General features: G+C 45.6%; 4 protein-coding genes and 1 long non-coding RNA gene across 15 annotated transcripts; 2 read left to right on the top strand and 3 right to left on the bottom strand.

Moving 5' to 3' along the window:
* The first annotated feature begins 20,825 nt into the window (after positions 1-20,825).
* On the top strand, positions 20,826-51,287 carry GDI2 (GDP dissociation inhibitor 2). The gene is made up of 11 exons (XM_032473821.1): positions 20,826-21,120; positions 31,046-31,153; positions 34,436-34,535; positions 35,697-35,831; positions 40,746-40,944; positions 41,217-41,348; positions 47,330-47,429; positions 48,647-48,818; positions 49,927-50,071; positions 50,231-50,285; positions 50,376-51,287. Exons 1-11 carry the CDS (start codon positions 21,076-21,078, stop codon positions 50,520-50,522), a joined length of 1,338 nt encoding a protein of 445 aa, XP_032329712.1. The 5' UTR covers positions 20,826-21,075; the 3' UTR covers positions 50,523-51,287.
* On the bottom strand, positions 39,967-113,431 carry TASOR2 (transcription activation suppressor family member 2). 3 transcript variants are annotated; one of them, XM_032473817.1, is made up of 24 exons: positions 112,707-113,431; positions 92,249-92,394; positions 91,857-91,952; positions 90,759-90,831; positions 88,837-88,928; positions 86,805-86,942; positions 86,531-86,661; positions 86,429-86,448; positions 86,232-86,331; positions 84,310-84,410; positions 83,315-83,418; positions 80,331-80,403; positions 80,180-80,242; positions 76,614-77,333; positions 73,486-73,728; positions 69,558-70,434; positions 68,297-68,726; positions 62,200-65,991; positions 57,990-58,115; positions 57,095-57,248; positions 56,095-56,200; positions 54,184-54,365; positions 53,626-53,783; positions 39,967-40,308 (listed from the first exon to the last, which is right to left on the bottom strand). In XM_032473817.1, the coding sequence occupies exons 1-23, from the start codon at positions 112,768-112,770 to the stop codon at positions 53,665-53,667; spliced, it is 7,950 nt and encodes a 2,649-aa protein (XP_032329708.1). In that variant the 5' UTR covers positions 112,771-113,431; the 3' UTR covers positions 39,967-40,308; positions 53,626-53,664. The 3 variants fall into 3 exon arrangements, with proteins under 3 accessions (XP_032329708.1, XP_032329710.1, XP_032329709.1); XM_032473819.1 differs by lacking the exons at positions 39,967-40,308; positions 88,837-88,928; positions 92,249-92,394 and having other exon boundaries at positions 52,595-53,783; positions 112,707-113,429; XM_032473818.1 differs by lacking the exons at positions 39,967-40,308; positions 88,837-88,928; positions 112,707-113,431 and having other exon boundaries at positions 52,595-53,783; positions 92,249-92,366.
* Positions 99,889-104,727, bottom strand: LOC116661572 (DPH3 homolog). The gene is made up of 2 exons (XM_032473988.1): positions 104,704-104,727; positions 99,889-101,513 (listed from the first exon to the last, which is right to left on the bottom strand). The coding sequence occupies exons 1-2, from the start codon at positions 104,725-104,727 to the stop codon at positions 101,202-101,204; spliced, it is 336 nt and encodes a 111-aa protein (XP_032329879.1). The 3' UTR covers positions 99,889-101,201.
* Positions 113,432-116,925: 3,494 nt separating the features above from the next.
* ASB13 (ankyrin repeat and SOCS box containing 13) lies at positions 116,926-130,728 on the top strand. Of its 9 annotated transcripts, none has more exons than XM_032473628.1 (7): positions 117,298-117,433; positions 119,650-119,814; positions 121,138-121,325; positions 122,355-122,589; positions 124,673-124,807; positions 127,494-127,697; positions 128,874-130,728. In XM_032473628.1, exons 2-7 carry the CDS (start codon positions 119,787-119,789, stop codon positions 128,999-129,001), a joined length of 918 nt encoding a protein of 305 aa, XP_032329519.1. In that variant the 5' UTR covers positions 117,298-117,433; positions 119,650-119,786; the 3' UTR covers positions 129,002-130,728. The 9 variants fall into 9 exon arrangements, with proteins under 9 accessions (XP_032329518.1, XP_032329513.1, XP_032329521.1 ...); XM_032473629.1 differs by lacking the exon at positions 117,298-117,433 and adding an exon at positions 117,854-119,068; XM_032473627.1 differs by lacking the exons at positions 119,650-119,814; positions 127,494-127,697; positions 128,874-130,728 and adding exons at positions 125,362-125,427; positions 125,747-127,278 and having other exon boundaries at positions 116,926-117,433.
* Positions 130,729-130,856: 128 nt separating this feature from the next.
* Positions 130,857-139,586, bottom strand: LOC116661462. Its single transcript, XR_004317328.1, has 3 exons — positions 139,286-139,586; positions 134,683-134,877; positions 130,857-131,063 (listed from the first exon to the last, which is right to left on the bottom strand). It is a non-coding gene; the product is annotated as an uncharacterized LOC116661462 (long non-coding RNA).
* Positions 139,587-142,036: the final 2,450 nt, after the last annotated feature.

Below are 142,036 nucleotides of genomic sequence, written 5' to 3'. Positions count from 1 at the left end.
GCCGAGAGAGGACGGCCTGCAGGGGACAGCTTCGCAGGAGACGTGGGCGGGGACTTGACGGATGGAAATAATTTTGATTTGTGGAGACGGTGGGAAAGGGCTTTCTGAGCAGAGTCAACAGCAAGGATGCGATACCTTGAGTTTGGGATTGCCAGGGAAGAGGCAGTGAAATTTGAATTTCAGATAAACAAAGAGTACTTTTTTAGTATAAGTATGCCTCAGGTGTTTCAGAGGATATACTTGCACTAAAAAAGTATCTGTTGTTTATCTGAAATGCAGATTTAACAGGGTGGAGACCCTAAATGAGACTCCAGTTCATGGAGCATCTTGGCATCTCCTGGGCGGTTTCCACGGAGCAGCGGTGCCTTTGTTCCCCATCTCACAAACCAGGGGAAGAGACAGCGGGAAACGTCCTGCGACTCCCCTGTGGGCATCGCGGCTCCAGGAGATGCCATCTTCCCGTGCGCCCCGAGCTCACCACCGCAGGGTCCAGGCGGGCGCTAAGAAGCCATCCAGTCCTGTGGAGGCTCAGAAACATTTGATAACTTGTCTGCACCGACAGCCGAGTGTCTGAAAACACAGCTGGCCCCCTGCCCTCTCAGTGACCGATGTGACGTTCCCGGAACGTCCACAGTCCCCCAGACACGTCCACGTGGAGGCATCCGGCTGCCTTGCCACTTCTACGCAATAGCTGGGAATTTCTTCTCTGTCAAACATCAGTGATAACCTGTGATGGAAAAGAATCTGATAAAGAACAGATTTATATGTATGTGAAACTGAATCACTTTGCCGTACACCTGAAACAATGTCAGTCAACTATGTCCAATTTAAAAAATGAAAAAAAGTATCAGTGAGATTGTGCCAAGCCTGGAATTTCAGTTTCCCACTCCAGCTGCCTGAGTATAATCCAGCAAAAGAAAACCAGAGAAATGTTCTGACCTCTTCAGTGGCGTCAGCACTGCACCTGACTTCCTGGTGGGGTGAATTTCCACACCCGCCCCTGCCTGCCCCGGGGGTCTTACTCATTTTTCAGTACATCCAACACCAGCCCCAGTGATAAAACCAGACACTTTCACTATTCAGATGTCGATCTGCACTGAGAGTGGGTTGCTAACGACAACAAGCAGTGAAACAGCCCGACCGAATTTCCCCTGCTTTGCTTTTTGGGTTTCACCTTCGTTTCGTTTTGCAGAGTCAAAGGGACTTGCTCAGGAGGCCGAACTGCCCAGCCAGCAGCAGGGCCTGAGATCGTGTGACCGTGGCTCCTCCTCGATCAGCACCTGCCTTGCCTGGGTTGACTTGTCTTCACCATAACTTCCCAAGTGACAAGGAAGAGTGGGGTCAAGGACAGAGGAGCAACTGACTGACCTGAGTCTCAGACATTCCAGCCTTGGGACCTCTTGCAACTGCCTCAGCTGGTGGACTGTGGTGGCCACGCCCACCCGCCAGTGTCCAAGAATGGGACAGGGGCCCCCAGACCTCAGGGATAGACAACTTCCCCCTTTTCTCTCACCCCAAAGATGGGGCAGTGCACTTTGTAGGCAGGTAACGTCCTTCAAACTGATTCATTAACCCACAAAACAGTGCCAGCCCATTCTCCTCACCAGTGGTTTCCAGCAAATCACAAGACAGACTGCCCCCTGGCAGACTGATGAGCACATACGTTCGAGGCCATGTAATAAATGTACTACCCAGTTCTACAGGAACGCTCGAAAGAGCCCTTTGACAAAAATAAAATGAGGTTTATGATTTACAGTGTATTTAGAACAAATATTTGAAAGGGTGTTCCCTGAGAAAGAAGTCACCCTCGCCTTCTTTCCACTCTGCCTCCCAAGAGGGAGGAGAAAGTTCCCTGAGGAGGTGGCGCCTTTGGGTTGAACCACGTGCACCATGAGCTGTTAAGAGCCCTGAGCCGTTAAGAGCCCTGAGCCAACGCCCAGGCTCAGAACTGGGACAACCAGACTCACAGGTGACTCTTCCTTAAAAAAAAACAAAAAGAGCATCTCACGTGATAACTGTTGATACAGATCAGCAAGGAGGTCCGATTCCCCCTGCACTGTCCCCTCTGAAGGTGGTCACCATCCTCCCTGACGGCCAAGTGCAGCTGGACAACATACAGAGCTTCCCCTCGAATAAACAGGAAAGAGAGTAGGGAGAGAGGAGGCAGGTTACAGGAGGAAATTATTACTTATGCAGATGAGAGTAGCCGGGGGGACGCCACGTTTTCACTGCGGAAGGAAGGAGTTGCTGTTTGATGGAACGGCTGCTCCTTCCACCAGAGAATGAGATGTGAAAAGCTGCACATGGTCCTGGTTTAGAATTGGGTCTGTGCCAGACTCAGCTTGAACAAGTTCCAAGAATTAGATTTTTTTTAATGCAATTACCAAAAAAAAAAAAGTGTAGCTAAAATGGGTGATTTGCATTTTCTTATTGCTAACTATAAAATTCATAAATGATCAAGTGCAAAAAATGAAAAGGGGAAGAAAAGCCTTACGATTCAAAATGTTCATTAAACTCAAAGTGTATGCATTGTTAATAATGCAAACGATACAGAACTATGAGCACAGAAAGTGACAGTTTCCTGTTACCCTTCTCAGAGACAACCGAAGGTAATGGCTTAGAGGGTGGTTTTCTGGGTTTTTCTCTATATGTGTGCAATTAAATATATACATTTTTGCAGGGAGAGCACACTACAGATAAAGATCATAATTTAGTACTTTCTTTTTGGAGTTCAGTTTCTTTTTTCTCATAACTATATCTTGGACATCCTTTTGTGCCAGCATTTTATAGACACAGTTTATACTTCTAACTGCTACATAGGGTTCCATTGAGTGGGTATAATTACAGGTGTATATATATATTTTTTTAAGAATAGTTGATGTACAATGTCGAGTTAGCTTCACGTATGCAGCATAGGGATTCAGTGATACATATACATGTATATACATTCTTTTACAGATTCTTTTCCATCATTGGTTATTACAAGATATTGAATATAGTTCCCTGTGCTAGACAGTACGAGATATCAATATCTTGTAATAACCTATAATGGAAAAGAATCTGGAAAAGAATAAACTTATATACATGTATGTATCACTGAATCAGTCTGCTGTACACCTGAAACACTGTCAATCAACTATACTTCCGTTTTTTTTTTAATGGGGAAAGGCTCATCTTCATCAGGTGCCTTTCTTAAGGGCAGAGTTCCCTTTCCCTCTCCTGGGTCACAGCACATGGGGTCACCCAGCACGGGGTGGGAGGGCGGTGCCAGGTTGGTACCCATTGGTCTGTGGTGGCATTTAGCCAACTGGTCATCTTCCCTCACCAGTCACTCCACTCCCGTGGGGCCTGACGGGAAGTGGACTGTCTTTTCCTGCAGATCCTCTGATTCTCCACATCCTCTCCTGTACTTATTATTATCTGTCTTTTCAACTCGGGCCATTCTGTCGTGTGTGAAGTGATTTTGATTTGCATTTCCCTGCTGACTAATGCTGTTGAGCATTTTTTATGTCTTTGTTGGCCATTTGTACATCTTGGTTGGAGAAATGTCTGTCCAAGTCCTTTGCCCATATTTTAACTGGCTTGTCTTTTTTTTTTTAATATTGAAAGTATGATATTACAGTATTATATTAGTCTCAGGTGTACAAGGTAGTGATTAGGTAATTTTATACATTACAAAACGATCACCACTTGGCTTGTCTTTTTGTAAATAAACCTCTGGACAATTTTGTTTCTTCCTTCCTTCCTCTATCTCTCCCTTTTCCCACTAAGAGAGCACTCGACAAGGCGATCACGCACATGCAGTCCCTGAGCAGAGGATGCCACAGTCTAGTGAAGGAGCTAACACGGGGCAACGCGTGTTAGTGGTGTGGCCCGGGAGCTTCCAGGAGCCGGAGCGCCTGAGGTGGGTTGAGAAGAGCGTCCTGGCTGGCCTGTGGTCTCCGTGAGTCTTGTTTCTCCAGCGTGTAAATTAAGAGGATGGCAGAGGGCGCCCCTCGGCACACTGGTGCTCCCTCGGCGTCACCTGTATGTGGATTCAAAGAGCAAATACCACCACGGAGTCATTTGGTACACAAAGCTGTTAGACAGCAGCTCTGGTAAAGCAGACTAGGCTGTCACATGTGGCAATTTGGGGATTATAGGAAGACCTCCTCCCCGTGAAAAATGTATGTCCAGGTACCTCCCATCTCTGCAAATAAGCCACTGCAACCACAAAAATCTCCTATTTTTACTCTCTTGAGACATGAAATCATGCATGATTCATCCATGATCATTTCTTCAATAAATGGTTTGCTAGGAGAGGTCAGTTTATTAACATTAAACTTAGAATTTGAATCCTATGCCACCACTAACCAGCTGATTGCCTTGGCCAAATCCCAATGTGTCCGAGGCTGTTCCCTCATCAGTGCAGCAGACTTGGTAATACCCGCTTTGTGTGGTAATAACTTGGGTTAAATGAACCGGTAGACGGTAAGTATGAGCCAGAGCAGAACCGCAAAGCAGTGGTTTGAATGGGTGTTGCAGACCTTGAAAGAAAGCAGATTGCAACCGGGGGACAGGGGGACAGGTGGGAGGGGATTCGTGAAGAGAAGCAGGGGTCTGCTGTCTATTAAAGGGAAGGTCTGGGGTGGGGAGGGTATAGCTCAGTGGTAGAGCATGTGGGTTGCCTGCACAAGGTCCTGGGTTCAATCCCCAGTGCCTCCATTAAAAATAAATCAATAAAAACCTAATTACTCCCCCTCAAAAAATAAAAAAATAAGGGAAGGTCTGGTGGGCCTCAGAAAGAGGGCCTTAATCGGAGAGGAGATGCCCCTGTAGGGGGAGAGGGGCTCCGAGGACAGCCCCCCTTCCTCCACCAGGCCAATTGCAGAGTGAACTTCGGGGGACACCGGCATCACCTGCGTTGGGCTCCGTCGTCTGGGGTTTCCAGGGAGGGCCTCTGGCCCAGCCCCCGTGGTCCCGATTGCCCGTGGCCAGGCAGACGCGAAACGCGGTGCTCTGAGCAGTGGAAAGAAAGCTTCCAGCCTTGCAGGGCAGCAGTTCACCCCCAGAGGAAAACGTCCTTTGTGGCCGCTTCCTCTATACAAGGGCAGCTTTGTCCCTCCCGGGAAACTGTCGCCTCCCGGGATGCGGTGCAGCCCAGTGATGGGGCCGGGACGTGCCTCCTCGAAAACAGCCCTGCTCCGCTAAACTTAACGGCTCCAGCAAGCCCAGCTGGGCTCGGGGCTGACCCTCAAGTGAAGGCCGTGCTCCCTGGTGAGAAGCACCGGCCTCCTTGCAAACGAGAAGGAACCGGAACCGCGGGTCCCCGCACAGCTGCGCCCACCTCCTTCACTCAGACGCAGCAGCTCCCCAGAGGCAATCTGCACCCGGAAAGGCTTTCCTGACCCCACCCCTGCCTCCCTCCCCGCCTGACTTCTCATACGCTTTGCATACCCTACATTCAACTTCAGGGGCACCTTTGCTTGTTTTTTTATTTAGGTGACATTCCCATCACACAAAATGAACCATTTTAAAGTAAACAATCCAGTGGCATTTAGTGAAATCACAGTATTTTGCAACCACCACCTTTATCTAGTTCCAAGACCTGTTTGTGACCCCAGGAGAAGCCCCAAGAAGCAGTTACTCTTCAAGCCTCCTCTCCCCCAGCCCCTGGCACCCACCAATCTGCTTTGCTTCTGTGGATTTGCCTGTTCTGAATATTTCATACGAACACACAACACGCAACCTTTGCGTAGGGCTGCTTTCACTTAGCATCCGGTTTTAGCGCCCGTAACAGTCAGCGCCTCGTTCCTTTCTACGGATGGAGGTTCCATGGCATGTGTAGGCCAGTTTGTTTTCCATTCATTCACTGACGAGCTGTTGGTCCTCGTGAAGAGCGCTGCTTTGAACGCTGGTGTACAAGTATGGGTCTGAGTCCCTGCTTGCAGTTCTCTTGGGTGGATACCCAGGAGCAGAACCGCTGGGACTTGGGTAATTCTGTGTAACTGTCTGAAGAATTGCCAAGCTGTTTTGCACAATGGCTGCACCATTTTACATTCCTGGCGGCAGCGCGCGAGGGCCCCTCTCTCTCCACATCCTTCGTTTTGCTTTTTGGTACCGCAGCCCCCCCAGCAGGTGTGGACTGGTGTCCCGTGATTTTACTTGCATCTCCCTCATGACTGGTGATGCTGAGTGGCTTTTCACGGGCTGCTGGCCGCTGGTGTATCTTCTTAGGAGGAACGTCTCTTCACATTCTTAGTCCATTTTTCAACACTGAGTCTTCTGTCTTTTTCACGTTGAGCTGAAAGCATTCTTTGCATATCCTGGATGTGTTCGTGTGCCTTTGTTGTCGCTCTCAACACATTCCAGTTTCTCACATGTTTGCCTCCTCCTCTAGGCGGAGAGCACTTGAAGACCAGGGCCTGTGCCTTTTGAAAAAAATCCTCTAGTCCCTGGGCCTGGAACAGTGCCCGGCCCAAGCGGCCCCACTCCCGTGTGCTAACAGCTGGTGGAAGGCATAAATAGTTGTTAGGGGTCCTGCAGCGAAGAGAGGGCCCATCCTTAGCCCTCATTCCACTCTCCTCTGTTTGCACCAGAGTCTTGGCCCTTTGGGCTGCGCTCTTTAGTGCCGGGCAGATGGTGGACGGGCCGCTCCATGCAGAGGGTAGAGGTGAAAAGCCACCGTGGGCCTGGTTTTGCCTGACCAGCATCCCTTCCTCCGCTGCTGGCAGCAGAGGCCCTCCGTCCCGAGGGGAGCTAACTCCACGTCGTTCCCGTGAGGCTGCTGCCCACCCACGGGCAGCCACAGGCTGGGCCTGGCTCATCAAGGACCCCCAGGCCCCACCGGCTCCCTGATGGGCCTGTCACCAAAACTAGGAGCCCAAAACCCACCCCAGGCCACCACAGCAGGAGCGCTTCACGGGGGTGGCAGCTGGGCCTGCTGCACCGAGGGTTGAGCCGTGGTCTGAACAGCTGGAACGGGTTGAAAACACATCTAAGTGGGGGGTTAGCAGAACCTTCGCTGCTGGGCAGTCCACCCATTCCTCTCCGTCTAAACAACCAGGCACAAGAGTCGGTTCATCAGCCACGTGTGTTGTGCCCAGCCAAGGCCCGGGGTGGGTACAGCTCAGAAGGTACGACGCCCACCTCAGGAGTTTTAAACGGTGTCAAGAAACAAACGTGCCCAGGAGCATGCAGCGAGGGGCCCCTCGGACCACCAAGTCACAGCCCACCGCAGACACACACTACTCTATAGAACACAGACAACAATGACCTGCTGCACCGCACACGGAGCTATGTTCAGTTTCTTGTAATGAGCAGTCATGGACAAGAATCTACATGTATATGTATGTATGTATGTGACTGAGTCACTTTGCCATACACCTGAAACTAACATTGTAAACTGACTACACTTCAATCAAAAATAAGAATTTAAAAAAAAAGGCTTTGCTGAAACCCTTCAGGGAGTTTGGAGTTTTGAGGCACAAGACACGCATCCTTGCTCAGCTCTGCGATAGACCTTTCTCTGCTCCCAACTCTGATGTTTCAGTTCGTTTGGCCTCATTGTGCGTCCGGCACACGAACATGTGTTGGGTAACAAGTGTGAGTCTTTGTGCCCCTGGAGGACCCGTCCCTGGACCTGGGCCTGGGAAGGGCCTGGAGGTGGCTCTCCTGTGCTGATGCGGCCCCTCGAGGGGCTGACAGACTCCTGGCATTTTGGGTGATGAGTTATTGGTGAAGGAGGATGGAGGTGGTGCCTCTTCCTAAGCTATTGTGAACTGCATCCGGTCTCAAAAGAGTCCTGACCTTTTGAAGAGAAGATTGTTCCTTCTGGTTGGAAATAGTCATGGTGTTTCACGCCAGCCTTCGTGGAAACACGTTAGGTGACCATAAGGAAAGACGCACTTTGAAAGGAAAGGAAGAGAAAAACCAAGTCGTGGAAAAGGCAGATACTGGCATGAGGGGCAGAGCGGGCGTATCGCCCACCGTAACCTGGACCAGGGTGTCAGTGAAGCGTCGGACGTCAGAGGAGGTTAGGAAGGCCTGCGGTGTAAGCGGTGGAAGGTCGCCTGTTCACCTAAAGGGCCAGAAAGTATAAAAAATACGTTTTTCCCTAAATGTCTCCCCTCTCCGCTCTCCCCCTGTCTCTGCACTGTTAACTCAGGAAGCAGCCCTGACCGCTGCACACAGCCCTGCCCTGGTCCTGCCCAGGTGGTTTTCCTGGTCAGTGTCCGCGCACCTGTCCACTGGGCCCCACCCCCCGCATCTTCTCAGTGGCCCCAACGTTTTCTCGTTCATCGCTGCGTCATCATGCCACTCACCTCTCCGTGGCCGACGTCATGATTTGGTTACTTACCGGACTGCTACCCTGCAGAGGGAAACACGGGCTTATGCTTGTGTGTGTCCCGAATGTTTCTGGAAGGACACCCAAGAAACTTACCAGTGGGAAGTGAGGTCTGGGGTGGAAGGAACACATGCTACTTTCCACTGTATATTCTTAAGTTTTATTTTGACTTTTTTTTTAAACTATGTGTGTTATCTTTAAGTCAAAAATAAATGAGGGGGAGGGTATAGCCCAATGGTAGAGTGTGTACTTGGCATGTCCAAGGTCCTGGGTTCAATCCCCAGTACCTCCATTAAAAAAACCCAATAATAAATAAATAAACCTAATTACCTCTCCTCCTTCAAAAAAAAAAAAAAAAAGAATAAAAGTATCTACCACTGGTCCCCACCCCTCCCCAAGGGAAGGCACATATTTATTCATTCATCTATAAATTTGTCAGGTTTTCTGGGGGGATGGGAGGTAATTAGGTTTTTATCTATTTATTTTCATGAAAGTACTGGGGATTGGACCCAGGACCTTCTGCATGCTAAGCACACACTCTACCACTGAGCTACACCCGCCCCCCCTGGCTTTTCAAGGTTCAACTGCAATGTTAGTTTTCTAACATCGGGGAAACTTTAGGCTCTAAGGTCCTGAGACCGCGCCTGAAGCTTCCTCCTGCCAACCAGCTGAGCCGCAGAGCTAGTCAAAACCACTTTGGTGTTGTCACACGGAGGGAGGGACGGTCCTTGTGCAACACAGGATACCCAGGTACTTCCCACAGGACAAGTGCCAGTGACCCCAATATGCAAATAAAGCTGTCTGAACAACATGCTCTTCTTCGGAACAGTGTTCTCGGAGGCACTTGGGTGAGCAGTAAGAAGGGTGCCCATGCAGCGAGGCACACCCTCAGTCCATGTCCCAGTCCCTTCACTCTGCACCTTGAAGAGAGCAAACCCCCAGAGAGAGACAGAGCCCCGAGAAACCCAGCACCGAACAGTGCCAGGACAGAGAGACAGAGACAGACAGAGACAGAGAGACAGAGACAGAGAGACACAGAGACAGAGAGATAGAGACAGACAGAGACAGAGACAGACAGAGACAGAGAGACACAGAGACAGAGAGAGATAGAGACAGAGAGACACAGAGACAGAGAGACAGAGAGAGACAGAGACAGAGAGATAGAGGCAGACAGAGACAGAGACAGACAGAGACAGACAGAGACAGAGAGAGACAGAGAGACAGAGGCAGACAGAGACAGAGACAGACAGAGACAGGAAGCCTCAGGGGCAGAGACAAACACTTCATCCTGCTTCCCAGCAGTGCTCACAGGTGGAGTTGACCTTCTCATGCTGGTGGCTTGGAAAGAAGCCGAAGAAAGGAAGAGAAATAAAAAAACAGGGAAGGGGAGGAGAAAGTGTGCGTGGGAGGCGCAGAGCTGACCAGAGGCTGCGCTCACATAACCCGGGGCGACCAGGGGCCGCTGACCAGCTTCCGGACCCCCAGCCGCCGCTCTGGTTTAAAAGAAAGGGTGACCTAACAACAAGGTCTTACAGTACAGCACAGGGAACTATGTCAGTATCTTGTAATAATCCATAATGAAAAAGAATATGGGAAAGAATATGTACATAACTGAATCACTGTGCTGTCTGCCAGAAGCTAACACATTGTACATCAAGTATACTTCAATAGAAAAAATAAACAAACAAAAAATAAAATATGAACTTTTATTTAAAGCGTGACTGGGGGAGTGTTTGGCTCGGCGAGAGCACGTGATTAGCATGCACGAGGTCCTGGGTTCAATCCCCAGTGCCTCCATTTAAATAAACAAACAAACAAACAAATAGACTTAATTACTTCCTTACACCAAAAAAAAGAAAAAAGAGAGAGAGATTCAAAGTATGACTTAAGACAATGAAAGAAATGCTTCAATAGAAGTGGACGGCATCAAGGATACATAAACCAATGCATATTTTTTAAACTTGCATTTTGTTTGTTTTCTGGCTGTGCTGACCAGTAGGACAATTAGTGAGTTCGCTGGGCCAGCCGGCAGGGCAGGACCTGTCAGTCCCCTGAAAGTGAAGAGGCAGCACCCGGACAGCTCTGAGTGTGAGTCGGACTTCCAAGGTCAGAGGGCTGAAAGCTGAGGATGTTCTCTGGGTGTAAATTAAACTCTTCACAGCAGAAAGCAAAGCTTTCATGTAACACAGCAAGGTTGACAGGCCTCGGTCTGCAGAGAAGTTTAACAATTAACCGACAGACCAGCTACTTTTTCATAGGCACGGTTTTCTCATCCATAGAACAGGGAGATTGAGTGGGGCCTCCAAAGTCCTTTCTAGAACATTCTAGAATCCAGAGGCTCTAAATTGTCTGAAGAGGAGGGTGGAGAGGTGAACTGGGCCAGCAATTCTCCACAAACAGCATCAGGAGACCCAAATCCTCACGAGGAGTCAAAAACCAGATAAACACAATGATGAGCTCGTCTGAATAAATCGCTCAGGCCCACAGAGTGCGGTATCAACACAGACCCTGTCCCTTGTGGAAGTTTTCATTTCCACAGAAGAGGAAAGGTCCAGTGGTCTCAGATATTTGCCCAAGCGGCAGGGAAAACCGTGCGGCCGTAAAAACCAGAGGTACCAGTGCGGCCCGGCAGACCCACGGCTGCCTGGACGTGCGGCCAGTCGGTGGTCCCCAGAACCAGCTGCGCTGGTGCTGAGATGTGGAGTGGCCCAGGCCGCGGCTCCCACCCCCCGTCATCTCCCGGAAGATTCTGACTGTCCTTGCATCACTGTTGCCACCTGTCAGGTGCCACTCGGATTGCTTTGACTTTGTGAAGTGAAAATACTCTTATTTTCCTCAAGTGAGAACCTATGCCAAAGCATCTAACTATTTTTATAATTTTTAAAGTATACTTTATTTTTTTCTAATTTTTCTCTTCTTCTTAGGGTATTTATTTATTTATGTATTTATTTATTTATGTATGTATTTATTTCAGGATACTTCATTTTTGAGAGTGGTTTCAGGGTCACAGCAGAAATGAGTGAGGGGTAGAGAGATTTCCCCTCTGCCCCATCCTCCCCTGCCCTCCCCCACCATCCACATCCCAGCTCGGAATCCCGTTGATTAGGATGTGGCCTGCTTTTTCTCTCTGGATTCTGCCTGGGGTGCCAGGATCAGGGCCTCTCTGACTCAGCCTGTTCACAGTCAACCGCCTGCCTTTGTGGGGCGGAGGGGGCGGCAGGAGGAGGTCCAGGAGCCCCCTGCTCCTTGTCCGTACCTCCAGCTAGTTCTGTATTCGCCCCTGCTCAAGGCCTGGCCCTCGAGGTTCCCCCTAACTTCTGGTCTAATGAGTTCGCTTCCTAACGCCTCACCTCTGTGTAGTCTCTGAAGTTTTGGCTTCCTCCGGTCTGTTGAGTCAGTTCGGTTTCACAATCTGCTTGCCAGCTTTCAAAATTCCATCAGCTTCTTTCAACAGCCAATCCCTTTCCTGTTCTTTTTGAACTCAAGGGTTTATGTCCTTTCTCATTCCTTTACTGCCGTTTTCGTAGGCTTTGAGGAAGGAATCATACTAAAAGCTTGTGTTCAATCTGCGAAATATTCCCTCAAGTTCCTTCTTTTGTTTTATTGTGTCCCCCACCCGCCTCCCCTGTAACAGGGAAGAACAAACCTGACTCCACACTGAGTCTATATTCCTTTAGCTCTAACCCTGTGCTGTCTCCTGCGCTTGGTCAGGCTGGTTCTGCACCTTTTGTAAAAGAACATTGCCTGTGCCCTGAAATGTACAGGGCAGTCCATGCTCAAGGCTCTGACCTTTAAGGCTATAACACTATTCCATTCCTACAGAGATAAAAAGTTGCAGAACAGAGAATAATATTTGTCATGTTGAAGGTTTATAGAAACATTGTGACCAGACCTAAGCGTCTGCAAGAACAAAGGATTCCTTCACCCAGAAGTTTGCAACAGCCAGTCAAACCCCCTCCCCTTCTAAGAGAAAAGACGCCTGAATTCTAACAGGGGTAAGATGGTTCCTTGGGACACTAGCTGACATCTTCTCTGTCTGCTGGCTTTCCGAATAAAGTCACTGTTCCTTGCCCCAGCAGCTCTGCTCTCAGTTTATTGGCCTGCCGTGCGGCGAGCAGTACTAGCTTGGATTCAGTGACACCCCCTCTATGCATGCACTCTCTCAACTTCTGCTTGGGTATGTAAACGTATTTTGAACACTGTATAAGATACATGTGTTTTCCAATTTTAAAATAACCGCATTGGACTGAAAAATATTGTTTTCAGCGACCCCCTACCTGGCTACATTGTAGTTTAATCCCTCTGATTGCTGGAGAGAGGTTACCTCCATCTCTTTGCTGCCATATTTTAAAATCAGATGAACATTTTAACCCATTTTCTTCTACACCAGAATATTTCTTTTTGATAGGTACTCAGGAGTAGAGAGATGGGACACAGGGGTTTATGCACGTTAAATTTATTAAATAGTACCGGGTTTCTCTCCTAAAGGGCTGGCAGGGAGAACTCCTCAGGGCCCTTACATCTGCACTGTGGCTCTCCTGAAGGAGGGTGTAAATAAACAGCACTTCTCCAGTTTGTACAACCCTGAAACTCTCCTGGAAAAGCATCCTGAGCCTTCGGTGTCTCACAGAATACCCTGGGAGACACTGACACAGATTACGACAGACTGGAGGAGCAGCTCACCGTTTTGGGAGATGGGGAGAGGCTAGTAGCTGGCTTTTAATCTCACGGAGTCATTGTATTTACATCACTGCATAGTGGATCCTGATTTGCGGCTGGCCCAGTAATTTATTTTTCTGTTATCTGAGAAAAGACAAGATGTTTTTCCTAATACTTTGGGGTTTTTGTTTGTTTGTTTGTTTGTTTGTTTTGTTTTGTTTTCTGCTAGGAGTCAAGATTGACCTTGGAATTTTTTCCCAGGGCTGTGGGCATCAGAGATTCAGCAGTCAAAACTGTGACTATTCAGGAAAAACACAGGCATCAATTCACAAAATGCTGGCAAGAATACCAAGACCAATATCCAGGTCTGACAGGCAGACAGTCCGACACTGGTGCAAAGAAGAGAACTGATTTTAAAAGGTTAAAATTTAAAATAGTAATTAGACATCAAAGGTTTTGGGGAGGGGGTAGCTCAGTGGTAGAGCACATGCTTAGCATGTACCAGGTCCTGGGTTCAGTTCCCAGTAACTCCATTAAAAAAAATAAAGAAAGAAAGAAATAAAACTAATGACCCCACCAAGTTTTTTTTAAATAAATAAAAGTTTTTAAAAATTACAAAGAAAAAAAAAAAGAAGCCTGACTCAAAGGTTAAATAGCTTTGAAAATGAAAGCAATGCTAATTCAAACTAAGGCTATACTATTATAACCATTAGATCAGCCTGGAATTAGGACATAACCTCTGTGTGGACAGGACCCAATCTACTTAGCTCACTAAAGCCTAGTCCAGGGCCTGCCCAGAGGAGACACAATAAGTAATTATTGAAGAAATAAATGAAAACAATCAGACATTTGTATTTCAAAGGCCTTATAGTGGAAGATCTGGGGTTAAAATATTAAAGTTATATAGACATAAGTATGTCTCAGAAAATTTCCCCTAAACCATGTACAAATATAGTGCATTGAGTCAGGCCAGAGCACCTCACTAGGGCTAAGGAAATGTGATGGACACCTCCTAGGATGGCCATCCCTCTTTCCTGGGAACGGGACACCCCTCCCACAGGCGTGGACTCCTGGCAGCCATATTTCTGCCCTGTGATCCTTTGCCCTGACTATAGTTAATTGGATCAGACTGGACAAAGAACCCTAGCTGGGACAATCAGATTCTCTCTTCTGGAAACTTGATGTTGAATCATGAAAACCTAGTTAGTCTAGTCCAATGGTTCTCGCCCACGGTGATTTTTTTACCCCCACCCCTGGGGACACTGGCAATATCCCGAGACATTTTGGGGTCTGGGAGAGTTTCAGTGTTGCTGGCATCCAGTGGGTAGCAGTCAGGGACACTGCTAAATAAGCTACAAGGTACAGGACTGCCCCCACCAGAAGGAATTACCTGCCTACACTGTCGATGGTGTGAGGCTGAGAAACCTTGCTCTAGCGTGAGCACCTGAACAGGTGTCAGGTAACTCAGGTGACTGGGGCTGCCAGAGGCATCCACCCTCCACAGCCAAGGGGAGCAGAGTCAACCGGCAATGAGAGGACAGTGAAGTCGTGCAGAGAGCATTGAGCTTAAAGCCAGAGTCTTCCAGTTCCTGAGTCCTGTTCCTTCCAGACACCAGACTCCAGTTTTGCCCCTTTACCCCCCTAATATATTCTCCTTTCACACTTAAGGTAGCCTGGTTTTGGTTACTTGAAACCAAAGTAACTTAAATTAATACGATTGGGCAGCTTAGAGATCTTTCTAGTTTTCCAGGATGGAACAAATACATAAAATGAAGTCGCTGTCATGACTTCTCCATGACAGCCACGCTGTTATCCCACAAATCCTCTACAATGAGGCACCGGAGTGAGTGGAGGCTCTCCAAAGGGCAGAGGGGTCTAAACACGCCTGCCCTGGGCGTGTGAGTCTTTTGGGAATCGGGACACCTGGCTCGCCTACTCTGCCACACACCCGAGCCCCTCCCAGTTTCACCAACCCCCAGTCAGTGTACACAGAGCGTCTCGCTGCCGCCAGTGGCACCTGGTGATGCTTTCCAGTTTGCACATGGTTTTCTATGTCCATGCGCACCATCAGTCTGGGTACTGATTTTATTTCTCCCTACACAGGAACTCAATACAAGTTGTGATGGAGGGTAAGCCACTGAAATGGTCTTTTGACATTCAGTTTCTTCCTGGAAGTTATACTGTTCTTTAGCTACATTTTAAGAATATTGTGAATTCATTCTTTTATCCATACCTATGGTTTCTTAAGCATTTAGGAGTCATTGACCCCTTTGGGAATCTGATGGTGAATCCCCTCTCTGGAAAAATGCACATGTGCACTATATTTTGCATACAAATCTGAGGGCCAATAGACCATTGAGAGGCCATTATAATCATCCCCCAGATTATGAGCCCTGCCTTAAATATTTATTTAGTGCCTACTGTGATTCAGACATAGGAAACAAAAGGATGAAAAGGGAGCATTCTAACCTTGAGAGGAACACAAATTAATAAAACTACAGAGCAGTAAACACTCAGCTGCAACCCAGGTAACATTTGCTAAGAGAAGGGTGGTAGCCTCGGACAGAGGAATTTAATCCAGACTGGGCATTAAGGGAGGATTCCTGGAAGAGGTGACATCTGAGCTGGGAGTATGTTGACTGAAAAAAAAGCATAGCCTAAAAGTTAAGAATTATGTTTTATTCGGCAGACATTGTGAGGACTTCAAGCCTGGGAGACAGCCTCTCAGTTAGCTCTAAGGGACTGCTCTGAAGAGGTAAGGGGGAGCCAGGGTATACAGCAGTTTTGGAGCAAAGACCAGGTAGTCAGAACATCAAAAGATTACGTTTATTAAGTTAAGGAATTTAGTGCTTTTCTACACTTGGGAAGATGCAAGGGTCTGGGCTCAGTAAAATCATTCCTCTGATGTGCACCTTTGCCATCTGGGGCCAGTCTCCTGTTCTTTCCCGTCCTGAGTTCCCTCAGGGATCCCTGTTGGAGGCAGCTGCAATGTGATGGCTTGATGGCTGCAACATCCTTTGTCTACTGATACGGCAGGCAATATTTTTCATTCACAAGTATTAACAAGCAGGAGGAAGCAAGGTCCAGTAGAAGGAGAAGTGAAGGATGTTCCAGACAGGAAAGGGGAAAGACTGTCTAGTATGGAAAGAGTGTGGCAAGGTCATGGAATGCAGCTCTCTAATCTCTGCTTGTTAGCTCCCAGCTCCACTCCTGCTTTTTCCTGTATTGCAGGGGGCTGACTCAGCAGATGTCATGAATCAGAGCCCTCTGGCAACCGCTTCTGGAGAGGTTCTGCCGGTGGGAAGTGTCGGTGGAAGACTGGAGTCAGGACGGAAGGAGAAGCCACATTCCCTCGCCGTCGTAGCATCCCCAGTGAGTGGGGAGGACTCCTGGGCTCCGAGGGCAGTTGTGGCAAAGTGGGTCAGCCTGGACAGCCCAGCAGTCATGAGCGCTGGGTGACACACTTCCCTCCTGCTCCAGCCTAGAGCCCCAGGCAGTTCCTAACTGCTGGTTCCTAACCTTTTCTCTTTTGTCCCTCCTGCCCTTTCAAGTTTTGAAACCAATTCCCTGTGTAATATAATACAGCCTCTGTTTAAGATACCTAGAGGGGTTCTGTTTTTGTGACTGGACACTGACTAAGACAGTCATGGATCAGAAAGTACAGTGAGGGGTGGAGGAGGGCAGGGGTGAGGATTTGGTTGACTAGGTAATTGGGGGCCAGATCATTCAACAGCCTCTTAGGAAATGATCAGGTGTTTGAACTTTATCCTAAGAGCACTGGAGACCTGAGAAAAATTTTAAAGTCATGGTCAACTTGGTCACTATTGATTTTTATGAAGATCACTTGGGCTATAATACAGAGGCACCTAAACTGAAGAAAGTTTTTGCAGTTATCGAAGGGAGAATTTGATGGTGGCTGATACTGGGGCAGTGGCCGTGAGGTTGAAGAGAACGGACTGGAAGGATTCTGATGAGGTTGGAGGCTGGAACGTCATGGAACGCCATGGCAGATTAGAGGTGGCTGTTTCTGTTGACAGGTGGGTTCCATAGCACCTCCATTTGAATCTGGGTGTGCTCTGTAACTGCTCTGACCAATAGAATATGGCAGGAGGGACACTGTGCCAGTTTCTGGGCCCAGCCTTAAGAGGCCTGCAGCTTCCATTTCTTATTTCTTGCTTCTTGGAATTTATACTCTAGGAACACAACTGCCACACTTTGAGAAGTGCAAGCCAAATGGAGAGGCTCTGGCCGACACCCCCAGCTACGCTCCCAGCCGACAGCCAGCATCAACTGTCAGCCATGAGTGTGTGCCATCTTGGACATCCAGTCCAGTGGAGCCTTCAGATGACCCCAGCCCCAGCCACTGATTGTAATTGTGCCACCGACCCAAGAGATTCCCACCCATCTGAGCCCATTGAACCTACAGGCCCTTAAGAGACAACAGTAGTTGTTGTTTTAAGCCACTAGGTTTTTTTTTTAAAGCCACTAAGTTTTTGTTTGCTTGTTTATTTTAATGGCGGTACTAGAGATTGAACCCAGGACCTCAGGCAAGCTAAGCACACACTCTACCATTGAGCTATACCCACCCTCCCCACCCCAACAAAGCCACTAAGTTCTAGGGTGGTTTGCTGCACAGCAAAAGAAAACAGGAATAGATGTGGAAGGAGAGAAGACAGAATCAAGCAGGATGTCTAGAATTCTGGTTTGGGCCCAGCTGAGCAGTTTGGGGGCGGGTGCAGGTGTAAGGTCTGTCATAAACTAGGAAATACATATTTTTGGAATGTCGTTAAATTTTTTTTTCTAGATGCTACCATGTTTTACCTGCAGCGTTAGCCATCCAGATTTTAAACAGATTTATATTCTGTGGATCTCTATCTTTAAGACCCTCCAAAATACGAATTTTAGTATCTTCTGCTATAAGAAAAGCTGTGCTTCTCAAAGTATCAGGACATACTGGTACCTATTTCATCACATTTAGTCCTGGTAGATCTAGGCATCAATTTCCAGGTCTTATTCATTCGTCAAATATTTACCCATCCTCTGTCAAGAACCCAGCACTGTTCTGGGTCTTAGGGGCCTAACTGTGCATGAGGCAGATACTATCCCTGTCTTCATGGAGTTTGCATTCTGATCGGCAGGCAGGCAAAAAAGTAAAGAAAATAATCACCAACTTGATAAAAAAAGAATGAAAGAAACAAGCGGGTGCAGATGGAGAATAACAGTTGGGGGGAACCTACTTGACATAAAGTGGTCAGGGAAGATTTTTCAGCTGAGACTTAAGGAAGTGGAAAGAACTAGCCGTGAGAAGAGGTGCAGGAGGGGAAGTGAAGGTCAGTAACCATGAGACCGACAAGAGCTCAAGCCCTTGGGTGGTTAAATGCTGGACCAGATTCTAGGAACTGAAAGACTTGTGTGTTGGGGGTGTCGGGAGCCAGAAGTCCAGCAAGATGAAGCGAGAGAGGGACGAGGGGATGGTTGAAGCAATACCTCTTAGTCCCTGCGAAAGGGTCTGCATTTCATTCTAAATGCAAAAGACAGGCAGAAGCATGATCATGCCCTGATTCATGTTTTAAGAAGATAAAGGTCAGAACACACAGGAGGGGAAAACTGGTTGAGAAACAGTTGTGATTTTGGACAGAAAGACGGCCGGGACTAAGGTTCACTCTAATCTCCTTTGCCTTGGACTCAGACTTTTCCTTTGTGAAGCACAGGCAGAGGCGGAGGAGAAACAGAGCAGCAAACACTTCTTCCCAAGGACCCGAGGATAAGACTCTTGCTTTGTGTAAAGATGTGAAACGTTTCCAAGATCGCGGGTGTCTTCTACTCCTCTCCACCAACCTACTTCCCCCAACCTATGGTTTCACTCTAGCAGGAACTGCCATCTGTGGCCTTCGATGCACTGAACCAATTAGTGGCTTTCAAGCCACTTCACCATAAGCACTATTTGCTGTCTGCCAAGTTCCTTGGCGACTGAAATAGGTGGGGGTGGAATTTGGATAGACTCAATCTCTGGAAGATTAGTCCAGTTTCTTTTTCTTTTTTCTTTTTTTTCGTCCTTCTGCAGGGCCATAGGACTTATCTGCCAACAAAACTAAACTTGCGTGTAAGAAATCAGACTGAGGAGCCTTATTAGCCTTAAATTCAGTTCCCGTGTCCAATGCCTTTAAGTTTCTCAGTAACGCCATGTGAATATTGGCAAACTATCCTTCATTTAAAACAAAGCAACACAAATCAGCTGAAATGTTTAGAAGCTTCTCTAACATCCAGAGGCGGAAGGCAATGTGAAAAATGCTCTAGTTTAAAAAAAGTTGGGCAAATTTTTCTGTCAGTTCAAAAACATGGGTAATATTATAAACGCGGCCGGAGAGAGATCCCTTGTTCCTTCTGCCGCGTGAGGACACAGTGAAAAGACAGTGTGAACCGGCGGGCTGTTCCTCACCAGACACACCTTGATCTTGCACTTCCTAGACTCCAGAACTGTAGGAAACAAATTTCTGTCGTTGACAAACATGTATGTATCTCCTGACTACTTGGAGGGCGACCCCAGGACTTCCTTAAGGCATCACCTGTTCAAAGAAAAGTCAGTTACACCCACTGTTATAGTAACTGCACTTGATTTTTTTTTCTACTTATAAAAATTCATTTGGTCACTAACGTACTCAAATCCAATTTAGGCTGAATGCAAATTTAAACTCCTTCCTTCTCCCTCCCCCACAAAAAACGTCCTTTGTCCAATATAACACACCTTCTTAAACTCCTTCCGGGGTGAAGTAACATTGTAAGAACTTGTTACATTCTTTCCTGAATCATATTTAAACATGACGGAAGTTCTATCTACCAAGATTCGCTCTAAGTAGCTCTTACCCAGCTGTATTAGAGAGTAAATCTTGAAGGAAATACCAACTCTTGCCTGCTGAGTATGCAGAACTATCAAAGGCTGAAATCACAGGCTGTCAACCCTTTAGGAAAATCATTTATCTCGAAGGCCTGTGGAGGGTCTGCCCTCTTTAGCCACTGATTACACCTGTCTCCTCACCCACAGCTGGCGATGCCTAAGAGAATCCTAAAAAAAGGCGCGTGTGTTTGGAGCGGGGGTGGGCGGGGTAAAGGGATGGGCGGCTAAACCTGTTCAGAGCGGTCAGCTGGTTCAGGTCACAGCACTCAGTAGGCGCTGACCAGCTTCCAATCAAACCTGGCCTTCCCCATTATTTATACTTAGAGTTACTTTTTTGTTTTTTTTAAGTTTTTTTTTTCTTTTTTGAATTCTCTCAGTTTCCTAAGGCCGCACACGGGCAACGCACCAAGCGGGAATGACAGGCCGGGAAGCGATAAAACAGTGACTCCCGAGCTCAAAACATGTCGGGTCCTTTTTCTTTCAGAAAAAAAGAAAAGCAAAACGAGCGGCAAAGGGCCAGGCGAGGCGCCCGCGAGGGCGCAGCGGGGTCGGTCAGGCCACTTTGCGTCAGGCGCCGGGCCGCGGGCGGACGGGCGGGAGCGCGGGGGCCCGCGTTCCTGGAGGCCAGTTCTGCCCCACGTGGCCGCCGCAGGCCCAAAGTCCAAGGGCGCGTCCGGCCTCCACTGGGCGCGGGGTAAACGAGCTGGCCCGCTCCTCCCCTGCCCGCGAGGGCCGCGCCGCCGCCTCCGCCCCCAACCACGGTGGCCGTGCGCGCGGGGCGGAGAACCGGAATCCACGGGCGCGACGGCCCGCCCTCCTCTCGCGAGAGAGCGGAAAGGAAGAGGGTTGGGCGGGCGACGGGGACGTAGCCAATGAGCGGGTGGAAAGGGCGTGATCGACGGCCTCCTTTAAGCCCCGCCCCGGCTGCGGAGGTCCGGGTCGCCGCCCGCGTCTCCCTCCCCTCTTTTTCCTGCCCTCCCTCCCCTCCCCGCCCCGCTCTTCTCTTCACGTCTGAGGTGGCGGCTGGCTCCCTCCACTCCAGCTCCGTCTTCCCTCCGCTCCCGCCTCTCTTGACCCTCGTCCCGGCCCGGCCTGAGCGCTCCCCCCGCCCCGTCAGGGTGGCCGCCTAGCCCCCGACCCCTGGAGTGCTGCGCCTTGTCCTTTCTCTGGGCTTCCGTCCGCGCCCGGCCCCGCCATGAATGAGGAGTACGACGTGATTGTGCTAGGCACCGGCCTGACGGTGAGTCCGGGCCCGGGGGGCGGCCCGCGCGTCTGCCAGCCCGGCCCCCCGCACCCTCCCGGGCCGCGCGGCGCCTCGGAGGGCCTCCCGGCGGGCCTTCCGGCCTGCGTCGCCGTTTCGGGCCGCGCCTGCGGCGGGGCCCTGCGGGCTGGGGCTGGCGGCCGCGCGGGGAGGGCGGGCGGGCCGGCGCGTCCGGACGCGGAGGCGGCTCCGGGAGATGGGGCGCCCGGTCCGGCAGGTGCCGGGGAGGGTCGTAGCGGCCACGCATAGGTGGGCGGAGAAGAGAGCTCCGCTCCGCCGCAGGACGACGGAGGAGCCGGCCTCGCGCGACTGGAAGCGGAAAGGCACCCGGCGCAGTGGGGGAGGGTGGGAGCCGATCGCCGGGCGATTTCCTGCTTGGCCTCCCGCCGCCGCCGCTAGTCTGGGTGGCAGGTCACTGGGTAATCACAATCTGCTGAATTGTTCGAGTTCGGTGAACTCGCGTTTTTGGAGAAAATTAGTTTTCTTGCCCCTTCCCCCCTCCAGGTGAGAGGCATTGTCCGTTCCTTTTAACCACCCTCCCATCCCCCTTGAGCAGCTTGATTTGGAAATGAGTGTTCTCAGAATGTGCCTGTCTAATGCTTCTCACCTGACCTTTGCCATCTTTTGCTTTTGTTGGTTCCGACCTTGCGTCCCTTATCTCTCCGGGACGCCTTCCCCCTGAGAAATGGATTAGAAATGGGTTGCTAGAGGCCAGGCTCTGTTCTGCTATATATACCTTCTTCAGGGAGCTAGAAGATAAATGGGTAACAAAGTAAAGACAACAGTCGTGATGCGAATGCATGGTGTTCCTAATACCATGGTACATTTGCTCTCCTATCTATCTGTCTGTTTAGAGAACAGATAACATTCTGCCAATAATGCAGGCAGGTGTTTTACTTCTCTTTGTGCTTTTATTTTTTGTTGGGGGGACGTAATTAGGTTTATTTATTTTAATGGAGATACTGGGGATTGAACTCAGGACCTCATGCATGCCAGGCATGCACTCTGCCACTGAGCTATACTCTCCCCTCTTTGTGCATTTCAAAGAAAACGAAGACTAGTCATCTTGCGAAAGAATTTCCATTTGAAGAGAGGATCATTTCCGTTATCAAAGTTTTTTTGAAATTTGGAATTTTGACTTTGGGTTTCTTCATTTTAAAAAGATGACCACTGATTTAGATCTTGTGTATCCCATATGAACTGACCTCAGAGTCCTGAGTCATTTAATGTAAACCTGCTACAAATTTGTTGAAATGCATTGTATTATCTCTCGGGATCAAACTAGTTTTTTTTTTTTTTTTTTCAGATAACACTCCCAAGTGACTAGTTTAGATTTCTCTGGACAAGAGAGAACCTTCGAACTTGCATTTGGCTGATTTCTGAGGAAAAGGTTGTTAGGAACTAGAGTGGCACTTCTCTGACCTGTCATTTGTGTGTTAAGAGGGACTTGTGATTGTTGGATGATGCCCACTTCTGCATGCTCATGTTGGCCGGTCCGGAAGCAGACATGGGACTGGCTAGGACATAGCACCAGGTGGATGAGGTTGCTCTCTAGAAAGCTGTGTAGTCAGTTGGACTGGGAGGTATTGGGTTAAATTTCTTTTTTGGTGGTGAGTTTGAAGACTGTTGGATGCCTAACAGGATAGGCCTATCCACCGCAGTTTTTTTTTTTTTTTTTTAATTTTTGAAGTGCTTAATTGCGATTCTGAGCTGAGCTTAGTAGTTTGCGGTGGACTTTGCCCACTGAAATGGGTGCCCTCGCTGCCAGCGTATTGTAAGAGCTGGTTAGTTCCACTGTTTTTCTACGGTTACTGCTGGTCTTTCAGATTTGCTCTCGATTAGGTCAGTTAAACACGGACAAACGAGTGCAAATCCATCCTCATGCAAGTTTCCACACTCCTGGTTCAGAGGCATCACTTTGTATCAAAGACGGCACAGTCTTAACTGTACAACAACTGAGTTAAGATAATGCCCTTTATTTAAATCTTCGTTTGGGTTAATCGTGACCTTTTTGATGAGTGGTAGATGTGTATTTAACTAGAAATCAGACCAAGTTCTGTCATTTTATAGCTGTGGTAACTTTAATCCTGTGAGCCTTCCTAGATTGTTTTTTTACAAGATACTCTTTGAGAATTGTATCAATTCAGAGCAGTCACATTATTACTTTCATAGACAGGAGGACTGGTGATGGGATGACTTTGGTAATGATAAATTTCGTACCTTCAGTTTTAGTCATACAGGGACTTTGATTACTTAAGTGAAGAGGATACCAAAGTTAAAAACCCTCAAGTTAGAATTAATTTTGAGTATTTGGCGTAAACATATCATTTAATTTTCTTAATTTTTGATCTGTAAATATTTAGTGCCTGAGGTTTAAGAATATAAAAACAGGCATATGTTATCAGTTATGGGTACCAAATATTACATGATGCCTGTATGTCAAGCACTTTGAGTGCCAGTAACTTGTTACTTTTAAAATAAAGTGTAAGGAAGTGTTGGAGTTTCTGTGTTGCCTAGTGTTATTGTTTTATATCAGTTGTTATGGCTAAATAAGGTCATATTAGTCCACAAATAGTGATAGTAACCTTAACAAAGAAGACCTAAAACGATTTGGTATAAACCAGAGCATAATCTTCATTCTGTCCAGGAGAAATGGAATATTCCGTGTAATTGAATTTTTTAAGGAATTGAGGGTTATCCCCTTAAGTGATAGTAACCTTAACAAAGAAGACCTAAAACGATTTGGTATAAACCAGAGCAAAATCTTCATTCTGTCCAGGAGAAATGGAATAGTCCGTGTAATTGAATTTTTTAAGGAATTGAGGGTTATCCCCTTAAAGAACCACAGCTTTTAGATGAAGGCCTTTCCAAATGGTATCACAACTTCTCTAACAAATTAAGGACCGTCATTAACGGACTTAATAACTAAGATTTCGCATCAGGAGGATTGATGATTGTGTGTGTGCTGTCACATAATGAAGCCATTGAGACCTGGTGGGCTTTGTAGAAACTTTGGCCTCCTTACTGAGTCCTCTCAGACTGCTTTTTTATGAGTTAGTTCTACAGTCTGCTTTTCATTTGTTCCTTTTTGCTTATTTTGATGGTTAGGCTGGCGATGACAGGCAGCTTCTGAACATCTAATTTGCTGTTTCTGAGTGACTTTGGCTTGGCAGTAAATTCATGAATCTTAGAAATAGTGTATAAAATAAGGGTAACCAGCTCCGCAGCTCTGTGTCCCAGCGGTATTTTGTTTTCCTCTGTGATAATTCTCGTAAGGAGTTACGAATAGAAAAGGACACTTCAGTGATATTTAACCAGATTACATTCAGCATTATATGTTTAAAACATTGTACATCCCAGACATACTTTTCCTCCTTTCTCTTTATTAAAATTTTGTGATTTCAAAGAGGAGTTTTTGTACCTAATTTAAAAATCTTAAATTGCCCTTTATATTTGCTCCTTGGAAATCCTTGCCATTACTGTTAGAGTTCTGTGGACAAGGACTTTCTGTCCACTGCAGCAGTGATCATACGACCAGTATCCATGCAAATGTCTTATTTTTGGAAAGTTTAAATACCACGTGGGCAGTTTGTATTTTAAATCAGCCTTAAGCATACTGGCCCAATACAATGGAAGTAAAATCAGACATATTTCAGCGTCTAGAGGTGGTGGCGAGACATTTGGTTTGAAAGACCACGGGGTAAATGTTTGGCTCACGTATATGATCTGTGATCACCTTTACCTCCCCTCTCACAGGACCCAATTAAAGGCTTCCTCCTTCCTCACTTTCAGCTACCTGTGACTGTTTTGCTTGATTATGGGCAATAAAAGGGCAAACACACCTGTCTTTAAGCAGCTGCTTCTCCTGTGGGGATGACTGTAATAAGTTAGTATGAGAAGGTGCTAAGTGTCATGAGAGATACACAGGTGGGAATTCAGACAGGGTAATCAGGAGACCCTTCAGAAATATGGAAGTATTTAAGCTGGCTGTTAAAAATGCTGATAAATAGAGTGGGGGAGGGGGAATTAGATGAAGGTAGTCAAAAGGTACAAACTTCAAGCTACAAGGTAAATAAGTACTAGGGATGTAATATACAACATGATAAAGGTAACTGCTGTACGCTATGAATGAAATTGTTACGAGAGTAAATCCTAAGAGGGAAAATGTTTTTCTCTATTTCTCTGATGCTGTATCTTTACGAGATGATGGACGCTCACCGAACCTACTGTGGTAGTTGTTTCATGACGTGTGTGAGTCAGATCACGTGCTTCACACCTTTACAGTGCTGTACGTCAGCTATAGCTCAATAAAACCAAGCTTGGAACGGGAGGAGGAACCTGATTTTCTGGGCAGATGGGGCAGTGTAGGTCAGTACTGAGGAGAGGATATGTGTAGGGAGCAGGGAGTTTGTTTTTCCTGAAGCAGAAGCTGTGAAGAGGTACAGTGGAAACAGGGTTGGAAAGAAGGCAGATCACCAAGAATGTTCGAGATACTAGGCTGAGAAACATGGATTTTAACTTATAGGCAACGAGAGAGGATTTTGAGCGGGAGAGATATAATTAGAGCCAGATTTCAAGAAAAGTTATCTTTCTGACAGCTTTTTTAATGAGCTGCGTTAGAGGGGCAGGAACATTTAAAGAAACACAGTGCTGAAAACTCACATTCGTTTTTATTCTGTTATTGCTGTGAGACATAACACTGAGATTAACTGATTTAAAATTTTTCTAGTTAATACATTTTCCTTCTATTTCTAGACAAGCAACTTTCAAAAGGCACTTTTCTTTAACATCGCTTATTAGGTGCTTTGTTTTCCTAATCACATTTTTGTGTGTATTTACTTTCTGTTTTATTTTTTAAATCGTAACAGAACTTTAAAATGCCGTAGGATTTAGAGTGTTAATGGTGTTTAGTTTGGTCCCTTGGAAGTTACATCAGAATATCAATGTACTCTGGCTCTGTTTTCTTCCAAGCCTAAGCTGCTGTCTAAGTAGGAAAGGGGCTGGGCCTTCCCTTTTCAGGGTACTAGAATACCACTTAGTACCACTGGCCTCTGAGGCTCTGCTTAGATCCATCACAATTCATGTATAGGAACACCATTCAGGCTGCTTCAGTACGTGAGAGGTACTTCACCTAATGTGTTTAGGTGCTGTCCTTATGAGTTAGTTACTCTGATCATTGCACCCCCAGGGCTCTGTGTAGGTGCTGAAGGGAAGTGAGCCTCAATATCACTGATTCGGTCCTTTCTGACCATCTCCACACCCACATCCACACAGACTAGAACTTTGCTGAACTTTAAACATTTGGTTTAATCGTTTACCTCTTCATGTAGGACAACATGGGTGTCCCAGCTGGGTGTCAGATGCCATTATCATAAAGACTTGGATTCTGAAGATGGTTTTGTAGTTTTAGTTATTTTGGATGTAAGTCTGCATATTCTTACCCTGCTCAGGTCGGTTGTGGATGATTCAAAATTCAATGTGGAGCACTCTCATCTCTTGGATTTATTTGAAACTAATATGTTGGCTAATACTCATTTATGTATGTTTTCTAGTACAAGTTATCAGTGTTCTTGACATGCGGTGGATGGTCCAGGTTTTCTTGTGTGAAAAAAGGAAATTCATTTAGAGTTTTTTCTGAGTTTGACTTGCTTTGCTTGTTTATCCTGTATTCACCAGGTTGTAGTAGATTTTAGTTTTGAGTTAATTTGGAAAGATACTCAAGTTTTAGTATCGATGGACACCTTGTACTAAGGTATGATTGATAAGTTTCATCAGTGAATTAGTGACTTCATCCCTTGTTGTAAAGTAAAATTTAAAGTCTTGCCTGTGTGATACTATGTATTTTATTCTCTTGGCAGTGTAAGAGCAGTCTTTCGGAGATGGGTTCAGAAGAATCCGTGAGGCTGCAGAGTTTTAACTGGCTTTTGTCTTTTTTGCTCCAAGTGATACCTTTAATATCAGCTCTTTGGACTCTGGTGAATCTTTACATTACTGCGTCCTTTATTAGGCCTTGGCCTTCAGTGCTTGCTTTAGAGCCACGCAGTGGGCGTGAAGTTGTGTGCAGAGCTGTGCAACACGCAGTTTCTTGCTGTGATTTTGCTTCTAGAAGTTGAACCGTGAAGTCTACTTTTGACGGCTGGAAGTGTGACTGGTCTTCGTCTGTGTCATAATCTATTTTGTCATAATCTATATTATTCTACTTTCATATCATATATTGAGCCGTGTATGTTAGTGCTTCTTTGGATTTTTTTTAAACAAGTGATTTGCTTTTGGTAATGTTAGAGTTGATTTTTACAGTTAAAATACCTTCAGTTCTGTTTATCAAGACCTCATGAAGAAGTGAAAGGCTGGGCATGGAATGGAAGAAGATATTTGCAATGCATAAAACCAAGAAAGGGCTTTATATATCCAGAATACATAAGGAACTTCTATATAGCAGTAAGAAAAAGACAGAGAGCCCATTTTAAAAGTGGACAAATAATGTGAATAGGCACTTACCAAAGGAAGATACCATTGTTATCAGTAAGTTATAAAAAAACCCTGCTCAGCCTCATTAGTTATCAGGAGATGTGAATTAAACCACATCACAACTAGATTGACTAAAATTAAAAAACCAAGAACACAAGTGCTGGGCATGGAATTGAAACAACAGGAACTTTCACACGCTGCTGACAAAGTGTAAACTGGTGCAAGCATGGTGGAAAGCCTGCTGGCAGTGTGTGCTGAGGTTGCTCATACTGTGCGCTCCTTGATGTGTAGCCAACAAGTGCGTGTGTGAAAGACACACTGAGAATGTGTACAGAGCATTATTTGTAACAGCCAGAAACTGGACACTATCCCAGTGTCCGTCAGTCATAGAGCGGATAAACCGTTTGTGGTATGTCTGTGTGGAGCATTCCCTCAGCAGACTCCCCTTTGGCTTTGTTACCCGGAGTGTGGTCCATGGAGCACCTGCTTCTGCGGACACCTGAGGACATTACCTGCCAGTGCAGCAGGTTAGACACACTGAATCAGTCTGCAGTGTAACATGATCCCCAGGTGTTCAGTGAAGGCTGCGCAGGGCCTCTCCAGTTGTGGTTCTTGAGACTGGTCCTGGACCAGCAGCATTAGCATCGCCTGGGAACTGGTGAGACATGCAAATTCTCAGGCTCCACCCCAGACTCAGAAGCTCTGGAGGTGGGACCCCGCAGTCTGTTTTAACAAGCCGCCCGAGTGATGTGGATGCAAAGTGAAGTTTCAGAACCTGCTTAGAAGTTACATTTCTTAACAAGTTCACAGGTGATACCAAATCAGGAAACACTCTTTGATATCCACCGCTAGTAGGCAAACCTGTAAAAGTCCAGATAGTCAGATTTTAGGTTTCTCAGGCCATGTGGTCTTTATCACACCTGCAGTTCTGCTGTGGTACATTAAAAACAGCCAGCATGTAAGGAATGGGCATGGGTATTGACCAATAAAACTTGATGTACAGATAGAGCCTGTGGGCTGGGTTTGGCTTCTGTACTTCGGGGATCCCTGCCCTATAGTAAGCAAGTAAATTTTGACCACAAACACACTAAAAGGTGTGTACAAAAAGTATATACTATATGACTCCAGTATTCAGAGTTCAAAACCACATAGAAGAAGCCTTCGCTCTTCAAAGTCATGAGCTGGCTTGGGCTGGCAAGGGGTTATGACCTGGGGGCGGCCTTCTGGAGTGCTCACAATGTTTTGTTTCTTGATCTACATAAGAAATGACGAGGAGAGGGTGCAGCTCAAGTGGTAGAGGGCATGCTTAGCATGCACAAGGTCCTGGATTCTATCCCCAGAACCACCTCTAAAAATAAACTTAATTTTCCCTCCCTCCACAAAAACTTGGGGAAAAAAAAAAAGAAAAAAAATGCACCCTCCCAGAATAAAATTTGAACCTGATAGTAACTAATTTAAAACACTTAAAAATATTAAAATGTGTAGGTATATTATGGAAAGTTTGAAATATGTATGAATTTTTGAAAATAAGTTTTTCAGAGTCAGGCTTCTAGGGTAGTGAGATTGTTCTGTTGTCTGGAGTCTTTTGGATAAATTCGAGAAGCATTAGGATTTATAAAGGTATAGGGAATTTCCTTAGTCTTTTTAAAAAAGAAAAAAAAAAAGAATGTCTCAGCCTCCAGAACTATGAGAAATAAATATTTGTTGTTTAAGCCAAAGGAAAAAAAAATTAAAGCTTTTATCGCCTAAATTCTGGTTGTAGTGGCTTTGAGTGAATGTGTATCCCATCTCTGTGTTTCTTTTCATTGATCCATTAATTGGATTCTTCCTTGAGTTTTTCTCCCCGGCTTGATTTGGTCTGTCTTAGTATGTCCATGCCTTTTTCTCTTTCTGCGGAGAGTGCTCATTTACAATCCTCTGTTGATTGTCAGTTGTATTAACAGTTATCCTGGATGCTTCCTTTAGGGCTCCAGTTTTCAACCCCCCTGGTCTCAGGATCTGTTTAGTCTTAAAAATTGAGGACCCTGAAGAGCTTTTGTTTAGAAGGGTATCTGTCAATACTTATCCTATTAGAAATTAATGCTGAGAAATTAAAAAATAGTTTTTATTAATTCACTTAAAGATAACAGTGATAAATCCATTATGTGTTAACACGTGTAACAATTTAATGAAGCATAACAATTTTCCAAGATAAAAAAAGCTTGTGAGAAGAGTATCATCATTTTTCATTTACTACACATCGCTCTAATGTCTGGTTTAAGAGATAGCTGGGTTCTCATCTGCTTCTGTGTTCAGTCTTCGTGAGTTTTGTCTCAGCTAAGTATATGAAGAAAATAAGGCTTTTGCACAGATGCGTAGTTGGAAAAAGGTGTATTTTATAGCCTTTCAGATTGTTGTAAATATTCTTTGTTTTACACCGAAACACTAGTGGCGGGCTTTTTAAAAAATTAATTGCAGTATGTGCACATCAGTGAACAATTCATATTTTGTTATATTAAAATCCATTAATCTAGCTTGCACTTTGAATTCCTCTCTCCCCGCCCCCCGCATGATTTTGTAACACCACTGGTCACTTGGAAAGTACTGGTTTAGTAACGCAGAGCTTCTGAACTGTTGACACATTTCATTATGCAATATCAGAAACTCAGATCTGTTAGTATCATCACTGATGTCTGAAAAGTCCTTTAAGTATTGGGGATCTGACGTGCCTGTAGTGTTGGATATAAGTTTTCCAAAATACAAATTTTCATTCAGAATTTTGAATGAAAAAAACTTTTCATTTTTGGCAGCAAATACTGTCTGTTGTTTTCATTGACATTCAGTTTTGGGAAACTGCCCAATACCGAAGCCTGAGTAATCACAGTTTGTCAGTCAGTTCTTTTTTCAAGTAAAAATGATGATCCATGAAAAAAGTAGCTAGTTTAGCTTACGGATCAGTTGCATGAAAGGCTTTTCTTGAGCCAGAGTTGCCTTATGTTACGTCCCATTTTGCTACACAGGATATGTAAAAGATGGGTGTTCAAGGGTGTATGTTTAACAGAGATGATTTTTAATGCTTCATCAAGGACAATCTTAAGTGAAATTGGCCTGTTTTTTCAAACTGTGAGTGCTTGGTGGTGAAGAATATAATGACTGGTGCGATTAGAGCCTCTGCCTTCATTTGTTTTATCCACCATGGATCTTGCACCATCACTGAAAAAAGTAAATAATGTCTTAGTGTTACTATGAAGATAGTTTTAACTTTGGGAACCACAGACCACTCTGAACCCTGGTTCCTTTAGGGCTTTGTCTTTAAAAGTACGTCATACATTGCGTAAGAATTAATTACTAAAAGAATGCTTAATGACGGGCCTGTGTGTGTGTGTGTGTGTTAATCATGTATCTGTTTGAAACATGCTGTACACTTTCTTGGAAGATACTTGTGCTTTCCCTGTAGGAGTGTATCCTGTCGGGGATAATGTCGGTGAATGGAAAGAAAGTTCTTCACATGGATAGAAACCCGTATTACGGAGGAGAAAGTGCATCTATAACGCCGCTGGAAGATGTAAGTGTTAGAATAAGTTAATGTGCCTTTTATCCTTTGAGTCTTTTACTTGTGAATCTCAACGTTACTTTTTATAGATGGTTTTCATTTTGTTTTATTAAATAGATGATCTGTAGCATTGTAGTTTTCAGGAGCTCCTCGTTTGGGGCTTTTAGAAATGTAAACGGTGGCCTCTGTAGCCATCTGGGGCAGTTGTCTGCTCTCTCTCGAAGTTCGTAGAGTGTACGCTGGGCAGGGTGCGTAGAGGGTACCTTATGATGCAGACTAATGTACCCCAGGCACACGCCAGTGCTTTCTACGCGGTCTCAGTTACCTTCCCTGTCACTCGGAGGTTTCCTCCTATTTTTCAGAGGACAGAGTAGTCTGTGGGGGTAAGATCACAGGGATGGGCTGTGAACCCAGGTTAAGACTGCAAAACTTAGTTCCTTTTGGTAGCCTCCCTGCTTCCTGCCTTTTCAAAGAACATGGGCACGTGAGGCATTTCCAGAGTGTGTTTTACCAGGTACATTCGCTTCTCTGACGTTTGTTCAGCATCATGTGAGTGAATCTGAGCTGTACTGTGCCTTCTGGGAGATAGATATCAGTTACTTTTTAAATAGTGACTTGAATTAGGTAAACTTAACGTTTATATCAAAAAGGTTTTTCTGTATTTAGGCGTACAGGACAATATGTATGGAAAGAAGAATACCAGGAAAGAACAGTATCAGTGGATTTTTTTTTTGTTCCATGTCTGTCTGTCTTCATGTCTGCTGAAAATAACAGACATGATACTTGACTTAAATAGTTCATTCCCCTGCTAAGAACAGTGTTTTCCTACATAATTTTAATACCATTTCACAAGTAAGAAAATTAACCCTAATATCCAGACCATATTCAGATTCCCCAGTAATCCCAAGAATGTCAGATATTGCTGTGTGGTAGCGGTTTGTTTTGTTCCGTTTTTTAAGTTAGTTTAAGCATTGCCTTTCGTGTTGTTTCCCTTTATTCTCTTAATCTGTGAACATCTCCACTTCCTTTCTTTTGGGAGGTCTGGGCGGATTTACAGACAGCACTGCCGGGCACTTCATGCTGCCTCACACCATGCTGCTCGCTGTAGCTTCGCTGGGCACGGCGCTCGGTCTGACCTGGTTAAAGTGATGGCCCCCCAGCTTGTCACCCTAAGTCATCTGGAGCGATGTGCTGGCACCATTCCTCCCTCACCTAGTGCATTTATGTGTTAGCTCCTCGTCAGTAAGAGGAGCAAGCTGTATGCTTTCTTTTTTAACGTAGTCAAGAACTTGAGGTTTTTGAGTAAATACAGTCTGTTCCACCTTGGCAATAGAATTCATGAGTTTGAATGAATATTCTTAAATTTTAAGCTGCAAGCTTTTTTATCTAGAGCTTCAAACTCTTGTAAGTTATAAATTAACTGGAACTTACTTGATTTGATTTTTTATTGAAGTATAGTAGATTTACAATGTTATGTTAGTTTCAGGTGTACAGCAAAGTGGTTCAGTTATACATACATATGTATATACTTTTTCGGATTTTTTCCATTATAACTTGTTTTAAGATATTGAATATACTTCCTTGTATTATATAATAGGTCCTTGTTTATCTGTTTTATATATTATATATGTTAATGCTAAACTTCTAATTTATCCCTCCCTCCACCCCTCCTTGTTAGGTAACTATAGTTTTCTGTGGCTGTGAGTGTGTTTCTGCTTTGTAAATAAGTTCATTTGTATCATTTTTTTTTAAGATTCCACATATAAGTGATACAATATGATATTTGTCTTTCTCTGAGTTCACCTAATATGATAATCTCTAGGTCCATCCATGTTGCTGAAAATGGTCTTACTGAATTCTTTTTTATAGTTGAGTAACATTCCTGTGTGTGTGTGTGTGTGTATGTACACACCACATCTTTTTTATCCAGTCATCTGTCGATGGACATTTAGGTTGCTTCCATGTCTTGGTTGTTGTATATAGTGCATCTGTGAACACTGGGGTGCATGTATCTTTTCAAGTTAGAATTTTCTTGGGATATATGCCCAGGAGTGGGATTGCTGGATCATAGGATAACTTTAAGTTTTATAAGGAACCTTTATACTCTTCTCCACAGTGGCTGCACCAGTTTACATTAACACCAAAAGTGTAGGAAGGTACCCTTTTCTCCACACCCTCTCCAGCAGTTGTTCGTAGACTTTTTAATCATGGCCGTTCTGACTGGTGTGAGGTCACACCTTACTATCATTCTGATTTGCATTCCCCTAATACTTAGCAATGCTGAGCATCTTTTCATGTGCTTATTGGCCATCTGTATGTCTTCTTTGGAGAGATGTCTATTTAGGTCTCCTGCCCATTTTTTGATTGGGTTTTTTTTTTTTTTTTTTGACATTAAGCTATTTGTATCTTTTGGAAATTAATCCCTTGTTGGTTGCATCATTTGCAAATATTTTCTCCTATCCTGTAGTTTGTCCTTTCGTTTTGTTTATGGTTTCCTTTGCTGTGCAAAAGCTTTTAGGTCCCATTTGTTTATTTTTCTTTTATTTCCATTACTGTGGGAGATGGATCCAAAAAAAATATTCCTGTGGTTTCTGGCAAAGTGTTTTGCCTTTGTTTTCCTCTGGAAGTTTTATAGTATCCGGTCTTTAGTCCATTTTGAGTTTATTTCTGTATATGGTGTTAGAGAATGTTCTGTTCTCATCCTTTTACAGGTGGCTGTCCAGTTTTCCCAGCACCACTTATTGAAGAGACTGTCTCTTCCCCATTGTGTATTCTTGCCTCCTTTGTTGTGGATTAACTGACCTTAAGTGCGTGGGTTTATTTCTGGGCTTTCTGTCCTGTTCCATTGATCTGTGTCTGTTTTTGTTAACTGGAACTAATTTTAGCTGTTTTTTTCTGATTTGAAGAATCTAAAATTTATTTTCAACTCCCTGCATAATTATAGAAGCAAAATTAAGCTTTTGTTGGCTTTTTATTCAGGAGAGAATGAGTTTAAATGATTTCTACAAATACTAAGGGGTGTGTCTGCAGAAGTTGTATCTCACTGTCTGTACTCTTGCTTTTCCACGAGTAAGAAAGCACACGCCACCTCTGCAGTATTTACTTCCGCGTCCATGAGCTTAGTCATACATCTCGCTTAGCTGTGTATTGGGACTTTGCTAAATATTCTGACTAAAAATGAAATGAACTTGTTATTCTCTACCTCACGTTGGTGATACTTTGTTCTACCAAAATCACTTCATCAAAAAAATAGTTGCATAGTATAATGAAAATTAAATTTTGCTTTGGTTTTAGTTATACAAAAGATTTAAAATACCTGGAGCGCCACCAGCATCAATGGGGAGAGGAAGAGACTGGAATGTCGACTTAATTCCCAAGTTCCTTATGGCTAACGGTAAAGAATGCTCACTTAAACTTAATGACAGTACATTGAGTCAGACTTAAAAGTAGAAACTGGCTCGTGACAGAGAGTCTCAGTTCGGGTGTGTGGAAGTGGATCTTGTTGAATGGCGGCAGTATGGTGAGTAAAAGGTCCCCAGAGGTGTCTGCAGTCAGTGAAGAATGGAGGGAAGTGGGGACAGAAGCCTTTCACGCGGTTGTATTGGTCGACCTTCCTTTCACTGGTTTTGATTTGGAAGGATATGCTTAAAATTTTCTCTACCTCAAGGTTATAAAAACAGTATTTTCTTTTAATGGTATTATAGTTTCATTTTTTTCACCTTATACATAAATTCTTCTGTTTTTCCATGTAAGTAAGTTTGTCTGGTTTTTTACCTGTCTGAGAAGTAGAGATAGGAATTTACTTTTTCAGAATAATTGTTTTTCAACACCATTTATCTTTTCCACTTTGATTAGAAAATTTTCATTATATATTTAATTCTTACACACGGGTCTCTATTTTTCACTGGTTTATGGATGAATTAATATACAAGGTACTGAAACGCCTGAATGCATAAAACTCTCCTCATTATCTTGTTCTCAAAAAACAATTTTTTCTTGATTGTCCTAATATGTTTTTCCTTGCAAATGAGCTTTAACATAATTTGGTTTCTCTAAGAAGTTTACTGTTTTTAGCATACCAAAATTTCTTTAGTTTAGCCTAGCTTTTTCTCAATCCAAAGTTATTGGCCATTTTAATAAATATAAATAAATTAGAAACTGAAAAGCAACAACTACTGTAAGATTTTGCCTATCAGTTGCCCCTCTTTAAAATATGACAGGAACTTTAAAGAAACCCAAACCCGTTTGCAATAGTATTGTAATTCTAAGCCTCATACCCCTCATAATTACTGTATAACTTCTACAAAAGCAGTTTGATAAGGTTATTAACCTTGAAGTTGTAACATTAAAAAAAAGGATCTAACTGTGCTGAGCAGTAGGTGTGCACCTTGATTGTCCTACTTAAAATACGGCCTTGGAGAGTTTTGTAGGAGTTCCTGGACAGTGTTAAGAAAATACTGGAAAGCTGTTAGTATTAGTAAATGTACTTCTATTTCTGCTCATTTTTGAAGGCAGTAAGATGTAATTCACAGTATGAATGATGTGACTCTTACAGGTCAGCTGGTTAAGATGCTGCTTTTTACAGAGGTCACTCGCTATCTGGATTTCAAAGTGACTGAAGGGAGTTTTGTCTATAAGGGAGGAAAAATCTACAAGGTTCCTTCCACTGAAGCAGAAGCCCTGGCATCTAGTAAGTAACTTTATTTTATTTTCACAGAATATTGAGATTGTATAATGGAAAGGGATTTTAGAGATTAAAATTTAAGGTCCCCGGTATCAGCCAGCCACCCACTCTTCCAGTCAGCGAAGACTTACTGGGTGTCTGTCACGTGCCAGACCGCGTCCTAGCGGTGGAGACTGCATCAGTAAGCAGGAAGTTCAGAATTCTGCCCTCTGGAGCCAGGAGAGGGTTTACACCGGGGGCTTGTTGCCGGTGAATCCCAGCCTCCCAATCTCATGGCGCTTTGTCTGTCTGTAGTAATGGTTCACAAGAACCGTCGGTTTTGGGGTGTCTCCTCCGTGCTAGGCGCTGTGGGAGCCGCGTCACACCTGCTCTCTTACTTGACGTGTGAAGCCCTCTGTGGGGCAGGGGTTCCGTTGTACAGATGAGGATGCTCGGGCCTGGGACTCACACAGGGAGCGGGGCGGCGCTGGAACCTGGTGGGGTGTTCGGGGCCCCTGCGCTTCGCCACGAACCGCGCCGGCTCTGGGGCCGCCAGGACGGGGAGGAGCTGTGTGCTGGCGAAGTGCGGCCTCTCTCTGGGCTGCTGCCATTCTCCAGCGTCTGTGTGTCTAGGAATTCCCAGTGAGCGTGGAGTGATTTTATTTTCTGCCCCAAATTATGCCCTTTACTAGCTCACCAAAGAGTCCTGGTTAATATTGTCTGAGCTCTTTGAAACAGCACGCCCCTAAAAAAGACCTTCCGTCCTTGAAGGAGTTTCAAACGCTGTGCAGCGCAGTTCCAGGAGGAATAAAATGTGTACAACTAAAGGGTAGAAGAGTTTTACATAGTAAGTGCTCTTTGAGTTTAGAGGAGGGAAAGGTTTACATCGGGAAGGGTACCAATAAATTCTCCAGTAATTATTTTGGTATTTAGAGTAGAAAAGATTGCTCACCTAAAAGCCTGATATGAATTATTTTTGCAGTTCCTCCATCTCCATTACTTACGTCTTGCAATTAGGGGAGAAAATATTGGGCATAAAATGTTGAAAGACACTACAGCCAGAAAGTGAAAAATACCACTCAGAATCGTGGCCAGGTTGGGAGTGATAGCTGGGTGAGGGGAGGAAGGAATGGCTCCTGACTGAATGGAGGAGAGTCAATGGTGACATCACGGGTTAGAAACCGTTTTACATCTGTTCAGTATCGGTCAGTCTAATATAAGTAAAGTGTTTTCATAGAAATAATTCTAGTTTAAGAGTTTGAGTAGAATTCTTTTGAACAAAGTTTGTGGTTTTTTATTTAAATCTTTTGTTCTCTCTTTGAGCTCTTCTCTATATTAATAGCTTCAACTACCTTCATTTAATAAATATTGAAGGACTTTTGACAGTTTTATTTTTCCATTTTTGATTTCAAGTATGTAAAACATTTACATGACCTGAAAGTCAAAATTATATCAAAAGATACATTTAGAGTCTTGTTCTTATCTTTTCCACTCCATTCTTTTCCGCCCTGATAGGTGATCATTTTTACTTGTTTCTGGTTTACCCTTCTTAGGACCTTTTTGCAAAAACAAGCAAATATTTTAATGTATGTATTTTTAAGGTTAGATTTATTGAGGTTGAATTTACATACAGTGAGATTTATGTGTTTTAGTGTACTGTTTTATAAATTTTTACCAATCACTCCCTTATCAGCAAATGGATAGGATAGGATTTTGAGGTCAGAATGGCAGGCATGACAGTTCTAGGCAGGATGAATGAATGGAATAAGAAGTGTGGATGGTGGGAAATTCAGGAGGAAGATAATTAAGAACAAATTATCTTACAGTTTTGACAGTCGCTAACGTTTTTGAACATCACGTGCCGGCATGTATGTCCGAGTACTTTATGTGTGCTGTCTGCTCTGCATGGTCCTCGCTGCCGCCCTCTGAGATGCGGTGCTGTGATCCGTGTTCGCAGGCGGGAAGCTGAGGTGTGCAGGTGGGAAGGAAGAGCCCAGACAGCCAAGCTCGTGACTGGTCAGACCGGTTCACTTTTAACCACTGAACTATCTAGAATATAAATACAGCTTCTCAGGCATTTTAACAGCCGTCACGTACCCGCCAGTTCTTTCTTGTCCCTGCTGCGTGTTTCTAGTTGCTGTGATTGTGTTTCATGTAATATGCCGTCTAGGTCTCTTGGCCGCTTTTCTTTGGAAATTCTGACTTGCCGAGATTATCCTATATATAATAGAATTACAGCCAGACCTGGTACTCTTAAGTGCCTTCTGCCCGCTGAGTGTCAGTGGGACTTCTACTTTCCTAGGAGAATATATTTCTATTAATGTAGCCTTGGTTTAAATTGGCTTCTTTAAAGAGCTGAATGTATACTGTTGGTTCTTGTGGTAGGTCATGATGCCAGCTAAAGCCTCAAGATTCCAGTAAGTATTTGTTCACTGGTCAAATGTTACTTTAGTCACATTAATGAGAAATATACTTGACCTCTAACGTTGAACACAGATACTCTGTTCAGAAATGTTTGAGCTGTTTTCAGGAATAGCTTTGAAACCGGCCCAGCTAAGTCTCATGTCTTCGGTTGAGACGTTAGCGTGTGTGTTCTCACTCTTGCTGCTGTGAGGCGTCTGTCTGTCTGGAGCAGCTCTCGCATCCCAGAGCGAGGTCACGGAGGGCTTGTCGGGGCAGCAGCTAAAAGCCTGCTGCAGCACCCGGCTGCCACCTGGCTGAGGCCGTTCAGGGCCACCGCTGGAGTCACGTGTCGTGTGCCATGCCTTAGTGCTTCTCCTGCGACACTAATTCTACTCTCATTTCTTTGTTTATTTTTCATTCCATCATCAAATCTTAAACCTGTTAGTTGATTGGAAGTTTTTTTCTGTTCTTTTATTGAAACTACTCTTTTTTGTAGCATTTTTATGTTTTAAAAGTCTGGACATATGTGTCTTTTGGTAAACAAATCTCACTGTGCAAATGAATGAAGGAAAGTGAAACCATTTGAAATGAAGTGAAGGGGGAGGGTATAGCTCAGTGGTAGAGCATGTGCTTAGCATGCACAAGGTCCTGGGTTCAATCCCCAGCACCTCCACTTAAAAAAAAAAAAAAGGAAGCGAAGACATGACTTGGGACTAAATTGTGAAAAGGTTTTTTTCTAATCCTCTTATCACATAATTAGATTATATTTTCTTTGTATATTATAAATGTAATATAAGTCAACATCTTTTATATTCACTCCCGTCAGACATCAATTACGTAGATTGAATATTGAGCACCTGTGTGCCAGGTCCCCTTCTGGGTTTGGAGGTAGGGAGGGTTCAACAGAACGAGAAAAGTAAACAAAATGCTTTCCCTTCTGGAGCTTTCTTCCATTAGTGGGAGATGGGCAATACATAAATAAGGAAAAGCATATGAGATGGTGAAATACTGCACAGAGATGAAAGGATGGGGTACGGGAGGGGCCCCAGTTTTATGCAGAGTGAGCAGGGAAGGCATCGTCACACAGAAGTAGCTGTCACAAAAATAATACGGTAGGAAGTATTATTTGACCCCTTGGAGTTAGAGCTTTTTCAGAATGAGCGCCGGTCTCTGACGATGCAGTTGCACTGCTGTCGGTTCTGACATAAAGGGGTGGACGAGCAGTGGGGAGCCTCTCCTCTGCTGTGGGAGGGTCTGCGCGCGCCGGTGTTGGGTGCTGTGGGTGTGAGCGGCCCAGCAGGCTTGAGGCTTAAAGGAGGGAGGGAGATGAAAAAAGGAGACAGTGGGGAATTTGAGAAAACATGATAGTCATTTTTATTTTAGAAGTAGTCATGAGGTACCTCCACAATTAAGTGTTGGTAACAGCTTTAGGGTCCAAAAGGCGGGGTCCACCGGAGTGTGACCCAGAGTATCGGTGCACTGGTGTGGTGATGTGGGTTTCCTTTCGTGTCTTACCTCCCCTGACGACTAAGCTTGTGTCTTAAGTAGGGTGTAGTAATAGAATGTTTCTTTTTAACCTTACGCCTTTACTGTGTATGCATTCTGTCCATGTTTTTAATGCTAGGTTATAAATACTAATTTAAACACATGTAGTCAGCTGGCATGAATAGCTTCATGATCATTTTAATTTTCAGTTTTGTTGATTTCAACTAGAGTCTTAGGGGAAGTAATGTTTAAAATATCAAACTGTCAACAGATATAAAAACAGTTAAGAGTTTATTTTTAAAGCTGTAGTTGTTTTTAAAGTAGCTGTGCAGTTGAAGAAAGGGGAAGAAGACGGAACCAGAAAACTTTCTTCTCCTTTGGCTGTATCTTTCTGCCAGCTGTACATGGTGCTATGAGTACTGGCTGGTAGGAGGAGCTGAGGTTCACTGTGTGGTGGTTTACAGCTTTCTCCTCGTCGTCGTCTTTGTGTACAAAGCAGTGTACTGATTATCTCTGGCTTTGTTAAAGTGACTGGCAGCATGACCAGCATCTAAATTTCTTCGAGGTCAATTTGTTCTTGGAATCTAAGCTGCTTTTCCATTAAATGCCAGAATCTCTGTTGGCATACAGAAAAAGAAAAAAATGAAGAGCATTTAGAATTTTAGGCAATTGACGTGGTACAGGCCAGAGTTGTCAAAAGAGCACTCCGATAGATGCCTTCATGGAGAATAGTTTTTAGAGTCATATTTATCTTGTTCCTAATAAGAGAGAGAATTAAACATTCTACATTTAATTAATCACTAATTATTTGTAATTGTATTGTAAAAGTGAAGACTTAATAGCTGATCTGTTATAATTGTGACAATTTATTTTAAAGTGTTATGAAACTTGTCAGTTTATTTTAAGGCATTGTCCAAACTCCTGCATTTTAAATTGCACATTGCATTAGAGGAGCCTCAGATAACAGCATGGGCTACTTAAACTTTCCTCTCACACTCTCTTTCCTTCAGTGGCCTATTGTGAGTGTGTGCTTTTTGAAAAATCCTTTTTTAGGCTTAATGGGGCTGTTTGAAAAACGTCGCTTCAGAAAATTCTTGGTGTTTGTTGCCAACTTCGATGAGAAAGACCCCAGAACTTTCGAGGGCATCGACCCTAAGAAGACGGTGATGCGAGAGGTATACAAGAAGTTTGACCTGGGCCAGGACGTTGTAGACTTTACCGGCCATGCCCTGGCGCTTTACAGGACTGATGAGTAAGTTTTCTGGGTTTTACATTTTTATTTTTCTCGGAATTCTCACTGAATTTCCCAGTTCCCCAAAGTGGAAATGCTAATAAGCAAACAAACGTACAGCTGTATTATGCTCTTAAAGACGAAGTTCTAGCTGCAACTTAGTGTTAGAACCTTTTAAGTAAAATGTGAGGGTATTGAATCCCTTCTTAAAAATCCCTTCTTAAGGAGACTTTAAATTGAACATCAGAATGCAAACCAAAGCCCTTTTCTAATATTTATTTTCTTTTATCCAGCTATTTAGATCAGCCGTGTGTTGAAACCATTAACAGGATTAAACTTTATAGTGAGTCTCTGGCGAGATATGGCAAAAGCCCCTACCTTTACCCACTCTATGGCCTTGGAGAACTGCCACAAGGGTTTGCAAGGTGAGAGCCCACGTTCAGCCTGGGGCCCCGAACCCCACAGATCCTGAACCTCAGTTTCAGTGGAAGTGTGTGAGATACGGTTGTGAATGATGAGACAAATGTCTGAGTAGTAAGATGGATGCTTTTCATTTTTATTGATGAAACCACGGATCTACAGTTTTCAAAAAAAGTTGAGTTGGATGAATATATAGACCTGTGTAACCAAAACGCCAGTCAGGATGGAGAGTGTTGTCCTGGCTGTGGGGAGGTCCCTCCCGGCCCCAGCCCCTGCACAGCTGCATTTGTGACTCCTGTCACGGGAGATGACCTCTGCCTGGTTTTGAAGTCTTTATAAGGGGAATGCTATGTCCTCACTTCCGTCTGGCGTTTGCCTGACAGTACTTCTGAGATTCATCCATGTTGATACATATGCTAGTAGTTCGTTTTAAAAACACTGAGCAGTGTTCCGTTATATGAATCATGTGAACATACCACATTGTCGTGTGGATGGACATCTGAGTCGTTCTCAGTTTCCGGGTATTATGAATGAAGCCACGGTGAACTTCGTGGAGAAGTGTGTATGGACGTCGATTGTCATTTCTTTTGGGTGCGTATCCGGGAGTGGAATTGGGGGCTGATCCGGCAGGTGTGTGTTCAGCTTCCTGGCACTCACTGCCCAGCAGCTTTCTAGAGCGCTTGTAGCACGTTACACACACTCAGTGCTGTGTGAGAATCCTGGTCGCTCCAGATCCCTGTCAGCATTTAGTGTTGTCAGTCTTTTAATTTTAACCACTCAGGTATGTGGGAAATGCTGTCTCATGTTTTAATTTGCATTTCCTGAGGACCAATATTGACTCACCTTTTTGTGAGCTTGTTGGCCATTTGTATGATTGTGTGGTTTGAGGGCTCATTTCTCGTGCACATCTTAAAAGGCTGGGTTGTCTTTGGTTTGTAGGTGATCTTGACGTACCCTGGCTGCAAGTCTTCTGTCAGTATGAGTGTTACAAATGTTCCTTCCGGTCTGTGGCTCTGTGGCTTGTCTTTTGATCAGCAGACGTTTTAAATTTTGATAATACATCAAGTTTTTTTTTTTTTTTTAATGTTTAGTGCTTCTTGGGTCCTAAGAAATCTTTGTCTACTTCCAGAGCACGAAGATGCCCTCCTTTTTCTGAGAAGCTTTATGGTTTAGCTTTGTGTTAAGTCTGTGATTTATTTGGAGATGCTGTTGGGGCGTGAGGCGAGGCTCGAGGTTCGTTTGTTTCTGTACTGATACTCAGTTGCTCCAGCACCATTTGTTGAAGAGACGTCCTTTTCCAGTTGCCCTGGTGTCTTTGTGGAAAATTAGCTGGCCGTAAATACAGGTCTGTTTTGTCCCAGTGATCTATTTATTTTGCCTGTTCCATTACCACACCATCCTGGTTACTCTAGTTTTTACAGTAACTCTTGAAATTAGGGAATATAAGTTCTCCAACTTTGTTCTTTTTCATAATTGTTTTAACTATTCTAGGTCTTTTGCATTTCTACATACATTTATTTTGTTTTATTTTTCAGCGGGGTAATTAGATTTATTTTTTTGGTGGTAGTACTGGGGATTGAACCCAGGGCCTCATGCATGCTAGGCATGCACTCTACCACTGAGCTGCACCTTCCCCCTCTACATACATTTTAGAACAGGTTGTCAACTTCTAGAAAAAAAAATTTGCTGGGATTTTGGTTGGGATTGAGTTAAAGCAATTTGGGGGAGAATTAGCAGCACAGAGCCTCCTAGCCCGTGACTGTGCGCTCTTCACGTTTTGCGGTTTCCTTTGGCTCAGCAGTGTTTTGTAGCTTCTGTCACAGACATCTAGCACTTGCTTTGTCAGATTTATTCGTAAGGATTCTGTTACTTTGATGCTATCAATGAAAGTTTCATTTTTATTTAAGTTGTTAGCTGCTTATATACAGAACTACAATCGATTGTTGTATACAGACCTGCTATACGGTGACCTTGCCCATACTAGTTCTGTTAGTTTTATAGATTTCTTAGACTTTTCCTGCAGTCACGTCATCTGTGAGTCGAGAGATTAGCCTCATGCTTTGCGGCCTCTGTGTTTTTACCCCTTGACTTGGTGCGCTGGCCAGGACTTCCAGAGGAATGATGAGTGACAGCGGTGGAGGTGGACGTCCTTGATTTACTCTCAGTCTTAAGGGGAATGCTTTCAGTGTTTTATTAGTAAATATATTTTCTGTAGGTTTTTAAAATGGATTTTGTCAGATTAAATTGCCTTTTATTCATAGCTTGCTGAGAATGTTTATTATGAACGAGGGTTAACACTGAGTTAATTATGCAGATTTCCTTTATGCCGTTGTTACGGTGAACTGTGTAGGTTGATTGTTGGATATTAAATTAACCTTGTACTCCTAGAGTACACACTACTTATCAAGATATTATTTCCCTTTTATTGTTAGATTTAATTTGCATGTGTATGTGTATGTACTTGTGAATGTTTGCGTGTGTACATTCACACAGGAGTTTCTGTTATGTTTGATGGATGCTGGTTACGATTCCGGTGCTGTCCCTGTCTGTGGATGTGGTTTTGTACCAGGCTTGGCAGCCTCGTGAGCTGGACGAGTTTCCTCCTCCTCCGTCTCCTGGGTTTGTGAAGATGGGTGCTTTTCTTCATTGTGTGAGGGAGTCGCCCCGTGAAGCTGTCTGGGCCTGTGCAGCTTGCTTTGTGGGAAGGAGTTTGATAGTTACTTCATTTTTTCTTTTCATATTTTATTAAATAACAATTGTGCTTGATCGTTAAGGTCTTTAACCCTTAATGTCACTTGGTTATTCTGTTTGTTTATTTAGATACCTTTGTTGTGGTATAATTCCTGTACAGTGAACTGCGTGTATTTCAGATGTATAATTTGATGAATTTTAATAGACGTATACACCTGTGAAATGGCCACCACAATCAAGATAGCTGACATTTCCTGCAGTTCCCAAGAGGTGCACATTGCCAGCTCCTGATTTCTCTCTCCCCACCCCCTTTCCCCCCGGTAACCATAAGTTTGTTCTCGATGTCCATGAGTCTGTTTCTGTTTTGTAGGTGAGTTCATCTGTGTACCTTTTTTTCCACATACGAGTGATACCATACGGTATTTTTCTTTCTCTTTCTGGCTGACTTCATGTAGAATGACAGCCATTTCGTCCTGGGCTTGCTTGTTGAGAGTTTTAAAATTACTGATTCAATTTCAGTACTGGTGATTAGTTTATTCATATTTTCTATTTCTTCCTGATTCTGTCTTGGCAAACTGTGCCTTTCGAAGAAATCGTCCGTTTCTCTGGGTCGTCCTTTTTGTTGGTGTGTGGCTGCTTGTAAGTAGCCTCTTAAGATGCGCATTTCTGTGGTGTCCGTTGTGACTTCTCCTGCTTCATTTCTGACTTTATTCATCTGGGCCCTCTCCCTCTTCTTCTTGATGAGTCTGCCTAAAGGTTTATCAGTTTTGTTTTATTTTTTCAAAGACCCAGCTTTTAGTTTCATTGACCTTTTCTATTGGCTTTTCAGCCGCTTTCATTTATTTCTGCTCTGATCTTAATGGTTTCTTTTCTCCCGCTGACTTCGGGTTTTGTTCTTCCTCTCGCTGCTCTAGGTGTGGGGTTAGGTTGCTTGAGGTTTTTGTTTCCTGACATAGGCTTGTATCACTGTAAACTTCCCTCTTAGAACTTAAGACTTTGATTGTTACTCCATTTTCTTTTAATAGAAGTAAGGCTGTTCAAATGTACTATTTTTTATTTTCAGTTGTATTTTTCAAGGAATTTGACCATTTCAAGTAAGTTCACCTTTTTGATACAAAGTTGTCCGTAACCTCTCTTCACTATCCTGTTGATGGCTCTGCGGTCAGTAGTGAGGGTCCCACCTTCGTGCCTGTGATGGGTAATTTCTATTTCCTCTCTTTTCTTGATAGGGTTTCATCAGTTTTATGTTCAAAGCACCAAATTTTTAGCTTCTTAATTTCTTTTGCAGTTATTTTCTATTTTATTGATTTCTGTTCTTAATTTCTTCCTTTTACTTACTTGGGTTTAACTTTTTTTCTTTTAGTTTTTTTAAGGTTGAACCAGATAATTGATTTTATACTTTTCTTCTCTAACATGAGGATTTGAAGGTTTGAATTTCCCTCTAAATATGTGCTACCCAATATGGTACCTTATCTTTCTTGTGAAATTTTTTTTTTGAGTTATTTGAAAGTATAGTGTTTAATTCCTAAACATTGGGAGGTTTCCCTGAACATGTTGTTACTGACATCTAATTTATATCTGTATGGTGAGAGAACTTGTAAAATTTCAGTCTTTGAAATTAAGGCATAATTTTTGGCCAAATACATGATCTATTTTAGTGAATTTTATGCCCTTGAAAAGTGTGTACTTGGCATGTTTTGGGTGCAGTGTTCTTGTGAGAGCAGCTAATAGAGTTGCTCAAATGTGTATTTCTATTGATTCTTCTATTGGATTACTGAGGGAGGGTCTCCTGCCAAGACTGTGGACTTACTGTTTCTCACTTCAGTTCTGTCAGCTTGCACTTGCGTTAAGCGTTGTTATCAGGTGATGTGCGTTTCTAGTTGGGGCAGGTCTTTGTCTCGTACTCATGCCAGCTAGCTTGCTGTTTGCTTGAGACCCTTTTTTATCCTTTTACTTTCAAACTCTGTCTTTATATTTAAAGTAAGTCTCTTGTAGACAGCAGGTAGTTGAATATTGCTTTTCTATCCAGTGTGGCAGCCTTGGCCTTTCAATGGGATTGTTTAGTCATTTACATTTAATACAATTACTGATGTGGCTGGGATTAGATCTGTTTGGCCGCCTTTTCCCCCGGAGTTCCTCTTTCCTTATTTGATTAATCAAATATTTTATGCATTTCATTTTAATTGCTCTTAGTGGCTTTTTAGCTTTGCCTTTTTATTTCTAACTTTCCCGTGTTCACTCTATAAATTGTACTATGCATCCTTCATTTGTCACATTTTATTTGGTGTTAATATTGTACTACTTTACGTAAAGCGTAAGAACTTTACAAAGGTTTCATCCCATTTACCCATTCTCCTTTGTGCTAATTTTTTGTGTCCTGGATTTATTGATACATTGTAGAGATGCTGGATTCTATTTGTGTTGATTTTTGTTGGCAGTTACATTATTGGCCATTCACCTTCAACTTTTGGAGGCTTGGTTTTACACTTTCTTGGTGGGGGTCCTTTGTTTTTGGCTGAGTCTTTGGTCCCAGCACAGTCAGGTGTGATCTTTTGGGGTTTCACTGGAAAGCCCGAGGTATGTACCAAGCTCCCCTGACATGGCAGTTTCAAACTGCAAACCATCTGTCCACGTGGCCTGGAGTGAAGTCGCTGCTCAGGTTTTTCTGCCTCTCAGCTGTTGGTTTTGCTGGATTCCTCGGAGTCTCTCTCATGTGTACAGGCACTTCTGGAGTTAGTTAAGGGTTTGAAGAGATTTTATAATTTGGTTGCTCCTCCTTTTGGAAGATTTCCTCCCACAATTTTAATCTACTTTGACACCCCAAATTCTGTTTTATGGCAGCTTAAATCAGTGAGACTGCAGGTTTTTTGCATCTGCTGTAGCTGCCCCGTGTTACGAGGCCTGGAGTGGTAGTCCTCAGGGGGAGGCCCATACGCGCCACGTAAAGGTCTCTCCCAGCTGCTCCCTTTCCAGTCCCTTCTCTGGTTCCTACTTGGTTTTAGTCGCTCTCCTGATAGCCTTGTTCAGAGCTCTGCTTGCACGCAGGAGGATTAGATGTACACAAGCAGTTCTCCTGTTGCTGGTTAGTGTTTTTTGGACTTTGACAGTCATAACTGTGAATGTGAGACATCATTTCATGGTTCTGTTTTATGATTGATGCTTTAATGACTTTTAAACTGCTGCCTTCTGGAAGGAAACGCAATACATCTTGGCTATAGCTGGTTAGATTTGACAAGGAGACTTGAGGATCTGGAACAATTATAAACTATTGACTGCACTTTGAATACTTCTCTAGGCTGAGTGCTATTTATGGGGGCACCTACATGCTGAATAAACCGATCGAAGAAATCATTGTGCAGAATGGAAAAGTGGTTGGTGTGAAATCTGAAGGAGAGGTAAGCAGCTTACAATTTATAAAAATGTCATACTCTTATTAAGAGAACCTTATTGTCTGATAGTACTTACTTTCTTGTGAACGCTGGTCCTAGGTTTCAGACTAGCTGTTTTCTTTATGGTAGCTTGGTATTCACAGCGACCGAAGAGTAATTACAGGTGTTGGCTCCCAAAGTTTCATTTAAATTTAGCTTTATTTGTACCACTGTTGGTGGAAATGAGGCTTGGCCAGTATTAACCATTTTATTATTTAGTTTAGTATTATTAACAAATTATTAAATAATGTTAATAATCATTACTATCAACATTTATCATTTTATTTGGGTTTAGCCATGGAGGTGGCCAGGTGGTGTTTTGAACAGTGTGTTTCAACTTTAAATTGAATATAAATTGTCAGTTTTGTTAAAGTGCACGTTGTTACTCAGTAGGTTTGTGGTGGGTCTGTGTTTTCTTGAAAGCTTTCAGGTGGCGCCAGTGCTGTTGGTGTGCAGACTGGACCGTTCACGTTCCATGAACTGTCACCCCTTACGGAAACGGTCTTCATGGGTTCAGACCATGCGGTCCGCACTCACTGCTTGGCTCCCGAACCCTGATTGTTGTTGGAGGTCTTCTGTAACTGCCGTGTACTTTCCGCATACACGTAATAGAGGTTTACCAAAGAGGGCTAAACGTGTCAATCTGATGCCTCAGAGCCCTTTTTATTGCAAGCTTTCATTCCATTCTTCTTTGCTTCACACAACTACTTCCTCTTACATTTCAAGCCTTTGATAGAAGGAGGAAGGCTGTGATATAATAACATAATTTATCTTGCAACTTAAGTTTTACTTAGTATAGTCTTAAGATGAGAATGATTATGGTCTGTTTGTAATATTCATACCACTGACGGACAGTTACACTTTTCACTGGGTGTATTCACATGTAATGACAGTCCTTAAACACAGTTTTGTTTAATCCTAACCACATCCCTTTGTGGTTAGGTAGAGCCAGGATTTGAACCCTGGTCTGCCCAGTTCTAAAACCTACACTTCTGAACACTAGGCAACGCATTTTTCCTAATACTTCAGTAAGATTTAGGATTTGTTCCAGAATTTGTAATCTGTAGTTCACTAAGTACCAACACTTAACTTCACGAAGATAACATGAATTTGAAGGACGAGTGGCGCCAGTGTACAGTAGCGTCACCGACCCTGAGTGCCGCAGTCTTGAATGTTTGTTGCAGATCGCGCGCTGTAAGCAGCTCATCTGTGACCCCAGCTACGTGAAAGACCGAGTAGAGAAAGTGGGCCAGGTGATCAGAGTGATCTGCATCCTCAGCCACCCCATCAAGAACACCAGCGATGCCAACTCCTGCCAGATCATTATCCCGCAGAACCAGGTCAACCGCAAGTCAGGTGAGTGCCGAAGGGCAGCAGGCGCCTGTAGACGCCTGTTAGACATAATTCACTTTGTGTTTTATGCCAGTATCTGCTCTGTTACAGTGAGGAAACTAGTTTACACAGGAAAACAGTGTGACGGGTTCTTCCAGCTCACAGTGGCGCCAGGTCCTCGCGTGGGGGTGGACGTGGCGGCCGGGCCCCCTGGCCTCGCGCCCACCGCGGTGGTGCGCACCGCTGCGCTGCTGGGGGCCCGTGCTGCTGTGCTGACCTGATTTACCTGTTCGGTGTGTTTTTGGAGCCAATGACAGCACTGCTTTTACGTCATCGTTTGTCTACTTCATACTTGTCTTTGACTTTGATTTCTCTGATTAAGGTCAGGGGTTTAGCTCTAAAATCGTAATTCCTAATCTGTTTGCTTTAACCGGCTGTTTTCACCCGGGAGCTGCTTCTGTGTCTTCCTTTCATCAAAGTTCAACTTAAAAGGGGTTGCTAGCTTTTAATGGCTGGTGGAAGCTGTCTGTGTTTCATTTTCTCCATGAAAGAAACCAAGTCACTGGAGATTATTAGTAGGACAGAGGGACTTAAACATCCATCAAGGGCTCCCAAGCGGCCTCTGGACCCGGGAGGGTAAAGGGAGCCCAGCGAGGATCTTCTCTGTGGGAAATCACCTCGCTACTTTGTGCTGTGCAGACACATAGAACCTGTGAATTGTTAGATGAGCTTGTTCGCCAACTCAAGAATAGCTTAATGCTGTTTGCAGTTTTATATGTTTTAAATCAATGAGAAACCAGTCGTTAAATAAGTCCTTTCTTAGCTATTCAGAACCTTTCTAGACACGGGGTTCAGCAAGGAAGAGCCCCCCAGTGAGCTGTGGCGGAGCTGGGGAGTCTCATTGCCAGGCCCAGGGGCTCACTGCCGCATACGCCCCTCCCCTCCAAAAGGCTGAAAGTCGCTGGGTGGATTTGCCTGTTGTGCGTAGGCCCTGCTTCCTCCGCGCAGAGCTTAGGCTTAGACGACACGCCTCTCCAAGCCGCTGGTCTCACCTCGGTGAAAGGCGGCCTTCCCGAGCGCACGCAGGGCCTGCAGTTTCGGGCCCTGTGCTGAGCGGCCTTCCTTGTTTCAGACATCTACGTCTGCATGATCTCCTCCGCACACAACGTGGCTGCGCAGGGCAAGTACATCGCCATCGTCAGCACGACTGTGGAGACCAAGGAGCCCGAGAAGGAAATCAGACCAGCTCTGGAGCTCTTGGAGCCGATCGAGCAGAAGTGAGTGACGCGCTCGTTTGCTTCAGCTGAGACAGACTCTGGCTCCGCAGTGGGGCGCACCCACGGGAGCGGGGGAGGCAGCCGCCATCTCCGCCAGCCTCGCCGTGTGCGTGCGCGCGCACGGAGCTCACCTGCTGACTTAATTCTCTCCCCCTCCAGATTCGTTAGCATCAGTGACCTCCTTGTACCCAAAGATCTGGGGACAGAAAGCCAGGTGAGTAGCCGTCTGCAAAGGGTAATTAATTACCAGGCTTTACTGGGGTCGTCCCTCAATAGCCTCAAGTCTTGTGATTTTCATTTTCAGATCTTTATTTCCCGCACGTACGATGCGACCACTCACTTCGAGACAACCTGTGATGACATCAAGGACATCTACAAGAGGATGACAGGGTCCGAGTTTGACTTCGAGGAGATGAAGCGCAAGAAAAACGACATCTACGGGGAGGACTAGCAGCAGCGCAGCCGTCGCCATCAGGACAGACGTAAACTTTGGCAGATGACGTGTATTGTATGAGATCAGTGTTGTAAGGCCTGCTTTTGTGATCAGAACTGAGATTGCAGAGCACTGTACCAGTAAATGTCCCTCCCCTTTCTAACATCATGTATTAACTTGTTTTCATGGAGTGGCTATGCAGAATTGGCAGGTGCCCACATTCTGTCCAATTTAACCTATACTGGCTTGATTTTTCTAGTGAAGGATCAGTTTTAAAACATTGTGATACTGATACAGAGAACTCGATACGGCATTTGTATCTTTTAATCAGTGTGTAGCCTTTGCCGTTACTGCTTCTGCTGCTCCAGAGCGGACCGCGTGCCACCTGCCACCTGTCCTCCAGACGCGGAGGAGGAAGACTGGAATTGACTTCTCCATCACTGGGGACAGCATCCCCCACCATGCCCCATCCCCTTACGTGTCTGTCAACTATTACGGCAGTGCCCAGGCAGCACGGCCACGAGTCTGGTTTACGTGGGCCTCAAATTCTAACGAACTCCAGCGTCTGAGTCATTTTGGAGGGAGCCTGTGTGCGGTGTTTAACCTAGTAAGATTGATGAGAGCAGAGGGAAAGACCCATCATAAAGCAGATAAACCTAGAAGCTTCTTTTGTATCCCAAGTGTGGCCTCTTCCACGGACCAAGCTGCGATGCAGTATTGACTTGACAGAACCCCCACTCCAGCGGTGTCTGTACTGCAAAATAAAGCCCCCCCTGGAAACCAGCTTCCTCGTGTCGGTGTGTCGTGTCCTGGAGGGGCAGAGCTGTAGGCACTGTGCCGGCGTGGGCCCTGGAGGCCAGTCACCGGGCCGTGCTGGTGCTTCAGAGCCCCGACCTTCCCGCAGGTGACGCTGTCGGGTGGGACGGGTGCTTGACTGCTTTCACTTAATTTAAACTGTGGTTAGAAGTGGTTTTTTACTGGTACCTCCTATGGCCTTGACAGTTAAAGCCTCGCCGTGTATGCCGTCACTTAGCTCCGAGGAACGAGGGGTGTCTCAGCTGCGTTCTCTTCGTCTGAATGCTGAGTCTTACAGTTGAGCCTGACAGACAGACTAGGCAGATGGTCTGTCACAGGAATTGGGGTGTTAATAGCTAGCATCACACGGTGATGACCTCAGCTCAGTTCTCAGTCTCATGCTCCTTTTTTGGCCAGAGGATTCTTTGTTGTGGGGGCTGCCCTGGTACCCTGGATGCACCTCCCTGGCGTGATGACCCAGAGTCTTCCAGGGCACAGGCTCACCCGCTTGAAAACCACTGCTTGTCTGCGTAAGATTGAGACTCCAGCCGGCCCTTCCCCTCGCCCTGTACTCACGCTGTGAGCTGCTGGCGCAGGCAGAGGCACAGGCTGGGTAAGCAGCACCTACAAAGAGCACCAGGGCCTTCTCACGTTCTCCAGTCGGCTTACTTACTGAACGGCTGCTATTTCCGTGCCAGGCCAGCGAGGTACGAAGGTGAGGAGCCTTCAGTTCCGGAAGAGGTGGCCTCGTGGGCTCTTCAGCAGGGGGCGCACGACTGTGTCAGGCAGGCAGCACCTGGCAGGTGGCAGGTGCCTGCCAACGTGCTTTTCCTTCCCCTTAGTACTTGAGCTCAGGGTACCAAGGATGGTGACGGTCCTCTTAATAGATTCTTAAACGAGCGGGCTTCTACACAAGCGCTAATGTAAAAATAATTAAAACTGTTAGCTTCCTCCTCCTGAGACAATCACAGAACTAGTGCAGCCAGCACGCCCGGCCGAGGAGGGGGTGTGAGCAAAGCAGGAAAAAGGCTTTGAGAGACGTTTCTGTACAGGTCTCATGTGACCCCGTGGAGGGCCAGGTGCAAAGTCCTGTAACTGTCCTGTCGCTGCTGCAGGGACACCTCGCCCTGCGAGGGGACGCCCTGGGCAGGTCAGTGGGGCCTAGGCTGACAGATCGAGGCCAAAGTGAGGTAAGTGGTCGGATTCCTCTGGAAGCTAGTCCTTCCGCAAAATGGCCTTCCAAATTTAAACTATAGAACGTTCTCTACAAAGTTTTGCTATAAAGTCATTGCAGATGCATTTGAATGATTTTTAGTTGTCTTTTATTAAAAAAAGAAATTAGTTACAAAAATCTTTGTTCCAAATAGATACTATGTATCTTACAAATGTTTTTGCTTAGTTTTAAGGATTACTGTAGAAATGATTTCTAATATAAATAAGTGATTATTTCTTCCTCAGCTGATTTTGTAGTGTACCAGTTACAAAAACTAAGTGAAAAATTTGTACCATTTAGGAAAAAAAAGTGTTACCTTTATGTAGTGTTGCTTGAATAACAACAAATAAAACCACTTAGGATTATAGTTTTTACACTGGTGGTGGAACCTGTAAAACAGTGTAACATGCATTACATGTGCCGTTCTGACCTTCACATGCAACAACAAAGCTACTGATTAAAACGGGTTTTTTTTTTTTTTTTGCTAGTTTTTGCTACCGTTGAGTACATTTGTAAAATTTTTATTTTTAACGTTAAGTTCAATTAAAAGCTTTGAAGGCATACTGTTCAAAGTGAGAATAATTTAGAACAATGGCAACACTGCAGCCCAGAGCTGCTGGGGACCAGGCCAGACGTCCCAGCGACGTGAAGATGGAGGAGAGCCTTCCCGCGGGCTGCAGAGCACTGATCTGAAGTTCTGTGTACCTCAGAGGTTTTCAGGGAAAAGGGAAAATAACTAATTTCTTGTTGGCATCAACGATGTCTAAGTAAGCTGCAGTTGAATTACCTGGGTAAGTACAAAATTGACAATAATTCCATCTTTAAAACCAAATAACCATGAAGTATCTCATCAGCAGGAGGCTGCCTAAGGGGGAAACAAGTGTCTGCGTCTGGGTCACAGCAGCTCCTGGCCTGGCGTCAGACGGCCTGCAGGTGACATGTACGTCGTTCCCAAAGTAGGTCAGTTACCTCATGAGTGACACTTGAGTGATGCCATTTATGCCAGACCAGCAGCAGCTCCACCCCTAAGTAAGCAAACACTTGAGCTCTGCAGCCTGATGTGTAAGGTGCAAGACAGTTTTCGCACAGCTGGTCGCTCACGGGTGACGTTACCTGCTGTCAGTCCCTTGCTGGAGAGTGAGGGCTGGGTCCTTACCAGTAGCTACTCCTAAACGGAGCGGCTACTTTTTGTATATTTTCAACGAAGTCATTTACGTCTGTGACGAGGATGCCACCATTTTCAAAGATTTCTCTGGAGACCACAGGCTTTTCTGTAAAAAGAAAAAAATCGGTGAAAAATTCATCTACGCACAAAGTAGCAGAATCCCTTTAATTAAAAAAAACAAAAAACAAAAAAATCCACCCTCATGCATGTAAGGGGAATTCCAAAGCAGCCACTGCCCCGAGAGCGGGGAAGGGGAGGCTGCAAACCTGATAAGTGACAGCTAGTCACTCCTTAAGGCATCCTCAAAAGCCTGGAGCAGAAGGCTCCTAGCGAGACAGACCCCGTGCTGCCCCCCCCGCCTCGCCGCGTGCGGTGCCAGGACACGCCGGGTCTGAGCTTATTCGGCTGCCAACTGGGGCAGGTCCGCACGTTTTACGGTGTCCAGGGGCTCCCTGTGGAGGACGTTCTCGAGCGGCCCTACCACGGCGCCAGCTGGTTGGATTTACCTGTTAGGAAGACGGCAAACCTGGCGTGGACGTGCTGAACCTGCAGGCTTAGCAGGCACTTCAGGTGCTCGGTTTTTGCTGACGACCGAGAGTCACACTGGTGGTAGGGGAGCGGCTCGGTGATGTCCGCGCTCTGACACGACTTCAGGATCAGGCTCTTCCTGTGTGCGGTCGGGTCCACCCTGGAGGAGGCGCGCAGGCGCGCAGAGCAGGCCCGGCGTGGGGAAGGTACCTTCATTTTCAGTTTTATTCCTACACTTTCCCTAGACTTCGCTGCTGTCCCGCCGAGTTCCTGCACAACATCGCAGGCGCGCCTACTCCTCCTTAGGTAAAATACGGGGGCCTTGTCCCACAGCAGGGGCCCTACAGTCACCTGCCACCGTGTCCACCCCTGCCGCTTGGCAGGTGTTTCTGAGTAGTGGCCCTCCTCCTGCCTCGCCCCACAGCAGCGCCCCCAAACCTTACGCTCCCTTCAGAAGCTCTACACTTAACTGTTGGTCAGAGTCACCAATTTCTTGGAAAAAAAGTAAGAACAAGATTTAAACTGAGGTGGAAAAGAACAAGGAATTCTAGCTGTTACATGATTTTAATGAAATTGGTGACTGACCGTTTTTCCTTCCAGAGGAAAATGTTCCCGGGACTTCTCCCCCTCCGCCCTCGGTTCCGTCTCGTGCCAGCACTCGCGAGCCTGGCTGGAGGGAGACCCGCCCCGCACCTTCCCACAGCTGGTCACGAGCGCTAGGGACCCCCGAGCTTCCCTCCAGGCTTCATCCTGTGTGCGTGTAAAGGCTTAAGGTTGGCGCCATGCTGTACGGAGCTTTTACTTCTGTTACTGAGTAGACGTCTGGATGTGCTTCTACTGGTGTAAGCTCTGCGTGAGGTCGCTTTGCATCCCTTTAAAGGGCTGCGTTTCCGCTTAGCCCTGTGCTCGCCCAGAGGTGGCCCTGAGGCTGCTGCTGTCTTTACCGATCCCCAGCCCTGGCTATAAACGTCTCTAGAAACAGTGGTTTTTAAAAGCTAGGTTTTTTTTTGGTTTTAGTTTTAGATAAATTCTCCCCCACAAAGGTCAAAATAATATGGTGAGTTTTCTGAAAAGTTATTATTATCCAAGACTGGCACGCTCTGAAGAGCAGACTCGGGGCCAAGGGCGACAGAAGGCCGCGCTCCCCCGACCCAGGCACGCGGGGGCCGCCGCCTCCCCTTAGTCCTGAGGGCGACCCTTCCCCCCCCCCCGCCCCCAGGCGCTGCCTTGAGCCCCTCCCTCGCTGAGGGCGGCCGCGACCCTCGTCGCGACCCTCGTCCCGCCCGCACCGGCGCTCTAGGAGCCCTAGGAGCCCGAGCACCGAAGCAGGAGTGGCCGCCAGGTCGGGGAGGGGCCTGCCGCGTGGACGGCCAGTCTCCCGGCCCTCGCCCCTGTACTGCCCATGCCCGTGGGGCCCAAAGTGGTCCTGTGACTAATGTCCCCTCCTCTGTAGACCTCCCTGGGCCTCGCACCCCTGTCCCCCCGCAGCCAGCAGGCCTTTTCAGCCAAAGAACCAATCAAAACGCCGTGAAAACCCCACTCACACTTCTAAGAAGGCTCGCCTATTTACAGGCTACTGTTTAAGAGTGAAAATTAAGGATACACGCGTTTCATGCATCTTATAACTCTGGCAACTTAAAATATGAATAACTCAATTTTTAACAAACAGTAGAGACTGAACCGACGGACACTTCAGGGCTGCAGGGCCTGTGCTGCGCGGGCGCAGACAGTGCCTCAGACTCGCGGTTACGGTTACAACTCGCGCTTCCTCCACCGCAAGCCCTGCTTTAAGAACAAAACCCAGACGCCTGTCAACGGACCGACACACCGAGCGCAGCAGCCTCGCTCCGGGACACGCGGGGCGCCCTCCCCTGCCGAGAAGGCCTTACCTCACGTCTTCTCTCAGCTTCTTAGTTTCCCTGTAGTGAAGCAGCCACTTCCACCTCCCATTTCCATTTAGTTTCTCCAGGATTTTGACAATTTCCTTCAGTTGAACTACAGAATAAAATTAAGTTTGACAAAAGAAGATGTGTTTTAGAATTTGGGGCTTATCTGCTCACAGTCCCGTCATCGTTACTCGTGAGTAACAGTGCCCCCGTCTGCGTGTTTGCCACCACTGCCCCCCTCACAGCCGGGCAGGACCACGCCTGCTCACCCTCTGGCAGCAGGCGGCCGCACAGCGGAGCGCTGCCTGACGAGCAGTGACAGCTTCTAACGTACGAGATCATGCAGTTGGAACAAAACTAGGAGGTCCCGTTGCAACAGAAAAGCCAGGTCTAGGTTCCTAAACACAGAATCTACAAATGCTTTCCTCTCCAGTTTCCATGCAACGTTCATGCTTGTTCAGGGCTGTCCTCACCTCCCACCGTGTTCAGTTCTAATGAGCTATGCAGGCCGGGCAGATTCTGATTGTGTGTCAAGTGTCTGCCCTGTGCCCGAACATTCTTCCGTCAAGCTTGTTGCCCCAAAAGGACTTACATATGAGTGTTCAAGCAGATAACTGAAGACTTAGAGCCATTTTTTAGATTTCCACGACACTGACAAGATGGTAGGGGTGACGGCAACAGAAATGGAAAAGAGGGCTGATTCTAAACAAATAGGTAGTTGACTTGATTTGGCAAAGGAAGGAACTGAACATAGCCAGATCTCAGAATCAGTAGTTTAGCCACATTACTGAGAGGTTTGGTCGTGAAGGGAATCAGTTAAAACAAGAGGGTAAGAACGTGCCCGGTGGGAACCAGAATCAAGTCAGACTGTGTGCACGGCCGATGGCACCCTGTTCAGTAGGTGGTGACTGCTGTAATAATCATTTCTTTTTGATGAAATAATTTTTGGGTCACTGAGTGAGGAGAAATTTGACTAGATAATAAAGTTAAATAAAAGACTAACCTAAGGTTAAAGTTTCTAATATTGTGTCATCTGACACCACGAAGCCTCCCGTCCGCAGGAGCTCCTGGTGGGTGCCGTCGAGCACGTCCTCAGGGCTGTCCACTCCGGCGAAGACGACGCTGGGGAGATGCTTCAGCTTCAGCAAAGAGGGAATCTGGGAAACAGGAAAGGACACCCCAGTGAAGACAGGTTCAGTGGGTCACTTCTGTCCCTTTTATTCCAGATTCAGAAATAGCGGGAAACACCTTTACCCTTGATGACTGAGTGGGAATCCTCCCACACAGGAGGAATAAACTCTGTTCATTAGCAACGCTGCAGACTCATTAAAATCAGTTAATTACGAAGTGGTCTCTCCCGCTCCAGAGGCAGAGAAGGCGGGGCCCGGAGTTGGGCGGGTGGCCAGCTCAGCACCGCTCGCCCCGTCGCAGCCTGGCGCGGGTCAGTGCTCTGGGTTCCGGTCCCCTCGACGCAGGCTGGTGCCCGCCTGGCCCGTAGGTTACACCTTCTTGGGGCAAGCAATTACTTTTATTTAACCAACATGTAAATATGGCAACAAAGAGTTAAGAAAATTTTCACAAATCCTTGTAAAGCAAGATTTGTTACTGTTAGGCAAGAGATGCAGATTCGTATTTCAGGCGAGGAAACTCACCGCTATGTCTCTTCACTGAACTTCTCCATTACTTTCTATGAGAACTAACCCTGAGACATAATATGCCCCGTAAATACCTTGGTAAATGACAACAGAGTATCACCTCGACCCCACTGCCTTCCCCCTAGACTCAGTGCAATTGTGGTTTAACTTACTCCCTAAATAAAAAGGCAGTGATGAGTCTGAAAACTAGAACGTAAGATGCCCGGACACGCTTCTTTGCAAGAAAGTGGCTCGCAAACCTACCTGGTGCAAGTGCGACGCTATGTCCTCATTTCTGATGATGACCATCAGCGTGTCCTCCTCTCTGCGAGGAGCCTGGCAGAACCGCTGAGGGTCTGCTTCCACGTGGCCCCCTTTCCTCAGGATGTTCTGAAAGAGTTACAAACAGCCGTCACTACACGACGGATACTGCGCACAACTACTTGAAGGTTTACTGAAAACCTCAGAGGCGCACGCTGTTCACTGAGTTACATCCCAAAGGCAACATCAATGGTAGCCTGGCTCCTCATTGGATGAGCTTGGACCTAAACGCCCCCTGGGTATCACTGACACTGGGCTTTCCAAGTTTATTTCAGAGGCAAAGCACTTGATGAGCCCTTCATGTCCACAAGGGCTGAGTCTTCTGAAACATGAGACTCGTACACACACAAGTTTCACCCTCTTCAAGGGAATCACCCTGGGGAGGCAGACACTACTCTGAAAATGCCACCTCCGGTCATGACGTTCCTAGAGCTCCTGACAATACCCATGATGCCTCTGCACGGCTTCGAGTGCCATGAACACGGGCTCCTTCTGGAGAAGCCAGCAGTCCCCCGGATCCGGGCGTCTCTCTTCTCTGGAAAAGAGTGGGAGACGTGCGCGATGCTGCCGGGCTTTCGCGTGCTGCTGCAACGCAGTCTCCCGTCCCCTCGCACAGGACCGCTCTGCAGTGAGACGCCCGGGAGGGTGAGCCCATGTAATTCCAGAGGTCCCTTAACCTCCAACTTTGTCGTGACTTTGACGTTGTTTCCATGTAAAGGATTCTGGAGGTTTACCAAAAACATTGTCCGAGCATCCCTTCTTGTTTCCTTTATGAAAATAAGGTGTTACTTTGGTCTCCCCTGGATCTCAAAACAACTAAAAGTTTGACTATTTCAATTCTTCACTCAAAATGTACAGCAATGTCTTTTCACAGACATCCCTACAGGTAAGATTTCTTTTAACGAAGAGCCCACTAAAATATCTAAATATAAATCCTCACTTATTTTACTAAGAAACTATTTGAATAATACATTTTCTGTTATGTTGAACATTTTCATCAGATCTGTGGAATTCTGGGCTATTCTGTCACGTGCTGTATTTGGACAGTAATAAGCTGTCTTCCGAGAAACGGGGGCCTGACACCCTGGCACTAGCGAATGCTTCCGGGCTCCAGGGCAGAAGCACTCTCCACAACAGCTTTCTGAGCTTCTCCAAGCACTTTGCTCTTGACCACACTTAACTCTCAAATTTATAATGTGTCTACTTTGTCACTTGAAGGTCGGTTTTAACCTTTGCACAAAATCTGTTATTTTTTGTTGTACGTAGAGGCTACATGATGGACTGAAAGCCATTTAATGCTCTATTTTTCCAGCTACACCGCTCACTGAAATGGCGTGGGACTGTAGCAGAGACAACAGGAGGCGGAGGGCGTGGGGGGCGCCAGATCTGGCAACTGTGAAGAACCATGGACAATGAAAGGGTCCCTGACGGGGAAAAACCAGTTATACAGAAGGTTGGGTTCCGCAGATTTGGAAAAAATGAAATAAAAATCCTATTTAAATGGCACAGCAGGAAGCACTGGCCACCCTGCAGGAGGCTACACTGAAGGCCTGAAGCTAAGGCCTGCCCTCCCCATTTCCCCAGTCTGTGCTCTGCCTCCCAGCGCAGGTCCCCCTCTTAATGCAAACACGTCACCTTTCAGAAGTACTTCTCAGTGCCTCCCACCACCTGCAGCCTCTCCGCGCCCCTCCTCCCCGCCCAACTTGGTTCCCATGACCACGCTGCACCCCAGGCGCTGCCCGGCCCTGAGGACCCGCCCTGGGGTCACTGACAGCTGCGGACGCTTCCCGCTCCTCGGAGGCTCAGCACTGACGGGTTTATCACTGGACACCCCCACCACAGGCCAGACGCCCTAGGCTCAACACAGGACTTAGCAGGGCCGTGGGCCTGGGTGAACTGTCTGAAACAAACCTAGCCAAGCCTTCAGAACCGAGTCTTCCTGGCCCAGCTGCCCACACCTGGGACAAGAGCATCAGTTCCCTGAGAAAACATCCCTCAGCCCCCAAACCAGGCCCCCTGCCCTCAAAACAACGCTGACTCGCCTGCACCGCTGTTGTACGTCTGTGTGTCTGTTTCTTTTATCGTGTTTCTCTTGGCTTGTTAGACCCGATGGATCAGGACAGAAAGGCAACAGGCTCCAACACAGACACAGAGAAGGACCCTGTTGTCTGGGCCGGCACCTGCTGTGAGGGGGGCCTGAGGGAGGTGCCGGTCTGCGGGGAAGAGGGGCTGGCAGGGCCAGGGCTGAGCTGCAGGCGGGGAGTGTGACTGCACATGGGGTGCAGGACTGAGCCCCCTGCCCGGCAGCCAGAGACGGAGCGGCGGCTTCGGCACAGAAGGATGAGCCTGGTGGTGGTGGGCTGCACGGGAGACTGTTTGTTTAATGGAGGTACTGGGGATGGAGCCCAGGACCTCATGCAAACTAAACACGCGCTCTACCACTGGGCTATACGCACCCACTGCCCCGCCCTGTTTTTGAAACGGAAACAGATGTTGTGTGTGTGCGAACGGACACATATGGCTACTTCCTGGTCCTGCCCGCTGGGAGGACGCGGACACAGTGACACCAGCGGCACGGAGCTCACCCAGTGCCCTGACCCTGATGCCAAGTGCTGTTCTCCACTAACAAGAATCCCAGCTCCTTGGAGAAACGGCGGACTTCAAGGCTGGGGCAGGGGACACGTGGGCTGAGCCTGCAACACCACACGGCACCTCAAAGGGAGACGTGTCCGAAGAATTACAGGCACTTCCCACCAGGACACAAGCAGCCAGCTTACAGGGACTCCCAGGGCAGGGTCTGGGACAATCGGAGCAGGAGGAGGAACAATGAAGGGCCAGGTGGTAACTGAGTCGGGTAAGAGGGAACCCCGGTCCAGGCCGAGAGAAGTAAGTGGATAAATAAACAAGAGGAAGAGGAGGGAAAGCAACGAGCACGTGTGCGAAGAACAAGGGCGTCAGTGTCCCCCCTTGGCACCCGTCACAGTCGTTACCTCATCCGGGCAAGTGTCTCTCACGGGAGTCACACCCGCAGAGTGAATGGCGGCCAGTGAACAACCTGAGGAGCAGGGTATTTACATCCCCCCAGGAGCCCCACTTACTAACAAGGACAACACGCTGACGAGTTAACTCTGCGCTTAAGCAAGTGAAGAGTGAGCACGCCGGGAATGGGCCAGGGCACCATGTGTCCCTCCCGACGTGCAGCGCTCAGAACACATCCCACCTGGTCTCCTCGCGGAGAGTGTGTGAACCACCAGGAAACGAGGGACAACGGCACGCCCCTCAAGCACCTGGCCTCGGTCTTGCAAAACACTGGGAGTGACAGCGGCGCCACTGCAGACTGACAGACACGACAAGCAAGGACCTGAGAGGCTGCACGTGGGGCTGCAGGTGCTCAGTGCGACGTTCAGGTGGTGTCAGGGTCATGCGGGCGAGTCTGCACACTCAGCCCCCACACACTCGCGTGGTGGCTCCCCGGGTGGCAGACACCCTGTCGGCCTCAATCCGAGGGCACCCGTGTCTGCAGCACACAGTCAACTGGTTCAGAAATGTTAACAGCAGGGCATCTGGGCAATGGGCACTGTTTCGGCAACCTTCAGGTAAACTGAAAATAAAGTTTTTAACAAAGAATGCTGTCTTTTCCCAAAATACAAGAGAAATTCTGAGACGATAAAGTGAGACATTCTGGCTCCTACTAACTAAGGGTTTCACCACAGTTCCATCACTTAGATTTAAGGACCACGTTCACCAGAACATCAGTTATCCTACATACAAAGAAAAAAAAATCCAAAACCAAAACAGGTCCCTCTCAACTATACACACTAATGGAGGAACACAGGCAGTGATTTTTTAGAAATCTGAATTTTAGCTTTGGACTATGTTTGTGTTTACGTTTGAGTATGTCTACCCTGGCACTGTTCTGTGACAGTCAGTCACTGCGCTAATTCTGGAAAACAGCACACATCTTTAAACACAGGACAAATGGCCGATCCCTGAGGCCTAACATCTTGCGTGCAGTGAAGGACTGAGCTGTGGAGCTCACAGACCCCTTCACATCACGGCCACTTGCTGAGCCCAAGAAAGCTGCATGACATAAACAAACCAAGTTAGATGCAGTCAGAATAGAGTGAACGCTAAGAAAGCGCTGGCACTTTACCTTCGTTCGCACAAAGAATGCCCTGTCCTCCGTCTCGACAAGGTGGAAGAGGAAGGTGCTCGTGCAGGCCTCCTTCACCACCCTCTCCAGTTTGACGCGCAGACTGGTGCACAGGTCCGAGACCATGTCCTCGTAGGAGGCCGGCCTCGCCGGGGAGGGGCCTGGCTCGCAGGGCGCGGCCTCCCCAGGAGCACCGGCCGGCCCCTTGTCTGGGAGGGCGGCCTGGTGGCTGTTGGCCATCACCTTGTTGAACTCGGCGTATTCGCTGAGGATGAGGGAAATGTCACTCCGGGACTCTTTCAGAGTGCTGTTGTATCTCAGTTTGTTGAGGTGGAAAGAAACAGTCTGGCTTCTGTCTGAGTTCCTCAGACGATTTCTACTGTAGCCGCACCTCTCATTCCAGGAGGGACGGCTCCCATGGCCAGGTGTGTGGCCCCTCGCCTGCTGACTCTGGTGTCTGGTGTCCTTGCGCACGACTGTCACCACAAGGGGACTCCTGCTCCGGGAGGCAGGGTGCCCCAGGGGATCGGGGGCTGTGGTCAAAGGGAAGGCCCCGGCGGCAGCTGGGAGAGGGGGCTCCTTTGGAAAAACGGTGGTGGCAGGGGCGGAAAGCCAAGAACCTCCACCCTTCACAATCTGATTTAGCTTATATGCAAAGCGCAGATACTCCAGATCCAGAGTGTTCTGGGTGAGGCTGTCTGCCGCCTGCCCAGCATCCGTCCAGAGGCTCAGCGGGCCCCACGTCGCCCAGATGCTGGGCTGCCCCCTCAGGCTGGGCAATGTTCTCGAGGCTTCCTTGTGCTCCTTAGTCACAGTGAAGTTGGCGTAGGACCTGGGCACCCCGCAGAGATCTCGGATCTGGACGTAACAGGGCACACGCACGTCTTCTTTCTTTAGCCCAAGGGGCCAGCTCCTGGGAGGGACGCAGGCCTGCAGCCCAGGGGCCTGGCCAGAGCAGCCCCAGCCATCACCACCGCTGCTGTTCAGGCTCCGGAAAGTGTCAGAATCGCCTTTTGAAGCACCTTCTTTTTTCTTGGAGTGACTACGCCGCGAAGCACAGGAGTCTTCCGTGTCTGATTTGGGGTTTCCACAGTCACCAAGAAAGTCCTGATCCGAGTCTCCGGAGAGCGGTTCATAATGGATGGCACAACTCACCCCGATATCCACGCCTCCGCCCAGGGCCTCAGACTCCCCCTTGGCCCCAAGCCCCTCGCCCGCGGTCTCATTTTCTGTCTGCTCTTCAGAGACCCCACACACAAGAGGGGCACGAGATTTGGGAACAAAGGACGCAGATGGCTCTTCACTGCTATTCTCACCGGTTACCGCCGTTGTCCGGTAGGAATTGGTGCGTAAATACAAGGGGAGAAGCCCACCACTTGGCAGGCCCTGCGTCTCACACGTGGCCCTGTCCTGCAGCGCGCAGGCGGGCCTCTGCCTGCCTTCTGGAGGGGCGGCGGTACTCAGCTGAGCGCCCACGCTGCCCAGGTGGCTGGCTCTTCCATGTAACTGACCTTCAGTGTCATTATTCTTGAGCAAACTGGCCATTCTGATGACGGAGATTTCCTCAGTTTGAAACCCTGTCTCCACGTTTAAGGGGCCTGGACAGTAGGCTACTGCGGCGCTGTCCGAGGACAGGGTGGGCCTGGGCACCTCCGCACGCACACGGGCCAGGGCAACGCTGGCTGTAGCAGCTGGGCTGGAGCTCAAGGACTTAGCTGGCAGGTAAGAGCCTGCATCTGATTTCAGATCGCTGAGCACGAGCTGCTCCTTACCACTCTTCAGGCCGGCCTGCTGTCTTAGTGACACACTCACACCACTTGGGGCGGAAAGAAATGTGTCAGGGAAAGACTTACTGTCCGTCATCTTTCTGGGGCTGGCTGGAGGCTCACCGGTCCCTAGGACAAGATGGCACAGGTCGGCGTCTCTGCTGTCTGTGCTCACTGGCTGCAGTGGAGTTCCCGATGTTGCCAGGGTTTCTGGAGAATCTCCGTATTTGGCAGCAGAAGCAGGCTGGCTTAACTCCGCATCACAGAATGGCACCTTTTCTGAGAATGAGAAACCCTCACCACACTCAGCTGGGACCGCTTTCTCAGTTACTTGACCAGGAAGGGTTAAATACCTATCTTCTCTTCCGGGGCGATTTCTGAACGTGGGAGGCGTCTCAGCAGAGAGCTGCACCTGCTGCGCCTGAGTTATGTCACCTTGTCCCACTGGATGGGTCGGACCAACAAAGAAATTTTCTTTTCCTGTTGTGGCCAAGTCCACTGACTTCATCTGGGAGAACTTGTCACTTTTCCTACACTGTGTGTCAGAGAGTTTTAAACCACCCGGGGACACGGCCCGAGCTGGCTGTGCGGCTTCACCTGGTGCCTGGGGGTCAGGACTAGAAGCTGGTGACACTTCTTCGATGAAGGGAGCGAAGGGGAAGTCTGAGGCCGCGTGAACCTCCTCTGCAACCCCAAGGGCACACGTTTCTTTAGAAAGTAGCAGAGTCACTGTGGGTAGGTTGTCACCTCTCTCCTCCTCTTCCAGTGGTCCCGCTGACGTATTACCAGCAGAACCCCCGTCTCCTGGCCCAGTTACTTCTTCCTCCGGCTCCTGAAGCTTGAAGCCGGGTAACGGGGCCACCCGCCCTCCTCCTGTTCCACCAGTGGGCACCTCTGTGTGGCTCATGGGCGGTGACACTGCGAGAGTCAGGTCAAGGTCGGAGTCTTCCTCGGACAACTCGAGGCTGACCTCCTCTCTCTTCGTGGGTAGACTGGTTTGCTGGGTAAGTGCTGAATTATATGATCCAGATCCCCTGTTGTCACTGGTTAGACCACTCCTGTCTCCCTTGGGTTCCGAAGAGCCGTCCGCTGCACTCCTCACTGACGGGACGCGGCCGAGGGGATGCTTTCTCCCCGAGGGGGCGGGGGCTGACGAGGAGGCTATGTCTTCAACCTGGGACGGCTCTATGATCTCTTCTGAAGAGATGCTCAAGAGACTCTGAGTCTGCAGGAGAAATTCTTGAGACAGTTTCATTTCCTCTCTGGGTAACGAACAATTAGAACTTTTAACTAATGATAATGCCACTGAGTTATCAGGGGGCGATGGTGAGCCTGGAACAGTCTGCTCCTTCGGTAATGAACACATTTCTTTAGCAAGTGTCTCTCCATTTACTGAGGGTGCACAAAGGTGCTTAGCGCCTTTCTGTCCTGGCGCGGCTAGAGAGGGGAGGGCCCTAACACTCTGCGTGTGTGCCTTTTCAAATGCGGACGCAGGATGTGGAAGACTCGAAGCAGGTGATACTTGCTTCATCAGCTCCACGTTCAAGGCTGTGGCTTTCTCAGGCCTGCTTACAACCTCTGTCTGCACCGGCACATAGGCACTTTTTTCAAAAGTGAGAGTAACTGGCTCCAGATTGATCATCACACACCCCGTGTCATCCCCCCTTCCCGCCGAAGGCTGGCGCTCTTTGTTTACGAAGCTGGCATGCTGGGCAAGGCCCTGCAGAGCACTTGCTTCTGCCTGCACTGCTGCGTGAAAAACATCAACCTCGCCCTGAAGGGTGCCGTACACAGACTGCTGACAGATCACTGGTGGACTGCTGGCCCCATCACACGTCTTGGCGAACATGGTCTGTGTGACAGCGTCGTTGTACGAAGTTACTCGTGTGCTATCAAGTGGCTCAAAGGCTTTCTCTTCACCAGGAATCGAGGGTCCATTAGTCTGGGAGCCTCCGATGCCAGAAAGCACGAGATCAGAAGTCTCTACTTTCTCTGATGTCTCTTGCTTGGCTTTTCCTGCACTTATCTGAAATAATAAAAACAAAATAATTAAGAATCAAGCGTCAAATAGTTTTTTTAAAAACACTCACATATGTGAAGAACAGAAGAGACAAAGGTCAATTTTAGTTTGCTGTGTTCTTCTGAATCTTCACAGGGTAGAGATGAGGCAAAGCCCTCTCTTTTAGGTCCGTGTCAAACACCCCACAAACAGGAATTTGTTTTCTTTCAATACACACACAGGTGAGAGCTCAAAAACTTCCCTGATTGCACAGAACCTCCTCTTTTTTTAAATGGAATTTTGGGAAGACAAGTGACCAGACCATGGACAATTTAAGGACTTCCAAATGCAGCCCTGTTTGTTAAATAGCACCACTTAACTCAGGAATGCAGCACTAGAGGAAGAACCGCTCAATTAATTTTGTTTGTCAGTAAGATTAAATTAATTTTTAAAGCAAAGAATAACTTACTTTTAACACCAGCTTTCAGTTAGACAATAAACACACCGTCACCTGGCACTCTCCCATGAGGAAACAGCAATCTCTCTCTCGTACTCAGAACACACTGATTAGCAGCTTTCCCAAGGTGTCAATCTCCATTCTGGTAAATAAAGGTCCCTTAAGCCCTGAGCTACCTTTTTTGCTTCTAACTGGAGAGAGTCTCTCTCTCATTATAATGCTTTCCAATTTGACAGAGCAATAGAGAACACAGTGTGGTTTGCAGGAATAAACTAAACCAAAGGGACTGAAGGATTTAGGGTAAACATTAAAAGAAGCCCCTGTGACCCTCCCCATCTCACTGTGGCCGATGAAGCCGGGCCACAGTGAAATCCAGGTGGTAATAACTTTGACATGTTTATAGTGATATGTTTTTTTAATCATAAGCGAAGTCTGGGCATTTGAAAAAGAACTGCTAAATGAAACAGCTGACTGAAGGCAACACGCCCCTGGTTTCTAACACTTACTGTGCTGGAGTCCTCTTCTCACCTATGTTCCCAGAGAGTAAAGGAGTGGAGCAGACCTGTACATGCACCTGTACAACACAGGCATGGCGTCCAAGAAGATTACGGGGGAACATTTGTAAATAGACGCTACGGGAAGTGTTGGGTGCATGAATTTTAATATTCTGCCTTCTACTTCTTAATACTCTTCTATGTTTGCAAAAAATCATTCCTAACATCCTAAAGTAAAATTAGCACTGGTGATGGTTAATATACATAACATACATACATACATTTCTTACTTCATAAGAAACCAGTAAGTACATAGGGAATAACTGGAGTCTGCCTAACCAAACTACAGAAGTTTTCTTACTCTAAACCAGTGACTCTTTACTGGATTTTATGTGTCTCTTTGAGAATAAGATGAAATTTATGGACCCCATCCTCGGAGAACCCCACTCCCCACATAACATATACAGATGTGTACACATGTGAACACAACACATGTAGGTACACATACCACACACACACACAGAATGCGGCACTGGGAGACCTCCAGGTTGTCCAGGTTCGAATCTTGGCCTGACGGCTCACTCCCTGTGTGACTTCAGGCCCTTCTGTGCTGCTCCGCCCTCAGTCTCCTCATCTACAAGGTGGGGAGACACGGTCCTTACCCCCTCCAGCTGTGTGGGATTCACTGATGACTGTGAGCAAAGCGCTCAGACCGCCCTCTGGCCCCGAGCACGCAGCTCTTCGCTCGATGAAGAGGAGCAGCTGGGGACACTCACAGACCCTCCGAGGCTCACCCTCGCACCTCCACGTTGGCCCAGGTAGAGACTCAGTGTTGACACAGGTCCTGCAGGCACCTGAACCCACGCAAAATTATCCTGGAATAAACCTGGGCTGAAAGCTTAAAAAGGCAGGTATTCTGTCAACCCATTTACTTAATATTTTGATTTAGCTTTGATTATCTGGCCTGGCTGAAGATCAGCTGAGAACAGTGGAATGAAACAAAGTGTATTTTCCACATGCACAAACAGTTACCTGCAGACCTGTGAAAAGTATGGTACTTTATTTACTGTCCCAGTATTTTCTTTTAAAAATAATTTTAATATATTCAATTTTAGTTTACTTTAAGGTTTGCTGAAGATTTTTGATGTTTGTATTAGCACACGTGATCCGTAAACACCACTCGAGGCAGGACGTAACAGGCAGTATCCACCTCTTTTAAAAGGCAGTAAGCGCAGCTGAGCGCTGGAGTCAGAAGCCTTCACTCGGCCAGAGACCCGCCTCCCGCCGGGAAACCGAGGCCTTGTTTAGAATGTGATTTTACATATTAAAAAAATTTTCTTCAAAACTACTACCAGCATTTACAGCATTCAGGGTTACTTACCTCACCGTTACTAGAATAGATGTAATTCTGGCTTTCTGGGGTCTCCAGATGACCCTCTGTCACAAAAACTTCTTTCTGTTCGCTCTGCAGCCAGAGCTCCAAGCCCCTCGTGGGTGGCGGTCTCACGAAAGGAAGCAGGGAGTGCGTGTCGGGGAAGGATGCCTCGGCAGCACAACCCCCGGGAGCCCCCCTCGCCTCCGACAGAGGGTCCGCAGGGCACCTGTCCACGCAGGAGGGCTCCTCGACTTCACTGAATTCAAACGAGTCTAACGTGCTGTTTATAGACACGTATTTTGCTGGGTTGCTGTGCTCTACTACTTTTCGGGACGATCGTATGACCTTGTTTTGATTGCTGTAAAACAGAGCTACCCACATGTGAAGTAAAAGCTTCACTTCTTCCACGTTATCAGGCAAGTCAGTATTCCAGGGCCTGAGATTTTAAAGAAAGAACAAAAATCACTAAAAATGATTATTTTAGTTGATTGTCTCATCAGAGGCAAATGCCTTCATTCAATGTTAGGTTTTGTATTCATTTTATATTTTACAAATTACATTAACGTGAAACAATGAGTAAGATAAAAATGAAGTAGATTTAACAAATAATTACAATGAGTATAATTCATTCTTTGACAGAGAAAGGAACTGAAAACCAGAACTTTAAAAGTGATTTCTTTTTAATCATAACACCCCTAAGCCGTATGACCGTGATCAGAACACTGGCTCCCCACTCCGCCCAGGACGTCTCTTGTGTTCCACGCAAACTCTCTGGACACAGCACACATGTTAAGTGAATCAGGGTTCCAGCAGCTTTCCAAACCCTCATCTCCTTGCTTCTGCCATTTAAATATGACACTTCAAAGACTCACGGACATCTCAAAACGGAAAGTTGTTCATAAGGCTAAAGTCATCTCCCAAAAGTTCTCCATGTGATCACTAACAGACAGTGGCAAAACCAGCCTCGTATTCCTTTGTTTGTTTGTTTCTTTATTTTAATGGGGGAAGGTAATTTTAGGTTCATTTTTTTAAACCGAGGTCCTGGGGACTGAACCCAGGACCTCGTGCATGCTAAGCAGGCACTCTACCACTGAGCCACACTCTCTACCCTCAGCCTCATATTCTCAACCGTCAGTAAACACGACTGCCTTGTATTATTACAAGCTGCTGGACTTCACTCACACACACACACACACACTGCTGTCTCCCTCCCTGAAGTCTGTCACAAGTAGCCCTTCTCACTGCCTTTACCGTCATGCCCACTCACCCATGCAACGCTCTTACTACAGTCTTCTCCAGTGGGTTGTTGGTGTATTTGCTGTCTAAGCTGAACACATAATCTGTTTCACACTTGAAAGTGACCTTAAAGGAGCCGTCGCAGCTGAACACGGTGTGAGAGCAGGAGAAGTCTTTCAGGCTGGAGGGCAGCAGTCTGCCCCTGTGCCTGAGCGCCGGGTCCTCGGACAGCTTCTGCAGCGGGGAGGTGCTCTGCTGATGCCGAAATGGCATCACCTTCCCCACGGGGGTTCCCGCTTCGGGGCCTTTTGTGCCATTCTTGGCAAAGGCAGGGCCTGGTGCCCCTCTCTGCTGCAGGTGCCTCTTTGAATGTTCTGCAAGGAGCAGGGCGTAGGAATGCTCCACAGCAACAAAAGAGCTCTGGCTTGAGTCGGAACTCTCCAGCGTTTCCTCGGGAAGTGCCGACCGGGCTTCTGCGGGGGCCTGACTGCCAGGCACCAGGCTCCCTTCCTCCTGGTTGACTGCGGGGTCCGGCGTCGGGCTGCTCTCCTTATCAGGAGAGGACTTAAGTAATGGTCCACCTTTTGGACTTCTAACTCCTCTGTGATATTCATGGTCCGATGTACCGTGCAAAGAATGTTCTTTAGAAAGCAAAGCATCATTCTGTGGCAATTCAGGGGAGCAGTGAAAGAGTCTGGGCTCAGGTGACACTGTGGAAGAGGTAGCAGCACGCAGTGCCAGATCAGCCAACATGTTCAGGGCCTGAGAGTCACAGCTGACAAGGGAGGTTTCAGGTGGGGCTTTCTGAGCCACTGTGATATTTTCTGGTTGAGCTGTATTTATGGTAAGAACATGCTCCTGACCATCTGAAATTTCTGATTGAAGCTGTGAGGCAGTTTCTCCTTTGGCTTCAGTATAAAAGAAAAAAAAAAAAGAAACATAACATTTGATTTCCATAGAATTAATTCTTTGTCCTATTACTATGGCTTGGTGAAAATCAACATTAAGTCAATATATTTAAAAAATCGATTATGTTGCATAAATTGTATACTAAAATTTTGCTATCAGACTGAGGTCTCTTCCAACTCTCAGATGCATTATAACGTATTTACCAGAGGAACAAGTCTTAAGGATTGTGCATGTTAATTTAAAAAGAAATCACACTTCAAAAATGCATGTACTGAACTACACACAAGGCATACAACTCAGCTAAAGAAATACAGAGAAAAAAACAAAAACAAGTAAGGAAAATGAGCGTCCTGCCCTCAGAGAGCTTACAATCTAGTAAAAAGAATGTCTAAGTTTGAAACGTATACTGTAGTAGGTTAACATACTTATCTTAGAATCATTTTCCTTAACATGTTATTAGAGAAATCACCTAAATTCAAAATAGAGATGATTTTTAATCATCATGTTTAACCATTTTAAACATCAGCTAAACCATGTTTAGTTATAATGTGTAATTGATATGAATAAAAAAAGTCATGAATATTCAAAACTGCCAATTAATTTCAAGTTTTAAAACTAGTTTCTGCACTGAAAACATTTCCTCTCTATTTACAAAACAGCAAATCTCCTCACTTACTGATAATCAGACACACCCATCTGCCTCTAATTTGGAGAACTGGCGTTCTCAGGACACTGACTCAGCCTTCCTCACTGCGGTCCTCATGAAGGACAAAGTTCACAGCAATACGAGGCATAAGTCCCTGCAGCAGGTGGACGGATGGACAGAAAAGCAACTGTGCTCCTCTTTGTAATTCACAGCAGCAGGTCTGAAATGAACTACTGCCCTGTCTGCAAAGGCCAATAACAATACATTTATAGAGGAGAAGGCACTCTGGCCTATGAGATCATCTGGCAGAGTGAGAAGAGTATGTGTATGGTGAGCAGGGTACAATTAATCAACCACTGCCCGGTTTTTATTTAAAAACAGCCAAGTCCAAAGGGGAAGGTGGGAGAAACTGACCCAAAGAATGAAGTCTCATGACCCCCGTCAGGTTGACTATAAACACAAATTTAACTTTAGGATCTAACGTGTCTGCCGACATGAAGTTCATTCTGTCCTTCTTACCACCACGGCTCTCACACTGAGTATCACTGTGAGCAAGGTCTAACATAGAGAACGTGGCACTGAATCAAGAAAAAGGGTTCATTTTAATAAATGTGTGTCATCTCAGGCAAATCGACTTGTTAGAGATTTTCAACCAATTAAAAATACAATACCAATGATCTCTTTTAAGAAATACAGATAAGACAATGCCAAATGAATTATACAAAAATATTAAAAGTTCAGTAAATAAAAACAATATTAAAATCTTTAAAAAGGATAGAACACTATTAGTTTCAGTGAACAAAATGTGCCTCCTTGAACTAGGACATTTCAAGTATAAGAAATAAAACAGATTAGTATGGGGATTAAGAAATAGAAGAAACATTAAGAGACTATTTTGAAGGTGGTAATTCTAAAACTATAATTTGGAACTTGGCTGCACAATATATACAGACATTTGCAACACAATCTGAAACACACATTCTGAAAACGTTTCATTTTTCTGGGCTCACTTTTTTGCCAATGCCCAATTGCATATCTCCTCCCACTAATCGATTAGTCTACAAATACCGGAAAGCCAATTCAAAGAGCTCAAATGACAAGGCATTATGGACAATCAACGCTCATGAAGTTGACAAATTAATTGGAAAGACAGGACCAAGATAAACTAAATGACTGGAAAGATGTATGAATTTAATTCCATAATGTTCTAAAAAACCCAAAAGGAAACAGAAGGAAAGAGAGATGTGTGCAGATCAGAGGATGAGGAAGGCCTCCGCGCGGACTTTGCCGAGCAGACCCTGGACTGGGAGAGGGTCCTGCACAGGAATGAAAGCAGGCGTAACGTGTGCTCGGTGGCACCGAGTGCCTGGCAGGGAAGGGATGTGCTGGGAAATGGCAGGAGAGAAAGGGGGACGCATGGGCGCCCACACCTGGTCCGGGTGCCAGAACCGCAGCACCGCAGGCTGCAGATCGACACGGCTGGTGAGCTTTCAGAAAACCTGCAGTCACGAAACAGCACTAAAGAAACCGAAAACTAAAAACCAAGCTCATCCACAACAGCATCGCCCCAGTGAAGCAAGTTTCTTTCCCTGACTTCCACTACATTTGAGCTTTTTAAAAAACAATCAAAAGACAGGTAAGAGAGAAAGTATAATCAGAGAATTAGAATTCTAAATACAAAAGTATGAGGAAATAGAAGTTAAAAAAAAAACCAAATATAAAAACCCCACACTACAACCTAACAGGACTCAATAGCGAAGATACTGTAAGTTTTATAGGTTTTACAGCTTGGCAGAACCGCGCTAAACTCAGAGGGGAGATAAGAAGGGGCGTGGCGCTGGGAGAGGAGTGAAGTCCGTGGTGACAGGGAGCGTTCCAGGAAAGCGGTACACAGAACTAGAACAGTCAGTCGTCTGCTCAGATAACAAGACTTTATCATTAACTTCTGCAAAATTAGTTCGGTAAAACTGCTTTTAAAATTAATTTAATGCCTTTTAAAACCAGACACAGGATTCGGGATTACTGACTGCTTTGAACAACTGCCTTACGGTCCTCTCTGGACAAACAAGCTTACAACCGTCTCCTTTTCACAACTGATTATGGTCCAGGAAACACTGCCAGGTCCTACCTGCCTGTGCATTTAGTCATAAAAAAGGCCGTTTGTACTTTAACGCTGGTAAGCAGCTCTCTTGTTCAGGCCTTCTGCAAACTGGAGAGAAGGACTACCTGGCGAGGGCACTTTCCTCCCTCACCCCCCACGGAAGCTGGGCTCCTCGTGGCATGGGTGTCTGAACTAAAGACGGCAAGGCTGTGACAGGGGTCAACTGCTCTCGTACTGTTACACTATCTTGCATCTCAACTGCTCTACTGTGGTGTTTAAATTTACAGGAAGAGTATTTCTTACCAGGTTGCGGCTGCTTTCTGATTCTCGGATTCTGAGTGCCTCTCACTATATTTACCCTCTGTTTTTGTGGAGATTTCTTCACAGGTGGTTTAGCCCATGGAACAGTTTTGACTGGAGGTTTCTCTTGTTTCCTTGCCCGTTTAGCATCCGTTGCCACTGGAACATCTTTAGAAACGGGAGCGTCTTGGTTCTTCCTATCCAGTTTGGTTGTCTGTACAAACTGTGCGGTCAGCACTTCAGCACCTTAGGCAGAAAAGACACCGTATTTTAAAGGGTGGGCGCTCAGATATTTATCAGCATAGCTTCTCTTTTTCTTTCTTTTGTTTAAGGGTGGGTAACTTGAGTAACAGAATAAAATACAAAAGTTTGGGTATTTCATTAAAAGGTTTTTTTTAAAAACAAAGCAAGAGGTAAAAGTTCTCATATAAATACAGAAATATGAACTTGCTAAGTGTTGGTCTATATCCCTATCGGGTTTAGAAGAAAAATACCAGAGTAATAACTACAAAAACAAGGTATGACTTAATCTTTGCTGAGCGATGTGCAGGCAAGGATGGATGTGCTAGTTCACAGCACTGGGTGACAGTTCAATTCACTCAAAAGCGACACAGCTCCCATAAGGCCATGTGGTTAAAACTATAATCACACTGTAGACAAGAGGCGGTCGTTTGCAAAGAGCAATCTTACATATTTTACTTTACTACACCTAAATATCGAAGTCTTAATACCACTCGAAAAATCACCTTTTAAAAGAAGACAGAGGAAGGTACACGGAAGAAAGTCCTCATCTGACTTAATTTCCTATAAATCTACTCTAACTGCTCACTTCTCTTATGGAGTGTTCAGCTTTGCTTCTCACGGTGAAGGAAGGAAATAGCAAAAGGTGGAGGCACACAAGGAGAGAAATACTACCCGCTTATATCACACATGGGAAGTTTCAGTATTTTAAGAGCTAAAAAAAAATTTTAATAAATGCTTCCTTTGAAAACTTCTTCCCCATTGACTTTTCATAATTTCAGTTGTTCCTACCAAAAAATTTAGGCCCAAAGATGTATAACATAATCACACACATGAATGTTTGCAAATATTTCTCAATTATGTTAATACAGAAAACACGATACTAAACAGTTTAAGAAATTGTGATGGCTAACAGTGAAATGCAGAAAAGAGACCAATTTCATATCACTCTTGGGGGTGAGAGAAATCAGTGGTTTTTAAAAAAAGCTTTTAGAATCTCTTAATGTTGAACATTTCTTTGGGTCTAACTATTTTCCTCTCTACTGAATTATTAAAAGGCAATAAAGTATTATATATATATATATATATGTATATATATATTTTTTTGAGACTAAGACTGCTGATTCTACACAGTTACAATTTCTGAAATTTTTATAAAAAAAGGCAAAACATTAATCAAGAAGGAGAACAGTTAAGCCATGCCCAAGACCTCCAAATAAATAAATAAATAAATAAGTAAGTAAGTAAGTAAGTAAATAAGTAAATAAGTAAATAATAAGTAAATAAATACCCAATCACCGCTCCCCTCCGCACCCCCCCCCCGAAAAAGCTGAGATGATCCAAATCAGGGGAAGTGTAACATCTGCACAGGCAGGAAGGGAGCATCTCCCACAGCCTGGGTCTTGGGAGGAAAAGGGGAGACGAGAAGCCGCGGGTGACCCTGCAGGGGCCTCTCCGCTTATCTGCATTACTCAAAGCCGTGAAGCCGTGTTTCTCAAACCGCGTGCAATAACCCACGGGGGTCTGCACAACAAACTTAACGGGTTCCAACCAGAATTCCATCTTAAAGGGAACAGAAGATACCAGATTGTGTTCCACACAGTTAGGGTAGTTTTTGAAATTTCTGTTTCAGTGTGTATGAGTCTGTGCTGGACTACAACAGAAATCGTGTTTCTTAGAGTGGATGAAACTAAAAACATGTGAGAAACAGTGACAAACATGTATGTTCAATTATAGACAATTTATTTACTACCTCTCAGTAAAATGGTTCATCTGGAGAAGAAACCCAGTAAGGGCTGGCCTGGAATTTATAGTGAGTCACTGTGTTATACCGCCATTCTTTCCATCACCCTCCAAAACAGACACACAAGGCTTGTGCACACACGCACACACCCTTTCTCAAACTACAACTAGCCAGAAATAACTATTTGTTAAACCACAGTGTAAAACCTTAAATATCTAGAATCCTGGAGATCCACATAACTCCAACGTTTCTTCTTTAGGCACCAAAATTTCTAAATTCAAATACTATTGATAGAGTTGGCAAATATTCTCTGTGAAGGGCCAGACAGAATGTATTTTCAGTTCTGAAGGCCACGCAATCTCAGTCACAACCACTCAACTCTGCCAGCGACGTACAGAGGCAACAGGTAAATGCCTGAGGGACCCTCTGACCACAGTCTGCTGACCCCTTCTCTGAGGAGTCATAGCGCATTTGTTCCCAGTTTTAAATAAAATACACTACACACAATCTGAGATGATGCTAAGCCAGATGGTGTTCTTGTCTATGTCCGCTAGGGTGCGTCTGACTGTACATTAAATGGCTCTAGACGCTGACTCTCACTCAGTTTTTAGGGGCAACAAAACCGCTTGTGGAACTCTTTCAACATATGAGCCTCCAGGCCGCCGGGCACTTTTCCAGTGGGTCTGTAGTAGGATCCAGTGACCATTAATAAAACTCTGACATACAAAGGATTAGAAATTCTGCCCCAGACTGCTCTAGATTTGGAGGGTCCAGGCCTTTCCCCCTTTACACATGTTCGGGTTGTCAGCTACCACTTTCTGCTCTTTGCTGTTAGTGTGCCAGACTTAGAAGAGCCTCTTCTTCCGCTCAGATTTGTCCGAGGACAGCTCAGAAACTGGATGACCTTTTTTCTTAGAATGGCACGTGAATACTGATGGTTTGAGCAGTTTTACAAGTGAAACCCAAGTTTCTGTCCTATTCCTTGATTTTCACCTGTTATCCAGGTCAGCACCTCCCAGACTTCAGCCTACAGACCCATCCCCTGGACAGCAGCCCTGCGCGACCCGGCCGAGTCGGGGACAGACCGGCGCAGGGCACAGTGGTTGTCGTAACTGCTCGTTTGAGAATCGACACAGACCATGCTTACCTCTTTTCCTCTTCTGAGGAAACTGTCCTTTGACTAACTTGAGGGTCGTGGGAGAGTCGGGCCCCTTGTTGGCTCCAGCGGGGGTCCTTTTGGGGAGAGGGCGGCACAGGCTCACCCTTTTACTCGGCACCGCGCGCACCGCGCTCCCCTTTCTCTTGGGCTGAACTCTCAGACTCACCGCCGAACTTAACGGGACCAGAGCTCCCTGCCTTGCTTTAATGATCTCCTCAGAATTCTTTTCTGTCTCTGTTTCTTTTCTTACTTCTGCCTCTGAGTCATGAAATTCAGGATCTGGAGTCATAACTAGAGAAAATGCAGCATCACAAATTCCATCTGAGATACAAGGAGACTGAGGACGCTCTACCAATAAATCTAACGCAGTGGATACTTCCAAAATGTATGCATTAGGATCGGAAAAATAAGACTTCAACTGAGTGAAAGACTGTAACGGGCACTTTTCAGCGGGAGGAACCAAGTCAAAACCATTGGACGCTTTGCCAAAGAATGCAGTCTCTTTAACTCCGTCCTGAGACGCAGCAGTCAACGCAGGACTTCTTTTCACCTTGCATAATCCTCGGAAATTATGCTTGACTAATGTGTTTAGAGAGATTCCTTTTTCAGTAACTGATTTCTTTGCTTCTAGCAGGGCACAGTTAAGGGCAGGTAAAACAGGTGTCACCTTCAGTGAGATGTCATCTTCAACTTTCAAGTCTTTCAGCCCTAAAATATATATATACAGGTATTAAAAACCTGAAGTCCTTTTTTTTTAAAAAAAAATAGTAACATGCAGAAAAAACTGCTTTAGATTACAAAATTATGAGATGGTTAAATATAAGACAGCGTTTCAAATAGTAATCTAAATGGCAATGAACAGAAGACTTACGGCTGCATTTAATGAATGTATTATCATCTCCATACATAGAAAACACACACACAAAACCAAAAAAGAATCATTCAAATGGAATCAGCAGGCAAGACTGCAGAAGGCAGACCTGCCTTCAGCTCCGTCTCACCTGACCGGGGCTTAGGAAGAGCTCAACGCACCACTGGAGCAGCAGCACCAGCCTTCAGAACTGGCAGCTTTGCCGTTCTGTTCTCATTTGCTGCTTTTAAAATGTGTCTTATCTGTACCTTAAATAACTTACTTCAAATCCTCAAAAGGCAGACTTCCAGTTATAAGTAAGTAGGGATGTAATGCACAACATGATAAAACATAATCAACACTGCTGACATCACCTAGGAAGGTTGTTAAGAAAGTCAATCCTAAGAGTTCTCATCACAAAGAAGATTTTTTTTCTATTTCTTTAATTTTGAATCTTTATGAGAAGATGGATGCTCACTAAACTTACTGTAGCAATTGTTTCCTGACGTATGTAAGTCAAATCATTATGCTGTACACCTTAAACTTACACAGTGCTGTATGTTAACTATATCTCAGTAACACTGGAAGAAAAAAAAGTCACAGTGCAAACCAACTGAACTAGCAAAAGTGAAATCCTTAAGTAACCCCCAAGTCTCCTGGTAACTACTGGTGTATAGTTCATTATCTTCCCTAACAAATGAAATTGAAAAAAATTTTTTTATCTTAAGTAACAAGACTGACTAGTCTGTGTTTCCCTTCCTCCCCCGGCTCACTCTGTAACTGAAATGCTAATTTTTCAGCAAATCAATAACCTAAAGGAAAACAGTAAGGGGAAAAAGAGAAAAGGGCAGAAGTGGACTAATAAAAACCTAGAAAATGTAAGAGTTCTCAGTAATAAAAACCCACAGGCAATAGACCTTTGGTGCCTTCTAAACCCAAGTACAACTGAACACCATTCTTGTTAAAGAAAAAGAAACTGCAAAATCAAGAAACACCCAGCTGAGTGCATCTGTACTCGAGCAGGTGTCAGGATAAGGGAAAGAATGGAAAGGGCAAGAATAAACAGGAAAATGTGACCAGACATTAAAATAAAAATTCCTTGTTTTTGCGGTTCATTTAAACAGTAACAAGGAAAAATAAAATATAAAGAAGTTCTCATGTACTATACTAACAGTTTCCAATGAATTAGCATTCTTCTAAACAACTTCGTTATTTCAAGAACCTGGGAAGGCAGAACCCAGAATGACTTACAACAGATTATTATGAAATCTATGAAAAAGAACTTTTTAAGTGATTCTTTTTAATAGAATCACTCAATCTAAAACAAACAACCACAGCACTGAACCTCTAAATGACAGAAATAGAAAACGTCGCAATGAACCAGAGGAGGTCGAGAACACTAACACAGCACTCCAGTGTTTCTCCAAAGAGAAACCCTGTGCTGTTCGGCACCACACACGGCCACTGATGTTTCTTATGCGAGTGGTGGTAGACACTGAAAAACAAGAATAAAGGCAGAGCTCTGCCACACTGAGGGAGGCAGCAGGGTGGGAGCACAGGCGGGAGCCAGCTCGAGCCTGCTGTTTGACCCTCTGAACTGCTCGTAATAAAAACACCCGTTTTAAGGGTTGTTAAGTCAACTGCACCTAGCAGAATACAGACATCACAGACGCCTGAGGAATGCGAGCAGCTACTGCCATTACGTTGTCACCACTGGTGATGTTCTGCCTATTCCAAAGGGGTGCCTGAAAAAGTACAGTTCTCTGCTTTGAGTAGCTGAATACAATCTTAAAACATCAATTTCTGAAACATTTTGTATTAATTGTAGCTTTATAAATACCATATAGAATTTTATGTTTAAACACAGTGTGATTATAAAACAACGAGGAAACTTTCCTCATATGACAGAAACAAGCTGTTCGTTTACTTTCATTTACTTACTCGCTCAGCAAACGTTTTCTAGGTGCCTGACCCTGCGAGGCAGAAGGGATACAGCAGAACACAAGGCAGGCATTACATAATCACAGACATCATTATTTAAATCACGCCAGTGACAAGCCGAGGGCCCTCACCAAAGGAAGAGTGGTGATGGGGCTCAGTGAGGTGACACTTACACTGACACCTGACAGTCACGAGCAACAGGCTAGATCGTGCTGCTCCTCAGATATTATCTGTTCTCTCTCCCCACAAGAGCCTCTTCAGACTTCGCTTCCTAGCTGATCTCTGAAATTCTAATACTACAGATATTCTGTATCTCTGTGTACACACCGCATGAGCAGTAATTTTTGCCCCTGACAGCCAATTCCTGGTCATGGGGGGCAGCATCACCCGATGGGGGAAGACCAGCAGTCCAGACAGAGGGAAGGGTGCCCACGAGGGCCTCGGGTCCTACTGACGGGGAGACTCTGACACAAGCATCTCCTAGCTACTGCTGCTCAATGACAAATGAATCCAGCTTTGGACATGCTGAATGTGAGGAGCACCTGAGACATCTCAGCGGAAAGACATTTCTGCAGGCAGGTGCTGAAGCAGACAGGAAAGGATAAGCCTACAGAGAAGGGAGATGAAGGATCCACCCGGGAGGGTAAAGGAAGACAGGCATTTGAGAAGACAGCAGTCACCAGAATCACGTGCTGCTGAGAGTTTCAGATGAGGACGGAAAGGGGGCGCACAGGTGCAGGGAGCCGCAAGCCCCGGGCCTTACCTGCTGACGGGGATAAGTGGAATAAATGTAGCCCGTGTAGACCCGCCTGCTCCTCCCCAGAATCTGTAGAGAGAATCAGAAGTTGGATTGTTGGTTCACACAATAGAAGTAAACATACTGAACAGCACATTTTCCACAAAGTCGTCCTTACTTGTTTCTGATATTAAGGCCGACGATGTAAGTAAAATGAAGAACTCCCGCTCTTCTAAGCATCTGATGATGGCCTTGAACATAAAAAAGAAAGAAGATTCAATTCCTCTCTCCTTCCCCCTCTGCCACATTCTTCAGTGGTTTTTAATCTCATGAAAAGTTATAGACAAAAGTTCTTGAAATGTCAGTGTTTACAGGAATCAGGACAACTCTGTCCCCAGTACCAGAAACTGCCAGTTCCTCAGTGCTCAGTCGTGGCCTTGGCAGGGCTACACCTCATAACTAACGGGAACACCAAGGCCTGGTGTCAGGGTCGTGTCTGACAACTTAACGAATCAATCAGAAACGACTTCTTTCACCTTCTCACTGCCTCGTCCGACATCTCTCACTGCTGTCGAAGCAGCCACTATAAACTCAAGGTCAGCCAGACCTGTGACTGACACTTAAGCCCATGTTCACACAAAACGTATCAGACCCCTGGAACTGGAAGAGCTGGAAGACCCCACTGAAGGAACGCCTTCTGCAGCTTCCTGGAGACAGACAGTGATGGGAAATGACCTAATTAGGTCCCCTGGAAACGAGAAATGCAGACAACAGCCGTCTCCTCTCTTTCCCTCTACCAGCCCTCAGTGGTAGCTGCCATTCTGAACCACAAAGATAAACAGTTCTTCTTTCCCATTATTCACCATTTCAAAAGCCTACATATCCATAATGAAGACAAAATCAATGTTCATACAGTAATTTTTCAGCTAAAAAAACTGAATAAAACATACCACTTTATGAAGTGAAAAAACAACCTATTTCAAAAACTGACAGGTCTAAGCCTACAAATGTGATAAATCAGTAAGTTCTTCAATAATAATTGAAGGGTGGAAAAAAGACATCTTGTCTAATTATTTACTGGAGCTAAGCTACGACACTGACGCTTCCGCACAGAAGCAGCCACCACCGGGAGTCCCCACGCGCCCCCATCACAGCCGCTGTGCGTCTGCTGGCGGACGTTTCTGTCTCCTCCACAGCCTAGTGAGTCCCTCGATGGCAGGGGCAAGTTTGTACTTTTTGCTTCTGGCACGTAATAAGCACTCAGGAAAGAACGACTGAATAAAGGCATCAGCAGTTACACGTGCCCAGAGCTTTGGTACCTATTAGCAAATGCGCATAATTCTTGTTTGGGTTTTAATCAGTGTAAAAAGTGAAAGTAAGTAATCGGCTACATTATTCTGCATTTTAGGTTTTAATAGAGATGAAAGTAAAATCCCTCTCTCTGCTTAAACCTGTAAGTTCTGCATTCCAAAAAGTGTGCAAATAAAACGGAAACACGCAGTGCTATCTTGCTAGTCTCTCAAAGCACATGCTGAAAAGACTACAGAAAGTTCCTGTTTTACCCTTTGTGGGGAATCTTTGAAACGTCCACCTCTAGCCTCTTCCATTTACACACAGGAAAGCACTGCCACACGTGTCCGTAACACCTCTTCAGAGACTGTGCTCTGTCCTGTTCCTGAGGCACAGGGTCACCTACTGCGCAGCCATTACACAGCAGGCACCAAGGCGGCAAAAGAGCTTAAGACGCGATACCTGCCGTCAAGGGGCGCGGCGTCTAGGTGGGGGACACCGATATGTAAGGGTTCTTCCTAATATAATGGGGCAGGAAAGGCGGCCCGGAGCACCGAGGGGCAGGGCCTCCTGTGACGTGTAATTTCTGTAAGTAATTATAATGAACACACAGGTTTTGAAGCAAAGCAGGGCACTGAGTTCGACACTAGAAGCACTCACAAGGCAGCTCTTCCCCAATGCATTCCTGAAAATACCCTTGAGCTTTCTTCCTTTCAACTTCCAAATGTAAAATGAACTATGCTACTTCAGAAACACACGGCCTATCATCCTGTATTCAGTGGTTATCGGCTCATCGCCTGTTGTCACCCCCAGCACCTCCGGACTGCAGAACCGGGGGGTGGGGTGGGGGGGCTGGCCCCGCATCCAGTTCGAAAAGGTGGACTGAGTGGCCTGAGCTAACAGTGAGGGCCGTTCCCTTTCCTGTTGCTGGCCGGGATGCGTGCACACGATGGAACTGCTCTAAGGAAACACGCCAGGGTCTGGAGGAGGCGTTCTCTCTCTGGATGCAAAAAGGAGGCACACCGCCCTGCCCAGCAGCCCAGGACAGAACCGTCACGCAGAGGAGAAAGCAGCTCAGAGCCCCGTGCAAGTAGCACTTGAGCTTCCTGATCACCCAGAACTGAGAAGTGAGCCTACTGAAACTCTGTTTAAGACAGCTTGGGTTTTGCTTATACGCAACTCAAAGCATCTCACCTGACCGTCCCCGAGGCAGCTCACCTTCACAGCTTCCGCATCTGTTCTGTTTAATTTACTGATTTCATGCTATCTACCATGGGGAGAGTCCATCATGTCAGAGAGGGCTCGAACCTGCTGGGCCCCGTCCCTCCCTCACACGTTTCCTCTGGGAGCTTGAGGAGTCGCTCGCTGTCAAGTCAAGTGTCTACTCCTATCCTCACCCTGAGGAATGTGGCCAACGTAACGGAGGTCTTCCGCTCGCTATGTGTTTCTCAGTAGACTCTTACTTTCTACATCATGAAAACAGTAGAAGCTGCAACTTTTCTTTCTTTTTAAATGTAAGTATTGACACAAGTCACTTTTAAAGAAGTATTCACATGTGGTCCTTTGACTAATGCAGAAATACCACGGATCTACTCTTCAGTCATAAAACAAAAATAACAACAAAAAAAGACCTGAGAAAAACTATCCTCTTATTCTTAAAACCAGGAGTGTAAACTGACTAGTGAGGCACAGAAGTGAACTAAGACACAAAGGGGTTGAAAATGTGAGCCAGTAAATATCAATACATATTAAATGATAAACACCCTTTCAGCACATAAAATAATTCAATCTAGCAGAGGGCCAACTAATAATTAGATGATTTCTCGATTTAAGGAAAAAATAATAATTATACTTGAAATGGATGATTCTTACCAATTGCTCATTTTTAATGTATTCTGTTAGCTTGTCTATTTTTTCCCCTTGTTTGTTTGACAGTTCCACCTCATACATATTGAAGCACATTTCTTGGCAACAGACTGTGGAGAAAAATCAGAAAAACAGAACAGTTATTTTAAAGTGCGATTATGCATTAAAAAATGCTATTATGCATTTTTATGACTGATTTATTCATGCTAAAAAGAGGAAAGAACTAGGAATACTTTTTAAAAAACATTTATCATTCAAGGCTCTTGGTTGTAAAACTTCTTAATAAACAGTTACTGTATATAGTATTCAAAAACAATGCTTTTACTTATAACACCACTACTACAGGATTAACAAGACAAATAAATACTATATAAATAATACAAACTGCAATGTTCCGTGAATTAATCTAAATGACCAAGAAATTTTCCTTCCCGTGTCTTCTGCTCTTTTCCTTCATTTAAAAGTACATACAGTTGACCCTGAGCACCTGTCCCCCACCCCCGCGCAGTCGGAAACTCAGGTACAAAGCCGCAGGCGGCCCTCAATGTCCGCGGTTCCGCAGCCGCAGGCCACGTGGTTCTGCAACACGCAGTGCTGGAAAGATGGCGTATGAGTGAACCTGTGTTCTTCCAGCGTCAGGGGTACATAAATAAATAAAAACAACCACAAAGCCTCTGTTCCCCCTGAAAGGAATGATTATAAGCTCCCCACTATTTGTAAGCATACCTCTGTTTGCTTAACTCCCTCGGTATTCTATATTAAAGCTGGTCTTTGCCACATTAGATGAACTACCTTTCATTAGTTCTAGCCGGCCTCCCAGGAACTGAATCACATAGCAATTCTACAACTTTCACAAAAAACCCCTTTAAGCATCACTTAAGGGAAAACAGAAGTAAGATTGTGTGTGTGCGCACGCAAGTGCGCGTGTATATACGAAACGGAGCATGGGAACAACTGAAACAAAGCTCAGGACAGGCAGTGTATGTGACATTTCAACAGACCTTTTTGCTCCAAGTAATTCTGTTTTTTAAAAGCAGCTTCTGGTAATCTTTTTTTCAAAGACGACACTTTCATTACATACTTAAAATCTAGTTCATGTGGTCTGAAAAACAAAACAACAATACCATGTAACATAATAAACACTGACACTACTGTATCTTAGTTTTTGGTTTTCTAATATAAATGCAGACCAAGATATCATAACCACAAAAAGCCCTTAAACCTATAAACTCCAGGCCAAATAACATGTATATTAATAGTTTAGATTTTCAAATATATGACCTCATAAACCATAGTCTAAAAATATGCTCACATTTTCTGAATGCATTCATTTTAGGCATAACCAAAATATCTACATGTGGAAGAACTATGCACACTGGAACAAGAATTTTCTAAAAAGTATGCCTTTTAAGAGTTGAAAACTTTCAACAATGTCGGATTGCCCATCCCGCAGTGCCACAGAATGAACCGCATCCAGACTTCTGCACCATTTCCCCTGACTACTTTTTCCTTTTTTAACACGAAATACTTGTAGACTTACCAATGCCTCCTTTGCCCCAAATACTTTGTATATCCTTAAGAAAAGCATTTTTTTATGTAACCACGAAACAATTAGCAAAATCAAGACAGTAACAATGGTATAGTATAATACTTTAACCTACAGACAGAACTTTTCACAAGTTGCCAACTGTCTCACTAAGGTCCCTTGTAACCAAAGAAAGTCCTTTTCCTGCTCTGGTCCAGAATCCAGTCCAGGATGACACACTACATTCAGGCACATCTCTTCAGTCTCCTTCAATCTGCAACAGTCTCCTAGTCTTTCTTCACTTTTCGTGACCTTGATATTTTTGAATAATACAGAACACTATCACTTGTTTTGCAGAATGTCCCTCAGCCTGGGCATGTCTGAGCTTCCTCTTGATGAGACTGGCAGGATACCCGGTCACTGTCTGTGCAGCACACTGGAAGCACAGGATGTTCACTCCTCTCTTGGTAGTCTCACTTAACCACTTAGTTAAGGTGGTATCTGCAGCTCTTCCCATAGTCAAGTCCATTTTCCCTTTTGTGAGATAAGCAAATACCAAGAAACTTTCATCTACTATATCAAACCTCCAATGACTGCTATGGTATTGCCAACTTCTGAATTCCGTCACTTTTTCTATACTTACTAGCAGAATTCGGTAGTGAGGAAGAACTTGCCCTTCTCTCCTATTTATTTATTCATAGAATTCTTAATTTATTCTATGGGCTATAAATTCCCTCCCTTTTTTAAAAAAGGGCCAATAGAAAGAAAATGAATTCACATAGCACACCAGTTTTCATCTCATATTTCAATTAAACCATGTATAACTTTCAACGGTTTGGGTGCAAACCAAGCAGAGGTTTTAAACAGGAAGATATCACAAGACGCCTTTCACTGTTCTCCAGAAGCAAATATTATAATTCATCCTAATGTTAATACATGTAATAGCTACTCTTTTTAACACTAGTCTAGGAAAGTCATGTGAAAATTAGGAAATTAGAGGCTGCAAATCTTAATAAAGACTCTAACAGAATTAAGTGGCTATAATCTGCTGCAACTGTAATTCAGGCAAACCCAATTTGTTTCCTGGGGAAAGTCAAACTTTTGGTATCAAATAGATTAATTTAGCCTGAGAGGTCATTGTCCCATGAATGGATTAAGACACCAAAATTTAAAAAGTGACTTGTGAAAGATGAGAAAACTTATTTCGAAGCAAAGGTCAGAATTTAGGTCTGAATTTCGGTCTCCTGCGTCGTGCTCCTGTGCTTTGTGCAGCTACCCGGGAGTAACTAAAACCCAGCACAACTGCTACATCTCACTCTGGTGCCAGCAAGCCAGACCTCAAAATGAGACTTAAAAGACTGTACAAGCATTAGTAAAGGACACTGATCCAATACTCACAGTTGCGTTGGAACCACTGTACCGTAAGACGACCAAAGAGTTATATCACATAGCAGACAGCCCTGAATGATTAATTTCCCTTTCCATGGAGAGATGAGAACTGTAAGAAATGAGGGTAAGAAACTGATTATCTTACTTACGAACAAAACATTTACTTAAAAAAAAAAATGAAAAGAACCAATTAAATAATTTCTTACCATTTTCTTTAAGTTCAAGTCTAGGGGGGAAAAAAAGAAGCATTTTTTATAAGAGCAAAGAAAAGAAACCCAGCAAAACAAAGTGTGCACATAATTACTCACACGCTGTTATGATGAGGAGCTGGTGCTGCCATCTTTTTAGGTTCCCTGTACTGAAAAGCTACAATCACGTAAGGGCAGATCTGTCTGGGTCGCTCAGTAACAGTGCTGCCTGAAAGTTCATAGAGGTAATACTGAAAGAAGAAAAATAAATATTATCAGGGTAGCACTATGGAATTCCACGTGCACCAAGTTTATCGCAACCCCACCCAGTCCCGAAAAGTAACTCATTAGACTGAGAAACGTACTGTAGGAGTTTGTTCCCAGGTGACTATACCTGACTCAGCTCAAAGGTGCGAAAATGACTTGTCTTGGGAGAGACCTTGTCAGTATCTGCAGCCACGTGGCAGTCACAGCCGGAAGATGGGCTAGTATAGTTAGTGGTATAATTCTCAGGCACGAACTTGACTCTTCCCTAGAATGAAAATATTAAGACTAATCAGATGTTTTCAAAGAGGAATAATCTTACTCCAGGATTCATTTAATAAAGATGTGGATATGTTAGTCGACTAACAGTTAACTGTGTAAAGAACTACAGTTAATAGAAAATTATCTTAAGGGCAACAATAGTTTTAATCATCCACAAACCCCCTTATATTTCTATTTAACCCTTAAAACTGTATTTAAAAATCTGGTACGTTTGGGCATCTTCCTGAGGCAAATGTCCAAAGCTTTTATCACACTATCAAAGGAGTACACGAACTGCCTCAAATTTAGGAGAACCATTTCTTTAAAAGAAAAGTTACACAGCCCACCAAACGGACTGGCTATTTAATGACTATATCATAAAAGATGACAAGTGAAATCTAAAATTTCAAAAGATGAGTTTCCAAACTGAAGTATTACATAATTAATTGTAAATTACAGGCCGAGAGCCTTCTGTTACGCCAGGACCCCATACATCAGCAAGGAGCAAATACACAGTGAACCCCTTAACAGGCCGATAGCCCCGATAACTAAACAGCTGACAGTGTTTCCCATATAGTTCTCTTCATCAAGTCATGTATCTCCCAGAAAAGGGGGGGGGGGGAAGCTGTCAAGTTTATCATACAATGGTTGTAAAAGATATTTTGAATAAGATAATGACAAACATGGAAAAGATAAAAATATACAAAACATATACCAAGATGAAGTGTGAAATTACAGGCAATTTCATCTGTATCTTTATAAGATGACTTACTTAAAAAATATATATAATGTATTGCTGTTGAGGTCCTGCCTCTTCCTTCACAGGGCCAGCAAAGGCAACATAAGACGCATAATACAAACAGGACTTCTCAGTGAGCAGTCAGAACCTGCTGGGCATGGCTGGCTTTTGAGCAGTAAAGTAAGGAGGACTGAAAGCGTATGGGCAAGAACTAAGCAGCAACACCCACCAGACAGGGTGGGACAGAGGGGCAGGAAACCAATGGCGAGGCACAACCCGACATAAATAAACAACCAGCGTTTGCTATCTGAGCTGACAGGTGCATCTTCTGCAGCAGGACCACAGCACTCGGCACGGAGCAGGAGCGAAAACCAGCAAGAGCAACAACTGTGTGCCAAAGCTATGCTACCTTCCCTCCAGTTCTTGGGGACAATTTTGGAATATGAACAGTTCACACTTTAAAAAAAAAAAACAAAAACCAAACCAAAAAAAAAAAAAAAAAAAAAAACCCAAGAAACCCCAGTAGTGTTGGGTTTATAACCAAAGAACTTAAGGTAGTAAAAAAGCTGAAACAAAAGCAAAAACAAAACAAGACCACAGAATATGTCCTCAAAAACCAGAGTTTTCCTATTATTTGAGTGAAAATTCTAATCGTGTGATTCACTTATACTGGATTATTAAAGGGCATTTAAAAAATTTCTGAGATCATGAAGCTGTCAACAAGGGAGGTCTCGATGTTCTAGGGATAAAAAAATAAAGATTTTTGACAATTTAAAGTAGACAATTAAAAAAAAAGTTGCTTTCTGAATTCATGTCTTGTAACTGAAATCATAGTTTTATAAGCAGCTACTTGTTTTCTGTTATTTAATGCTTAAAGAGTGGCATCGTGGGACGGGGTGAGAGGAAGGGTTTTCACTGAACTTGTTTTATTATTTTGAAGTGTTTTTTTTAAAAAACATATTAATAGATCATCTTTTAAATTAACAACAACAAAAAGCTGTCTTTTAAGGAAAGCAAAAATAGCAGTTATTTTTTTCTGAATTTGGAGAGCTTTCTTCGACAAGGACTATGTTTAGCAAATGATCTGCAAAGATTATTATCACAGACTGATAAGCTTTCAGTTTTAAAAGAAAAATCACACAAAAGTACATTTCGGTTTTACCTTAATTAGATTAAAAATTACAATATAACCAGACTTTCCATGATACCAAGGTCTTGCATGAAGATAGTCTGAGTATTTGGAAATATATACACCTAGGAAAGTATAAAATATACATTAATTTACACTTTAAAAAGACTGTTCACCATATATAATTCACATGTAGGGCTACTTGGAACAATACAACACAAAAGACAAATAAAAGCTAATATTAATAAACGACTTTGAAACTTCTTACCTTTTAAAACCTATTTGAGATATTCTACAGGTATGGAAACGTTAGAGCTAAGACAGAATGTATGTGTCTGACAACCAATTTTCTAGCTGGGTATAGTAACTGGAAAGGGATAAAAGTATCAAATTTTTGGAAAATTTTTCTTTTGTTTTTTTCTCCATGCAGCCCCTCAGTGAAAAGGCCTACAGTTACCTGATTCTCAAGTTATTTTTTGCAAAAAAGAAAAAAAATCTTAGTAAGCACTTGTATCTTAGAATGTGTGCTAATGTCTATCACTGTACTTCGTGGCTGGGCAGCAGAGACATAAAAGGAAACAGAACAAGTCTGCTAGACTGTAAATTCCAGTAAGGCAGGGAATGAAGTGCACGCTACAACATGAATGAGCCTGAAAAACACTGAATGAGGTAAAGTTAGTCACAACAGATCATATATGATTCTATGTACATGGAATGTCTGGAACAAGCAAATCCATAGAGGCGAAAAGTGGCTGCCCAGGCTTCTGGGAGTGGAGAGTCACTGCTAACAGGTATGGGACTTGCTTTTGGGTGATGAAAATGGTCTAAAATTGATTGTGCTGGTGGCTGCACAACTCTGTGAATGCACTAAAAAACATCAAATTGTATACTTTAAGTGGGCAAATTGTATGGTATGTGAATTTTCTCTCAACAAAACTGTTATTTGGGGAAAAAAAAAAAAAAGATCAGCAGGAACCTAGCCATGAAGCCCAATAATCTTTCTCAGTCCTCATCTCCAACTTCCGCAGCATCAGACTGCTACGCGGCCTTCCGGACGTCCTCTGCTTTCTGTCAATGTCCGCTTCCTGACTCTTCTCCTCTCCCCACGCCCCATCCCTCGTCCCATGATGACCCCAACGTTTTGTTCTTCACCGTCTTTCAAACTTCTTTGCTGTCCCATGTGACAGTATCTTTGGTTTCAACTCATACCCTCTTCCCTGCCACCTTGAGCCCCAATCTCCAGTCTTAATTCCTTTCCCAACTATTTTTACGACCAGCAGGACAGCTTCCAGAAACACTCAGAAAAATCTCATTATTTCCCAAATTTAACTCGTTACAGTAGTGGTGTCCATTCACTGAGAGCTAAGTCCTTCACATGGTCTCATGTAATCCCCACAGCAAATCTAGAAGAGAGTCTCATCTATTTCACAGATGAGGAGAGCGAAGCCTAAGGAAACTTAGTGCTAATTCACATTCCTAGCGATCAGATGACCTTTCTCCTTTACCTCGTCAGCCACCCTACACTCTCCTCTCCTTGTGTATCTCTTTTCCACTGACGAAGTCGCTGTGGTGCAAGTCTGAAGCCTCGCATCTGATCCTCTCCTTTCTCTGACCCCTCGCATTCCATGGTTGCCAGGCCTGGTCAGTTCTGTCTGTTCTCCATCCCCGCTGCCACTGGGATAGTTCAGGAGAGACCCTCACCAGCCGCGGATGCCTGCACTCAGCTCCTGGCACTGATAGGTATCTTTCCTAGTCTAACCAACCTTTAAAAAAAGGTAACTCCTGCTAGAAAAGCTCAAGTCTTAGACTCAAAGCTCATTTACATGTTTAAAGTTCTGATTCTAAAGATTATTACTTATCATCAATGAAACTAACTTTTAACACAGGTATCTTAGAAACTGACCAAACCCCACTTCGCTTATATAAGAAGAGATTCTTTTTTCTTAAAGACATACCTTTCGCCGGGTCACCCAGAGTGGTGATGGCACTGCTGCCCACACAGAGTCCACGCTGACATACCAACTTCGCCTTTAAACAGATTGGAGTTTGCTTATTATATCATTCTTGGGAGAATCAATGAAGTAACACTATAATCTATGAATTTTCCATACAGAATCTGTACACTGTATTCATGGCACAAAGCAAACTTACATAAGGCAACTGTGTTTTAGTTCAAACTTTTTCATGAACTTCTACCATTTCTGTTAACAGAAATGTCATCAGCAAAACTAAATGAAACAAGCTCACAGATAAGTTCTCTCTTGAAGATTTGTTTCAATTACAGCTTGGGAATCATGAAATTTGAAAATGTTTTACCCCAAATGCCTTTCTTAATATGAATCCATGACACACCTTAGTTGGAAGTGAACAATCAAGTAAATCAACTCTCTGGTACTTCTACACCATCTTTGTTATATGCTAATGTAAATAATTCTTTAGCAAATCTACCATTGTACTTTAAAAATCATGAACCCAACCAAAACATTACCTTTGAACTATTTTAAGTTGGATCACTAGCACTGTTAACACCGTATCCAGACACCACATACATCTTTGGAGACATACCTGCACACAGCAGTTTCCTTTTCCCACAATTTAGGTACGAGCTAAAATATGTATGTTCAATTTTCAAAGGCAGCATGAAACGACTCCAAGTAACTAGAATGCTGATAAGATCCCCCAAGCCATGTAATTTAAACTTGAAAAAATTCCACAAGAAATAGAAAATGTCTTTGTAAACAATGATCCCCAAATGGAAAAACATCTATTCACTCCATTAAAAGGCATAATTGATAACAAACCTGTATTAATCCAAATGTCACCACGAGCTTACAAGTATATTTAAGATAGAGGACCTGTGAAAAGTAGAAATCAAGTCTCTTTCCTGACAAGCTTTCACTGTCATTTACGATGCCACCAAACTAAGTAACAAAAAAGACTGATGGTAATCTCACAAACTTTCTAGAACTAAAACACTGATATTTAAATTTAATGATATATAATTTTGTACATTAACCTCACAAAATTAATTTTCTACAAGCTAATTCCCTTACCTGATTTTCAGTTTCAAACAGAAGAAATCCATAAGTTTCTTGAAGTTCTTCGTGAGTATAGTTACTTGCTTTCTTTTCTTGGTAAAAAGTTTTATACTGTATAAAGAGAGAATAATCAAATGCTATAAACATGTTACTTTGCCTTAAAAATTAATTTTTAAAAATGTATCATCTGAATTCCTCCTGCTAAAAAGCTAATGAAATTTATTATTCTTCTATTCCCTAGAATATATTATAATTACCTTCCAAGTGACTATTTCCAAGGATCTTTTATCTCAGCTGAAATGTGATAGCTAGAAGAACTAGACTTATACATAAAAAATGATGGGTCTATTTCTTTTAAAACTAAAATAAAACTAACACACAGACACAGTGTGTACCAAGCACCTCACCTCATTTAAGAAAATGTCATTTTTCACCAAAGTCACTTGACTGTACTGAAAACCATGCTCAGATGCAGAGTCCAAGTAAGAAGTATGTAGAATGGAAACTGCCCTCTGGAAGAGAGAGTCTGAACTCAAGGACACTGTCTCAAAAACTGTAAAACACAAACAAAAATAATGCAACTGTTTAAGATAGCCGAAGGACTGGGGGAAGGGGGCACACCAAGTACCCTGCACATTCCAGCTGCTTCCTTCCTGCGTAACTGAGACGCTTACAGTGTGTTTTGGCTACTGTATCCACACCATCTTAAAAGACCTTGTATGTTAAAAAAATAACCTAAATGGATTACAACTGAGGGTGATTTACCTTTAATGCAAGAGCAAACCCCTCGTGCCTTCGGTGTAAAGCTGGGTGCTGTAACCACAGGTGGTAAAAGCAGATCCAACTGTGGTGTCGAGCTGGTGTCAGCAACCACTCAGACTGATGTTTCTTATCCTTAAGCTTTTTTTTTAACCCTATGTCACATTTTTTTGATAAACTAACCCTTATCGTTGTCTCACAAATCCCCAAGTGTGTTAGGTTCCCTGGAAGGCAACTACTACTGCACTCGGTAAACACATTAGAAACTGTGTTTCTTTGGGGTTTCCTCACCAGACTGGACACATCTATTGAAATTCACTTCTTATGGATTGTGTTAGAAAATGATCTTTTTATACAAATAAAACTTTATTACTTTTTTTGAAAGTGTTTTTTTCAAACCACACCCACATGCTATGGAGATTCTGATCTGCCCCTCCCACGAGAGGCCTGTGACCTAGTTGAGAATTACTGACTCAATCCAGTAATTCCCTTCGCTGAGCCTTTGTGCATTTTGATTTTACAAGTCCTCACTCTAGCAAGAATTGAGCTAATTCTCGTAATGCTTAACCACTTGATTTCTCTGTATCCTCTCTGCTCTCTTTAACAAGGTTGGGGGTGAGGGTACAAACTGATTATTCATAAATAGTAGAGAAAACAGAGTAATTTATGTAGCACTGAAAGTTTTGGCCTTACAGTATAAATGAGTACATTAATATGGCTTCCTACTTTTACCAGAACTCTGCCAGTTACAGAGAAGTTCAAAAGTTAGGGAAAATAAAAGCTTTTAAATTAATTTATGAACAGCAGATTTAAAAAACCCTAGACTATCACAGAAATGAAAACAAACATTTCAGTAAAATTACTTTGGATTAAATGGTCCTACCACTTCAATTAACAAGGTAATTTAAAAATGCTTTTAATAAACACAACCTCCTAGTATAAAAAAATAAAAGATTATAAATAGCAAGGAAGGAAAGAAAAGAGGAAGAATCATTTAAGAATATTCTGAAGTTGGTATATCTGATCTATATTCTATTTTACTTTCCCTCAGTTTCACCTTCTCTCCTTTAATATCGTGTACCAGTGCTGTACAAAATATGGATATTCTAAAGAGATTCAAATATCAAAACACCTGGGATAATTAAAAGCATGGCTCTCTTTAGCTAATTACTCAAGACAAACTGGGAAGCCTATGCATTTGCAAATTCATTTTACAAATAATCTGCACTGCTGGCTCAAAATCAATTCAGGATTCCTTTAAAAGTTAAAATTTTGGATTCCTTGTATTTAATATTTTTCAAAACATTAAAATTTAAAATCTAAAATTTAAAAATCTAAGCAGCTCAATATTTGAGATATTTGAGAAAGACATTGCTTACAAGTGAAAGAAAGAAAAGTTGTCACAGCTTTGGAAATGAACAATCTATCAACTTACATAAATTCTGCAAGATGTTAACTAGTAGACATAGATTTTAAGTTTCAGGAGTACTGAATACTACATATATCACCATTCTTGAGTGACAATCCACAGTAATAAACAGAAAACTGTGAGAAATAATGCAATTAACAACAACAACAAAAACCACCACCTATCTAACACAGTGTTTCCCAAATACACGTGGTCAGGCCACACCTGACACATGATGGGGAACACTGTTCCCAGTAAAGCTACGACTAACGGTAATGACTTGAGCAAAGAGGAACAAGTAAGAAATGACTTGTTTTGTGCTTACATATTTTTGTTTCTAAAACTAGTATGGTTAAAAATGCCTCCCCTTTAGGTCAGCACTATCCAAATAGCCATATATTATAAAAGTAATAATTTTATGGTTAGCAGAAGGAAAAGCATGTCAAAAGCAAAGTTGCTAGAAACGCACAGTAAATTCTGAATCTTTCATGACTTCATAATAAATAACCTCAACTATACTCTCAAGAAAGCACAAGCTCCTGGCTCTACAAATAAGGAAATAGATGAGGATTTCACTGAGAAATTACACAACGCACTTTCACGTAACCCTCTAACAAGTGTACAAAGCAATGCGAGCACTAAATAAATGGATGGCTTCATTGTTGCTGAGCAATGCACATGCTGTATTTAAACATTCAAGATTACCAGAATGTTAAGAGGATGAAGATGGGGCCATTCCACAAAGAAACCTAAAACAATATCTAAGCAGGTTAACTTGAAAAGTATCTGTCTATAAAGTGTAAAGACTGTCCCTTAGGGCTCATGTGACCAAGAAAGGGCACAAGGGGGAAAATTTAAGTTCAGTTGAAATGACTCAGGTAATATTCTTTCCTGTAGAACCTAGTTTGGGCACATTTCTGTGCTATTTGTGGATGTGATCTTAAAAGCAAGGTCCAGCTTAACACAAGCGGATTCTGCTCAAAGTGCCCTGCATCAACCTCCTCCTGTCGCAAAAGCTCTTACAGGGATACTGAGTGTCTGGGTTTGGACACTTCTCTTTTTAGCTTCAAGTAAGAGAGAAGAAAATGATAAACCAATTTCTGATGCTATGCCACAGGTACCTATTTTCCATTTTATAAGCAGCTGGTCTGAAAGCAAATCTTGAGATGAACCAGTGCCAACAACTCAGGTGTGACAATACCTCTAACAAAAACCAGTCACTTGTACATCTCCCCACGACTGTCATGACCACATCTGTTTGTGAATTAAGCACCAGAACTCAGCAAAGACAGGAACGCTCAGAGCCCAACAATATTTTCCGTTAAGGGCGCTCACTAGCAGAACGCAGCCCACATCCAGGAATACACTCGATGCCCACATACTCCATCTAGTCCAAGCAGGTCATCTGAGAGCTGCTGCAGGAAGAGCCCACCCTCTGATCACCTAAGCCTAAAATTAACATAAATACAACTTTTTTAGAGCAGAATTTGGCAAGAAGTAACACAAACTTACATGGGCATACCAAATAACCATTCCATTTCTGGGAATCCATTCCTCTGAAATACTAGCATAAGGTACAGAGGATACATGCACAAGGGTGCTCCATGCACCAGCAGCATCTCTAACAGCAAAAACAAGCCAGAAAACCTAAACTGCTGTCAACAAAGACAACACCTCACAACTCCTAAATAAAAAATAAGGTAAATCCTTATATACTGACATACAAAGATATCTACTGTATACTACTCAGGAAATAATATGCACCATATAATATCACTTTGGTAAAAAAAATGAAAAAAATTATGTGTTTGTAGGTGTACCATAAAGATGTAGAAAGATGGGAAATACATAACTGTTTAACAGTGTTATTACCAATGTTACTGAGATTGGGGAGCAGACAAAAAGGAGAACTTACACTTTTACCATATATATTACTACAATTTAGGTTTTTCTTGTATGAGCATGTATTACTATTTAATATATTGCAATTCAAAAATCAAGTAAAGTGAATCCTAATTTCAAAGAAATACAAATAGAGGAATGTGACAATTTCCCTTGGACACGTATCTCTTCTGATACAATTTGAAAACTTAATCACCTATCAATTTTGGACTAATAAGAAATCTGTAGCTATAGGAAATTAATTCTTTTGAAAAGTCCATTCGTTTTACATGATTTAAATTAAAATTTTAAAAATTATACTTTAATACTTAGGAGTCATTAGTAATAACTTATAGCATTTTGTTTAATACCTACTCTTTTCTGATATGAACCCTGTCTTGGTCGTCTCTAAGAAAGAATGTAGCTGGGAGGGTGGTCTTAATTCATTTTCACCAAGTACACCCCCAGAATTCTTGATATAGTCCTGTTCTCTGTTAATGTCATAAATGCTAAAATAAAAAAAGAAAAAATTAAATCATAAAGTGGATAGTTCTATTTCTAGCATATCTACTATACAAATAAACGTCTACTGAGCATCTAGTTTACACAAGGCACAATTTTATGTTTCCCTTTGACAAGTCTCCAGCGCTAAGGGCTAAATTTGCTCTATAAGAAGTAACATGCATGAATTGAAAGCTTTTCCTCCAATTCTTTAACTTCTAAAGAAAATTTTCTTCACAGAAATAAGTTATGCTTATAGGAATCAGTTTTGCCTCATTGAAAAAAAACTTTCAAAATAAGATTATAGGACCATAGCTATGTTCTACTGGCTGGAAATAATTAAGTCAAATAGAACATAATTAAATAAACTCTCTCCCCATCCCTAAGTAAGTATGTGGTTCACCCATTCACTAAACAAAACTAGCAGTGGTGACTATTACATACTCAGTACTACGCTATGCCCTGGATTTTGTGGACAAATGAGAAAATGTCTCTACAACAAAAGCTCTTAGACTAGAAAAGGAAGATAAAAACCTATAAAGAAACCAGTACTAAGCACTGTAGGAGAATCTGGAACGTGACTCAGAGGGCGTATGATGGTAGTCACCCAGGGGACCTGTCAGGAGACACTTCCGAGAGGCACGGATACTTGAAATCTGAGTGCGTATTCAAACGTAAGGAAGCTGAAAAGCGGCACTGGTGTACATGTTTTCAAGGCACTAGAAACAGGAGCAAATGCAGAGGTAGAAACGTGACACACATCAGGACTACAAGCAGTTCATTATTTTTGGAATTCAAGACGCTTTACCAAAAAAAATAGCACATACAGTTTTATAATAACACATTTTTTTCAAAAAGGATTTGAGGTACAATTGTGTGGATATATTTAAGATTGTTTAGAAAAAGTCACAATACTGATGATATTCATTCATTATTTATGTCAAGAGGGGAGAATTAAACTGGGAGTCAGGAGGCCAAGATTCTAAGGCCGACCTACCTCTAACTTGTTCTGAGACCTGTGTGTGATGATGTGTTGACTGCCTTCCCATGTCCCTTTTTCTTCCCTCCCTCAAACCACAACTGTGTTTAGACACCGTGGTGATCCCATGCTTCAGGAGTGGCTCGGGAAGGTGGGAGTTGAGGGCTGTGTGAATATCAGTCACTCTACGTTCATTATGGTGACTCCACTCTCTTTGCTTAGTGATTGTTTCAGGAGTAAACATGTGACTTGATTCTGGCCAAAGAGATGTGAATGGATGTCTACAGAGAGAATTCTGGGAAAGTGTTCCCACAAAAGGACACAAGATGCACTCTCCCCACCTTCATCTTATTCTACCCTTAAGAGTCTCATCTAAAGATGAGCTTGAGCCCAGAACTCCCCGCCACCAAGACTGGGTTGATCAGCCAACACACTGAGGATGGAATAGAACAGACAGAAAGAATCTATATCCTTGATGAAGTCCCTGAACTGTTGAATAAACTAACCTGGGGCTGTCTTGCCTCTGCGTCTTTCCAAAAGTGAAATAATAAACGTTCCTTAATTTTTAAACCACGATTACTGGCAGCTGAAAGCAGACTAACCATGGACTTTATTAAATTATTTACTCTAAAGGCTCCTTTAGTTGTGATCGTCCTTGTAAGGCTCCTTTCAGTTCACTTGTGACTCCACAAGTGCCTCACTGAAGGCTGTTATGCATGAGGCATCGCGCACTGCACCAGATAACAGATAATCGAAACTTAAAATACAAGATGTTTAAAGCCTCTGGCCACTTGATTTCCACGCACTCAGTACACCTTCTCTCGCTCCCAGGCACAAGGCAAAGCGCCCCGGCTCAGGTCACTCTTCAGGTGGTTTCCCCCACTAGCTATACACAGTCTGATTTCATGCCCCTCCCCGCTTCATGTCCAAGTTTTCCTCATGTTTAAAGGCCACCCTAAGACCTAGCTTCTCTGATGTCTGAAGATTTTTCCAGCTCACATTAGTTGCTCCTCACAAGCGTTCCACAGGTACTCACCACAGTCCTGTTACATGCATAGCTCTGGACTGGAGCAGGAGAAAACTGAAGACCAGGTGCCTACCTGAAAGAGTGGTCTTTAACCTTTGGGTCATAATTTCAGAATTATGTGTGAAACAACTGTGTTCAGGACAGTCTCCTCTACAGACTAACGGGGGGATGTGGAACATGTGATTAAGGACTTGCACTTTGGAATCGAAAGGACACAGCAAGATAGGATTTTGAATCCATATCTTTCTAGCTTTGTGACTTCTGAGAAAGCCACTTAATCTTTTGTCCCTCTCTTTTTGAGAGTTAACGTCAACAAACTAAACATAAACTAAATTAAAAGCCCAGTAACTACTAGGCTGATTAGTCACTGCCCCCACCCTCCCAGGGAGTCCTCTTAGGTGACCACTTTCAACTTCAGCTGTATCTTTTGGTTTAACTCTGTTCCTAAATAAAATACCCATATAAACTTTAGATATTCCTTTAATGAAAAACACTTCCCGCTGCCGCCCCCCAACACACTTCTGACCATGCTGTCATAGTTGCAGCCACATTTTGTTATATCGGTACTCAGTGTTTCACTGCTGAGCCCCACTGGATAGTCAGTTTCCTTTTTTACATGTTGTTTTGTTTTCCAGAGTTTCAAATTACCTCTGCTTAATTTTCAGTTACCAATCATTATTCCAGCCTAAAAGTCTCCCAGAGAACTAAGAATCTCCTCTGAGTAGATAGATACAGCAAGTGTTTTTGGAGACACCCTTCATGTAGCACATGTTGTCCAGCTTCAGTCTGGACTTGTGCCCTCTACCGCTGCTGCTTGGCTTTGAGACCTTGCTGCGGGATGCTGAAATACAACACTGATCTACATACGTTCAACACAATTCCAGTTTGCGGAAACTGATGACCTGGTTCCAAAATTTATATGGGAATTCAGAGGATTAAGGACAGCCAAAACAACTTTAGAAAAGAAGGGCAATGCTGAAGGGCTCACCACTTGATTTCAAGAATTACTACAAAGCTAAAGGAGTCAAGACCAAGGTGTCGATGCAAAGATAATGCATACAGAGAGATTAGATACTGGTTGGGAACACCGCCAACACAATAGGTAAAGACCATCTTTACAACAAATGGTGCTACAAGCACCAAAATGGAAAAAAAAAACCAACATGAACTCCAACTCCTACCTCAAACCATAAAATTCAACTGGAAATGAATCATAGACCTAAACATAAAAGCTAAAACTATAAAGTTTCCAGAAAAGATCGTAGGAAAAAAAATTCTTAACCATGATGTACGCAAAGATATCTTAGGACAAAAATCAGTTACCATAAAAAGAAAAACTGATACAACGGACTTTATGAAAATTAAAACCTTCTGATCTTCCAAAGAAGTCATTAAGAAATGAAAATATTTGCAAAACGCTTGTGTCCAGAATACATAAAGAATTCCCAGACACACTTCACAAAAGACGTAACACTGGAAAAAGGTCAACATTATTAGTTATCAAGGGGGCGCTAAATAAAATACTACTTGCCCACTAGAATGGCTAAAATTAAAAAGACAAAATACTCAGTGTTGACACGAGAAACAACTGGAACTCTCATACATTCCTGGTAGTAAATCAAGTCTACCAAGACTTCCAGCAAATGGCTGGTGATCCTTGGCTGTCCATTTACATTTAAGTGTGAGGCACTTAAAGCTGACGGGGCAGGGGTTAGATAGCTCAATGACAGAGCACATGCTTAACCTGCTTGAGGTCCTGGGTTCAATTCCCCAGTACTTCCTTAAAAAAAAAAAAAAAAAAAAAAAAAGGCTGACAAAGTTTGGTGCATGAACAGCGCGTCCTGACTGATAGTCCTCATCCTTGCAGGTGACCTGATGGTGATGCAGCTGTTCAGTCAAGCGAACCTGAAAAATCTGAGTCTGTTAAATATTCTGCCATGGGCTCTAAGTTTCCCCAGAAAAGAAACTTTATTATCTTGTTTAGGGGAAGCGTAAGCTTAACTATTAGTTCTGGGAACCACTCAGAAAAAGACAACTCTGGTTTCACTGTTGCATATGTTAATTTTCACTGAATCTGTATTCTCATTCAGGTGCCTCACCCCGACCTCAGTTGTCCAGCGCCTGCCCCATTCACGTCTCCCGAGTATAAACCCTCCATCTTCTGTCAGGTAGAAGACAGACAGCTGTCTGGGTGTATGGAGTGAAGGGGATGGAGGGCATCAAAATTCTAAAAATCATTGATCAACCCTTCTATTTCTACTCCACCTGTATTCCTGACTTGAGAAGTACCTGGTACCTCCAAATCCTGAGCCTTTTCCAGATTATGTGAGGGAATCAGCTTGCTTCTCTTATTGGCTTAGCTCTCTGCAGCATTCTCTAGTCCACTAAGTCATTTACTACTTGACCACCTTCTTTCTAGTTTCCCAAATATTGATTTCACTACCCTTTTTTAAAATCGCCATTTTTTAAATTAAAGAATCCAAATGACTTTGTGGTAGATATGCTGTTTGCAGATAATGAAGTAATTATGGGTAAGATATAAGACATAAAACTGAGGGGAAGAAAGCACTGCTTTGAAATTTTTTCCTTTAAATTCTGATGGAAAATTAAGAACATCTCCACTTGGGCTCGCGTCTTTAACTGAGGATGAACTCAGCGGCCAATGGAAGGAGTCCACACCCTAAAGGAGCAGGAGCAGCAAACTACAAAGTGCTCATCCCCATCAAGAAGCCGGTAACTTTACATTTGATTTTTCCAGCTTGGCTCAGTTTCCAACGTTCATGCTTGGGATTCCTAAAGTCCTCTTCAGCATTTAACTAATTCTCTGTTGATGGAAGGGGCTGGGACTGTTTCTCCACACGTAAACTGATCTTTGTCATTAATCACTTTTATAATGAGAGAGCAGCTAAGGCATGCTGCCACGTCTTCCCCCTTCTCCAAATCTTCCTTGGCGATGCAGAAGTTAACCCTACATGGGCAGGGGTAGAAGTACGTCTCCGAGTCCCTGTCATACTGGAAGTCCTCGATTCTCACCTCATTATGAAACACCACTATCGTCACTGGGGCCAGCACAAGCCTGTCACCCCAGCCCTCCAATCCAGGCCGGGGCCAGTCTGACTTCTGATTTCACTATCTTCTCCTCTCTCGTTCTCTTGATCTTCATGGAGTTATACCTTTATTCTTTCACTATAGTCTTAGTGGAATTTCCAGAGGGTGTGTACAATTGGACGTGTCACAGACACAACTGGAAGTGTTTACTTAATGTAAGCCTTAATTTCTTCAATCAAAAAATGTGGAATATACCATCTACTATAGTCGCTACTATTACTATTATTTTTTATTTCAACTTTTATAATTATGAAGACCTCACTTTATTTACTTATATATTTATCACACACCTAATTACATATCAAATCTTCAACAAATATTTGATTAATTTAAAAGAATTAGCTTTTAATGCATATGTCCACAATAACCATTTACTCAAACACATAAAAAGTACAAAGTGGATTTTCAATTCTCTCAAAGCTTTCTGTTCTTTCCTTTCAGAGTACTTATCATGGTTTATAATTACATATTCATAATTACTTCACCAATGTCTATTTCCCTAATAAACCAAGCCCTATGAGGACAGGAATTATGTTTTGTTTACCTCCAATTACCCAGCATCAGCCCAATGCCTGACACACAGTGGATGTTTAGTAAATATGTATTTGGTAATTGAATGAAAGAATAAATACTACTAATGCAATTTAATCTGTTCCAAAACTCAGAAAAAGGAATAAATCTTCCCAATTCTTTTTTATAAAGCAGTCAAATGCTAACACCAAAATCTCACAAAGAATATACACAAGGAAACTATAGATCTATTTCTTATGACTACTGATACTAAAATCTTAAAATATATGTGCTGGCAAAAAGAATCCATCAGGACATTAAAATAATTACAGAGATCAATTAGGGTACATTCTAGGAATGTAAGAACTGGTTCAATAAATAGGAAATCCATAAATTCAGCTAGCCACATTGACAGGTCAAAGTTACCACGAGGGGCTGCTGCAGCATGAGATGACGTAGGAGAGCCTTGCATCAGATTCTCCAAAGGAAGGTACTTCATAATTCTTTTCCAACAGATGATTTAAATAAGTTTTTGTTGCTGCACAGTATTTTTTATTTATGTATTATTTTGGCCACACTTAATCTAAAAAACAAACTGATGGTTCCAAAGAAAGCTGTTAACTTAGTAACACAGAAAAATGGCCTACCATAAATTGTTTAGGGGAAAGAAAAGTAGATTACAAAAGAGAAGGGTATGTATATATAAAAGTCTTAAGAACATACAGCATGACTTAAACAACGGTTATCTTCTGTTTAATGCTCAATGCTTTATGTTTCTTGTTTGATTATCCCCCCATCACCAGATTGTTAGCTTCAGGAATGCAGGGAATTTATCCTTTTCCATGCTGTAACCCGCCTGCCCAGTACACAGTAAGGTTTCAATAAACATTTATGTAATGAACCAATCAATTCGTATTCCAGATCACCTCATTTCTCTACTCAAAGCCCTTCAGTGGCTGCTCACTGCCCTCAGAACACAACACACACTCCCCGCCAAGGCTGTGTGAACGCCGACTCTTGCTTAACTCCCATACCTCACCTTGATCCACCTCCCGATTTATGCTTATAACCACCTTCCCACTACCCTGGGAGCTGATTCAAGCTGTTTGCTCCTTTCAGGCCTTTGCACTTGCTGTTATTTCTGACTGGAATGTTCTCTCTCCCATTCTGCCCAAGCTTAGCTCCCTCTCATATTTTAGTGAAATCAAGAAGTTATATTATACCCTCAGATAAACCTTCTCTGATCACCCCACTAAAGTAGGCATTTTCTTTAAAGCACTCATTAAAACACACAACTGTTTTGTCAGTGTACTTTTGTGTGTGTGTGTGTGGGGGTGTCTGTCCTCCCCACTAAACGGAAGGTCCGCAGAGGCAGCTACTCTGTCTTGTTCACAAAGTCCCTTAGTATCCAGTAGAGCTCCCAGCATCACGGTAGAAATCCAATACTCTACCGAGTTATCTTAAGTGGGTCAAGTACAGGTAATTTTTGTTTTACTTTTTATGGCTTTATGTATATATACCTGAGATTTTACATAAGCATAAACATAATCTGGGGGAAGTAAAGTATTTTCATTTTGGAAAAAAAATCTCCCATTGCCCTAGGTAGAAGTTAGTTTTTAAAAATGATGACAAACTAAGAGAAAACAAATGGAAATACCATTTTTTCCATAAGCCAAAATAATAAAAGAGACTCCATAAAATAAAGCTTCTCTATGAAAAAAATGGAAAATACTATGTAATGAAGAACTTGTGATTTTCATAAAAAATTTTAAAATATATGTAAAAAGTCTGCCATGTACAAAAGTTTAAAAATAATCATGGACAGAAAAAATAAAATCCAAGGTACCGCTTGCTATTATTTTAAGTGCAAAGTCCATTTGGAATCACTGCTTTGTATTTCAGAAGATCATCTGAAACACTTAAGTGGACACACACACAAGAGCTGTAAGAAGAGATGCCATCTGTCCAGCAGCCCCGCAGGGGTCTCCTCCCCACCACACTCACTGAAGCCCACGGGGAGCTCTGTACACCCGTAAGTACACAGACCCACCTGCCCATCACCTAGCTCGGCGGCCCCACCAAAGCTTCACTCCCTAAAGCCCCCGAAGGTGGGACACCTAGACCCGCCCTTCTCCCAGCGCTCAGGCTGGCCAGCGGGTGGGAGCCTCCGGCTGGGGGTGAGGGCCGACCCTCCTCCTCACCTCATGGTGCGCGGGGGAGGGGGCTGTGCCTCGGCCCTGCCGGCCCCTGCGGCCCCCTCCCGCCAGCGAAAGTCAGTGCGGCCGCGGCGGCGCTAGGCTGCGCCTTTTAAAAGTCAACGAGCGCGGCAGACCTCGAGCCCGCACACGGCCGGGAGCGGGGCTACGGTCTGGTCCGAGGGCTGGGCAAGCATGCAGAGCGGCCTCGTCCTCGGTTTCTGACGTCTCCCAGTACTGAGAGTGGGCAGTTTGTTATTTTACAACGATCGCTCCAAGCTTCAATTTCCTCGAAGGTCTGGCCCGCAGGTTATTCAGTAACCATCCCAGACTGCAAATCCCGACCTTACCCAAAATCCATGTCTTTTCACCACGGTGACCCCAAGGTACTCTGACTACTGCCGCTGTAAGGCTTTCTCATTACTGTCTACGTAGCTCACCGGCTACAATTTCATGGGCCTTTGTTATGTAATTTACAAATATAAAAGGCCTACCGAATAAGGTTTTGAATACTCCATACCTACCCAGAAGATGCTGATACCAGCATCCTGGGGTTGAGATGGGGGTGCCCGTCCCTTCCACTAAGCCACCCACCGATAACAAAATTCACCAAAAATAAAACTGAACGGGGGTGGGGTGGCGGGAGGTGTGTGTGTGATGTGTCTGGTCTGCTCTCAGGACATCTTTACTTTTGGCCCATGTTTTAACTAAGTAATGTGAGATATCCATATGCATTCCCTGGGCCGCATCTGCATTTGCTAGAGGAAAACTAATCAGGAGTTCCCAGAGAATCACAGCTGCTACGTACTGTACAATTAGAAAACATAAGGAAATCTTAACTCACAAAGTAAATGACTTGAATTCACCCAGAATCATGTAGATTAATTACTACTTAAAACAGCAAATTAACTTTGGGTACTTAGATATACAAAGAGAGAGAAACTGCCTTCTTTTTTTTTAAACTTAAAAAAGTTATTTCCATTGCAAAAAATGAGTTATACTTATGTACTGACTTTTTCACTTAACTGTGGCTTGCTTACTTTTAGACTTAATATTCAATTTTTGAGGACTGTTTTAACATTCTCAAAATCCAATCCTCCTGTAAAAAGGATTTCTGTAATCAGACAGATACTTAACAATCTTTCATCTATCAAATTTTGCCGTCTTTCTTGCTATGCTGTGTAAAACATCAACAGATTCTTTAGAGACCATACTTTCCACATGCAAGCATCTTTTACTAGAATCATTTCAAAGTTTCTATGCCATTTTCAAACATCTGTATAAAGAAACTGACCTTTTGTTCTGGCTCCTCATCAAACTACGTTTACTAATTTGTGTTTTAGTATTAAACTAACAGCCTGCAATGAAAAGGCTGCATTAAGCTCGTTACTGGATTTACTACAAGGATATTGTTAAGTAGTTCTGTCCTTCTTACAAGAAAATCCTAACAATAAATTTCTCTCAGATTCAATTACATTTTAAGACCTGCTCTGGATTATTCTGATGATTACCTATAATAGAAAGCGACACCTAATCCAGCCATAACAATGATTTTTTACTGCTACCATCCCTAGATACATCTCATTACAAATATCCTGGGCCAAGAACAGGCCTCTTCACTAAGGTGGCTCACAGAGAAGTAGGGGATAACCACAGGGTGAAGCAGGGGCTTCCACTGGTCAAAACAGGCCTTAGGAGTTGGGAGTCTTGAGCGTTCCTTCTCCTAATGAGGAGCAGGTGTGCCCAGAGGTTCTAAACAGGGTCTATTTCACCGTACCACGGAGGGTAGTGAGTCTTTACCACAGAATATGACCAAGGGATTTAGTTACCCAGTTAAGTGTTACTAAAATCTTGTTAAGAGAAAACAGAAAGTATACCCCAGACATTTCTTATAAAATTTATAATTAAAAAAACTGAAGACAAATATAAAGCAAAAACAAAGACAAAAGGTCAACTAAGGTAATTAATAAAAACAAACGCTGGTTCTTTGTGAATAAAATAAGCAAATATAATCAATAAAAAAAGAAAAAATATCAAAAAGGAGGCTACAATAAAAAATACGGGGAAAAGTTTCTAAAATTATAAATTATCACACACTATACCAATAAAATTGAAAACTATAATTTATTAACATTGGTTTAATTGGAAGGAATTGGAATAAACCAATTATGATGAAAAAATTGAAAAAGTGGTCACAGTCCTACTCCTTTTCTCAAAAGACCAGTTCGAGTTTTATTGTCAAGGTTCACTTTTCACTTATCAGATTATGAAAAATCCACAAGTTTGGCAATGCAGTCTGTTGGGGAAACTGTGGGAGACAAAGGAAAAGAAAAGCAAAAGACCAGGAGAGAAGATTTACTATGAAGATTATGAAGATTTATTTATACATTAAGATAAACAGATCAACAGAATAGAAAAATGGAAATTCACAGTTCAGGAATTATGAATAGCCAATAAACACATTTTAAAACACCTTCAATTTACATACTTAAAGCCAAGTAACCCCAAGCAAGATAAATACACATTACAGCAAGACAGTAGAAAGCTAAAAACAAATAGAAAAATATCAAAGCAGGCAGAGAAAAGAAATTGAGAGATTGACAGCTGACTTTTCAATAATGGAAACCAAAAGACAGAGGAGTAACAGCTAAAAGACAACTGCCAACCTAAACTGCTATATTCAGCAAAAACATCTTCCTTAAATGACAGTGAAACAGATTTTCAGGTAAACACAAACTGAGAGAGTTCATCATCAACAGACCTTCAATAAAAGTTATTCCATAGGATATACTTTAAGCAAAAGGAAAATAGCCCTATAGATGGATGGTCTAAAAAATAAAAGAATAAATGAGTAATACAGAAAGTAGCCAAAACATGGGAAATATAAACAAGTACTGACTATAAAACACAACAGTTATTTTAAACAGGGCTCCTTCTATCTGGTAAGAATATTTTTTAAAAAATTGAAATACATGATGGTAACATGCAAGTCATGATGGGGCTGAATGAAGTCAAACTTCTAAAGTTCTTACATTGTCTAAGAGGAAGGTAAATATATTGGTTAGTTTTAGATATTGAAAAATCAAGGATGCATGGTATTTCTATAAAAAGGAAAAAAGGATAAAATTTCTAAATTAGTTTATGGGAAAATGAAATAAGGTATTAAATCAATATTTAAAAAAAAAAAAAAGAGAGAGAGAGAAAAGAAATATAAAACAGCCAGGACAAATAGAAAGCACAAAATAAGAGCAACTGTAGTTAAATAAGCTATATGTCCCAGTTAAAACTGTTGTAAAATTGCATTAAAAATTCCAATAGATGCTCTTTTTTAAGAGACATATCTAAAATATAGAATTGCATATGAATCTTACAGCTATCAAAAAATAGTAAGTGAAAAAACAAAAACTAAACAATCAAAGAAAGAAATGCATGTTAGAGATAATCACAAAGGCAAGACAGGATTCACCGAAACTGCTGATACAACTGATTAACTACAGGCAAGGTGAATTAACAGAATGGCGGAGGGAAACTGGGAACACAGATTCACAGTATCAGAAATGAAAAACGGAGACATAATTACACATTCTTCAGACATTAAAAACAGGAAGAGGGCACTTTTAACAACTCTGTGCCAATAAATATTAAAAATTTAGACAAAATGGACAGAGTCCTAAAAAACTAATTTACCAAAATGAACAAAATTTTAAGAATTTAAGTAATCCTGTAACCAATAAAGAAATTAAATCACTAGTCAAAAATCTGCCACCATCAACACTTAAGACCTAACTGGATTCAACAGTAAATTCTACTATAACTAATTATCCACATGAGAATAAAGTTAAATTATAGCTACACTCCAAATTACATACAAATAACAACTCCAAGTATACAGACATGAAATAAAAATCTTTAAAATCAAGAACTTCTAACACCACAAAGAGAAAAGGAATTTGCAACCCATTTAACTATCAAAAGATTAGTACCCAGAGTATGTTAAGCAGTCCCACAGTTCAACAATCCAATAAAAAAACAGAAAAATGGACAAAGTTAGTACAAGAAAAAGGGGGGAAAGATCTCTACAGATAGGATATAAAGAGATGCTAAGATATAAAAAGGTACTCAAACTCAGTCAATAAAATGTAAATTCAAATAAACTGATACCATTTTTCAGTCTATCAAACTATCAAAACCTACAAGTTTAGCACACTCTGTGAGGGGAGGCTCTAGGAAAAGTCACTTTGGTATACTGCAGGTAAGAAGACAAAATCCAAGGAAAAGCAGTTTGACAATATTTACCAAAATTTCAAAAGCATTTATCTTTTGATACAGTAATAACAGTTATAGAAATTAATTGTACAGAAATTTCCCATACAAAATGACAAGTCTGGCAGGGGTGGGTACAGCTCAGTGGTAGAGCACATGTTTAGCATGCACGAGGTCCCGGTAAAATCCCCAGTACCTCCTCTAAAAAATAAATAAATAAACCTAGTTACCACCCCCCAAATAAATAAATAAATAAAGTTAAAAAAAAAAAGACAACTCTACAAAGTCACTCCATGCATCTTTTTTTTAACAGAAAAAGATTAGACAAAACTCGAATACTCTAACTAGTACAGACTATAGGTTAAATAAACTGGTACAGCCACACAACAGAAAACAGTTTTCCCTACTATGTGGAATGAGCCTGCTTCCTATATACTGATTTGTGGATTTCCAGAATATACCGGAAAGTGGAGGAAAATACTGGAGCACATACAATAAGGAGGAATATAAAAAATATACTGGGGAATGAGTTGGACAGGTACAGGGAAGAAAGATTTTCTTCAATGTACACCTTCACATATTTTTTAATTGTTTAAATAAATGATTCCAGTAACTTTTTTTTTAAGCAACAGGAAGAGGTCATCAACTTGTATATATATATAATGTTCATTTTAATTTGTAGATAGAAGAGAAAACAAGCACCCAGTAGAAAAAGTAGGGAAAATCTAACATTACACAGAAGAAAACAGACCCTAAATTTCTTTTAACTTTTAAATTTAAAACCAGAGTAATATATCACTTCACTTCCACCAGACCAGCAAAAATTTAAAAGTTGGACAACACCATATGTGGAGAGAATGGTGAGCAAAGAGGGGGTTCATTCACAATTGGTGGAGTATAAATCAGAATCACCATTTGGGAAAAGTTAGATATTCTCTAATGAAATTGAACATGCCCATATCCTCCCAATGGAAACAGCAATTCCACTATTAATATGCCCGAACAAAAGTATTGTATGTATGAACTTGGAGACAAACAAGAACATCTATGGCACTACTAACTATAACAGCCCAATGTTGGAAATAACCATTATGTTCATAAAGAATAAAATGGATAAATGTATAACATTCGTACAGTAGATAATTATACTTCAACAAACATGAATGAATCACAGGAGTGCTTCCCAAAGTGGTGATGACAATGTATGTGACTTTTTGATATTATATACTGAAATGTGTCATCATTTGGGAGATCTACATAATTCAATGAACTAAAATCTTCCACATGAACAATGCATGGGTGAAAGATTCCTTTAAAATGCAAGACAGATCAACAGGTTTTTACATCACAGAGTTTGAGAAGTCCATTGATTTCAAATTCTACATTGCTAACTTGTAAGAAACTACTAGGTTTTGATGAGTATTAAAGAAAAATATAACTATTTAAAAGATTATTAAAATATTTCCCCCTTCTCCTAAATATACAGCTGAATGAGGCTGGATTTTCTTCAAATACTTCAACCAAAACAATATATCGCAACAGATTGAATGCAGAAGCAAACATGATGCTCTAGTCATTAAAGATATCTGTGAAAATGTAAAACAATGCTTCTCTTGCTACTAACTTATTTTTAGTTTTGGAAAATAGTTATTTTTCATTAAAAATGTTGTTTAAGATTTAATATTTATTATTGTTACTATTTTGGAGGTATCAATAAATATACCACATGCTTACTGACACATGTAAATATACCTATATCTATATTTAAAATTGGTTAGTTTTAATAACTAATATGAAATAATCCACATAAGCAAAAGATCTTTGGGGTCCTCAATAGTTTCCAAAAGTGTAAGGGAGTCCTGAAGTTTCTGAATTGCTGACCTACAGGCACATACTTCAACAGGGATGACTCTCAGAAGCACAAAGTTTAACGAAAGTAATTCAGAATATACAGTATGATTCTACTTAAAGTGCAAGAACAGGTGAAAGTGCACATGCTGGTTAAAGATACATACACAGTTGATAAAACTGTAAAGAAAAGCAAGGGAATAATTAACACAAAATTCAGGATGCCCATGGTGATGGAGGCAGGGAATCCTTTGTTTCTGGCGAGAGGCACACATTAAAAGCTACTAAGATACTTGTTTTATTCTATTAAGCAGAATACATAGATACACTTTTTTAAAACAGTACATACAAATGGTATGTTTCACAACAAAAATTTTAATAGAAGAAACAGAGAGATACCTATTCTCCTAGAAAGAAAAACTCAAAAGAATGTCTCTTCTCAAATTAGTCTATAAATTCAATGGAATCACAAATAATATCCCAACAAGACTTTCTATAGAACTTGAAAAGATGGTTCTAAATTTCATTTGGAAGAAAAACGCACAAGAGCCCAAAGCTTTTTTGAAAAGAAAGCACCAACCATATTACAAAGCTACAAAAACTAAAACAGTGTGGTAACAGCTAAATGGGTCAAAGTAAATAATAAAGTTCAGAACCCAATTAAAAAAAAAAACTAGCAAAGTATATAAGCTGGCCAAAAATGCTTAATTTTCTTATTACCCAAGGAAGACAAACATTTAAATGAGATATTATTTTCAATTATTGGAAAATTAGTAAAATATTAGCATCAAGCGCTGGCTAGTGGGGAGATAAAAACAACTTCCAAGAGACTGAATGTAAAAGGGTACACTCATTTGAGGATAATTTAATAGTATTATTATCCATCATTCTCAAAAGGAACCAATTCTGTGATTCACAGAAATACTGTAATAAGCACATGGAACATTGTTTATAATGGCAAAAAAGATAATCACTGCAGCATTTTAATTAGAGGAGAAAACTTGAAAATAAATGTCCATCAACAGACGAATGAAAAACTCATTTGTTACACAGATGCCATATCTATTTAATTATACTAAATAGATATATCATACTGCATTTATTTAACAAACACTGTCTCAGGCAAATTTTTAGACACTGCAGATTTTAATTCATTTAAGTAATTACGTTTGGATTACAAGAGATGCTCATGACACAGCTCTTTTCAAAAAGAACTGGTTGCACTTGGACAAATGTCCTGAAAACACGAAGTTTCAAAATTTCTTTCTCTTCCTTAAAATAACTGAATAAACACCATGTCACTTTTAATTTTTCTCTAATCTAGGTTATTTACTGATGTACTGAACATATTGTATAGAGCTATCCAGTTCTGGAAGTCAGTTTTCAACAGAAAAGTATACTTACGCTATTAAGGAATAGGAACTTTGCTATAAATCTCCCAAGCAGGCTTATTACCAACGTCAGAGCCTATGATATTAAATACCGTATCCAAACCCCTGTTCCCTTCTGGTGTTCTTCTGGAACACCGTGGGCCCAAGGATCACTAATGTTACTGCAGTTAACACCATATGCTTGTACAACACTTAGGTTTAGAACATATTTTCAAAGACCTTACCATTCTAATTTTAACTTACAAGGAGAATAAAGGGTATTTAAATTTCTGGATTTCAAATACACAAATGGTGATTAAAGTGAAACGAGGACTTTCGAAGTATCTCCCTTAAATTTGGAGGTTAATGTGCCACGTTCTCCCAAAGTGCTGCCTGGTGCCACCTTCAGACAAACTGCAGGGTTGCATGGACCAACCTATCGTGACACTCCTTTCGCACTACCTCGGTTTCCTGCTAGATGACCCTCCCGGTGGATAGACCTCTTCGTTTTCTGCCTACATGAAACCTCTACAGAAAGAAACTGTTGGCGCGGACTTTACAAAGCATCCACAGCCCAGGCCAGACCAAACGAGTAAAGCTTCCCCCCAGGTGTTTGTCGCAACGTTCGCGAGGGTGGAGCGGTCCTCGGACAGGCAACTCCAAGGCAAGGCTTAAAGCATCCCAGACTTTCAGAACGGGGACAGAGGGCCTCGGAAGCCCTGCTCGAGCCCGTCAAACGCTGACTTACTGGAAACAAGTAAAGATCCAGGTGTTAGCATCTGAGAACAGCCGCACGTCAAGTGTTCGGGAAAGCAGCAAAGCAAAGCAAAAGCGATTCTGAATGCCCAGACCCGCGCCACCGCCCGCACCCCGGAGCAGGGCAGACAGGCAAGAACGCGCTAGTCGCTCGGCACGCGAGAAAAGCAGAGTCGCCTGTGATTTTCCGTGAGATGACAAGTGCCAGCCCCCTCCCCGCCGCCCCTGCGCCCCCCGGGCACCGGCGAGGGGAGGTTTACCTGTCCTAGGCGCCGCCGCCGCCGCCCCCCGGGACTTGGGGTTAGGGTTCAATTTCTTCCCCATGCTCGGAGATGCTGCCCGCTCCTCCACGCGCCTCCTTCCCCTCGCTCCCTCGCGGCCGGTGTGACAGACTCCGTCGGACCCGCGAACGAGCCAGGGAGCCCTCGGGCCGCCCCTTTCCGGGACTCCCCGCCTTCCGGTTTCCACGGGGCGCCGTCGCCCGCGTTCTCGCAGGCTCGTCAGCGGCGCGCAGGACCCTCCACGTCGCAGCCCGTCCTTCCCCTCCGCCCGGGTGCCAGGAGCGCGACGTGGGGCGGCCCCGAGGAGCGGGCTGGAGGGACGCGGGCCCGGCGTCCAGGCTTGGAGCCCGCAGGCCCCGCCGCGCTCGTCAGCCAAGCGTACTCCCGGCCCCAGAGGGTCATAGGAAGGCACCGACCCCGAGACGCCCCCCCGCCTGAAGGAACATGTCGACTTTCCCACTGACGGGCGCTGGGACCCGGAAGTAAAACCCTGCGCCCACAGGAAGAGGAGGGGGGGAGGAGAAAAGAGAGAAAGTGAAAACTGAACTGTGGCGTCTCGCTAGGCGGCAGGAGCCAATCGCTGAGGAGAACTCGACGCGCAGGCGCCGGCTGCGGCCGGCGTCCACGCGGCGCTCGCCGCTTCCCTCTGCGCAGGCGCGAGGCCGCTACAGGTCCCCGGACCGCCCTGAGTCTCCTGCTGCAGCTGCTGCTGCAGCTGCTGCAGCGGCGCTTGTTTTGTGTTGCCCCAAAGCGACGTCGCCGAAGTCACAACCTTGTCATTTAATAAACGATAATCCATGTAACCTTTGTTTGTGTGCTGGTTTCCTAGGAAGACACCTCTGGGACTTTATAATCCAACGCAGAGAGAGCTGAGGGAACGCAAGTAGCATTAATTCTACCGACGAGAGGTAGCAGGTGCTACAGACACTTAACTGGGAGCCAGGCACTGAGCCAGGTGATGGGAATGGAGTGACTTATTACCGTTTACTGGGGCCAGGTGCTGAATTAGGCACGAAGATCGCAGTGGTGAATAAGCCAGACAAGGACCCTGCACACAATGGAGTTTATTCTAGAGGTGGACGACAGTTGCAAGTAAACTACCGCCACTACCACCAAAACAGAATTTAATAATTCTGTGAAATGCTGGAGGAAGGGGTTGGAGGCTGGAGCCAGGAGCAGAAGAGGCAGAGCTACAAGGTCTCACTGAAAAAGGGACATTTGAGGTCAAGCCTCAATGATAAAAACACACCAAACTAATACTTGAAAGATGTGGAGGACGAGCTTTCCAAGAAGAAGACAAAGCAAGTACAAAAACCCTGGATGTGAAATTGTATTCAAGAACTGAGGAAGGTTGCCTGTAGAAGCAGAGAATAAAGTATAACATTTTTAACATGTACAACTCCCTGATGTATCACAAAACAAATACTCATGAAACACCACACTGGTCAAGAAAGAGAACACTGCCTAAACCCACCCTGTCCCCTACCATCAAACCTAACCACTAACCTAACTTCCATGGTAATCTCTTCCCTTTCTTAATAGGCTTGCTGCCTAAATACACATCCCCAAACTTTATCATTTAGTACTGCTTGTCGTTTGAACTTTATATAAATTGAATGATTTTGCGCCTAGTTTCTTTGGGGTAACATTGTGAGACTCATGTTTCTGTGTGCACTTACTCTTTCACTTTCATTACTATGTATGTAGATGTGGATGGAGCACGTTTTCCTTATCCATTGTGCTGTTGAGAGACATTTGCACTGTTTCCAGTTCTTGGCTGTTACGAACGATGCTGCTTTCTTATTCATGCCTCTTAGTACCCATGGGCATCATTTATGTTAGGTGTATACCATGCTGGATGTGCTGGACATGATAATTTGGATTTTTGTTTCAGCAAGTATTTATCCCCTTCCCTCTTCCATGGTTGGTCAAGCTTACCTCTCGACCTCACTGGTATTGTTCTTAGTCATATGAATTCTTTTGACTGATAGAATAGTAGCAGACAGGAGATAAGCAGGAGTCTTAAGTGTGCTTGTAGAGTTTGATTTGGCCCTTGAGCTCAGGTGATGCATATGAGGAGACCACTGTCTCATGTAGCTGTTGACCTTTCAGTCTGCACCCTCAGACCAAACATATGTGGAGCATATGAATCCAAACTGCAGGCCAAACTCATTAGATTAGATTAGCAGAACCTTAGACATCCTGAAGATTGGTGAGTATGAGAATTAATGCTGTTGTCCTATGTCCTGAGTTTGGGGTGGTTTATTATACAGCATTATTGTGACAATAGAGAAGGCTATGTTCAACTTTAATAGATAATGTCAAACTCTTTGCAAATTGGTTTTACCAAATTAAATTTCCACAAGAAAAGTATGAGAATTCTAGCTGCCCTAGAGCTTGGCCAATATTTTCTAATTTTAGCTACTTTGAAGGGTGTGTTATGGTGTAAATATGCATTGCCTCCAGCTTTGTTCTTTTTCAAATATTTATTCTAAGTCACTTTAATTTCTCTATAAATTTCAGAATCAGCTTATCATTTCTACCTAAAAAAAACCCCAAAAAACCCACAGCTGCTAGGATTTTGTTTGGGATTGTGTTGAATACATAGATCAGATTAGAGAGAGAAACTGAGAAAACAATTCCATTTACAATTGCATTGAGAAGAATAAAATAACTAGGAATAAATTTAACCAAGAAGGCAAAAGACCTGTATACTGGAAGCTATGACATTTATGAAAGAAATTGAAGACACAAATAAATAGAAAAACATGTACTCATGGGTTGGCGAAATTAATATTGTTAAAATGTGCATAATACTCAAAGCAATCTACATATTGAATGCAATCCCTATCAAATTCCAATGGCAGTTTCCACAGAAATAGAACAAAGTATCCTAAATTTGTATGGAACCAAAAAAGACCCTGAATAGCCAAAGCAATCCTGAAAAACAAAGACAAAGGTGAAGGCATAACAATTCCTGATTTCAGGCTATATTACAAGCTATAGTAACCAAAACAGTATGGTATTGGCATAAAAACAGACAGATAGATCAATGGAACAGAACAGAGAGCCAAGAAATAAACCTATGCATATATGATCAGGTAACTTACAACAAAGGAGCCAAGAATATACAATGTGGAATGGACAGTTTCTTCAATAAATGGTGTTGGGAAAACTAGACAGCTACCTGCAAAAGAATGAAAATGGACCATTATCTCATATCATACACAAAAATCAACTCAAAATAGATTAAAGACTTGAACATTAAACGTGAAACGATTAAACTCCTAGAAGAAAACATAGGCCATACACTCCTTGACATCAGTCTTGGTGATGATTTTTTCGATTTGACACCAAAAGCAATGGCAACAAAGGCAAAATCAAACCAGTAGGACAACATCAAACTAAAAAGATTCTGCACAGTAAACAAAACCATCAACAAAATGAAAAGCCAACTTATGGAATGGGAGAAAATATTTGCAAATCATATATCTGATAAGGGGCTAATATCCAAAATAAAGAATACATACAACTCAATAGCAAGCAAACCAACAATCCAATTTTAAAACATTTAAAAATGGGTAAAGAATAAACATTTTTCCAAAGAAGACAAACAGATGGCCAATAGGTACATGAAATGATGCTCAACATCACTAGTCATCAGGGAAATGCAAATGAAAACCACAGTGAGTTATCACCTTATATCTGTTAAGAGTAGCTATTATCAAAAAGATAAGAAATAACAAATATTGGTGAGGCTGTGAAGAAACAGGAACACTTGTGTACTGTTGGTAGGAATATAAATTGGTGCAGCCTCTCTGGAAAACAATATGGAGGTTCCGCAAAAAATTAAAAATAGAACTACCATATGATCCAGCAATTCCACTGCTAGGTATTTATCTGAAGGAAATGAAAACACTAACTCAATAATATGTACCTTCTATGTTCACTGCAGCATTATTTACAGTAGCCAAGACATAAAATCAACCCAAGTGTCCACTGATGGATGAATGGATAGAGGAAATGTGGAATCATTTGTAAACATGTTCTTCCCTTCTGTCATGAGACTTCAAAAGTTAGTTTTTTTTTCTTTTAAACGAATGTGAACAATCTGGACTTTACGATTTCTCTCGAAAGCTGAAAGAAACAGGGAGTATGCCGGGGCCAGTAGGAAGTCTGTCCTTAAAAGGAAAGCATGAGAAGACTGGAGAGTTGCTAAGCTCGATCAGTGCCAAGGAAGGTAGTGAGTTGTGGCAGCTGAACGCGTTGCATATGGACACCTAGACACGTGAACATGTTTTGCAAACGGACACAGACACGCTCCGCACACAGACACAATGTGCACGTGGACACATTTTGCACACAGGGGCATGCTTTGCACGTGGACACATCACGGTTTGCACAAGAACAAGTATCTTGCGCACGATCACACATGTGCCCAGAAAAGCCTGTGGCAGCGACCACGGAGTTGGACGCAGGTGACCGCGGCGTGGCGCTGGCCCGAAGCCCGGGCAGCTGCGGTGGCCGGGCCGGAAACTACAACTCCCGGCGCCGATTGGCCCCGCCCAGCCGGCAGCGCGGTCCCGGCCCAGGTCCCGGCGCAGGTCCCGGGGCGCGAGTGGCCGGGCCGCGGAGCTGGGGCGCGCGGAAGCCGGCGGGCCGCATGGAGCCCCGCGGGGCGGACGGCTGCTTCCTGGGCGACGTAGGTAGGTGCGGGACCGCAGGCTGCGGGGAGCGCGGGCCGGCCGAGGAGCGAGCGCCAATGGGCTGGCTCCTGGGACCGAAGGGTGCACCTAGGGACATTCGCCCCGGGCGGTGACGCGGTGACGGAGGGCCAAGTCCTTAACTCAGCAGGTCGGTCCCGGGATCCCATGCATCTCAGACTCGGCTTCTGCGTCCCGCACCTTGCTCGTCCCCACAACCCGTGGCCGGGATCGGCGCATTGCAGGGCTGCTCATCCTTGGGAGGACTTCAGAACTGCAGACCCACCGGAGCGCGGCGCACCCGGGTGTGGTTGCGTGCGGGGGAGGGGGGTGCGCAGTCGTTGCCAGGTTCCGAGGACAACTTAGGAAATGCCTTGGCGGGATCCCTGGCCCAAGCCCGGGGTGGGAGCTGGACCGTCTTCCAGGCGCCCTGTGAGAAGGTCAGGCGCGGGGTCATTAGCATCCTACAGACACCCAGGAATCCGATCCAGGAGGGGGATGTGCCCTGGTCGCACTGTGCGAACCATGCACCTTGGATCTTCACTGAACCGTCTCTACCACTTGGCCAACCCAAGAATAAAATGGACTGGAGGGCAAAGGGCCATTTTTTGGGGGAGCAAACTTTCCTGCCTAGGAAGCAGTTTTAGAGCAAATGAAATGAGCAGTGAAAGCACTTTGAAAACCTGGAAAGAAAAAAAAAAAAAAAAACTGAAGTATTTTTACGCTGATTGAAAAAAAAAGGAGCCGAATAAAAGTGAGAAGTCTTAAGGGTACATTTAGCTTAAGGGGAATTGCAGTTCTAGCAAAGCAAAGCAATTTTAATTGGTTTTGCAAAACAGCCACTTCGGACATGATCAAAGGCATTTAATAAGCGTCTGTTTTTACTTGGCATTCCGCCCCAGGCAGACTCAGGGCTTTGACCCTGCCAGTGGGATCTGTGCTTGGTTGGTTCAATTAAATAAGCAATGAACAGCTCACCAGGAAAACCTATTTAAGCTCATTTTAATATTTTTGTTCATGTACAACATTCAGCAGCCAGCATCGCTTCTGAACATGTTGTTTGTGGGAATGTATGTAGTTCAGGGAATGTATCTTGAGAAGAAAATACATTCTGGACTAACTGATGCACGGCTTCTGGGGTTCCTGGCCACTTTTGACTTTGTCATTGTTTTATTTCATTTATTTCTCTGAAGACATGTCCTGCTGACATTTTTATTCTCAACACTAATGAATCAGCTCAGTGTGTTCAATCCAAAACAACCCTGCTCTCCCAGCAGAAGTTCCCGTCATAGGAAGTTTAACCTAATGTAATATTCTGATCTCAAATTCTGTATATGTGGTGTACCCTAACCAAACCAGGTAGGTTTGTTTTTCATATGATACCTCACAGAGGTAAAGGCTGCAGTCTTAGGATATGCCCTTATAAGTAAGAATGTAGGGAGAGTCACATCCTAAGCTGAATCTAGTGTTTATTAGCAAATGTAATACACATCATCATCGACCCAAGGTTAAGTGTTATTTGCAGAGCTGAAAAAGGTGATCTCCGAATTCAGCTTGTGTGCTCAAGAGCTTCTCACTTGGAAGGAAGAGGCTGGCAGAAGATGAAAAGGTGCCTTAGGGATCTGGGCTCCAAGCAAGGTGGGCTGTTATGTTCTTCAGTTATCCTTAAACAGTTCATTGGCTTCTGGGGTGTTGAGAAGGTGAGATGGAGCGGGAAAAGGAGAGGCAGCTCCTGGGACCGCAACGAGAGCCACGGAGCTGCTAGGTTGTGTGCCGGGCACGGGCCATACGCCCTGTGGCAGACACGGGACAGTCATCATTATTGGTAACTCAGAGGTGAAACTGAGTCTGCATAGCTTATAAAGCCATCAGGCCAAGGTTTTAACCCAGGTGTTTCTTTTTGTTTGTTTAGTTTTTGCTTGTTTTATATGTTAAAAGGGGTCCAGGCTGTTTTCCACTTCTTGGTAACCTCTTTCCACTGTTCTCTTTTGCTTTCACTTACTCTTTTTCACTTTCTCTTTTCCTCTCTTAATCAAGTTTTGACTTCTTGTCTCCGTAACACATCTTAAAACCACTAGTTTACCGACAAACAATATTCACGGCATTCATATGAAAAACCTTTTGCTGAAAAACCTCTTAAAAAGCAACCAAGTACTCAGCCCCAATCTCCTGAGTGAGGGTTTCCTCATATCAAAATACAGATTTCTGTTTTCCCTTAGAATCAAAGTGACCGGTCATTCCCCGCAGGCTGGGCTTTACTTCGGACTGCACTGCTAAACAAGGGTGATCACGATAAAGCACTTATTAAACACCCGCTTGTGCCGGGCTCGCTGCATATACTGTGTCTCCGGTTCCCATGGCAGCAGGTGCATTCTGTGCAGCAGGTGTGTTATTCTTAGGCACTGGTCTCGTCCTTGTGGGGTTTTGCTCCCTTCCCCCTGTTTTCACTCTGTTACTATCAAAAGAATATATATATACACACACATTCTTTTTCAGATTGTTGTCCATTATAGGTTATTACAAGATACTGAATATAGTTCCCTGTGCTGTACAGTAGGTCCTTGTTGTTTATCTATTCTATATATAGTAGTGTGAGTGTGTTAATCCCAAGCTCCTACCCTGTGACATTTTTAGAGTGTCTAAAAGACTCCACTCTGTCCCAGGTGCTCTGATGGGTGCTGAGGAGACACCCTGTGACTTTTTGCCAGCGGGGAGTTCACACCCTGTGTGTTTGCATGCACTTCTCTGCACCTGGCTTAGACGGCGAAGAAACGCCAAGCTCGCAGCATGGGAAGCTGGGCTGTCAGCGGGCTCCAGGCCCCATGTGATCAGTGATTCACCTGGTGGTCCCATCTCCTGGGCTTGGCCATCTCCGGGGTTCTGGTTCCGTCTTCAGGCAGGTAGCCCGATGGCTGCAGAAGTTCCCAGCTTACCTCTAGGCCATATACCGGGGAAGGAGGGAGACAGTCTTCGCCGGTACCTTCTTGGGAGCCAGGGGCGTGTTGAATCTGTGAACCGTCTCAGGAGGCTCTCCCTTAGGTCTCCTTCACTGGAGTTGGGTCAGATGTTCTACGGGAAATGGGAATTCTGTGATTAACTTGGACCACTCGTCTGTGGGGGGGGGGGTGGCACTGAGAACCCGTATCAGGGACCACTATCTTGTCTGTTTCTGCTGTGCGGCAGGCAGACAGGTGGGGACCACAGCACAGTAAGGACTGGTGGGAACTGGGGCAGGCGGTGGGGGGCACCCAGGAGGGGCTAACCCAGCGTGGATGGGGGCTGAGGAGGGGCAAGGGCAATCAGGAGAGGTACAAGTAGACATTACCTAGGGTAAGGTTGGGTGGTGGGTGAGAGGGAGAGGCCAGAGGTGGGGAGAGAAAGGGGCTTTATTCCGGGGGAGAAGTGTCTGCAGGTGGGGTTCTCCATGTGCAGTCCCGAGACCAGCTGTGTCAGCATCGTCTGGGAACTTGTTAGACACTCAGAGAAGGCATCCTGATTAGGAAGGAAGAAGCAAAGCTACCTCTATTTGGACCCCACCCCCCGGCAGTGGGGGTCGCTCGAGGATTTCGAGTAGGGCTGTTTGGACCAACTACATGATCACACGTACAGTGTCTTGGGTTTTGTAAAAGGTCCCCGGGGTTGTGCGTACGTTCACTGGACCTGGCCAGAAGTGGCGTGGTCCCAGCACTCGGTGTTTTCCTTTCCAGGTTTCTGGGTGGAGCGCACCCCCGTGCATGAGGCGGCCCAGCGAGGGGAGACCCGGCAGCTGCAGCAGCTGATCGAGAACGGGGCCTGTGTCAACCAGGTCACCGTGGACTCCATCACGCCCCTGCACATGGCCAGCCTGCGGGGCCAGGCCCAGTGTGTGCAGCTGCTGCTGGCTGCCGGGGCTCAGGTGAGCCGCCCTGCAGCATGGGCCCCTGGGGGGGTGGACGAGACCAGCTCGAGAGGAAAAGAGGCTTAGGAATAGCGTTCCATGTGATGCAAACTCATGGAAAGAAAGGGAACCACCGGAGGCAGCCGAGATGGGGAGGAAAGAGGCTGGCAGAGTGGGGGTCGTGGCGGCTGAGGGAGGAGGGAGGGCGGGTCGCTGTGTCAGCCGCACACTGAGGGCCGGTGAGGATGGTCGTGGACCTGGCTGCTGGGAGGTCACTGGTGGCTGGAGGGAAGGCAGTTTAGCACAGTGGTGGGGTGCTGTGGTCTGCACGTGGGCAGGGCTGGTGGGCCTTGGCTGCAGGGGCATCTGCGCTCAGAAAGCAGGATGACTAAGTGGGGTGCTGGCCGAGCAGCTCTGGCAGGAAAGGTAAGAAGGAACCAAACCAAGATGCTGATGGGCGGCTCTGCCTGGCGTGAATACTCACCCCACTGCGGCATCCGGCTGGTGGAACTGCTGCGCGTTTAACGGCTGGCTGGGCTGGGTGAGCTGGTTGGAGCCGGCCCCGCTCGCCCACCGCTGGACAGAGGTGGGGGTGAGGAGGAAGGGAAACTTTGTGCTGCTGGGCCTTTGCAGAACTTGGCTCTGAAGGTGGTTCCAGAGGAAGTGGCACACGCTTCAGTGTGAACCCAAATAACAGCTGAATTTGGACAAATTCTGAGCAGATGCTGCCACTGTGGGGAGTTGCCGTTTTCCTGCCCTGTAATTTTCCAGCAGGAAGAGGCATGTTAAACAGTTTCAGGCACTCTTTCCAGCCGAGGCTGTTTTCATGCCCTGCCTGTGCTTACTAGCTGTTTGGGATGGCGGCTGGAGCAAGGCTGAGTGGATCCTCCCTAAGAGAGAAGAAAGCCCCAAGCCGCCTGCCCACTGTGCTCAGGAGGCCAGCAGGCACCCCCCTACTTCTCTCTCTAATGCCTTTGCCTGGCACGGCACCTCAGCTCTTAGTAGAAAACCAAATACTTAGAAAAACTACCTGGTGTCTTTGCAAAGATGCAGAGCATCCATCAGGACGAGCAAGAGAGTAGCCTGCATCTTCCCCTCCGCCCCCGGCACTGGTTTCTTCCCTCCTGCCAGGTGGATGCCCGCAACATTGATGGCAGCACCCCGCTCTGTGACGCCTGTGCCTCGGGCAGCGTCGAGTGTGTGAAGCTCCTGCTCTCCCACGGGGCCAAGGTCAACCCGCCCCTGTACACGGCATCCCCGCTGCATGAGGCCTGCATGAGCGGTGAGCCGTACTGCGGAGCAGTGTGGACGGGAGGGCAAAGGGAGGCCCTGCTGGTGAAGGGGGCTCCCGGCTGAGCCATGGACTCCCTCACTCTTCCTCCTGGCGAAGCGGTCCTCACCCGGGACTGGGCGCTTTGTTTCTAAGGGAGGACTCTGCGTCCAGCCGAGTCAGCGCCTTTCAGAGGCTCAGCCTGGAGCTGTTCCCTCTGCAGCCGCTCGCTTGGTGGCGGCTGTCCCTCTGCCCTGCGGGCCCCACATGTCGCTGGGAGGTGAGGCCCGGAGCATTGCCTGGGCAGGTGTCCTCAGAGGATGGGGAGCTGGCGGGCTTTCAGCTGCCCTCCGAGCAGGGACGGAGCTCAGATGGTGGGAGATCAGAAGCGCCCGGAAGAGGGGCTGCAACGGGTGGAACTGGAAGTTTAGGTTGGGAGCTGGTGGGAAGTGTTTTAAATGATAGACTGAGGAGTCTGACCCCTGCTGTTTTGAGCAAGGTTTGCACATCACGTCCTGTGCTTCGGCCAGTGTGGTGTTTGTCTTCGCCGTGTTTCGTTGGGGTGTGGGCTCCTCCACCGCCCCACCAGGGCCACTGTTTTCTGCTGCCCCCACGCTGATTCCCACAGCTAGGCCATCTTTGTCACCGGCAGGCACTGAGGTCCCCACAGGCAGCCTTGAAGGTTTTTGAGTACTTGCTGAACAATAGGAAAACAACATTTTTAAAGGGTGGCTTCATGGCCATCTGTGTACAGTGTAGGAGAGGGAAGGTTATGTTCGCTGGCCAGGGCCCTGCCCGTGAGACTGACAAGGGAGCAATTAACAAGAGAAGCCGAAGTTTGCTAGGGTTTGCCTTGCACAGACACCCAGGGGAGCTCGGGCAAAGGGTGGTTAGAATTGGGGTTTATGAAGCATCTTAATAAAGAGCAGTGACGAGACAAAGGAGAAGGACTTTGAGCTCGAGGGTGGCAAGTTATGGGAAGGCAAACCTGCCGGGAAACTGCCAGGAGGCAGGGCTGGTTAGTGAGGACTGCTGCGTGGACGCCTCTGGTGCTGGCTCTCAGCCGGCCGGGGTCAAGTTGTCCCTGGCGATTAGCTTCCTGGGAGAGAGGGGAGGGGACAGCTTTACACATTTACATACTGCTTTTGGGCAAGTGAGGGGGAGCAGAGAATTTGTCTTCTAGCTGCGTCTTTAACTATCTTCAGCTCAAAGTAATCCTTAGACCAAAGTGGCGTATTTTGGGTGGCACATTCTGCTTCCTTCAGGAGATGGTGGTGGTGGGTATCCCAGAAATGAGGAGATGAGGTGGGGGCCATCCTGGGGACCCAAGGGTGGAGCTCTTGCAGCTTAAGTGGGGTAGGTTCACTTGGAGAGCTTTGCGGGGAGAATCAGTGGGATTGGACGGGCTGAGAGGAGAGCACAGGGTCAAGACCGACTCAGGGTGAGCGGGGAGACCGGCTGGGGAGGGGACGGGAGGACCTGGTAGTGGTGGGGATGTCCAACGGATGGCTGTGGAGGTGGGGCTAGGTCTGGGGTCTGGGGTCTGGGGAGAGGCTCAGGAGCCAACAACAAAGTATGGTCAAGGGAGGAGAGAGGATGGGGTCTGGGACAGAATGAAACCCAGACCCCCAGATGGGGGTTAAAGATGCCTGCAAAGAGGCCGGGAAGGTATCTGCTGGGAGGTGTGGGGAACCCGCTTGGTGGGGGAGTGTAGGGAAGTTCACCCAGGCGGCCTGGACGTTCCTGACACAGCTTAGCAGGCAGCCGGTAGTGGGGAGCCCCTTTTCCCCCCTCCAAGGGGGCAGTGAGGCGTCTTCTCTGCGTCCAACAGCTGGTGCCCCCAACTTCGTGTTCTCCCATCAAGAGTGCCAGCTGTGACCTCTCTCTGTTTCTCCCACGGCCAGATAGGACCCGGACCCGCCGCTCCCGAGGGCCATGTGGGGCGTGGACTGCCTGTGGTGGGGATGTAGTCCCGCCCCCCCCCCCCCCCCGCAGCCAGGCTGGGGCTCACTTGTTCCAGCCGCGTCTCTGCCAGGCTCGTTATTCCAGCCGTGTGTCATTACGATGCCTTTCATCCGTCTCCGTTTCTTTGAAGGAAGTTCCGAGTGCGTGAGGCTTCTTATTGACCTTGGGGCCAACCTGGAAGCTCACGACTGCCACTTCGGGACCCCACTGCACGTTGCCTGTGCCCGGGAGCATCTGGACTGCGTCAAAGTGCTGCTCAATGCAGGTGCGTCGAATTTATACCTACTCTGCTCACTGCAGGTGTGTTGTGTTCATGCCTGCGGCTGCTCAGGGCAGGTGCGTCAGTGTTTACGCAGGCTCTGCTCAGCGCAGGCGCGGTGAGTTCGCCTGCACCGTGAGCCGGCAGAGAGCTGGGAGGGGGCGTCAGACGGCCCAGGTGGGCCACTGGCTCTCCCACCTGCCCGTTTCTCTATTTATAAAACCGGAAAAATAAAACCAATCTTTTAGGGCTGTTGGGGGGATTCGTGGTAACATTTCTGCAGCCCCTGGTGCCTAGTAGGTGTTCACCAAAGGAGAGTGATTCTTCCTGGTGGCCAGCGTCTTCCACCAGCTGTCAGCTGCAGACATCTGTCGTCCCTGATTCTAATCTCAGGTGGCCTCTTTTGACACCCTTCCTAGACCACATGCATTCTTCTTCTCTTTTTTGTTTAAAACTATTTTTGAACTCTGGAAAAATCTCAAAGATACAGAAAAGTAGAGAGAAGAGGTCAGCATATGTTTCCTTTCCAAGGCAGTGATTCATAACTTTTTGTTGGGTAGGTCACAGGTCCCTTGGAACATCTGATGAAAACCACGGGCCACGTCTCTAGAAAAGTCTGCATGCAGGTGCCTTTGCGTGTGATTTTGGAGAGGGTCCCCGCCCTGCTTGGGGAGGGGAGCTGTGGGGGAGCCATGGAGTGCCCCTGGGGATGGATACAGAGGCTGTGGGTCTTCCGTAGGCCGCCAGGCTAAGTCACCGAGCTGTGGATTACTTGTGCAGAGGAGTGGGGGTCAGGCAGGTGAAAGTCCACTTATTCCTGGAGGGGTACTTTTTAATCCGCACCCCAGCAGTACATCTTTAGCTGTGCTGGGAGCGTTCAGAAGGAGCTTCCCCCCTCCCTTCCCAGCACAGTGCTGCTCAGATGTGTGTCTGCTATTATTCCAGCAGGCAAATCCCAGCTCTCCAAGCTCGGCACCCTCCTGCTGCCCTGGCATCGTGCTGAGTTCTTGGCAGGCGCGTGACAGCACTCCCTCGCCCCCGGAGCCTGGTCTTTGTTCCCTAAGATTCTACTGAGTCCACTCTAATCCTACTTTGCTTTGAAATCAGGTTTTTGATCCCTAGCAAGCATAGACCCCTTTTCTCTGAGCTGAGAACTTTTAGGGCCCGGATGGCATCAGGCGCTATAGGCTCAGGCTCTCTCTGTCCCGAGTTCCAGGTGGTGTCATCGTCAGTCCCTGCAAGGCCACTTTCTCCCTGGCTCCTCCTTCCCTTCCTTCTTCTGTCCCCCCCCCCCCCCAATCCCACCATTCTAATGTGCCTCTGTGTGTTTTGTAAAATACAAAGTATCGGTTGAGGCATGAAGTTTTCATTGAGGTGACTGGTGTTACGGATGGGACTCTGCTTCCTGTCTGATCGCTCAGCCCTGTGTTTTCAAGATGCACTCACGTGGCTCTGTGTCCCTCTGGGCTGCTGCTTCCAGCTTCTGCAGAGGACGCCAGTTGGTATTTTCTTAAAAAAAAAAATTCGAGGAGATTCCATTGTATAGAATTATGATAGCTGTGCCCTAAGGATGGTGTTTTACCTGAATCATATTTTTATCAAAATCTTTTTTTAAATGCATTTAAAAATGGCCGTGTTCAGCTACTGTTTGCCTCTTTGTGAACGTCTCCTGTCATCCTGAGCACAAGGTGGGGCGGAGCTGAGTTCACAGGATGCCTCATCTGGATCTAAACTCCAAGGAATTTGGGGGAACGTTCCCTGTTTTCCCACTGAGCCTCCCTTTTGTACAAGATTTCTCATACTTAAGGAATATTCATTCATTCATGCAACACACATTTTTAGAGCCTCTGTCCTCCGCTTATGATGTATGTGCATGTGATGTGTGTGTCCGTGGTGTGTGTGTGCATGTGTGGGGTGTTTCCATGGTGTGTATGTGTGTGTGTGTGTGTGTAGGACAGGCAGGAGAGCCTGAGTAGCTCAGCCTGAGAGTCCGGAGCCTCAGACTGCACAGGACATCAGAGCAGACTCTTAGCTCACCGGGAAAGTTTTTGTCTTGTTTTTCTTCTTTTTGGTTCTGTTCCCAGTTATATTTATTCTTTACTGCTCCCTGTCCTTGTCTCTCTTATCCTAAGCGGGAAAAAAAGGAATCACTGCTTCTGGATTTTGAAGATTTAAAAATTAAAAAAAAATTTTTTTCAAATTGAAGTATCGTTGATTTATCGTGTTATATTATTCGTTTCTGGTGTACAGCAAAGTGATTCACATACACACACATATATGAATTCTTTTTCATTACCAGTTGCTACAAGGTATTGAATCTAGCTCCCTGTGCTGTAGAGTAGGACCTTGTTTATTTATTCTGTACACAGTAGTTTGTATCTGCCAAACTGCTGGAAGGTTTTGAAAAAGGCTGCAGCAGAGTCTTGGTCTTGTTTCCCAGGCAGGGCTGTTTTGGTGTCCGGTGCGCCTTGGTGATGTTGACTAGTATGTTTTTTTTTAAAGGATGTGCTGGGGATTCAACCCAGGACCTTGTGCACGCTGAGCACGCACGATGCCACAGGGCCGTCCCCGCCTCCTCCCCACCCCGCCCCCTTGGTGACGTCAACTCACCTATGGACACCCCTCCCACAGTCCCCGCCTCCTCCCCGCCAGCCCCGCCCCTCGCTGACGTCAGCCTCCTCTGGACCCGCAGGCGCCAATGTGAACGCAGCGAAGCTGCACGAGACGGCGCTGCACCACGCGGCCAAGGTGAAGAACGTGGACCTCATCGAGATGCTCATCCAGTTCGGGGGCAACATCTACGCGCGGGACAACCGGGGGCGGAAGCCGTCCGACTACACGCGGAGCAGCAGCGCCCCCGCCGAGTGCTTCGAGCACTACGAGAGTGCGTGTCCGGGTGCGCGTGAGGCCGCGCGCTGTGGGGCCTCGCGGGAAGCTCCGCGCTGGCCGCTCAGCCATGAGGAAATGGTCCCTGTACGCGGGCCGGCCCCCGGGAGGCTGGTGATACAGGTGCAGCCCCCGCTTTTCAGGAAGCAGTACGCATGATCTGGCCGAGACAAGACCTCTTCTCTGGGGGCACGTTTTTAAATGAGTTCACATAGAATGACAGCCACAAGAGGCTTCAAACACCCATCTATTGGGGAAAAAAAAAAGCCTATTTATTCAAAATCTTGCCAGCCTTACCAAACCAAAATCTATTATGATTTTAGAGGCAGATACCATCGGTATCTGTCGGTGAAACATCTAGAAAATGTTCCGTTTCCTGCAGCCAAATAATTGGGGCGAGCAAGTAACATGGGAAAATGAATGTCACTAATAATTCTTATTTTTCTTCCAAAGAGCTTTTTCTTTCATAACGTGTCCTGCATTGAGAATACTCTCCTTGGTTCATTTATATGTTCATCACAGATGATTCTAAAGAGCAACCTCACGCAGCCAGGCTCTGTTCATACACAGTTCGGTGCCCCAGTTACCAGGGACCCCCAGGCACCTTCCTTCTTTGGTCCTGGTTTGCATCCCTCTTGAGCTCCACTTCAGGCCCCAGTCCTGCCATCCTGACCCTCTGCCACCAGGATGCGCATTTGTGGACTGCCCATGTGGCTCCATCCCAGTGGGTCCTTTGTGGCCTGTGGTGCTGGGGAGCAGAACCCAGCTTGTGTCCTGAAACAGCAGGAGTGGAGAGCCAGCTCCTGGTGCCCCAATCCTTGCCCTGTCCTTATTTGTCTGGAAGTTTTCCAGACAAGACTAGTAGCTGTCGATTACTGCTTTGCTTACAAATCTGCATGAGTTATAATATTATGGGGAAAAAATAACAACAACAAAAAAAAAACCCAAAAGCCAAAAGCCCACAGAGTGAAATCTCAGTGGCCTGCATCTGAATTCCATTTCCTGACCTTCTATGTTCCGTCCCTGCCCGTCCTTCCTGGTAGACTACCAGAGAAGATGCGCGGAGTTCAGCCCTTTTCCAGGACAAGGCGGGTGTTTTTAGTGCCATCTTGTTGCTCATTAAGTTGAAGGATACTATAGTGCTTCCTTAAGCTGACCTCATGTGCGTCTTTTCCCCTTCTTCCAGAGACACCTCTGACCCTGTCCCAGCTCTGCAGGGTGAGCTTGAGGAGGGCCACTGGCGTCAGAGGGCTGGAGAAAATCGCCAAGTTGGACATCCCTCCCCGGCTCATCGATTACCTTTCCTACAATTGAGCTGCAGGCGCGGGAGGCAGGGCAGGCTGGTGACACCTGGCTGCTGGCCTTCCTGAGCCCAGTGTCGGGCCGCAGGGCTCTCTGTCTGGTTTGCCTGAAGCTGTGTCATCGCCGTGAACACCGTGCCCCGAGTCCCATCTGGCTGCCCCGCGTCGTCTTCTCTGCAGACTTCAGGGAAAATGTCTCCGAGGCACTGGGCGGACCCTGGCCAGCCCTCCTGGACTTCAGTCTGACTCCAGTGTCCTCCCGGCCGTGCACTTGTCCCTCTCCACAGACCTTCCGCAGAGGGACTCTCAGGAAAGACTCTCCCTGGAGCCCAGGGTGGGGCTGGGGGTCCAGGGCGCTGCTGCTGATTCCACTCGCCTGGGAGGCACCATCTGATTCCTTCAGCACCAGGCGGTCCAGAGTGTGCAGAGGGAGGAGGCCGTGCTGCATGGGGTGGTCTGGGTTGGGTGGGTCCTGACCACATGCCCTGGATGCAGCATTGGGGACAGCCAGCCACTTGGATGCTGTTTTCTGGAGCTGCGGTTGGCCCTTTCCAAGGTCCACCTGTGCCCAAGTAAACCCATCACTCAGGGAGCTTATAGGGGAGACTCAGGCTTTTTATTCCCCACAACAAGCACAGTGTTTCTTGGGAAGTTCTTCTTCAGTTTTATGTAGGGGGTATACACGTTTAGGGGCCATGTGGGCTCTCACACTTAGGTTTGGTTAATGAGTCTTTAAAGCAGCAGGTAACGTGAAGGCATCTTGGCACGTCTTCCTGGGGTCAGGATTTCCAGTATGAAGCCCTGTTAGGAGACTCTTTAGAGATTATTTTTTATCTGTTTTGACAGTTGTCTAATGATTTCTTTCCCTGCTCTAAATTTTGCACATTCCTGGAAGCTCTGAAATTGGCAGAAGAGGTTGCCGGCCCCAGTGGGTACTGTCAACCACGGAGTTATGCATTTTTGCAGCCACTCGAGGAGCATCTGTTATGCTTAAGGCATCGTGTCTGTGCTTTGAACTGGGTAGGAATCAGACTCATCATCAAGGCAGGGCAAGAAAATGTTTCACAATCTGTAATTCTCCATTACAAGCCATGAGGTAAACGTTACGCAGTATGTTCAGACGGCATCATCTGCTGAAGGTGCTGTATCGTAGTTTGAAAAAGAAGAAAACAGAAACCAGGGAGTTAGACTAGAGGACTTTGTATAAACAATTCAGCTGTATTTGGTGTCGGGGGAAATGGACGAGGTACTTGTGGACACTATTGTGGGTCATGCCTGAAGCCGGCGTCCCCAGAAACGTGAACTCACCAGATGCCCCCAGAGGGCATAGGGAGCAGGAGCCTGGATGGGCCTGGGTGGTGCCAGTCGTGCTCATGACCAGAGGTGTCTCTTGGCAGAGCTCCTTGGGTGGGGCCCTGATCTGGTGGAAAGTTCTGTGCTGGTGGCTGTGGGGGTTTTCCAGCTCCGCTGTCCCAGCTGTTGTCACGGTGGTGCTCGGTTGGATGCTGAGATAAGAGCCCCTCCTGTTTGGCTGCAGGGGCAGAAACATGTTCTGGGTACATCCCCGTATCTGCATGTGCTAATAACAATGGCGGGGAAAGCATGGGGTTCTGCCCTTCCATTTGTAACAGAAACTTGCCTCTAGCCGTGAGAGCAGCTGACATTTCCCCATGTGCGACACTCAGTGCAGAATCCGGTCCCCACACTTGCTGCTCAATAAAAGCTGTTGAAGGAAGTCCATCCTTGTGTTCACGTGGTTCTTTTCTTATTGGGGGCAGGAGCGCCCGGTGGACCTCATCCAAGGGGAGTCGACAGGAGTCCACTATCCTCTCCCCCGTGTTTTGGGAGGTCAAGTGATGTCTGTCTCACCTTCCCACCTTCCTGCCTCTCTCTGTCTCCTGATGCTGGTCTCAGTGCTGCCTGCAAGGGATCAGGGGACTAAGAGTTTAAGGGCCTCCTGTACCACCCCCCACTTGTACTGAGATGTAATCAACATGAAATCCTTGGGCCTGGACCCCTCAGTATGATGCGGCTGAAGGCAGATGTCTCCAATCCTCTGAGCTGGGTCTTCCTAGCTGCAGAAGAAGGATCAAAGGTCAGACTTTGATCACTAAAAGGATATTGATGATCAACCACAGAATCTTACAGATGAGAAAGTGAGGCCAACATTAGGCGATTAGAAGATGCCTTGGAAAAGTGTTACGTGCTCCTCAGATGCAAGTTACATGGTCATGACTACCATAGCTGTGTTGATGTCTGTAGACCTTAACAGCTGTGTAAACGATTCTCCTCTGACTTTGAGACAGGACCACCTATTTCAGGGGTCATCGATGTACAAGACCTCTCAGTTTACGTTTGAAAACTCAACCTGCAGCTGACAGATTTGGAGGAGACATTTGCAACAGATTACAAATGACTGGTGATCAAAATATATAAGGATCTTTTATACATCATTAAGAAAAAGATCAACAACCAATTAAAAACAAACAGGCTAAGACTCTGAACAAGAAATTTACAAAAGAGAATGCCAGTGTCCCCTGACAGAAAACGATGGTCTGTCATGATGAGGGAAACTCACTGAAATTAGTCAATATGCAATTCAACAAAAAGATACCATTATATGCCATCATCTTGATGCAAATTAAAAGGCCTGGCAGTTTCTTAGTGCTGATGGATCCTATCGGAAAATGAGAGCTCACAGACTACCAATGGGGGTGTAAATTGGTACGTGTATTTTTGAGAGCAATTAGGTGGTACCATTAAAAGTGCTTACCACACGTGCCCAGTATTTCTACCTTTTTTGGGGTGTTTTTTTTCCCTTCCAGTTTTGTTGCGCTATCGTTGACATACGGCCCTGTGTAAGTTTAAGGTGTACAACATACAGCATGAAACAATCACAAGAGATTTAGTGAATATCCACTGTCTCCTGTAGATACAACATTAAAGAAATAGAAACATTTCTTCCCTTGTGATGAGAACGCTCAGGATTTATGGTCTTCACAGCTTTCATGTAACATACATTAGTGTTTATTATTTTTTTTTGAACATTTTTTATTGCTTTATAATCATTTTACAATGTTGTGCCAAATTCCAGTGTAGAGCACAAGTTTTCAGTTATACATGAACATACATGTATATTCACAGTGTTTATCATCTTTATCACGTTGGATGTTACACCCCTGGTACTTACTTACCTTGTAAACGGAAGTTTGTACCTTTTGACTGCCTTTGTCTGATGCCTGAGTATTTCTGCTTTTGCAAATAAATGTTACCTTAAAGAAGCCCTCCGTCGTACCCGAAGGAGGTGGGCGGGGTGTTCACTGCCCGCTGTTAGTACTAAGCAGTGGAAGGCCCCGTTAGTAGGGGGGGAGCTGTAGAATATGTTCGTTTAATGCTTACGCTCTGTGAAAGTTAAGGTGAATGAGCGCTCCGTGTTTTAACACTAACAGACCTAAACATTATAATGGCAAACAAAAAAAGAGCTGCCAACCTTATTTAAGGGTGGTGTGAATCCATGTGTATAAACTGAAATACAAAATAGCCTACGCGTTGAAGGATAGCCACGTGTGTAGTGAACACGTAACGTCACGGAACCCACACGCCCGTGTCACGCTGGGTGCGGCAGGGACATGTGACCTGGGGAAGAGAACAAAGGGAACTTCAACTCTCTGTGATGCTTCATTTGTTAAAAGAAGATGTGGGGGGAGGGTGCAGCTCAAGTGGTAGAGCACGTGCTTAGCCTGCGCGAGGTCCTGGGTTCAATCCCCAGTACCTCCTCTGAAAATAAATCAATAAGACTAATTACCTCCCCACCACCAAAATAAAATAACTTAATACAAAAATAAATACATAAAATATTTTTAAAAATTAAAAAGAAGATGTGAAGCAAATATGACAGAACGCTGCTGTTTGTTTACACTGGGTGGTGAATCCATACACGGTGTGAGTGAACATGCGGTGGTGCATGGGTTAACACACGTGCAGTGACACAGGGATGTTATTCTCCATGTGTTTCAGATTTTTCTTCATGATAAACATTTAATGCAGAGGAGGGACAAAGGGTGGAAGTGTCTTTAAAAAAGAAAGCCATCTTTGTGACCATTATAAGGGGGGTTCTGTTTAAGAATCACTTCCAGCTTCCTGTTGGCCATGGAGTCGTGTTGTTGGTTCCAAGAGGCTGTGTCCCATGACACAAGCTGACACGTCTTTGTGACCCACCTCATCTCTGGATGAGGGAACAGCTTGCAGCTACTTTCTCAAGGAAAGGCCCTGAGTACCCTATGTGGCTCGCGGGGCCAGCCCGCATCTCACCCGGAGGAACGTGTGGGGTAACATCCTTCCATCGCTTAGCCTCTCCTGCTTTGAGTCTCCGTTCACACAGACTTAGCTTCACTGGCTGATGACCCGTGGGGGTGAAAGGTGCCTTTGGGCAGAGCTCTCCTGCTCTGATGCGACTCGCTCCCTAGGTGATTGTGGACCTTCCGGACCCCCCTTCTTCCCCAGCTTCCAAATCCTAGCCTTTGGAGAGATCAAAGCCAGTCCCTTCAATGGAGGACCCATTTCCCAGCGGGAGGACGCAGCCCTGGCTCCTGGACATCACCTGCCCTCTGCGGGGGGGGGGGGGGGCGGAGAAGGGGTGCAGGGAAATGCAGGGTCTCCCAGCAGCACCCTCCCTCCCTTGCTCACCGCGGGGTCTCCCCCTTCCTCCTTCCCTCGCTGAGCCAGCACAGGGCCACTACATGGGTCACCCATCGATACTTCTGGATGAGTCTGCACAAAGCTTTGGCGTTTGTTAAAAGCAAGACGACAGGCCCCAAATAAAGTCACTTATGCTGAGCCCCACGTCACGGAACCGAGGCTTGATTACAGTCCTGGCTCTCCCAGAAATGGAATCTAGTCCGTCGGGAACCGCCTGGTGCGCACTAGTGACTCAGTCTGCCCCACAGAACCCCGTATCCCCTACAGGAACGTGACCTTGCAATAACCAGCCCTCATTTCACCGAGAATACGTTTCTTGTTCCGGCTCCCCCCGTCTGTCACAGTCTCTGATTTCACACAGCATCTTGGAACACCTTTCTGTCTGCCCGATTGGAATCGATTTTCTCAAGCAAAGTCTCACCTGTTTTCACAGGCCTCAGTTTATCTGTTACCGGCTCAGCGGGACACAAAGGATGGGTCTGCACAGCCGCTTCCTGCCCTGGGTTGCTTTGTTGGAACCCCGGCTCATGCTTGCTTTCTGAGGGGCAACACCCTTCACCTTTAAGCATCTGAGTTCCTTTATGCAGGAGAATGAGCCTAAACCGGATTCCCATCACCAAGCCGCCCTGCTCCCGTGCTGCGCAGCTGTGCCGGCCCGCGGGAGTGCCTGCCGGGACCCAGGGCCCTAGCAGGCCGACTGCTCCCCCACCCTCAGGCAGCTCTGCAGCTTTTACTGCTCTCCCTGGAATGGCTTGGAACAGACTTCCAGACCCTGAAGCCGTTGCCTTTTCTCTTTTCCAGTGTAGGTGCCAGTTGTTGACAGCTAAGCCCCGTGACGTTGGCGTCAAAGACCTGTGATCTCTGGCAGTCTGAATGCAAATATGTCTTTAGCTGGTCCAGTCTAAACAGAGTGCCTTGGAAAAACCTAATGTCTCAAGATCACAAATAAAGGGAGAAAAGGTTTGTGACACGTCTGTCTCTCATACACACACTTACTTCTTTGTATAGAATTTTCCTTTCCAGCAGCTGGTCTCCAGGTGTGCTGTTCTCATGAACTCCAGAGATGAGAATCTGCAACTGAACTTCAGGCTGCGTGTGCAAGGAGTTTAGCTCTCTGCTTTCTGCACGATCAGCGGAGGGATCTCCCATGCTTCTTGGTGTTAGCCGAAGCTGGAGGCTCCTTCTGCAGTGCTGGAGACAGAGCACTGGGTGAGACAAGGAGCAGGAACATCCTCTCAGTCCTTGGTCCACGTTCTCCTTCCTACCTTCCTCCCGTCTGTCAGGCCACACATCTTTCCTCCCTTTCATCCATCCATCCACCTAGCTTTCCTTCCACCCGCACACCCATCCATGCAGTCCTTCGAGGGCCTGAATAGAACAAAGAGACGGAAGACGGGGTGTCTGCGCTCTGCCTGACTGCTGGGCTGGACAGGGGTTTTCTCTTGACCTTGCACTGGGGCTGGCAGTATCGTCCGCAAGCCAGGAAGAGAGTGCTCGCCAGGACCCGATCGCGCTGGCCCCTCGTTTCAGACGTCCAGCCTCCAGAACCGCAGGAACAAAGGCCTGCTGTATAAGCCTCCGGTCTGCGGGTTTCTGCTACAGCAGCCCTGCACCTTCTGTGCCTGGAGAAGTCTCAATCGCTGGGTGGGCTGCTCTGGGGGAGGGGGTGTCCCGGGCTCTGTAACTGCTGATGCAGGAACCAGGGGAGATCCCTAAGTGAGCTTTCTAACCACAGCGGTCTACCCCCTTTAAGCTTGGGGTTCTCTGCACGTCTACAGCTTCCACAGGTGAGGTCATTCACCAGAGGAGCAGGAACTATGGCCTTGAGTCTCCGTTCACACAGACTTAGCTTCACTGGCTGATGACCCGTGGGGATGAGAGTGCAGGGGAAGGGTCCCCAGCCTGGCGTTTTGGTGTCTGGCCACAAGGGGGCGCCAATGGCACAGCCTGCTGCCCGGCTGCCCAGGCCTGGTCCTGCCTACAGGGACAGCAGCACTGTCATCAATCAGTCTGGCTGCCTGGGCCTGCTGAGCTGAGCCAGGCCCGGCCGGGCCCCGGTGTTTTATCTAGAAGACCCCTCTCTCCCTGCCACCCTCAGGGACCCCTGTAACATGGGGGACACTGAGGGCAGCTCAGTTCCAGCAAAGCACCGATCTGGGAGGTGGTGCTGGGTGTCACTACTGAGCTGTGCAGCCCTGTGTGGCAAGAGTGTCACCTCCCCGGCCTCAGGCTCCTTATAGAAACTCTCAGGTTGGGCCGTAAAGTTCTCTGAGGCCACTTCTGCTCTCATGCTTTAACTCTGCAGGAAACGCTGCTGGGCCAAGGCTTGCTGCACACAGAGCCGTGGGCCCCAAGGCCCGTTTCCTGTTTCTGCTCTGCCTGTACCTTGGCTGGGCGACCTGGGGCCAGCCACTGCCCTCTCTGGTCCCCACTTGCTTGTCTGTAAGAAAGAGGCCTTTAGATGGGCCACCAGCCTGTCCAGGGTGTCCCCGGCGCCCAGATGACCTTTGATGTCTCCCTCTGGGCTGGGGACTGGGCTGTCTCAGAGCCAGGGCAGCCCCACACCTGGAGCCAGAACCTTCCTTCCACCTGAGGCCTGGAGGTACTGCTGGTCTGGGGGCGCAGAACCGAGCCCCAGGCACAAATCTCACCCTCTCATCCAACCATAGACCCCCCCAACCAGACCCCATTACAGGGGGTCACTGGCTCTGCCTGGACCCCACTGCAATGAGGGGTGTGGACTGGTTGCTTTTTTGTGCAGTGTCTGGGGCGCTGAGAATTCCCTTGTATTTGAACATCTCGGGGTCTCCAGCACCCGGCCTGGTGACAGGCAGCACCGCCCCCACCCCCCAGCAGTGGTGCAGAAGAGTCAGCTGGGCTCTGACTAAAAATACAGAGTTCCAGGCCTGCTTCTGCGACTGATCTTAGGTCCTGGCTGGCCCAGGAACCAGCATTCTTTTAACCAGCCACCGGGTGAAAGAACGCCAGAGGAATGCTGAAAGAATGAATACATTTCATTAGTGGGTAGATCCCCCCCCCGACTCCCCATCTTTTGTTTCTTGTTTCTTTTTGTTTCAAATCATATCTCAGCACCTTGGAATTTGGGGAAGGGGGATGTAAAAATAGCCATTTTTCAGAGCCGGCCTTTTCTGTCTCATGTTTAGTCTGGGGCCGCGTCCTCGGCCTCTCCGGGGCTGCTGTCACTGTGGGATGCCGAAGGCAGCTCACACCGGCCCCCCCAACCCCCTGGCGATCTCCGCACCCCGTGCCTGCCCAGGGCAGCGGGCAGCCACCAGCGGTCTGCGGGGGCTCATGCCTGGGGCTTCCTTCGTCCTGGAGGGCCTCGGAGGCCAGAACCCAAATTCTGCCCCTCGATTACCCCAGCACGTGAAAAACACTTGAGCGGATGAACGGTGCGGCCCTGGAGAGCACTCTAGATCACAGACACTGATACCTGCACCTGAGGGCTCCTCCCCTCTCTTCCCGCTGACTCCACCCACCTCCTAAAACCCAACACCCGTCCAGGCTGCTGGGAGCCCAGCCCCCGCCCCCTCAGGGCAGAGGTCCCCCGGCCCCTGCCGGCTGCCTCCTCTTGTCAGGGCCCTGACACGCCCACAGCCTGCACGCTCTCCCCCCTCCGTCAGCCGGGCTCCAAAACCAGTCATAACAAGCTCACCAAAGAGGAGAGGAGGAAAGAAGTGAAAAAATGTATCTTGGCCTTAAAACCCAGGGCCATATTCACATCCAAACCACTGAAAACAGCGATGTGACAAGGCTCCCGTGTGCGCTGAGGGATCTGCCTCATGGGGTCCCCCAGCTCGGAGGAAGGTCTCTGCTGAGCGCACAGGACCCGGGGATGCAGCGGAGGGACTGGTCCCTGCGGGGCAGAGCTGAGGGCCCAGCCTCCTTCACACAGGGGGCTCAAGGGGAGGAAACAGGCGTCTGGAGGCACTGGGTTACGGTGAGACCGGCTTTCTCGCCAGGCCCCCTGCCCGCTCCTTCCAGTGCTCGGCCCTCCAGCCAACCCCAGCCTCCTGGGGAGCAGGGCGTCTGGCTTGTGGGCTTCCTGCTAACTCTTTCCACGTGTGTTTCTGCCGCAGGCCTGTGCAGTTCAGTGCTTTCCTCCCTGCCCGAGAGGCGGCCCAGTCCCCGGCCCCTTTCCTCCGGGGGTGGGTCCTCCCACGCTCGGGCCCTCTTCTCAGCCCAGGGCTGGAAAGTGCTGGAAAAACGGGGCCGCGGCTCATTCGCCCAGACGTGCAACATTTCAGCTGTAGGGAGCACCTGCCCTGCTCTGTCTCCTTTTCTAGATTGGCAGGTGGGCTGTTCCTGACGTTGGGCTGGAGAGACCCTGGCTCTGGGCCTGGGCTCCGGCGGCAGCCCTGAGCTACAGCTCGGCCAGGCTACAAAACCACATGGAGCTGCAGCCTGAGCCGGGGCCGGCCGGGCCGGCAGCCGCAGCTGGGGCCCATTGCTGGGCACGGGGAGGTGTCTTTCTTGCTTCAAAGAGGAGCCGTGCCGGCCCATGTGGTCTGATGGGGCCAGCCAGGGAGAGCCCCTCCAGGACACGGCCGCCCCAATGTTTTGTGCCCCTGAACTAGACAGTCTGTGAGGCTCAGGCCTCATGTCCCTGCCCCAGGACGTGCTGGGTGATGAGACTCAGGGCCAGCCTCCCAGCTGACCTTTGCCCCTGGTAGAGCGGCGCGATGCTGAGCACCGTTCAACCTCCCCAAGTTCAGTCCCCTCAGCGGGAGCCTGGGGTTCCCTGTGGTTCCTCCCTCCGAGACTCTCAAAGGACTCACTATTATTCAGTCCTCCCCAGACGCTTTCAAAGCAAAATGCTAGACAAACAGTCCTCCTAAGGACTCATTTTATGACGCCTTCTGAGATGCCAAGTGCAGTCCACGTGCTCACATGTGTTCTCTCTTGACATCCCGGGACTACGTCTGTGGGGGTAGATTTAACCATGATACCTCGTCTGCCAACGAGGATGGCCGCGCAGAGCAATTAGAGAGCCTGCACAAGGTTGCACAGCTGTTAGTGGTAGAGCTGGGGTTCCAGCCTGGGCATTGGACCCCAGGACCCATGCTCTTTTTTTCCAGCTTTATTGAGATGCAGTCACCACCCTGTCCCACCTTCCAGTGTGGAAGGATGGGCGGTCAGGCAGAGCCCCGATTGCGTTTACAGCCCCTGGCGTCTCCTTCAGAGCTGAGGGCTGCGTCCAGCCTGCCACAGCCTCACCCTCCTGCCTTTGGGTGAGGAAGTGATGCTGTTGTGCAGAGAGAATGCCCAGCGGAGGGGCAGGGCTCCTGCTCTGAAGCACGCACGCTCTCCGCTTTCAGAAAATTCCCCGTGGCTCGAGTCTGTGCAGAGATCTCCAGGCTCCTTCACATCTTGGAGTCGCTGGGTTCCACTGGGCCTTCCACCCACTATGTACGTCTGAGAGGCCCCAGCCCGGCGCCCCAGGGATGAGTTGGCAGAATCTCCTGCCAAGCACCACCGACAGCCTGCTAAGAACCCTTGGTCCTCAGGGAAAACCCAATCTCCTTGGCATGGTATTCAAGGCCCTGCCCACCGGCCCCGACCCACCTGCCAGCCTCACCTTTCCCGGCTGCCTCCTGCTCCTGCCATCCCACGTGCGGAAGTCAGTCCTCGGATCCCTGGATTCCCCTCCCCAGGGGGCCCCCATGCCCTTCCTCACGCTCGCGGTTCACACGCCCAGCTGCCCCGTCCGCTCCTTCAGGCAGCCGCCTCCGCTTCATCGTCCTCACGTTCCCCCAGAAAACTACGGGTGCCAGACAGGCACAGAGCATCCCGCAGACGAGAGGCGCAGGAGCAGTGATGGAGACGCGCTTTCCGTCCTGTCCGTCCCCAAGAAAGTCAGCATGAGACGCGGAGCCAGAGCCCAGACCCGTGGTGTCCGGGGTGGAGTTGTTTACGGAGGGACAGGGCCTCCCCAGCCACGCCCGCCCCCGGTTCAGAGAAGGAGCCACGGTGCGGGCACTCATCACACACGAGCCGAGGGCTGGCGAAGCACCCCCCAAACCTACATGAGTGTGCTCCTGACAGGGGAGCATCTCCTACCAGGAAATCCTACACCCCAGATCCCTGTACCCAGAGTGAGCGAGTGCGGAAAAATGAAAAACGGGAGGGATAAATTAGGCGTTTGCGATTAACAGATACACCCCACTATAAGTAAAACAGATGGAAAAACAAGGTCCTACTGTACAGCATAGGGAACTATATTCAATATCTTGTAATAACCTATAATGAAAAAGCATCTGAAAAAGAATGTGTATATAACCCGATCACTTTGCTGCACGTGGGAAGCTAACGCAACATTGTAAATCAACTGTACTTCAAATACAAAAAGAAAGAAAAAGAAAAAACAAAACGAAACATATCCCCCCACCCCCGCCAGTCCCAAACACCCCTTGTTACAGTTATCCGGAGGGTTAAACGGCTGGTGGAGACCACACGATTTTAAACTCAGGCTCCTGTGGTCAGATGTGCACCGAGGACAGGAGCCCAGAGCAGGAGGGACGGGAGGGCAAGTTGGCAGGCAGGCTGGGGCGGCGGCCAGATGAGGAAAATTGAGCTGGTGTGAGCAGCAGTGACTGGGAGGAGAGGCTTTTCCAAGAAACCACAGTGGGTCTCCTTCCAAGGAGCTGGGGGCCCCTGCAGACGTGAGCTCATCGCCCCTCCCACCGTGGCCTCTGGGGGACTGGGGCCGGGGTCTCTGCCCCCTCCTGAACTCGGAGGAGGCTCCACCTGCCAGCTCTCCCAAAGAGGCCTGGACCGGACGTCCGCCCACTGACAGCAGAGGGCCCAGGCTCCCCCGCGGCTGATTCAGCGCCAAGTCTGCTTCAGCTTCAAGGGTCCTTAAAAGCACTAGACATCTCTCAGGACAGAAATACTGGGGGGGAAGAAGCAGTTATTCAAACAGAATTGTTTTGTCCTGTACCAACGGGCTGATTGTCTCTATTACTTTGGTAAGAGGAGAGGGACCAGGACCCCCCGCACTGCCCAGGGTTCTCTCAAACAGACATAAAGGGATGTACAAAGGGGATGTGTGCTGGGCTTTGGTTCAGGTGATCACAGAAGCCTCGGTGTCCCTTGATCGGCCGCCACTCATGTGTTTCAGAGGAAACAGGACCGTTTGCTTTAGTTGCTGACGTGATTTAACTTAGGGCTGGGAGAGACTCGCTGAGCACGGCCCCTGGAGGACGTTTCAGTGTGACCAGAGGCTTTCCAGGACTCGCTTTACCTACTGAGTTTGAAGAATAAGGATATTGGGGCTAGCTCTTGAAAGAAAGAGAGAAAAAAAGAAAGGAGGAAATAGCTAAACTACCACAAGCAAGAAGAGTGGAAACCCATTGCTCATCCGTCTCCCTGGGAGCCTCCCTGCTGATAAATGTTGACTTAATGAAGATTCCCTGTCTTGTGCTGTGTTGTTGTGGAAGAGGATGGATTGAATCTGAAACTTGGCTGTGAAATCTAAGAGCTGTGAATTTCAGTCTGTTGTCCTCTGTGGTTGCAAGGAAGGCAGAACTGGTACCCAAGGCACCCGAAGACCATGCCTCTGTGAGAGTGTCCGCCCTGGTCTGTCCCTGCTCCCCGGGCTCCGGGGCAGAGGAACCCCACTGGGACGGCTGGGGCAAGGGGAGGAAGTCAGAGTCTCCGTCCCTGTGGTCGCGGGGCTGTGGTCTGAGGCAGAGACAAGAACAGGAAGTCCTCCGGAGCAGCAGGTCCAGTTCCCTTTGCCGCCAACCTAAAGAAACTTGAGGAGTGTCAGCAGCTGGGCCGGGGCGGCGCCTGAGCGGGCGGTGGTGTGCAGCAGAATCGCAGGTGGGGATGCCGTGTGGACCCCACAGAGAGACCCGCAGGAGCCGCTCCCTTTCAATCCTCCCTTTTTCCAGCTCCCAGTATTTATCCTGGCTCTGGGCAGCAGACCCCTGTGGGGACAGAGGGACCTTGTGGAACAGGGGCAGGGAGGAGACCTTCAAAAACCACAGGGCTCGTGATGAGACAGGGTGAAACAAACCCAACCAAAACACGGGCTTTAGGGTGGGGTGCGCATGCTGGATTTCGCGGCTGTTCCATGAAGGGCAGGGTGCAGAGCTAAACACACCCAGATGTCTGGTTCCCGGCTGACCCTGATTTCCTGAAAAACCTCCACAAAGTGAAGTGTTCCCAAAGCCAGGATGCACCGCCCCCTGCCCCATTAACACAAGCAGCAGCCTTGGGGTTGATGAATTCACCCTAAGGACCACCCTCCTAGCCCCATGCGGCTCCCTGGGTTGGGTGAGCTCAGCACCTGTGGCCCCAGCAGATTGGACCAGCCTCCCAATTC

This window comes from Camelus ferus, chromosome 35 (genome assembly GCF_009834535.1).
Source record: "Camelus ferus isolate YT-003-E chromosome 35, BCGSAC_Cfer_1.0, whole genome shotgun sequence".
Lineage (NCBI taxonomy): Eukaryota > Metazoa > Chordata > Mammalia > Artiodactyla > Camelidae > Camelus > Camelus ferus.
Note: the sequence above shows the minus strand (reverse complement) of the source record. Positions and strands in the feature narration are given on the sequence as shown.

What these genes read in the sequence shown, in the direction of transcription:
- GDI2 (XM_032473821.1), top strand. Translation starts at nt 21,076, where the DNA reads ATGAATGAGGAGTACGACGTGATTGTGCTAGGCACCGGCCTGACG. An exon ending in CTGCCACAAGGGTTTGCAAG is followed by an intron (nt 41,349 to 47,329) that starts GTGAGAGCCCAC and finishes ATACTTCTCTAG; the next exon opens with GCTGAGTGCTATTTATGGGG. An exon ending in CCAGGTCAACCGCAAGTCAG is followed by an intron (nt 48,819 to 49,926) that starts GTGAGTGCCGAA and finishes TCCTTGTTTCAG; the next exon opens with ACATCTACGTCTGCATGATC.
- LOC116661572 (XM_032473988.1), bottom strand. Translation starts at nt 104,727, where the DNA reads ATGGAGTATTCAAAACCTTATTCG. An exon ending in AGTATTCAAAACCTTATTCG is followed by an intron (nt 101,514 to 104,703) that starts GTAGGCCTTTTA and finishes TGAAATCAGAAG; the next exon opens with TCAGACTGGCCCCGGCCTGG.
- TASOR2 (XM_032473817.1), bottom strand. Translation starts at nt 112,770, where the DNA reads ATGGGGAAGAAATTGAACCCTAACCCCAAGTCCCGGGGGGCGGCGGCG. An exon ending in GCACCTTTGAGCTGAGTCAG is followed by an intron (nt 86,662 to 86,804) that starts GTATAGTCACCT and finishes TTCTTCTTTCAG; the next exon opens with TATTACCTCTATGAACTTTC. An exon ending in TCCTCAGAAGAGGAAAAGAG is followed by an intron (nt 73,729 to 76,613) that starts GTAAGCATGGTC and finishes TTTCTGCCTAAG; the next exon opens with GTGCTGAAGTGCTGACCGCA.
- ASB13 (XM_032473621.1), top strand. Translation starts at nt 117,022, where the DNA reads ATGTTTTGCAAACGGACACAGACACGCTCCGCACACAGACACAATGTG. An exon ending in CTGCTTCCTGGGCGACGTAG is followed by an intron (nt 117,434 to 121,137) that starts GTAGGTGCGGGA and finishes TTTCCTTTCCAG; the next exon opens with GTTTCTGGGTGGAGCGCACC. An exon ending in TGCTGGCTGCCGGGGCTCAG is followed by an intron (nt 121,326 to 122,354) that starts GTGAGCCGCCCT and finishes GTCTTTGCAAAG; the next exon opens with ATGCAGAGCATCCATCAGGA.